We start from the raw sequence: 144,179 nt of genomic DNA on the forward strand, positions 1-144,179 counted from the left end.
GGTATATACAACCCCTTAATCAGTATTTTTTAGAAGCAGGTATATCACACCCCTCAATCAGTATTTTGTGTAAACAGGTATATAGAACCCCTGAATCAATATTTGGTGGAAGCAGGTATATCGGACCCCTCAATCAGTATTTTGTGGAAGCCAGTGTATTGCAGGCCTCAATTAATATTTGGTGGAAGCAGGTATATCGCACTCCTCAATCAGTATTTTGTAAAAGCAGGTTTATCGCACCCCTCAAGCAATATTTTGTGGAAACAGGTATATAGAAAACCAGAATCAATATTTGGTGGAAGAAGGTATATCGCACCCCTCAATCATTATTTTGTGGAAGCAGATATATCAAACCCCTTAATCAGTATTTTGTGGAAACAGGTATATAGAACCCCTGAATAACTATTTGGTGGAAGCAGGTTTATCGCACCCCTCAATCAGAATTTTGTGGAAGCAGGTATATCGCACTCCTCAATCAGTATTTTGTGGAAGAAGGTATATAGAACCCCTTAATCAGTATTTTGTAGAAGCAGGTATATTGCCCCCTCAAGCAGTATTTTGTGGAAACAGGTATATAGAAAATCAGAATCAATATTTGGTGTAAGAAGATATATCGCACCCCTTATTCATTATTTTGTGGAAGCAGGTATATCAAACCCCTTAATCAGTATTTTGTGAAAGCAGGTATATAGAACCTCTTAATTTGTATTTTGTAGAAGCAGGTATATCGCACCTCTCTATCAATATTTTGTGGAAACAGGTATATAAAACCCCTGAATCAATATTTGGTGGAAGCAGGTATATCGCACCCCTCAATCAGTATTTTATGGAAGGAGGTATATAGAACCCCTTAATCAGTATTTTGTGGAAGCAGGTATATATTGCACCCCTCAATCAGTATTTTGTGTAAACAGGTATATAGAACCCCTGAATCAATATTTGGTGTAAGCAGGTATATCGCACCCCTCAATCAGTATTTTGTTGAAGCAGGTATATCAAACCCCTCAATCAGTATATTGTGGAAGCAGGTATATCGCACCCCTCAATCAGTATATTGTGGAAGCAGGTATATCGCAACCCATAATCAGTATTTTGTGGAAGCAGGTATATACAACCCCTTAATCAGTATTTTTTAGAAGCAGGTATATCACACCCCTCACCAGCGGACATCGCCATATGTTTGCATGTTCGGCGAATCGCCAACGAGCAAAGTTCGCCGCGAAACGACCGCTGGGCGAACCGCAAGGCCGCACCCCTAAATCAGTATTTTGTGGGAGCAGGTATATTGCACCCTTCACCACAAGGCCATCTCTACCAGCCAGGATAGCTGGTATACTAGCCGGAATGGCACATGGGTTTCTGGTGGGACTTGTGTTGGTATACCAGCTAAGATGTCAGGTGGGTTCACAGCTGCTTCATACTAGCCGGAATGGAAGATGGCTTTGTGGTTGCACTGAGCCGGTATACTAGCTGGAATGGCATATAGATTTGTGGCAGCATCGTTCTGGTATACTGGCCAGGATGACAGGTGGGTTCATGGCCACATTGTGCCAGTATACCAGCCATTGGATGTGCTCCAAGGAGACTAATTCCTGATCTTAGAGTCCATGATGTCAGGAAGAAAACATTATACTGGAGCCTGTCATGGGGCCACCAAGTAGAAATCAGCACACCTCACAGTGGGCCACAGTGGTGTAGCTAGGGGGCACCAACAAGTTATTTTGCCATTTCCAGGAGATTTAGCTAAAGAGATTTAGCTAAAGGCTCAGAAAAGCCTAGTTACGACTCTGATGGACAACCTCCTGCCACTGCCCACGGTGAGCAGTGTTTCATGTAGAGCTGCCCAAACACAAGACAGAAGTTGGACCTAAAATGGCCAACTGTGATAATTTTATTTGGCCATTACTTGAAAATTTTACGCAAATGATTGTATACGATGGTTAATGATAGACCTGTGTCTGGCAAAAATTTAATTTTTAATTTTGTGTATGGCAGATCATTTGCCTTTTACTATTTTTTCTCTAAACTGTCTCCCTGATCGGCCAGTGTACTCTACTATCTTACCTGTGGGATCATTCGTACAAACGACCCTATGGATGACCGGTCGGCTGTTTTCTTATGTCTGTTCCTAAACCCTCTCCTACGCTATGATTTACCACACCTTTATGGCACCTCCTGTAATATTTGGAGGGATATAAAAAATAATTTTAAAAGTGAAAACACTCAACCCTCCTGCCCCCAAAAAGTGGTCACTTGTATTTTAGTGTTATGTCCTGGATTTCCTTGAGACTTTTTTCTTGGTTAGTTTTGAGACTTGAACAATGGTGGCTGCTGATCTGAGGGCTGCTTTATCTTCCTGTATCTTCATGGACCTTTACCACGAACCTGTGACACTACCATGTGGAGACAATTTCTGCCAGAACTGTATCACCTAAGCATCTGGCCATCAGAGAGAGCAGGAATGTAAAAGCCCTGGAGTTGTCTGAGAAGACCTGAGCTAATGAACCCTACACCAAATAGTGTATCAGAGGCTGGTGTACGGTCACAGCAAGAGCAAGCAGATACAGGGATCTTCTGTACCTACTGTGAGTCACACATGATGTGTTACATCCACCACGAGAGCCTTGATTGAACAGAGGCAGTGAGATCTTGTAACACACTTGGCAGGAGGGGTGCTCCTAGCCTTTCTGCTGCCTGAGGTGAAAACTGAAACAGCACCCAACCCTTCCAACCCTACTGTTCAAGGCCTACTGTGATACAGTTGAATATAGAAAGATATTCCCTGCCACTGCCCCCACTTGTCTATAAGTCTTGCCGCCTCACTTGGCCTCATTGGTGGTGCAGCCCTGCTTAGCAGGGCCACCAGAAGAGGTCTTCAAGAAGAATAGGGAGAAGTGAAAAAATATTCTGAAGAACTGATGTCAAGAAGAAAGGACACAGATTAAAGACTCCAGACTCTGCAGAACTTCAGGGCGAGAAGCAGCACACTCGGTGAAGAAAGTCATTGCCCTCACTGTAGACTTTAGAGAAGACTTGGAAGATCTGGAGGTGGAAGTCCTCGATGAGATTTAAAAGCTGGAGGAGCAACAGTCACTCTCCGCCTGTGGTTTTGTTCCTGTAAACCAGTAAAATACCTGTCAAATGTGAACACGGAAGGTGAATATGTCCGCATACTGGAAAATCGGAAAACCTTACTGTGGTCATACGGACAGAACTACCCAGAAACTCTGAGAGATTTCACTGTGAGCAGGTCTCAGCCCATGAGAGTGCTTCCTCCAGTGAATGGAAAACGGGGTTGTGTCATCCCAGTGTGGACAGGAGAGGGGGCCGTGCTGTCATTGGCAATAATAACAAGTCCTGTTGTGTATGTAGATGTAATAACCTGCGGTGATAACAACCACCCTCAATATTTCTGCATTTGATGATGAGTGCACCCGCCTCACATAGAGTAGGCATAGAGCATACGGGGATAACACTACATTATACCACATCTAAAGGGTTTCTGTACCGTACAGACCGGTCAGCTTTGTGGCCCCCACCACCCTGCCCTAAACCTACCTCATGGTGTTAACTCTGATATTATTATTACATGTAGTGTTGTACCATATGGCAGTATTATATTGCCACTAGATAGCGGTATTATTACATATCAGTAGTAATTCCCATCTCTTTCCTTTACCCACGAGCCTCCATAGAGTGTGAATCCCACCCCGCTCCCAAATGGATGTATCCAATGTATCTCAGCCATACAGAGCAGACATGACCAATCGATCACACATAATATGTATCTTTGGGATTCTTAGTAGAAATTGAATTTGATAGAAATTTAGTTGACTCCCTCGCGCTACCTCTGTTTTTTGGTTATCGGGCGACATCCGATATGGCCGCAGTGTTAGTCACCCAGCTTTCCCAGACTTCTAAATAACAAGAACGGGGAGGGTGCATTGCTTCTCAGCGGTGCAGATAGCCATGCAGAAGCCTGGAAAAGCTGGGGGACTAACCCCTAAGAGCAGTAGCGACGGCCATATTGGATGTCACCCCGTTTTTTTCCAGCCGAATAGGTCGACTCCAGGACTTTACGGTTATAATCTTTTGTAGATTATAGAGGGCAAAAAAGGGTTAATAAAGTTTTTAAAAAAAAAATAAAATGAAATTATAAAAATAAGATCTATTCACATTTATTAAAAATTTTATTTAAAAGAAATTCGGAAATATTACAATATCACTTGATTTATCCCACATGGTGAATGTTGTAAAAATAGGGGCATGCCCCTTTCTGAATGGGTGGGCGCTGGCCCTCAGTCTCATCTCACCTACACACGTGGTAGTACCTCCCAGGAACAGCACCTGCACACGTGGTAGTACCTCCCAGGAACAGTACCTACACACGTGGTAGTACCTCCCAGGAACAGTACCTACACACGTGGTAGTACCTCCCAGGAACAGTACCTACACACGTGGTAGTACCTCCCAGGAACAGTACCTACACACGTGGTAGTACCTCCCAGGAACAGTACCTACACACGTGGTAGTACCTCCCAGGAACAGCACCTACACACGTAGTAGTACCTCCCAGGAACAGCACCTGCACACGTGGTAGTACCTCCCAGGAACAGCACCTACACACGTAGTAGTACCTCCCAGGAACAGTACCTGCACACGTGGTAGTACCTCCCAGGAACAGCACCTGCACACGTGGTAGTACCTCCCAGGAACAGTACCTACACACGTGGTAGTACCTCCCAGGAACAGTACCTACACACGTAGTAGTACCTCCCAGGAACAGTACCTACACACGTGGTAGTACCTCCCAGGAACAGTACCTACACACGTGGTAGTACCTCCCAGGAACAGTACCTACACACGTGGTAGTACCTCCCAGGAACAGCACCTGCACACGTGGTAGTACCTCCCAGGAACAGTACCTACACACGTGGTAGTACCTCCCAGGAACAGTACCTACTCACGTGGTAGTACCTCCCAGAAACAGTACCTACACACGTGGTAGTACCTCCCAGGAACAGTACCTACACACGTGGTAGTACCTCCCAGGAACAGTACCTACACACGTGGTAGTACCTCCCAGGAACAGCAGGGGGCCATTGGCAGCTCGGTCTCCAGATACAACCTTCTATTAATAAATCGAAGGAAATTTGGACTTTTTTTTTTTGCTCTGATGTTAATTGTGTGCAATGTTCTGCTTCGACAGTAGTCTCCAACTGTTGTGAAACTACCACTCCCAGCATGCACTTGTGGGAATTATAGTTCAGCAGCAGCTAGAGAGCCGTTCACACACGTACAGATTCATATCATATGCTGTACAGCCTGTGATTAAGGTTGTCAGTACAAATGTTTGCCACAAGGGGGCAGTCACAGTTAAAAATGAAATCCAGGGCGAATACAGAGAAACGCTGCCATCCGATAATCTGGAAAGTCTGTGAATATAACATAGAATTTCATCAAGAGTTTTGCATACTTTTCAACATCTGATAATCCGGAAACCACAAGATGCCCCATCGATGCTGAATTAAAGGAATATTACTTGAAAATTTACATTTAATCTTGAAATTTTTGCGTGACAACCTCTATAGTCACTGCAATGGCTGCCATCAGTGGTTGTCACCAGGCATCTGATAACTGAGCAGGGGTTAACCTCTGGGTCATGCTCTTTAACACTATAAGGCCTCATGCATACGGCCGTTCCGTTTTTTGCGGTCCGCAAACCGAGGATCCGCAAAAAACGCAACGGGCTCCCATTGTAGAAATGCCTATTCTTGTCTGCAAAACGGATAGGACATGTTACATTTTTTTGCGGGGCCACGGAATGGAGCAACGGATGCGGATAGCACGCTCGGACAGCACCCGAGCAGCAAAAAATGCGGCTCGGATGCGGATCACAACAACGGCCATGTGCATGAGGCCTAAAGCTGTATGTACTAATGAGGGGGCAGATGATGGGGGTGATCACCCCTATTGCGGGATATATTTCCACAGCTGTGTTGTGACAAGTCCGTATCACAAGCGCTAAACCAGCTGCTGCGAGGAAGATGAGCTATAGAATATTCTTAAAGGGGAGTTCCATTCAAGACACAGGTAGATGGGGGTCCCTGAGCTTAGGGTTGGGAATTTGGGGGCCTTAACCTGTTTGTTCTGAGTTCCGATGCAGCCATGGCAGGAGATAGTGAAAAGTGGAATTCCCCTTTAAGCATTGAAACTCATTGGTGGTCATGTGATGATCAGGTTGGGGGGGCATCATCGAAAAGACTGTGGGGTACGAGGCTGTTCTTGTGTGTTCTCTAAACTACCTTGTTATAGCTGTTTCTGGGAAAGTTGGGTAACAACCAATATGGCCGCCACTACAATTCTTACTGACCTTTCCCAGTCTCTGGAATGACAAACTGGTTTTTACACACAACAATGCTGGAGCAAGGGGTTAATTGTTGTATAATGGTGCAGTTCTGGAGTCTGGGAAAGCTGGGTGACAACCACACAGTGAAGTTTCATAGCAGCCATATTGGTTGTCACCCAGCTTTTCCAGATTCCGGAATACCAAAGCTACCCCGCTTAGTCACCCTGCTTGATTATATTAGGGAATTGCTTATATAGCAGTCCCGTAATATACTGTTATTACCGGAGCGGGCAGTGGAGGGATCCCTCGTTCAATCACCATATTGGAGAGTTACTACTTGAGCTCTTTGGGGCTCTTCAGCCCTGGGTTCATCTCACTTGTCATCTTCTTCTCAGGATATCTGCTGTAGTTTCCTTAAAGGGGTTTTCCAGGCTCCTAATATTAAGGCCCCTCCTCAGGATAGGTCATTAATATCTGATCAGTGAGGGTACGACACCCGGGACCCCCACTAATCATCTGTCCCCTGCAGCCTCCGGTGCTGGAAGTAGCACTGTGAATGGAACAGGAAGCACAGCTCCGTTCAAAGTGTAGTGGTCGTGGGGGGTACTGCAGCTCAGCTCCCAATCACTTCAGCTGAGATGCAGTAACCCAACAAGGCCACTACACTTTGAACGGAGCTGTGCTTCCTGTTCCATTCACAGGCTGCAGGGGACTTCTGGGTGCTGGGTGTCGAACCCTTACTGATCGGATATAAATTACCTCAATGACATCAATATCAGGAGCCTGGGAATCCCCTTTAAAGGTCCACATGAGGAACCAGTGCACCTAAAGTCAAAAAAATTAAGCATTTTAGCAAATTAAAAATCTTTGACCATTTTGTGTCTACACCTCCTAAAAAGATCTATGTCTCAAAGTTACCAGACCACAAACAGTCCCTGTGTAGTCTGACCCTGAAGTCATGCTTCCTTCTATCTGCCCCCTATGCCTCACTAATCATACAGTGAAGATGACTGCAGGATCAGACTACACAAGGTTTCTTTGTAGTCTGTTACCATGGAGACATGTAAGTCTGCGTAAAAGAGAATGCCTGACTACAACGCTGATGCTTGAAAGCACAGGTGGACCAAGACTTAAAAGATCTGAGCTCCAGGCTCACCAAACCATGAGATGCTCAACCAAATGGTCAGTTAAAAGTTATTCCCAGAATGACTACTTATCAACTATCCACAGAATAGGTGAGAAGTGTCTGTTGGGGGGTTCTGGCTGATGAGACCCTCACCAATCATGAAGACAGCTCTATTTAAAGTCTATGGGATTGACAGGCCGACAGAGTTTGAATGCTCTTGGTCGACTGCAATTCCATTCAGAAGGAGGACCTCCACCGGTCAGATGTCTCTCTTGTGGATAGGTGATAAGCTGTCATTCTGGGAACACAACTTTATTAGTGGAGGCCTTCCCCTTGGCTCAGCTGTGGTCTTTAAGCACTGACCACTATCCCTCCCACCCTGCTTGTGAGACCTACTCAAAAATACAAAAACATCTTCTTGACTTATTATGGTTTATGGAAATTTATTCCCAGTAAACACCATGAAAGCACAGCATGAACCCCATTACACCTGCAGGGTGTTAAAGAAAAGTCCCCCAAATTTTTCAAAATATTCAAAAACATCTCAATAAAAAATTCCCCTCAAAAAGTTCCCTCCAAAAGTTCATCCAGATATTCCACCACATCACCTTCATCATCGTCTACGATATTCTGCAGGGCGAACTCATACAGCTCCTTCTGCTTGGTCGTGATGTTGTAGTAGAGAGTGGCCTCCGGCCTGGGGTTAAAGTTCTCCTGCGACAGTCCCCACTTCTCCATGTGGTATTGATAGTAGACCATATTTTGCTTCATGACGTCATCATCTGAGTCAAAAAGCAGGTAGCTGGCCGCGCAAGGGGCCGCGTTCCGAACATCATTGAGTTTGTAGTAAGCAAACTGCAGGTAGTGATACATAGTAGCCACAAACTTGTTCACTATGTAGCCCCCAATGACCGGAGTAAGGCTGCTTTCACAATTGAGTTTGCATTTGAGGACCTCAATGTAGTGGTCAGCCACCGACTGATAAAAGTCATTGAAATTTTTGATCTCTCGCGAGCCTTCGCAGGCTGCAATGCATTCTTGGAATGTTTTAAAGAAGTCAGGTAGGGCTAACTCCATATCAGAGATGGAGGTTCTCCAATTTTCTCCATTGTAGGCCCTCACGGCTCGAATGAACAATTGCTCATAGGTCTTGGTTTCCAGATCCTGGATGTGGGCGTCTGAATCCGGCATACTCTTGTAGTACGCCATATTTCTCTTCATCATCTCATCATCAGGGTGCATTAAGAGAAATGTGTGGGCTGCAGCAATGGCTTTTGGCAAATTATTAGACTTGAAATAGGCATACTGTAAAAACTTATATGGCTCACGGTTGTGGAACTCCTCCATGGTCTCCCGGCTGGGCTGCGATTGTCGAAATGCGGGGAGACCTTGTTTACATCGTTTTAGGCACTGGGTCCTCATAAGAACGTCTCCAAACACCTTCAGCTCAGCGAAGCCAGTAAAACGACCCAAGTGACTTGTCTCATTCTTCAAGGCCCCATCTTCTGCTGGTGGACCATTGTCTATTTGTGCTGTGCTGCAGTTAAGGTTACAGAAAGCCTCACTGTCCCTCAAAAGCCTGTACAAACGGAGACTTATTTCCAGGTAGTTGACCGCCTCGGGCCAGTTCTCATTGCTGTACTGGTCTAGTCCATACTTGTAGGCACTCTCTAAGGGCATCAGCTCGTCTCGGGGGTAACTCCTGAAGCTGTAACGCTCATACTGAGCATTTACCGAGACAATAAAGACAAGGAGAAGCTTGAGGCCAAGACTCCAGATCATGATGAAGCCAACTCAAACCTCCAGAACCAGTAAGTGTAGAAAATCAAGGCTCGACGTTTTGCATGCACAATGCTAGAGAAATGTTTTAGGTTCTTCAAGATCTTTCAGTCATAGCAATGCTTTCCAGCTAATCAGTAAAGATACAAAACTCACAGTCGTTCCTGAGGGTCCGGTCTGCCCCACAAGTCATTCCTGGTCCTCCAAGAGCCCTCAGCACTCGGATGCCTGGAATACTGAGGGTCTATCACTTGTATGTTGCAGATGTTCTCCAGACCAGAGCTGGTCCCCCCTCTGACAGGGTATGAGTACAGTACCACGTAGCACAGGGAGGAGGGGGCTGCAGGAAGTGCCTGAAAGTTTCTCCTGTTGCAGCAGGCGGAGATCTTGGGAAGGAATGTTAGGCATCACAGAGTCATGCTCCCATTGGCAGGAAAATAAAAGCCCCCCCTCCCTTACTTTTTAAGAAACTTTATTTAGCTCTATTTCTGCTTGCAGAACAAATTGATTTCACACGTGTTGCAAAGTTGGAAATTGTTCACTGTCTTAGTGACCCCCCAGGGAGGCATGAGGCTCCGTCTACTCACTGTCCTCAAAGTGACACCAGCTGCCCCTGTGTGTGGGGGGGAGGGGCAATCACTGCAAGGCTGCCACATAGACAGGAGCCGGGGTTATAGAGGGGGAGGGGGGTATATGGCAAAGGATGTCCCTCTATACATTTAGTATAAAATGTGTGCTGCAGAAAATCACTCCCGAGCTGTGTATCTAATCCTATCCTGTGTGATACTGTCTGCTGAGCTGTGTATCTAATCCTATACTGTGTAATACTGTCTGCTGAGCTGTGTATCTAATCCTATACTGTGTGATACTGTCTGCTGGACTGTGTATCTAATCCTATCATATGTGATACTGCCTGCTGAGCTGTGTATCTAATCCTATCCTGTGTGATACTGTCTGCTGAGCTGTGTATCTAATCATATCCTGTGTGATACTGCCTGCTGAGCTGTGTATCTAATCCTATCCTGTGTGATACTGTCTGCTGAGCTGTGTATCTAATCCTATCCTGTGTGATACTGCCTGCTGAGCTGTGTATCTAATCCTGTCCTGTGTGATACTGCCTGCTGAGCTGTGTATCTAATCCTATCCTGTGTGATACTTTCTGCTGAGCTGTGTATCTAATCCTATCCTGTGTGATACTGCCTGCTGAGCTGTGTATCTAATCCTGTCCTGTGTGATACAGTCTGCTGAGCTGTGTATCTAATCCTATCCTGTGTGATACTGTCTGCTGAGCTGTGTATCTAATCCTGTCCTGTGTGATGCTGTCTGCTGAGCTGTGTATCTAATCCTATCCCGTGTGATACAGTCTGCTGAGCTGTGTATCTAATCCTATCCTGTGTGATACTGTCTGCTGAGCTGTGTATCTAATCCTATCCCGTGTGATACTGTCTGCTGAGCGGTGTACCTAATCCTATCCTGTGTGATACTGTCTGCTGAGCTGTGTATCTAATCCTGTCCTGTGTGATGCTGTCTGCTGAGCTGTGTATCTAATCCTATCCCGTGTGATACTGCCTGCTGAGCTGTGTATCTAATCCTATCCCGTGTGATACTGCCTGCTGAGCTGTGTATCTAATCCTATCCTGTGTGATACTGTCTGCTGAGCTGTGTATCTAATCCTATCCTGTGTGATAGTGTCTGCTGAGCTGTGTATCTAATCCTATCCTGTGTGATACTGTCTGCAGAGCTGTGTATCTAATCCTATCCTGTGTGATACTGTCTGCTGAGCAGTGTATCTAATCCTGTCCTGTGTGATACTGTCTGCTGAGCTGTGTATCTAATCCTATCCTGTGTGATACTGTCTGCTGAGCTGTGTATCTAATCCTATCCTGTGTAATACTGCCTGCTGAGCTGTGTATCTAATCCTATCCTGTGTGATACAGTCTGCTGAGCTGTGTATCTAATCCTATCCTGTGTGATACTGTCTGCTGAGCTGTGTATCTAATCCTATCCTGTGTGATACTGCCTGCTGAGCTGTGTATCTAATCCTATCCTGTGTGATAGTGTCTGCTGAGCTGTGTATCTAATCCTATCCTGTGTGATACTGCCTGCTGAGCTGTGTATCTAATCCTATCCTGTGTGATACTGTCTGCTGAGCTGTGTATCTAATCCTATCCTGTGTGATAGTCTGCTGAGCTGTGTATCTAATCCTATCCTGTGTGATACTGTCTGCTGAGCTGTGTATCTAATCCTATCCTGTGTGATAGTGTCTGCTGAGCTGTGTATCTAATCCTATCCTGTGTGATACTGCCTGCTGAGCTGTGTATCTAATCCTCTCCTATGTGATACTGTCTGCTGAGCTGTGTATCTAATCCTATCCTGTGTGATACTGTCTGCTGAGCTGTGGATCTAATCCGATCCTGTGTGATACTGTCTGCTGAGCTGTGTATCTAATCCTGTCCTGTGTGATACTGTCTGCTGAGCTGTGTATCTAATCCTGTCCTGTGTGATACTGTCTGCTGAGCTGTGTATCTAATCCTATCCTGTGTGATACTGTCTGCTGGGCTGTATCTAATCCTATCCTGTGTGATACAGTCTGCTGAGCTGTGTATCTAATCCTATCCTGTGTGATACTGCCTGCTGAGCTGTGTATCTAATCCTATCCTGTGTGATACAGTCTGCTGAGCTGTGTATCTAATCCGATCCTGTGTGATACTGTCTGCTGAGCTGTGTATCTAATCCTATCCTGTGTGATACCGTCTGCTGAGCTATGTGACACCAGGCCTTATATTTGGCATCACATTATCTGGAGGAACATAGAAGTCAGGGTGTATAACCTTGATCTAGGGTCCAGGAGGACATAAGTCCTACCTCAGGAGGAACATCCTGGACCTTCCATGGCTCCTTCTCCCAGGGACATACAAGACACCACGTCACCAAAGTGTAAAGTGTCTCTGGTGACATCAGAGCTGTTTCAGCTCGACCTCATGAAAAACGTAAGAAGAGGACTTTTGTTTAGGAGCAGGTCAGAGAAAAGATGGTTCTGGATCAAGTCAGATGGATGCCATGTAGACTGCATGCAAGGTTTATCTAGGTCAGGGTTGGGTAAACTGTGGCTCTCCAGCTGTTGTAAAACTACAAATCCCAGTATGCCCAGTCTGCCTACAGCAGGGCATGATGGGAGAGCCGCAGTTTGCCCATCCCTGATCTAGGTCCATGGATGGAATTTAACCAAGCCTTGTGGTGGTTCGACTTAGATTGAAAACTGATCTGCTGCCTTGAGTACCTAAAAGGAAACCCTACATGGATGCTGGTTGAGCCAATAAGCTGAGGTATGGAGGCTGATGGGACAGCGCAGATTGATGATACAGCATGTCAATCGTTCCTGATCTGGCCCTGTAAAATAGTCCTTCTGTACAATTATCCCACCTGGCCCCATGACTCTACCTGAGTACACTCCTGAAGAGGCAATCAATGGCTTAGAAACAGCCAGAGTCTGGACACAAAATCATTATCGGGATTGTCTAGCCAGAAATTTTTGTCATGTCTCACCGATCCTGTGCTTCCCGAGTCCTGTGTTCTCTACTTACTGCCCCCCCCCTACTTACTGGTGACCCCTCAGCCAATCACTGGTAAAGTTAGAGTCATGGATGAGGTTCGCAATTGGCTGAGCCGTAATATTCTGTGTGGAGAGGGAAGGGGAAGTGGAGACCATTGGGTACCCGGGAATCAATGGGACAGGTGGAGGAATCGGTGTGGACTATTGCAGTAAAAAAACAACAAAAAAAATAAAAACATACTGGCCAGACAACCTTTAACAAATCTCTCTAGAACAGATACCACAGCGGGTGTACAGGGAAGGAAAGTTTGTCAGGTCTAGTTATACTCCCTCTACTTCTAGATCTGAAGAGCTGGAATAATGTGTAGGATATGTTAACCAAGGTCTTCCTAAAGAGGGGATCAGACAGTGGTCGGGACACATAGAGGTTCTCCTGAACCTCAATGGTGTCCCATCAGTGGGTGTCACTGTTATGGTGTTTCTCACAGTGATACAGGGCTCATAAGAGGGTTACCACATATAAATGCCCTCCAAAAAGTGAACCCAATTCTCTCTTGATTCCCTGATAAAGGCTGAGTTTTGTTTTGTCAGTAATGACACAAGCAACCATAACCCTATTGCAGCCTGAGGAAGGGCAACCTGCCGATATCTGTAGGACTAGCTGGCCATCTAATGTGTGTGGCGTGTCCCAACTCTCTCCTCACAGCAGATGTCAGGGGAAAGAAGGATCGAGCTGATCTTTTCATTGTTAGGGAAGATAAGCCGCCACCAGAGCTGCCTGGCTCGGTCAAGCCCCGAGGATTTGGCCAACTGCAAGGTAAAGTACATGGACAACTTGATTCACATGGACCCTTGATCATCTCTTCAGGGGGTAACTGTGTGGTTATAATCGGACCGACTACTGCAGTCTTCCTATTCAATCATCCTATATCTCTATCTGGTAATGCTAGGCAACAACTAAAATAGCCGCCATTACAGCTCACATGTGAGCTTTCACTGACCTCCCCTTCAATCCTGAATGTCTAGAAAGAAGGATCAACAGATCCATTTTATAGGCAAACTGGCCAATCAAGAGTCTGGAAAAGTTCAGTAATGGTCCTTTTTAAAGGCTATGTACACCTCTGGGGGCAATTAAATTTTTTTATGATTGCACTCATTTGGGGCTAAAAAATAAAAATATTCAGCCGTTCTGTCACAAAAGGTTAACAGTTTATCTAGCTGCGTGAAACGTGCTTTCACTTTCTGCCGTCTAATAAACCTCATCTCTAAATTACAACTTATATAAGCCACATTCTTATCAGAACTGAGCTATGATGATTGTTTAGGAGATCAGATATAAGGAGCTGAGCTGCTGAGGGAACACAGTAAAAATACAGATCCTGCTACTAGAGAATCTCAAGTCTGTACAGAGAAAGGGGCTCAACATTTTTAATACAGACCAATTGAAAAAAAGATTTTTAACTCAAAATGAGCACAATGGAAAAATTAAAAAACATTTCCCCAAAAGGTGTACATAGCCTTTAAATATTAAAAATGTGCCCTAAGGGCTTACTAAACCATTGTAGAGAAGGCACGACATTAGGAAGGCCTATTCATTGATTTTATTAAAAAATAGTAAATAATCACCAGAAATGTAGTAAAAACTAGCAGTACTCGTCACACTGCGTATTGGGGAAATGATTCAGGTTTCCGTAGTTTGAGGGATTCTGCGCTGGTATCGCTAAATCCACGAAGCCCTCTCTGTTACCCTGTAACGAGTTTATACAGATGTCCCACACCGGCGGAGAGCCGTCCGCCTCCTGTGTTTTCTGCTTGTTCTGTAAACTTCTCTCCAGGTTCCGTCTCCTCTGCTTGAATTCTAGGATGGTCTTTGTGTATCTGTTGATGGTAGTTACCGATGCCGCCATACAGCATGTGAATGAGCCCCACGCCAAACTACAGGAAAAACATGTATTATTATATATTTCTTCACTATAGCAATTGCATACAGCTGGTATAACATGAGCATCTTTTATACAAAGTAGGCATATGGAGCATGCTGGTATAACCTGGGTATCTCCTGTATATAATTATATATGTACAGCTGGTATAACCTGGGTATCTCCTGTATATAATTATATATGTACAGCTGGTATAAGTTATACATCTTCTTGTATATAGTGATATGGAGCATGCTGGTATAACCTGGGTATCTCTTGTATATAATTATATATGTACAGCTGGTATAAGTTATACATCTTCTTGTATATAGTGATATGGAGCATGCTGGTATAACCTGGGTATCTCCTGTATATAATTATATATGTACAGCTGGTATATGTTATACATCTTCTTGTATATAGTGATATGGAGCATGCTGGTATAACCTGGGCATCTCCTGTATATAATTATATATGTACAGCTGGTATAAGTTATACATCTTCTTGTATATAGTGATATGGAGCATGCTGGTATAACCTGGGCATCTCCTGTATATAATTATATATGTACAGCTGGTATAAGTTATACATCTTCTTGTATATAGTGATATGGAGCATGCTGGTATAACCTGGGCATCTCCTGTATATAATTATATATGTACAGCTGGTATAAGTTATACATCTTCTTGTATATAGTGATATGGACCATGCTCGTATAACCTGGGTATCTCCTGTATATAATTATATATGTACAGCTGGTATAACCTGGGTATCTCCTGTATATAATTATATATGTACAGCTGGTATAAGTTATACATCTTCTTGTATATAGTGATATGGAGCATGCTGGTATAACCTGGGTATCTCCTGTATATAATTATATATGTACAGCTGGTATAACCTGGGCATCTCCTGTATATAATTATATATGTACAGCTGGTATAAGTTATACATCTTCTTGTATATAGTGATATGGACCATGCTGGTATAACCTGGGTATCTCCTGTATATAATTATATATGTACAGCTGGTATAACCTGGGCATCTCCTGTATATAATTATATATGTACAGCTGGTATAAGTTATACATCTTCTTGTATATAGTGATATGGAGCATGCTGGTATAACCTGGGCATCTCCTGTATATAATTATATATGTACAGCTGGTATAACCTGGGTATCTCCTGTATATAATTATATATGTAATCGGTAGATGTTAATGTCTCTTCTCGGCAGATTATTTGCAGATTTTATATCTTGTGCCCCTATAATTGACTTCAACATTGAAACCACTTTACAAAGATGGCGATAAAATGTGTAATGAGTTTTCTTCATCTCGAAATAAATTCTTCCCCGACCTGAAACTGCTGAGTAATGAGATCTGCAGAGAATTTTTCTCAGTTTAAGAACTATCCTGGAAGCTTTTGATCTCTTTGAGGGACTAAGATATATAATTCATTACTGACGAGCCAGTACTTTCTCAGCAGGACATGATATCTGGTCTAATTGCAGAAGGCGAGAGACTGCCGAGAGTGAAATGGACCATGTGATCTGGCGCAGCTTTGATCCTTGAGTTGGGTGTATCATAGATTTCGTATTCCACTGTCCCAGGATTGAGGACGAGTCCATAATGGTCCATTGATCTGGGTGGCATTACCTGGCGCTAGGATTGAATTAGCGGAATATCTTCAGGTGAGCGGTAAGGTCTATGTCCCACCACCCAATTCATTGCATCTACATTGTAGTCTTCAATTTCATACTTTGTTTTTATTTTCCAACAGAAATAGAGTTAGGTTATCAGGGCATAGCTAGAGCATGACCACTACCTAAACAGGTTACATTTTTTGGATAAAGCAAGTCAGAATTTCAAGGAAAAGATAGAATTACTGATGGTGTCTATGGTTATGTTGGGTGCTACGGTCTACACTTCTACAACTTCAGGCAAAAAGTCAATTGAGTATAACCTTCTTACCAGTAGGACCAGCCATAGTCCCAGCTCTGAGGTCTCCAATCTTCTGGACCAAGATTGACCGTCATCTGGAACACCGTTGTGTACATCATGTGTGCAACCATCCCGAGAAGCCCTGTAAGAGATATCATTACTATCATTAACCTCTAAAAATCATTTCCAATCCGGAGTTTCCAAAAAGATTTGAAATTATTAAATTCAAAAACAACCTGCACTTTGATTATGACTTTTCTACCACTGGATGGCAGCAGTGCACAGCAAAGAATTTTTTGTGTCAGTAATGAATGGTAGATGAAAGTCGAATCGGCCAGTTCTGAACATTCCAGCTGATCTTCGAAAATTCTGAAGAAGCAGTGGACAATTTCAGCCATTACTGGAAAATACTAGAACATCTAGTGCGTTGGGGCACATTGCCCCTTGAATGGCTGCGATTACATGGCAGAGTTGGGTAAATGGTGCAAATGGCTCACACCTGTCCACTATACTGGAGCCGAACAAAAATGTGCCCCCTTAATATGTAGGCCAGGACAGCTTCTTCCATTGTGTCCAGTTCCATGTCATTTGTTTGTTCATTATGACGTGTCTGTGAGATATCTCATAAATTTGAGGTGGGTTGAGGTCTTACAGATAGGACCACCATGTGACTAGATAGTCTTAAATCATATTAAAAACTATAGGTGTCCTAAGGTATGAATGGCAATGGTGACCCTTAGGTCCAATTAACAAAGATTGGTCCAGTCGGGGTAAACTGAACCTTCTACATGCTGGTCCTCTGTATTATCTTCATACACACTTAGAGGAGCTATGGAGAGAATTTGTTGAGAAGACTTTCGCTGAGCAAGAAGAAGCAGGCAACATAGATAACCAGCATGGAGAGGGTTGAGTTATATGGTGATAACACCTAAAACATTGTGCCCAGAGGACCCCATATCACATCTGTCTCTCTTTTCCATCCCATAACTTCGTAGATTTGCACAGTATAAAGCCTCGATTGTAAACCCTCCAGTCATGTGGTCAACATAAACTACTGCTATTGTATTTTCCACAAAGGAAGCCAAACATTGTGGAAACATCTCAAGCTCAGGAGACATAAATTTAGATGGTTGATTGCTGCCATTTCTTGGAATTTTTTGCTTCCCATAAGGCCCTTTACACAGCCCAATTTTGCAGACAATTGTCGGGAGGTAAGTGTTCCTTCCAGACAAGCGCTAGCTCATTAGTAAAGGAGACCGTTGCATTTACATGCAGCGATCTCCTCCACTGTACGGGGAGGAGTGATCGCTAATGTCATCGCTCGTCCCCACCTTTACACCACCAGATAATTGCTAAGAAGCGTTCCTATGAATGCTCCTTAGTGATTATCTGGCGTATTCTTGGTCTGTGGAGGCCTTTAGAGTTCAGTCTTATACCTTATCTTGAAAATTCACTCAAAGCTTCGGGAAAGAAGATATGGTGCCGGGATCTCACCACATGTCCCCCCTCATCCAGGCACCGGTGAGAAATATTTAAAGAACTTAAAAATCTGAGGAAACCGTAAAGTGATGGTGTCTCACCTGATAAAACAGTAAAAATGGCAGCAAAGGCGTTAAGCTTGAGGCCATCAATAACTGAGGTATAATAGCAAACCTCCACCGACATAAGGCTGACTCCTGTGAGGAGCAACGTGATGTACAGGACTTCAGCCACGATCGAGAGCCACAAGACGCCTGCACAAAGAGAGAAGGAAAATCGTTATCATAGAATGTACTACATATTACTGTAACATCTATTCATCTATTACTGCTGACAACCTGCCTGTATGTCATGTCTGAGAGGTAGTCACAGCCCCGCCTCCTGCTGATTACATCACTGATATAATGACATGTGGTCAGACATGAGATCCACACACCTTATACTACAGGAACATCTATCACTGCTGACAACCTGCCTGTATATCCTGTCTGAGAGGTAGTCACAGCCCCGCCCCCTGCTGATGACATCACTGATATAATGACATGTGATCAGACATGAGATCCACACCCCTTATACTACAGGAACATCTATTACTGCTGACAACCTGCCTGTATATCCTGTCTGAGAGGTAGTCACAGCCCCGCCCCCTGCTGATGACATCACTGATGTAGTGCCCTGGAGAAGGGATACTTTGAAGTCTGGACATTTGTCCCTATTTCTCCTATGCAAGGTCAACACGTGTGATATATATCGTGTTTATTTGCACTGTGTTTGCGAGGCTCTGTGGAAAGGGTTAATGAACATAGAGACTTTTGGAACTTTCTAGCTAATAATGAGAAGCTGGCAATTTTCCACAGTTACCATAAGAGATTAAAAAAAGACAATGTTTTGGAGGGAAAAATCCAGACAGACTGACCTTGTGACACTTGTTTGTGTCTGGAAAAACTGCTCTGTCATTGCCATTGGGTATTATTGAAGCTGTAATGTAAGTCTATGAGAGACGGAAAGTGTAACATTGTATTTGTACTGAGTTTCTCCTCTCCACCCCTCCCACTAGAAGGTTCTAGTTCACCCAGAAACTGTATATAAGGAGAGCAGTCAGAGCCCCTAGTGTTCTGCAGTTCGAGAACAGTGCTTAGAACAAAAGACTATGCCAGACTACTGAGTGACCAGAAGAAGACGCTGAGATGGGGATACTCTGAACTAGGGCTGCAGTAAACGATTATTTTAGTAATCGAGTATTCTATTGATCATTTTTTACGATTAATCGAGTAATCTAATTTAAAAAAAAATTATACACTGTTTTCCTTTATAAAAACTCATCAGACCCCGTGCCATCAGTCCCCAACACCCTTTGTTCCCCACTGTGCGATCAGCCCAATTGCATCAGTTCCCCCAGTGCCATCAGCTCCACTATCCCCCAGTGCCATGAGCTCCCCGTCACCCCAGTGCCATGAGCTCCCCCTCACCCCAGTGCCGTCACCTCTGCCCCCATTGTGCCGTCACCTCTGCCCCCATTGTGCCGTCACCTCTGCCCCCATTGTGCCGTCACCTCTGCCCCCATTGTGCCGTCACCTCTGCCCCCATTGTGCCGTCACCTCTGCCCCCATTGTGCCGTCACCTCTGCCCCCATTGTGCCGTCACCTCTGCCCCCATTGTGCCGTCACCTCTGCCCCCATTGTGCCGTCACCTCTGCCCCCATTGTGCCGTCACCTCTGCCCCCATTGTGCCGTCACCTCTGCCCCCATTGTGCCGTCACCTCTGCCCCCATTGTGCCGTCACCTCTGCCCCCATTGTGCCGTCACCTCTGCCCCCATTGAGCCGTCACCTCTGCCCCCATTGTGCCGTCACCTCTGCCCCCATTGTGCCGTCACCTCTGCCCCCATTGTGCCGTCACCTCTGCCCCCATTGTGCCGTCACCTCTGCCCCCATTGTGCCGTCACCTCTGCCCCCATTGTGCCGTCACCTCTGCCCCCATTGTGCCGTCACCTCTGCCCCCATTGTGCCGTCACCTCTGCCCCCATTGTGCCGTCACCTCTGCCCCTTGGCCCCCATTGTGCCGTCACCTCTGCCCCCATTGTGCCGTCACCTCTGCCCCCATTGTGCCGTCACCTCTGCCCCCATTGTGCCGTCACCTCTGCCCCCATTGTGCCGTCACCTCTGCCCCCATTGTGCCGTCACCTCTGCCCCCATTGTGCCGTCACCTCTGCCCCCATTGTGCCGTCACCTCTGCCCCCATTGTGCCGTCACCTCTGCCCCCATTGTGCCGTCAGCTCTGCCCCCATTGTGCCGTCACCTCTGCCCCCATTGTGCCGTCACCTCTGCCCCCATTGTGCCGTCACCTCTGCCCCCATTGTGCCGTCACCTCTGCCCCCATTGTGCCGTCACCTCTGCCCCCATTGTGCCGTCACCTCTGCCTCCATTGTGCCATCAGCTCTGCCCCCATTGTGCCATCAGCTCTGCCCCCATTGTGCCATCAGCTCTGCTGCCACGCTCCTCCTGACACCCGGATTGCACAGCGTCACTGGTTTCTATGACGCTGTGCACTCCAGGCGCCTGGCCTTAGTTGCGCCCCACCCCCTCGGTTTCACCAACTTACCTTTCCAGCAGGGGCGCTGCCGACACTCCATCGTTCTGCGCTGCTCTGCTCCTGACGTCACACAGTGCGTCAGGTCGCGGCGTGAGTACGTTAGGAGGTCAGAGCAGCGCGGGACCATGGACGTACTGTGGAGTGTCCGGAGGCCCCCTGCTGGAAAGGTGAGTATTACAAGCACAGCGGGAGACCACGGAGCGGGAGTAATAGCAAGCGCTTCACTCCCGCTCCGTGGTCACATGACACAAACGAATCTTCGATGCAAAAAATTTGCATTGAGGATTTTTTGGTGTTGAATTACTCTATTTAATCGAGTAATCGTTTCAGCCCTACTCTGAACAGACCCTGGATCACCAGCCTTGGACCAGGGTACCAGCCTTCTGAAGAGAGAGGGACAGCTAGCTCAGGGCTTTCTTCTGCCAGGGAGGAGACTGGAGAAGCCAGCCCTATGCCTCGCCTGTATTGTTTTGTACCTGGATTCCTCTAGTAAAGAAGCCCCCTGGTTACTGCAGACCCTGACTCTCTGGACTTATTTCCCATTAGGGTGCACCACCCCTTACCATCCCTTCCGGAGAGCAGCAACACATGGGTAAACTTCTGCAATGTCGGGGGACCCAGTGTAGCGATGGGGTCACCCCGGACCTGGACACTGAACTGATATAATGTGATCACACATGATACTTCAATAGCAGCAATTCAGGTATAGCTTTAGTTTTGAGTCATACTCCAGTCACATCTAAAGCTGCATTAACTATACTGGGAGATCTTTTTTCTACACTATGCTATTATAAGAAGATTGGATTAATCTTTACATTTCCATGAGTATGCAGTAGGCAGCCCCTGAAACAGCAGTAATTTGAGGTCTTGATACAGCTTTGGCTGTGACTGGAGACTACTGAGAGATGGATCCCGCTCATCTGCCGGGCAGTCATTTGACAATATAAATGGTAATTCTCATGCAATATTGGCATGGACTCCTTCCAACACAGTTCACACCTCGCCGGAGCCACAGCGGCTGACGTTGCAGTTTTTTCCTTAACATGTTTTTTTTTCATTCAGTTTGGTCAAAAAAAGATCATCTAAACAATTTCAATTCCCTGCCTGGATGGTCAGCAAGGGAAGAAACCAGAGCCGACCAGTACTCAAGTGGTACTGCGCAGCCGCCATACCTCCTGTACAGCACAGTGTGAACTGGGGAAGTGGTACTGCGCAGCCGCCATACCTCCTGTACAGCACAGTGTGAACAGGGGAAGTGGTACTGCGCAGCCGCCATACCTCCTGTACAGCACAGTGTGAACAGGGGAAGTGGTACTGCGCAGCCACCATACCTCCTGTACAGCACAGTGTGAACTGGGGAAGTGGTACTGCGCAGCCACCATACCTCCTGTACAGCACAGTGTGAACTGGGGAAGTGGTACTGCGCAGCCGCCATACCTCCTGTACAGCACAGTGTGAACTGGGGAAGTGGTACTGCGCAGCCACCATACCTCCTGTACAGCACAGTGTGAACTGGGGAAGTGGTACTGCGCAGCCACCATACCTCCTGTACAGCACAGTGTGAACTGGGGAAGTGGTACTGCGCAGCCGCCATACCTCCTGTACAGCACAGTGTGAACAGGGGAAGTGGTACTGCGCAGCCGCCATACCTCCTGTACAGCACAGTGTGAACAGGGGAAGTGGTACTGCGCAGCCGCCATACCTCCTGTACAGCACAGTGTGAACTGGGGAAGTGGTACTGCGCAGCCGCCATACCTCCTGTACTGCACAGTGTGAACTGGGGAAGTGGTACTGCGCAGCCGCCATACCTTCTGTACAGCACAGTGTGAACTGGGGAAGTGGTACTGCGCAGCCGCCATACCTCCTGTACAGCACAGTGTGAACTGGGGAAGTGGTACTGCGCAGCCGCCATACCTCCTGTACAGCACAGTGTGAACTGGGGAAGTGGTACTGCGCAGCCGCCATACCTCCTGTACAGCACAGTGTGAACTGGGGAAGTGGTACTGCGCAGCCGCCATACCTCCTGTACAGCACAGTGTGAACTGGGGAAGTGGTACTGCGCAGCCGCCATACCTCCTGTACTGCACAGTGTGAACTGGGGAAGTGGTACTGCGCAGCCACCATACCTCCTGTACAGCACAGTGTGAACTGGGGAAGTGGTACTGCGCAGCCGCCATACCTCCTGTACAGCACAGTGTGAACTGGGGAAGTGGTACTGCGCAGCCGCCATACCTCCTGTACAGCACAGTGTGAACTGGGGAAGTGGTACTGCGCAGCCGCCATACCTCCTGTACTGCACAGTGTGAACTGGGGAAGTGGTACTGCGCAGCCACCATACCTCCTGTACAGCACAGTGTGAACTGGGGAAGTGGTACTGCGCAGATGCCATACCTCCTGTACTGCACAGTGTGAACTGGGGAAGTGGTACTGCGCAGCCGCCATACCTCCTGTACAGCACAGTGTGAACTGGGGAAGTGGTACTGCGCAGCCGCCATACCTCCTGTACAGCACAGTGTGAACTGGGGAAGTGGTACTGCGCAGCCACCATACCTCCTGTACAGCACAGTGTGAACTGGGGAAGTGGTACTGCGCAGCCGCCATACCTCCTGTACAGCACAGTGTGAACTGGGGAAGTGGTACTGCGCAGCCGCCATACCTCCTGTACAGCACAGTGTGAACTGGGGAAGTGGTACTGCACAGCCGCCATACCTCCTGTACAGCACAGTGTGAACTGGGGAAGTGGTACTGCGCAGCCACCATACCTCCTGTACAGCACAGTGTGAACTGGGGAAGTGGTACTGCGCAGCCACCATACCTCCTGTACAGCACAGTGTGAACTGGGGAAGTGGTACTGCGCAGCCACCATACCTCCTGTACAGCACAGTGTGAACTGGGGAAGTGGTACTGCGCAGCCGCCATACCTCCTGTACAGCACAGTGTGAACTGGGGAAGTGGTACTGCGCAGCCGCCATACCTCCTGTACTGCACAGTGTGAACAGGGGAAGTGGTACTGCGCAGCTGCCATACCTCCTGTACAGCACAGTGTGAACTGGGGAAGTGGTACTGCGCAGCCGCCATACCTCCTGTACAGCACAGTGTGAACTGGGGAAGTGGTACTGCGCAGCCGCCATACCTCCTGTACAGCACAGTGTGAACTGGGGAAGTGGTACTGCGCAGCCACCATACCTCCTGTACAGCACAGTGTGAACAGGGGAAGTGGTACTGCGCAGCCACCATACCTCCTGTACAGCACAGTGTGAACTGGGGAAGTGGTACTGCGCAGCCGCCATACCTCCTGTACAGCACAGTGTGAACTGGGGAAGTGGTACTGCGCAGCCGCCATACCTCCTGTACTGCACAGTGTGAACTGGGGAAGTGGTACTGCGCAGCTGCCATACCTCCTGTACAGCACAGTGTGAACTGGGGAAGTGGTACTGCGCAGCCGCCATACCTCCTGTACAGCACAGTGTGAACTGGGGAAGTGGTACTGCGCAGCCACCATACCTCCTGTACTGCATAGTGTGAACTGGGGAAGTGGTACTGCGCAGCTGCCATACCTCCTGTACAGCACAGTGTGAACAGGGGAAGTGGTACTGCGCAGCCGCCATACCTTCTGTACAGCACAGTGTGAACTGGGGAAGTGGTACTGCGCAGCTGCCATACCTCCTGTACAGCACAGTGTGAACTGGGGAAGTGGTACTGCGCAGCTGCCATACCTCCTGTACAGCACAGTGTGAACTGGGGAAGTGGTACTGCGCAGCCGCCATACCTCCTGTACTGCACAGTGTGAACTGGGGAAGTGGTACTGCGCAGCCGCCATACCTCCTGTACTGCACAGTGTGAACAGGGGAAGTGGTACTGCGCAGCCGCCATACCTCCTGTACTGCACAGTGTGAACAGGGGAATTGGTACTGCGCAGCCACCATACCTCCTGTACTGCACAGTGTGAACTGGGGAAGTGGTACTGCACAGCCGCCATACCTCCTGTACTGCACAGTGTGAACTGGGGAAGTGGTACTGCGCAGCCGCCATACCTCCTGTACTGCACAGTGTGAACAGGGGAAGTGGTACTGCGCAGCCGCCATACCTCCTGTACTGCACAGTGTGAACTGGGGAAGTGGTACTGCGCAGCCGCCATACCTCCTGTACTGCACAGTGTGAACAGGAGAAGTGGTACTGCGCAGCCGCCATACCTCCTGTACTGCACAGTGTGAACAGGGGAATTGGTACTGCGCAGCCACCATACCTCCTGTACTGCACAGTGTGAACTGGGGAAGTGGTACTGCGCAGCCACCATACCTCCTGTACTGCACAGTGTGAACAGGGGAAGTGGTACTGCGCAGCCACCATACCTTCTGTACAGCACAGTGTGAACTGGGGAAGTGGTACTGCGCAGCCGCCATACCTCCTGTACTGCACAGTGTGAACTGGGGAAGTGGTACTGCGCAGCCACCATACCTCCTGTACTGCACAGTGTGAACTGGGGAAGTGGTACTGCGCAGCCGCCATACCTCCTGTACTGCACAGTGTGAACAGGGGAAGTGGTACTGCGCAGCCACCATACCTCCTGTACTGCACAGTGTGAACTGGGGAAGTGGTACTGCGCAGCCACCATACCTCCTGTACTGCACAGTGTGAACTGGGGAAGTGGTACTGCGCAGCTGCCATACCTCCTGTACAGCACAGTGTGAACTGGGGAAGTGGTACTGCGCAGCCGCCATACCTCCTGTACTGCACAGTGTGAACTGGGGAAGTGGTACTGTGCATATAGTGCGGCTAATATCCACACTGCCCTGGTTTACCCTGGGTTCAGACCCGAGCGTTCTGAAAGGAGCGCTCTGTATGCGCGATTGTACGGGCGTTTACAATCGCGCATACAGAGACAGGCGAACACACATTGTCGCGCGTTCCCGAATATCTATGTACGGGAACGCGCGACAAAACGCCCCAAAAAAGCTCAAGAACTTGTTTGAGCGTCGGGCGTTTTACAGCACGATCGTACGCGCTGTAAAACGCCCAGGTGAGAACCATTCCCATAGGGAAGCATTGGTTTCTCCTTGTTGAGCGTTTTACAGCGCGTAGGAACGCGCTGTAAAACGCTCAGGTCTGAACTTAGGGTAAGGGCGCCCTCCAGTTAGTATTGGTCGGATGTTGCATACTGAGGAGTGACCACTAGGCGGCAGCACATGACATGTAGAAAGAGGCGTCTCATCTATCAGAGATTTCTTTCCTCAGTCACGTCCAGGTCACTCGTTCTTAATTTCTAACCCTGGGTTCACACCTGAGCGTTCTGAAAGGAGCGCTCTGTATGCGCGATTGTACCGGCGTTTACAATCGCGCATACAGAGACAAGCGAACGCACATTGTCGCGCGTTCCCGAAAGTCTATGTACGGGAACGCGCGACAAAACGCCTCAAAGAAGCTCAAGAACTTTTTTGAGCGTCGGGCGTTTTACAGCGCGATCGTACGCGCTGTAAAACGCCCAGATGAGAACCATTCCCATAGGGAAGCATTGGTTTCTCCTTGATGAGCGTTTTACAGCGCGTAGGAACGCGCTGTAAAACGCTCAGGTGTGAACTTAGGTTTAATAACGTTACCAAAGAAAATATAGGAAAGTCTGAAAAACGCACAAACTCACCTCGATCTGCAGGGGGCGTGAGAGTAATAAAACTTCGACATTTCTCACCTGGAAAAAAAAGATATGAGGAGATTACACAGTAATACAGACAGACAGACATATTGGATAGAACGTTGGTTTGGAGGAATTGCAGCCCTTTCCTCCATACAGAACAGCTTCAGCTCTGCTATGTTGGTGGCTTCAGGATACTATACTTATTGTGACCTAACACTCCAGGACACGGGGCGACCTTGACACGATGTGGCTGATGACTATTTACATAAATGTGATTTGCAAGTAACTCTCAGTTTCCTCTCCTGATCCATCATGGAGACCATTAGTGACACTTCCATCCCAGAAGAGATCTGTGCTATTACACCGATCCATTGGCCCCTGACCCCGCTCGTGATTGAACATGGGACACGCAGTCTCCTTCCTGTCACTGATAATTTACTGGAACTTCCATGGCTCGAGACCTGAATCTTTGATGGAATTTTTTTGTAAACATTTACAGAGTACAATCCAAAAAATTCACAACACGGGCAAGCTATGGCCACAGGATCGAAGGTCCAGAAGGTATAACTAAAAAATTAAAATTATTATATATTTTCTATGGGTCTTTGTCAAAACAAGAGGTTGCTCCTTCTATTTGGAGCACCAATGACCAGAATAAGGCTTCATCGTATGGTGGCTATACTATAAGGAGATCACCTCCATACAGAAGACATCTCCGAATGACCCAGAACTAGTCCCAGAAGAAAACTGTCATGCCAACCTTGACGACCACCACAAACAAGAGGATGACAATGATCAGAAACAATAGGACAACCATCAGCAGAGACAGAGAGACAACCACCGCCACAAACAGGAGGAAGATATCGCCAATGCACAGACTGGAGGAGAACCATAACTACCATAATCAGAAGGAAGACAATCACCAGAAACAGGAGGACAACCATAAGCAGAAACATAGGGCCAATCGATACCACAAACAAGATAAAGGCCACCATCAATAAACAAACAGGAGGAGAACCAAGACCACATAAACAGGAGGATAGCTACCACAAACAGAAGGAACACAATAACCAGAAACAGGAGGACAAAATACACCACAAACAGGATGAAGGCCACCCTCAATACACAGAAAGGAAGACATCCAAGACTACCGTATGCAGGAGAACAACCGCCACAAACAGAAGGAAAACAATAACCAGAAACAGGAGGACAACCATCAGCAGAAACAAAAGAACAACCACCAGAGCACAAATTGGACGACCACCATCATTTCAGACAAGAGGAGAATCACCACTACTGCAAACAGGAAGACAATCACTATCACACTTGGGCTAGCAGCATGCTGTAGTTTTTGTCCGGCCAGTCCCCATTATAGTGAATGGGGCCGGAGTGGACTTCTGGAGGCACACATGGGCAAGTGTTAGTACGGATCCGGCAGGCTGTTCTCCTGCCGGACCCTGCTAGTGCAGGTGTGAAAGTAGTCATCCTCCTGTTTAGGCTATCTCCGGAACCAGGAAGATAACCATCAGCAGATACAGAAGGACAACCACCACAAACAAAAGGACAACCAACACCACTACAGAGAAGAGGACAACAACCACCACCTACAGAAGGACAAGTACCAACATAAACAGGAGGATGACCATCATCACAAAACAGGAGGCCGTCCACACTAGAAACAAAGATCACCAGTACCACCACTAATAGGAAAAGAACTACCACCAAAAACCAGAAGGAAAACCAGCCCCAAAAACTAAAAGAAAATCGCCACCACAAACAGGAGGATAGTGATGAGCGAAAATTAATTTTGGTTGCTTCGCCAATTTTATTTTTTTTTAAAAGGAACTTTGTGACAAATTACTTCATCACGAAGCACATTTCTTTGAAAGTACTAAGTGCAATGACAGGGAGCGGTGCCGCCCCCATCAATGAACCTTTCAGATGCTGCGTTGATGCATGATCGCGGCATCCGATAGTAATAATACAATGTAAAATAAAATTAAAACATTAATAAAATCGTACTTACCCTCATCCGTTTGATTGCGAAGAGCCGGCTGCCGCCCCTTTTGATTGAAGATCATGATCATCATCTCGTCATACGTCAACACGCACAGGATTTCGTGTGATATCTTCAATCAAGATGGCGGCAGCCGACTCTTTGTGCTCAAATGGATGAGGGAAAGTATGATTTTATTTTTTACCACCATTCTGGGAAAATCAACTCATTACCAAGAAGCACAGGGAGATTTGACTTTGCGGCAATTCTCTCAACACTACCGGAGGACAATCACCATCAAAAAGAGGAGTGCAACCACCACCATGATCACAGGGAGAATCATCACAACAACTAGGAGAAAACCACTGAAAAACACCTCTGTAAACAGGAGGCCAACCACCACCACAAACAAGAGAATGGCCAAAAATACCACAAGAAGCAGGAGAACCAATGCCACCATAAAGTGGACAGCTACCACCACCAGAAATAGGAGGAGAACGACTACCACCAGAAAGCAGGAGGACAACCACCACCACAATTGGGAGAGAACCATCACTTCAAAAAGCTGGACCACCCCCACCAGATACAAAAAGGACAACTAGCACTACCACTAATAGGAGAAGAACAAAACCACAAGAAAAAAAACAACACAGGACAACCACCATCACCACTATGAGTGTGCATGTGTTTTTAATGGGCAGAAGGTACTGAGCAGCTGCTAGACTATTCTGTGGCCTGCTTATCTCCCATGAGAAGAATGGATTGGCTATCTTTAAATTCAACATATCCAATCCTTCTTTCCTAAAACTTCTACCACTGGGGAGAGTCAAGTTGCACCCACACTCATTAGATGGTTGTCCAGTTCTGCCGAAACAGGTGGATTCAGCCAATGTTTATGGGGTCTTTTATTCCTGCATGCCCACTACTGTATCTGCCACTCTCCAGACATGACATAGTAGCCAAGGTCAGCACAAGCAGCGATGAGTGGTCAACCCTTCAAGTCTTGTTTCTTGGGGAGCACATTAACTCTATTGATGTGGTTGGACCATTATGCTCCTCTGAAGAGTGACCAAACTTATTTCTACCAGATTTTATTCAAAGGAGAATTGAGGGTTATAGTCTTCATGTCAACAGACAGCGCTGTGATCTTCTCATATCAATCCAGGAGAAGTCAATATGAATACTGTGACCTACACATCCTCAGTAATGATGCCTTCAATATTTCAAGGTTGGCTGCTCCGGTATATTGGACATCTATAATGCATGCTGCCAAGAGATGTGAGCTTCATCGCCGAGGGTTATGAGGATTAGGCCTCAGGAGAAGACAATTATTCTAGCTGCTTTAATATGTGCATTGGGAAAATGAAAATTTAAAATCTCACATTGTTCCGACACAAGGCGTTATAAGAGCTTAATACCCTCACATATAATAAATCTGGAACATCAGGAACAGTCTGAGATTGTGCGTCCGGCTGTAGAGGGGAGATGGGGAGGTCATAGGACATGGGGGCCCTCCTCAAGAGCTGCCGACACCAGCACAATCCTGACAACCTGCAGCCGGTGGGTGGAATAACTCCATCCAACTTCATAATTCACATACATTGTCCACTGGGCAGACGACCACCCTGTAATGAGCCCTCTTTATTATGAAACCCCATATTAGCAGCACAGAGGATTTCAGGAGAGCAGTGTGCTGATCTTGTGGAGATCACAGGATGAGAGTTACATAGTGGAAGGAGCAGGGTCCTCCCAGCAGCACAGAGGATTTCAGGAGATGAGTGTGCTGATCTTGTGGAGGTCACAGGATGAGAGTTACATAGTGGAAGGAGCAGGGTCCTCCCAGCAGCACAGATGATTTCAGGAGAGGAGTGTGCTGATCCTGTGGAGGTCACAGGCTGAGAGTTACATAGTGGAAGGAGCAGGGTCCTCCCAGCAGCACAGAGGATTTCAGGAAAGGAGTGTGCTGACCTTGTGGAGGTCACAGGATTAGAGTTACATAGTGGAAGGAGCAGGGTCCTCCCAGCAGCACAGAGGATTTCAGGAAAGGAGTGTGCTGACCTTGTGGAGGTCACAGGATTAGAGTTACATAGTGGAAGGAGCAGGGTCCTCCCAGCAGCACAGAGGATTTCAGGAGAGGAGTGTGCTGACATTGTGGAGGTCACAGGATGAGAGTTACATAGTGGAAGCAGCAGGGTCCTCCCAGCAGCACAGAGGATTTCAGGAGAGGAGTGATGAGGACTGAGACTCGGAGATGTAAACAGGAGGAGAGGAGGACGGGCCGTCTGCCAGCTGTAGGTACATTCAGATCTTGGACGTCTCTCGTCTCAGCTGCCGCTCTGTCCACCTCGCAGGAATTGCTGAGCGGCTATGCACTTGGCACCAGTTCCCGCTGCCTCATCCAAAACCTGCGCTCGCTGTTTTGTCAGGATACTTCCTGGGGATCCGGCTCAATTAAATCTAATTATCTGTTTTTTCTTCGCTTGCCTTCTCTTAAAGGGACAGTGCTCTCAGTATTAATGGGGCAGAAAACTTCCCTTAGTCAAAGAGAACATGTCAAAGAAGGGGAACCGCCCGAGCATCTCCAAAGGCTGCCCCTTGGGGACATGAGAATACCTTCATACATAAGCCCCTCCCATCTGAGAGCCCTCAACTAATCAGGAGAGCCCAGAGGAGTCACATGACAGCTCTTGAAGACGCCAACAGGCGGACCGCTGTTACTAAACCTTCAGATCACGGTGGGCTTGTTTGTGGACATTATATTTGGGAAGCTTTCATACAGATTACACTTTAGGATCCACTTTTGACCTGATCTGACCCTAGAGGATGTTTCCCTTTAAGGGGTGTAGGGTCCAGGCACACTGTCTATAAGGGTCAGAGCATGAGGATTTCAGCTCTGGAGGCTCTAGGCTTATACAGTGAGGAATAATGTATTTCTGGGCAGTAACACATTGGGCACATGCATCCTCGGCAGCTGATCCTATTAATATATATATATATATAAATAAAAAATACTTTACTTAATCAGCTCAATTTTCGGGGGAAAAAACTCAGCAAAGGCTCAAAATCCCAGAAAATTGGACCGACATCCAGTGCCCGCGCCCCATCCAGCCTCATTCATTAATTCCGGCATTCATTCACTGCCGTACACAAAAGATCAAAAGATTTGTGTCCGGGGAAGAAGCCCCAGTCCTAATCACAACCAGTAACCCCTGATACCCCGGAAATCTCCGGAAAAACCAGCAGGAATACAGGATACGGCAGAGAGGAATCACCCGCTCCAGGGAGGAAGGGGTTAAACCCATGTGGTTGTTATGGAGACTGGAGATGGATGCTGCCCGCGAAAATATGGAAATATAGTGACCATATTATATAGACCCCTCATCACATTTATACTTATATACAGGAGATACCCAGGTTATACCAGCATGCTCCATAACTCTATATACAAGAAGATGTATAACTTATACCAGCTGTACATATATAATTATATACAGGAGATGCCCAGGTTATACCAACATGCTCCATATCACTATATACAAGAAGATGTATAACTTATACCAGCTGTACATATATAATTATATACAGGAGATGCCCAGGTTATACCAGCATGTACATATAATTATATACAGAGAGTATACCAGTTATACCAGCTGTACATATATAATTATATACAGGAGATGCCCAGGTTATACCAGCATGCTCCATATCACTGTATACAAGAAGGTATATAACTTATACCAGCTGTACATATATAATTATATACAGGAGATACCCAGGTTATACCAGCATGCTCCATATCACTATATACAAGAAGATGTATAACTTATACCAGCTGTACATATATAATTATATACAGGAGATGCCCAGGTTATACCAGCATGCTCCATATCACTATATACAAGAAGATGTATAACTTATACCAGCTGTACATATATAATTATATACAGGAGATGCCCAGGTTATACCAGCATGCTCCATATCACTATATACAAGAAGATGTATAACTTATACCAGCTGTACATATATAATTATATACAGGAGATGCCCAGGTTATACCAGCATGCTCCATATCACTATATACAAGAAGATGTATAACTTATACCAGCTGTACATATATAATTATATACAGGAGATGCCCAGGTTATACCAGCATGCTCCATATCACTATATACAAGAAGATGTATAACTTATACCAGCTGTACATATATAATTATATACAGGAGATGCCCAGGTTATACCAGCATGCTCCATATCACTATATACAAGAAGATGTATAACTTATACCAGCTGTACATATATAATTATATACAGGAGATGCCCAGGTTATACCAGCATGCTCCATATCACTATATACAAGAAGATGTATAACTTATACCAGCGTACATATATAATTATATACAGGAGATGCCCAGGTTATACCAGCATGCTCCATATCACTATATACAAGAAGATGTATAACTTATACCAGCTGTACATATATAACTATATACAGGAGATGCCTAGGTTATACCAGCATGCTCCATATCACTATATACAAGAAGATGTATAACTTATACCAGCTGTACATATATAATTATATACAGGAGATGCCCAGGTTATACCAGCATGCTCCATATCACTATATACAAGAAGATGTATAACTTATACCAGCTGTACATATATAATTATATACAGGAGATGCCCAGGTTATACCAGCATGGTCCATATCACTATATACAAGAAGATGTATAACTTATACCAGCTGTACATATATAATTATATACAGGAGATACCCAGGTTATACCAGCATGCTCCATATCACTATATACAAGAAGATGTATAACTTATACCAGCTGTACATATATAATTATATACAGGAGATACCCAGGTTATACCAGCTGTACATATATAATTATATACAGGAGATGCCCAGGTTATACCAGCATGCTCCATATCACTGTATACAAGAAGATGTATAACTTATACCAGCTGTACATATATAATTATATACAGGAGATGCCCAGGTTATACCAGCTGTACATATATAATTATATACAGGAGATACCCAGGTTATACCAGCATGCTCCATATCACTATATACAAGAAGATGTATAACTTATACCAGCTGTACATATATAATTATATACAGAAGATGCCTAGGTTATACCGGCATGGTCCATAACACTATATACAAGAAGATGTATAACTTATACCAGCTATACATATATAATTATATACAGGAGATACCCAGGTTATACCAGCATGGTCCATATCACTATATACAAGAAGATGTATAACTTATACCAGCTGTACATATATAATTATATACAGGAGATACCCAGGTTATACCAGCTGTACATATATAATTATATACAGGAGATGCCCAGGTTATACCAGCATGCTCCATATCACTATATACAAGAAGATGTATAACTTATACCAGCTGTACATATATAATTATATACAGGAGATGCCCAGGTTATACCAGCATGCTCCATATCACTATATACAGAAGATGTATAACCTATACCAGCTGTAGATATATAATTATATACAGGAGATTCCCAGGTTATACCAGCATGCTCCATATCACTGTATACAAGAAGAGGTATAACTTATACCAGCTGTACATATATAATTATATACAGGAGATGCCCAGGTTATACCAGCTGTACATATATAATTATATACAGGAGATGCCCAGGTTATACCAGCTGTACATATATAATTATATACAGGAGATGCCCAGGTTATACCAGCATGCTCCATATCACTATATACAAGAAGATGTATAACTTATACCAGCTGTACGTATATAATTATATACAGGAGATGCCCAGGTTATACCAGCTGTACATATATACTTATATACAGGAGATGCCCAGGTTATACCAGCTGTACATATATAATTATATACAGGAGATACCCAGGTTATACCAGCATGGTCCATATCACTATATACAAGAAGATGTATAACTTATACCAGCTGTACATATATAATTATATACAGGAGATGCCCAGGTTATACCAGCTGTACATATATAATTATATACAGGAGATGCCCAGGTTATACCAGCATGGTCCATATTACTATATACAGAAGATATATAACTTATACCAGCTGTACATATATAATTATATACAGGAGATGCCCAGGTTATACCAGCATGGTCCATATCACTATATACAAGAAGATGTATAACTTATACCAACTGTACATATATAATTATATACAGGAGATACCCAGGTTATACCAGCATAGTCAATATCACTATATACAAGAAGATGTATAACTTATACCAGCTGTACATATATAATTATATACAGGAGATGCCCAGGTTATACCAGCATGCTCCATATCACTATATACAAGAAGATGTATACCTTATACCATCTGTACATATATAATTATATACAGGAGATACCCAGGTTATACCAGCATGGTCCATATCACTGTATACAAGAAGATGTATAACTTATACCAGCTGTACATATATAATTATATACAGGAGATACCCAGGTTATACCAGCATGGTCCATATCACTATATACAGAAGATGTATAACTTATACCAGCTGTACATATATAATTATATACAGGAGATACCCAGGTTATACCAGCTGTACATATATAATTATATACAGGAGATACCCAGGTTATACCAGCTGTACATATATAATTATATACAGGAGATACCCAGGTTATACCAGCATGCTCCATATCACTGTATACAAGAAGATGTATAACTTATACCAGCTGTACATATATAATTATATACAGGAGATACCCAGGTTATACCAGCATGCTCCATATCACTGTATACAAGAAGATGTATAACTTATACCAGCTGTACATATATAATTATATACAGGAGATGCCCAGGTTATACCAGCATGGTCCATATCACTATATACAAGAAGATGTATAACTTATACCAGCTGTACATATATAATTATATACAGGAGATACCCAGGTTATACCAGCAGTACATATATAATTATATACAGGAGATGCCCAGGTTATACCAGCATGCTCCATATCACTGTATACAAGAAGATGTATAACTTATACCAGCTGTACATATATAATTATATACAGGAGATGCCCAGGTTATACCAGCATGCTCCATATCACTATATACAAGAAGATGTATAACTTATACCAGCTGTACATATATAATTATATACAGGAGATGCCCAGGTTATACCAGCATGCTCCATATCACTATATACAAGAAGATGTATAACTTATACCAGCTGTACATATATAACTATATACAGGAGATGCCCAGGTTATACCAGCATGCTCCATATCACTATATACAAGAAGATGTATAACTTATACCAGCTGTACATATATAATTATATACAGGAGATGCCCAGGTTATAGCAGCATGCTCCATATCACTATATACAAGAAGATGTATAACTTATACCAGCTGTACATATATAATTATATACAGAAGATACCCAGGTTATAGCAGCATGCTCCATATCACTATATACAAGAAGAGGTATAACTTATACCAGCTGTACATATATAATTATATACAGGAGATGCCCAGGTTATACCAGCATGCTCCATATTACTATATACAAGAAGATGTATAACTTATACCGGCTGTACATATATAATTATATACAGGAGATGCCCAGGTTATACCAGCTGTACATATATAATTATATACAGGAGATGCCCAGGTTATACCAGCATGCTCCATATCACTATATACAAGAAGATGTATAACTTATACCAGCTGTACATATATAATTATATACAGGAGATGCCCAGGTTATACCAGCTGTACATATATAATTATATACAGGAGATACCCAGGTTATACCAGCATGCTCCATATCACTATATACAAGAAGGTGTATAACTTATACCAGCTGTACATATATAATTATATACAGGAGATGCCCAGGTTATACCAGCATGCTCCATATCACTATACAAGAAGATGTATAACTTATACCAGCTGTACATATATAATTATATACAGGAGATGCCCAGGTTATACCAGCATGGTCCATATCACTATATACAAGAAGATGTATAACTTATACCAGCTGTACATATATAATTATATACAGGAGATACCCAGGTTATACCGGCATGCTCCATATCACTATATACAGGAAGATGTATAACTTATACCAGCTGTACATATATAATTATATACAGGAGATGCCCAGGTTATACCAGCTGTACATATATAATTATATACAGGAGATGCCCAGGTTATACCAGCTGTACATATATAATTATATAGAGGAGATGCCCAGGTTATACCAGCTGTACATATATAATTATATACAGGAGATACCCAGGTTATACCAGCATGCTCCATATCACTATATACAAGAAGATATATAACTTATACCAGCTGTACATATATAATTCTATACAGGAGATACCCAGGTTATACCAGCATGGTCCATATCACTATATACAAGAAGATGTATAACTTATACCAGCTGTACATATATAATTATATACAGGAGATGCCCAGGTTATACCAGCATGGTCCATATCACTATATACAAGAAGATGTATAACTTATACCAGCTGTACATATATAATTATATACAGGAGATGCCCAGGTTATACCAGCATGCTCCATATCACTATATACAAGAAGATGTATAACTTATACCAGCTGTACATATATAATTATATACAGGAGATGCCCAGGTTATACCAGCATGCTCCATATCACTGTATACAAGAAGATGTATAACTTATACCAGCTGTACATATATAATTATATACAGGAGATGCCCAGGTTATACCGGCATGCTCCATATCACTATATACAAGAAGATGTATAACTTATACCAGCTGTACATATATAATTATATACAGGAGATGCCCAGGTTATACCAGCTGTACATATAATTATATACAGGAGATACCCAGGTTATACCAGCTGTACATATATTATTATATACAGGAGATACCCAGGTTATACTAGCTGTACATATATAATTATATACAGGAGATGCCCAGGTTATACCAGCATGCTCCATATCACTATATACAAGAAGATGTATAACTTATACCAGCTGCACATATATAATTATATACAGGAGATGCCCAGGTTATACCAGCTGTACATATATAATTATATACAGGAGATACCCAGGTTATACCAGCTGTACATATATTATTATATACAGGAGATACCCAGGTTATACTAGCTGTACATATATAATTATATACAGGAGATGCCCAGGTTATACCAGCATGCTCCATATCACTATATACAAGAAGATGTATAACTTATACCAGCTGTACATATATAATTATATACAGGAGATGCCCAGGTTATACCAGCATGGTCCATATCACTATATACAGGAAAATGTATAACTTATACCAGCTGTACATATATAACTATATACAGGAGATACCCAGGTTATACCAGCATGGTCCATATCACTATATACAAGAAGATGTATAACTTATACCAACTGTACATATATAATTATATACAGGAGATACCCAGGTTATACCAGCATAGTCAATATCACTATATACAAGAAGATGTATAACTTATACCAGCTGTACATATATAATTATATACAGGAGATGCCCAGGTTATACCAGCATGCTCCATATCACTATATACAAGAAGATGTATACCTTATACCATCTGTACATATATAATTATATACAGGAGATACCCAGGTTATACCAGCATGGTCCATATCACTGTATACAAGAAGATGTATAACTTATACCAGCTGTACATATATAATTATATACAGGAGATACCCAGGTTATACCAGCATGGTCCATATCACTATATACAGAAGATGTATAACTTATACCAGCTGTACATATATAATTATATACAGGAGATACCCAGGTTATACCAGCTGTACATATATAATTATATACAGGAGATACCCAGGTTATACCAGCTGTACATATATAATTATATACAGGAGATACCCAGGTTATACCAGCATGCTCCATATCACTGTATACAAGAAGATGTATAACTTATACCAGCTGTACATATATAATTATATACAGGAGATACCCAGGTTATACCAGCATGCTCCATATCACTGTATACAAGAAGATGTATAACTTATACCAGCTGTACATATATAATTATATACAGGAGATGCCCAGGTTATACCAGCATGGTCCATATCACTATATACAAGAAGATGTATAACTTATACCAGCTGTACATATATAATTATATACAGGAGATACCCAGGTTATACCAGCAGTACATATATAATTATATACAGGAGATGCCCAGGTTATACCAGCATGCTCCATATCACTGTATACAAGAAGATGTATAACTTATACCAGCTGTACATATATAATTATATACAGGAGATGCCCAGGTTATACCAGCATGCTCCATATCACTATATACAAGAAGATGTATAACTTATACCAGCTGTACATATATAATTATATACAGGAGATGCCCAGGTTATACCAGCATGCTCCATATCACTATATACAAGAAGATGTATAACTTATACCAGCTGTACATATATAACTATATACAGGAGATGCCCAGGTTATACCAGCATGCTCCATATCACTATATACAAGAAGATGTATAACTTATACCAGCTGTACATATATAATTATATACAGGAGATGCCCAGGTTATAGCAGCATGCTCCATATCACTATATACAAGAAGATGTATAACTTATACCAGCTGTACATATATAATTATATACAGGAGATGCCCAGGTTATACCAGCATGCTCCATATTACTATATACAAGAAGATGTATAACTTATACCGGCTGTACATATATAATTATATACAGGAGATGCCCAGGTTATACCAGCTGTACATATATAATTATATACAGGAGATGCCCAGGTTATACCAGCATGCTCCATATCACTATATACAAGAAGATGTATAACTTATACCAGCTGTACATATATAATTATATACAGGAGATGCCCAGGTTATACCAGCTGTACATATATAATTATATACAGGAGATACCCAGGTTATACCAGCATGCTCCATATCACTATATACAAGAAGATGTATAACTTATACCAGCTGTACATATATAATTATATACAGGAGATGCCCAGGTTATACCAGCATGGTCCATATCACTATATACAAGAAGATGTATAACTTATACCAGCTGTACATATATAATTATATACAGGAGATACCCAGGTTATACCGGCATGCTCCATATCACTATATACAGGAAGATGTATAACTTATACCAGCTGTACATATATAATTATATACAGGAGATGCCCAGGTTATACCAGCTGTACATATATAATTATATACAGGAGATGCCCAGGTTATACCAGCTGTACATATATAATTATATAGAGGAGATGCCCAGGTTATACCAGCTGTACATATATAATTATATACAGGAGATACCCAGGTTATACCAGCATGCTCCATATCACTATATACAAGAAGATATATAACTTATACCAGCTGTACATATATAATTCTATACAGGAGATACCCAGGTTATACCAGCATGGTCCATATCACTATATACAAGAAGATGTATAACTTATACCAGCTGTACATATATAATTATATACAGGAGATGCCCAGGTTATACCAGCTGTACATATATAATTATATACAGGAGATACCCAGGTTATACCAGCTGTACATATATTATTATATACAGGAGATACCCAGGTTATACTAGCTGTACATATATAATTATATACAGGAGATGCCCAGGTTATACCAGCATGCTCCATATCACTATATACAAGAAGATGTATAACTTATACCAGCTGCACATATATAATTATATACAGGAGATGCGTTAATTTCTTAACGTTAATTTGTTTTCCCTTAGTCCTAACAGCAGCACATGTGGGGTTTATCCGCCCCAGTGAAACTGGTAGGACAGACGGAATGTTTAATGAAGTAAAGTAATCAAATAAATCCACGCCCCCATTACCTCACTATAAGAGGCCACACCCCCCATACATCAGTGTGTCATAACAAGAAACTCTCAAAAAACAAAGGGAGGGATATTTGTGTGCTGCTGTTAGGACTAAGGGAAAACAAATTAACGTTAAGAAATTAACGCTTCCCTTACGTCCTAACCAGCAGCACATGTGGGGACTTAGCAAGAAGTTAGCCTAAAGGGTAGGGACTTCAATGCTGAATGGAATTCAAAACAGACCGCCCAAAGGCAGTGTCTTCTGATCCCCTGAGGTTGAGTCTATAATGGCTCACAAAGGTAGAATGTGAGCTCCAGGAGGCCGCGGAACAGATCTGTTCCAGAGGAATAAGAGACCTTTCGGCCCAACTAGTAGAGACTGCTCGGGTGGAGTGAGCAGTGACAAAGGCAGGAGGAGGTCTATTCTGGGAAGCGAAAGATTCTCTGATGGCCTCTCTGATCCATCTACTTAGAGTAGGCTTAGAGGCCTTCTTCCCTTTATTCCTGCCAAAGAACAGGATAAGAAGATTCTCTGACCTTCTGAACTCCCGGGATCTCTCAATGTAGATTCTCAAACATCTGGCCACATCCAGAGTATGGAGGGAAGTTTCTTCTGCAGAGGAAGAAGAGGAACATAACACAGGCAAAGACACAACTTGATTAATGTTGTGCACAGAGGGCACCTTAGGCAAAAAGGTGGGAAAAAAACGTAAAAGGACTCTGTCCGGTAAAATAAAGTGTATGGCTCATATGCCGAAAAAGCCTGAAGCTCTGAAATGCGTTTGGCCGAAGTTACGGCCAACAAAAAGGTTACCTTCCAGGATAAAAACTTAAAGTCCACTTCTTCCAAGGGTTCAAAGGGAGGACCACTCAACCCTTTAAGCACCACTGAGAGATCCCACTGCGGTATAGGTCTTGAAATGCTAGGCTTAAGACGTACGGCTCCTTTAAGGAACCTCTTAATCAGAGGGTCTTGATGTAAAGATCTGCCAAAGGCGGCTGACAGAGCAGAGATCTGTACCTTGAGTGTAGAAGGGCTGAGGCCCTTATCTAGTCCATCCTGCATGAACTGAAGAATAGCTGATACTGGAGGATCCTGAGATGGTACTTGATGAGATGCACACCATAGAAGAAAAATGCGCTTTACCCTGGCATAGGCCTTGACAGTCGCAGGAGCTCTGGAATGAGACATCGTTCTTAAGACCGCTGCTGATAGCCCTTCCGGCTCTAGAAGGGACTCATCAATCTCCAGGCTGTCAGATTGAGTCTGGATGGATCCAGGCAGAGCTGAGTGCCCCGGGACACCAGGTTCTGCATTGGGGGAAGCTTCCAATATTGCCCTCGGCTCATCTGCATGAGCAGGGTAAACCAAGACCTCCTGGGCCAGAATGGAATCACGGCTATTACTGAGGCTTGGTCCTGCCGAATCTTCATCAATACCCTGGGTATCATGGCGATGGGAGGAAAGATGTAGGCCAGCCTGAACTCCCATGGAATTGACAGAGCATCTACTGCCAAGGGATTGTCCTCCCGATACAGGGAACAGAACGTTTCCACTTTGGCATTGAATCTTGTCGCCATGAGATCTATGTCCGGGCGACCCCACCGGAGAGTGATCTGATGAAAGATCTCCTGATTCAGAGACATTTCTCCCAGAGCTGGGACTCCTCTGCTGAGCTGGTCTGCAACCACATTCAGGGACCCCCGAATGTGGACTGCTGAAAGGTGGGAAAGATTCTGCTCTGCCCAAGACAGAATTAGACCTACTTCTGAGAGTAGACTCTGAGACCTGGTGCCTCCCTGTTTGTTGATGTAAGATACCGCAGTAGAATTGTCTGAGCGAACCCTTACAGCCTTGTTTCTGATAAGGGGGAAAAAATGAAAGAGAGCCATCCGGATTGCTCTGAGTTCTCTCAGATTGGATGACATCAAACGCTCTTGAGGGCTCCAGGATCCTTGAACTTGAAGTTCCTCTAGATGGGCACCCCAGCCTAGAAGGGATGCATCTGTCGTCAACAGGATCCAACAAGGTTGGATCAAGGACCTCCCATCTTTGACCTGTTTCCACCACTTCAGTGAGCGGCGAGCTTGAGATGACAGGGAGCACTTTGTCTCTAGCCCTCTGGGAGTTCGATCCCATAGACTCAGAACTTCCGCTTGAAGAGGGCGAATATGCCACAAGGCCCAAGGAACCGCATCCACGGCTGCTGACATTAGGCCTAACATCCTCATCAATACTCTGATAGTTACCCGGCGGGGAACCATGAGTTGATCTGCAGTCTTGGAAATGCGTAACTTCCTTTCCGGAGAAAGGTAGAGCGTCATGTTGGCAGAATCTATTATGAACCCCAGAAACCTCCTGGTAGTGGAGGGAGAAATCTCTGACTTCTGCCAATTGATAATCCAGCCCAAGCGCTGGAGGAAGGACTGAGCCTGCAGAAGATGAAGATGAAGCGTCTCTACCGAGTGGGCTTTTAGAAGCCAATCGTCCAGATATGGAATGATCTCCAGGCCTCTCAATCTGAGGGGAGCTACTACAGCTATCACCACTTTGGTGAAGATGTAGGGCGCGGTTGTGATGCCGAAGGGAAGTGCGGCAAACTGAAAATGTTTCACCGTCCCTCTGAGACTTACTGCCACTCGTAGATACTTCCTGTGGGCCTGGCACACAGGGATGTGGAGATAGGCATCCCTTAGATCCAGTGTGACCATCAGGTCCCCTGGGCTCAGGATGCTGATTACCGATTTGATGGTTTCCATCCGGAACCGCCTTTTCTTTATGAATCGGTTGAGGTAGCGGAGATCTATGATCATGCGCCAACCTCCTGTGGCTTTGGGAACAAGGAAAACTGGCGAATAGACGCCGGATCCAATCTCTTCTGGAGGAACCTCCTCCAAGGCCCCTTTCCGCCTGTATTCCAGTATAGACTCCTCCAACACCGTTTGCTTCGCGCGTGGAAGTAATCTTGTCAAAACAAATTTTTCTGGGGGAACAGATAAAAATTCTATCCTGTACCCTGTCCTTATTATATTCAGGACCCAGGGATCTGGAACAAACTCTGTCCAGGTATTTAGAAAAAAAGTTAAACGGCCTCCGACTGGGAGGTCTGAAAGAATAGGAGTCAAATTTATGACTGGATCTGACGGAAGGGGAGGGCCGTCACTGGTCGGCTTTATTGTTTTTGTTCCCACCGGAACGATATGATCCTCCCCTCCTGGACCCACGGCCTCGCTGAGGCCTGGATTGGCCCTGAAAGGATCTGGACCCTCTACCCTGCCTACCCCTACCCTTAGGGGTTTGAGGAAGGCATTTGCCCTTTTTATCGGCAAGACCCTCCATAATGCGGTCCAGTTCAGTCCCAAAAAGCCTTCCTGGCTCGTAAGGGAGGCTGCATAAATTATACTTGGAGGCATTATCTGCCACCCAAGGTTTTAGCCATAGTGGCCTCCTACCCGCTGCAGAGAGGGCCATAGCTTTAGAGGCTAATTTTAACTGTTGTGGGCCAGAGTCACACAGAAATTCCACGGCACGTAGAATGGACTTAAACTGCGCCAGGATGTCATCACGGGATATGCCAGAGTCGATATCCGACTGCACCTGTCGGAGGCGTCTTTGGAGGAAGACGGCTACCTCCGTAGAGGATATGGCCACAGATGCAGCAGCAGCAGCAGTGGAGTAAGACCTTCTCAAGGTGCATTCTACCCGCCTGTCCATCGGGTCCTGTAAGTTGGAGCCGTCATCAGCCGGGACAAGAGTCCTCTTAGACAATTTTGCAATTGCCAAATCAACTTTGGGCACAGTGCCCCACTGGTCAAATTGGGAAGTCACAATCGGGAACATGGACTTGAAGCGCTTTGAGATGACCGGTGCCTTCTCAGGATGTTTCCATTCTAGCTTCATTAATCGAGACAGAGTCTCGTCCACTTTGAAGGCCCTTGGCCCCCTAGAGGTGGACTCTGAAGCTTCCCCGGGATCAACATCCTGGTCCCCCGACCGGATGGATCTAAGTAACCTCTGGGTCTTCTCTACAGGAAAGGCGTACCTTCCAGCCTCTTCTTCCTCCCCGCTAGACTCAGAGGAATGGACTTCGTCCACGGTATGGTAGACTTCCTCCTGCATAGGAGTGGGTCTCAGAGGAGATCGGACACTGGGTCTTCTGGATGACACGGAATCCCTTAGGGTGTTCATTGAGGACTCCACAAAGTCCTTTACCCAGACTACTACGTCCCGTATGGTAGGCTCCGTATCAGGAGGCAGAGGAGGAGGAGGACGGCAAGAGGGACACCTATTAAATTCATAGGAGTCCGCTAGAGGGGTGTCACAATCCCTACACGCCAAATGCTTGCGCTTGGATGACGTCTTGCGCCCAGTCCGATCCCCATCACCGGCAGAGGACATTATCTGCAGAGAAAGAGTTAAAAATGAATGAACAATGTCTATTCATTAGCTAACCAAGGAAGCAGCAAACCTACCAGACACAGGAAAGCTGGTGACTAAAGTAGTCTGCCTCAGTAACCAACCCAAGGCTGCAACAGCACAGCCTGGAAGGACTGGAGGCTTTATATATTCAAATTTGGCGCCCAAACTGACGTCAGACGCCAGGTTTGAACAAACTTTAATCATTGTTGTTCAGCAACAAACCACCAGAGGGCGCTGGAACACAATGTGTGTAAGCCAAACAGGAAGCTGAATGCAGGAGCTCCGAGCCTCCAAACTGCCGGCAGCACCAGCTTCCATCAGATAAGCTGCAACCCTGAAAGAGAAACACAAGGTTAGCATGAAATCTAAGAGCATGGCAGCCAAATGGCTGCCCCCGTCTGTCCTGCAGTCCCAAGGACAGAAAAAAACACACTGATGTATGGGGGGTGTGGCCTCTTATAGTGAGGTAATGGGGGCGTGGATTTATTTGATTACTTTACTTCATTAAACATTCCGTCTGTCCTACCAGTTTCACTGGGGCGGATAAACCCCACATGTGCTGCTGGTTAGGACGTAAGGGAAGCCCAGGTTATACCAGCTGTACATATATAATTATATACAGGAGATACCCAGGTTATACCAGCTGTACATATATTATTATATACAGGAGATACCCAGGTTATACTAGCTGTACATATATAATTATATACAGGAGATGCCCAGGTTATACCAGCATGCTCCATATCACTATATACAAGAAGATGTATAACTTATACCAGCTGTACATATATAATTATATACAGGAGATGCCCAGGTTATACCAGCATGGTCCATATCACTATATACAGGAAAATGTATAACTTATACCAGCTGTACATATATAACTATATACAGGAGATACCCAGGTTATACCAGCATGGTCCATATCACTATATACAAGAAGATGTATAACTTATACCAACTGTACATATATAATTATATACAGGAGATACCCAGGTTATACCAGCATAGTCAATATCACTATATACAAGAAGATGTATAACTTATACCAGCTGTACATATATAATTATATACAGGAGATGCCCAGGTTATACCAGCATGCTCCATATCACTATATACAAGAAGATGTATACCTTATACCATCTGTACATATATAATTATATACAGGAGATACCCAGGTTATACCAGCATGGTCCATATCACTGTATACAAGAAGATGTATAACTTATACCAGCTGTACATATATAATTATATACAGGAGATACCCAGGTTATACCAGCATGGTCCATATCACTATATACAGAAGATGTATAACTTATACCAGCTGTACATATATAATTATATACAGGAGATACCCAGGTTATACCAGCTGTACATATATAATTATATACAGGAGATACCCAGGTTATACCAGCTGTACATATATAATTATATACAGGAGATACCCAGGTTATACCAGCATGCTCCATATCACTGTATACAAGAAGATGTATAACTTATACCAGCTGTACATATATAATTATATACAGGAGATACCCAGGTTATACCAGCATGCTCCATATCACTGTATACAAGAAGATGTATAACTTATACCAGCTGTACATATATAATTATATACAGGAGATGCCCAGGTTATACCAGCATGGTCCATATCACTATATACAAGAAGATGTATAACTTATACCAGCTGTACATATATAATTATATACAGGAGATACCCAGGTTATACCAGCAGTACATATATAATTATATACAGAGATGCCCAGGTTATACCAGCATGCTCCATATCACTGTATACAAGAAGATGTATACTTATACCAGCTGTACATATATAATTATATACAGGAGATGCCCAGGTTATACCAGCATGCTCCATATCACTATATACAAGAAGATGTATAACTTATACCAGCTGTACATATATAATTATATACAGGAGATGCCCAGGTTATACCAGCATGCTCCATATCACTATATACAAGAAGATGTATAACTTATACCAGCTGTACATATATAACTATATACAGGAGATGCCCAGGTTATACCAGCATGCTCCATATCACTATATACAAGAAGATGTATAACTTATACCAGCTGTACATATATAATTATATACAGGAGATGCCCAGGTTATAGCAGCATGCTCCATATCACTATATACAAGAAGATGTATAACTTATACCAGCTGTACATATATAATTATATACAGGAGATGCCCAGGTTATACCAGCATGCTCCATATTACTATATACAAGAAGATGTATAACTTATACCGGCTGTACATATATAATTATATACAGGAGATGCCCAGGTTATACCAGCTGTACATATATAATTATATACAGGAGATGCCCAGGTTATACCAGCATGCTCCATATCACTATATACAAGAAGATGTATAACTTATACCAGCTGTACATATATAATTATATACAGGAGATGCCCAGGTTATACCAGCTGTACATATATAATTATATACAGGAGATACCCAGGTTATACCAGCATGCTCCATATCACTATATACAAGAAGATGTATAACTTATACCAGCTGTACATATATAATTATATACAGGAGATGCCCAGGTTATACCAGCATGGTCCATATCACTATATACAAGAAGATGTATAACTTATACCAGCTGTACATATATAATTATATACAGGAGATACCCAGGTTATACCGGCATGCTCCATATCACTATATACAGGAAGATGTATAACTTATACCAGCTGTACATATATAATTATATACAGGAGATGCCCAGGTTATACCAGCTGTACATATATAATTATATACAGGAGATGCCCAGGTTATACCAGCTGTACATATATAATTATATAGAGGAGATGCCCAGGTTATACCAGCTGTACATATATAATTATATACAGGAGATACCCAGGTTATACCAGCATGCTCCATATCACTATATACAAGAAGATATATAACTTATACCAGCTGTACATATATAATTCTATACAGGAGATACCCAGGTTATACCAGCATGGTCCATATCACTATATACAAGAAGATGTATAACTTATACCAGCTGTACATATATAATTATATACAGGAGATGCCCAGGTTATACCAGCATGGTCCATATCACTATATACAAGAAGATGTATAACTTATACCAGCTGTACATATATAATTATATACAGGAGATGCCCAGGTTATACCAGCATGCTCCATATCACTATATACAAGAAGATGTATAACTTATACCAGCTGTACATATATAATTATATACAGGAGATGCCCAGGTTATACCAGCATGCTCCATATCACTGTATACAAGAAGATGTATAACTTATACCAGCTGTACATATATAATTATATACAGGAGATGCCCAGGTTATACCGGCATGCTCCATATCACTATATACAAGAAGATGTATAACTTATACCAGCTGTACATATATAATTATATACAGGAGATGCCCAGGTTATACCAGCTGTACATATATAATTATATACAGGAGATACCCAGGTTATACCAGCTGTACATATATTATTATATACAGGAGATACCCAGGTTATACTAGCTGTACATATATAATTATATACAGGAGATGCCCAGGTTATACCAGCATGCTCCATATCACTATATACAAGAAGATGTATAACTTATACCAGCTGCACATATATAATTATATACAGGAGATGCCCAGGTTATACCAGCTGTACATATATAATTATATACAGGAGATACCCAGGTTATACCAGCTGTACATATATTATTATATACAGGAGATACCCAGGTTATACCAGCTGTACATATATAATTATATACAGGAGATGCCCAGGTTATACCAGCATGGTCCATATCACTATATACAAGAAGATGTATAACTTATACCAGCTGTACATATATAATTATATACAGGAGATACCCAGGTTATACCAGCATGCTCCATATCACTATATACAAGATGTATAACTTATACCAGCTGTACATATATAATTATATACAGGAGATGCCCAGGTTATACCAGCTGTACATATATAATTATATACAGGAGATGCCCAGGTTATACCAGCATGCTCCATATCACTATATACAAGAAGATGTATAACTTATACCAGCTGTACATATATAATTATATACAGGAGATACCCAGGTTATACCAGCTGTACATATATAATTATATACAGGAGATGCCCAGGTTATACCAGCATGCTCCATATCACTATATACAAGAAGATGTATAACTTATACCAGCTGTACATATATAATTATATACAGGAGATACCCAGGTTATACCAGCATGGTCCATATCACTATATACAAGAAGATGTATAACTTATACCAGCTGTACATATATAATTATATACAGGAGATGCCCAGGTTATACCAGCTGTACATATATAATTATATACAGGAGATGCCCAGGTTATACCAGCTGTACATATATAATTATATACAGGAGATGCCTAGGTTATACCAGCATGCTCCATATCACTATATACAAGAAGATGTATAACTTATACCAGCTGTACATATATAATTATATACAGGAGATACCCAGGTTATACCAGCTGTACATATATAATTATATACAGGAGATACCCAGGTTATACCAGCATGTTCCATATCACTGTATACAAGAAGATGTATAACTTATACCAGCTGTACATATATAATTATATACAGGAGATACCCAGGTTATACCAGCATGCTCCATATCACTATATACAGGAAGATGTATAACTTATACCAGCTGTACATATATAATTATATACAGGAGATGCCCAGGTTATACCAGCATGGTCCATATCACTGTATACAGAAGATGTATACCTTATACCAGCTGTACATATATAATTATATATAGGAGATACCCAGGTTATACCAGCTGTACATATATAATTATATACAGGAGATGCCCAGGTTATACCAGCATGGTCCATATCACTGTATACAGAAGATGTATACCTTATACCAGCTGTACATATATAATTATATACAGGAGATACCCAGGTTATACCAGCTGTACATATATAATTATATACAGGAGATGCCCAGGTTATACCAGCATGGTCCATATCACTGTATACAGAAGATGTATACCTTATACCAGCTGTACATATATAATTATATACAGGAGATACCCAGGTTATACCAGCTGTACATATATAATTATATACAGGAGATGCCCAGGTTATACCAGCACGCTCCATATCACTGTATACAAGAAGATGTATAACTTATACCAGCTGTACATATATAATTATATACAGGAGATACCCAGGTTATACCAGCTGTACATATATAATTATATACAGGAGATACCCAGGTTATACCAGCATGCTCCATATCACTGTATACAAGAAGATAAGACCCTCAGTATCAGCGTCCTGTACGATACATTATAACGCAGTCTAAATCTTCACCCTGATGTGAAATCAATAGAAAGCGTAGAGTGTTATACGTGGACGTCAGCTCCTCGCTCCAGCGGCTGAGAGGTTCTCCTATAGATCTACGTCTGCCCTTCAGACCCTACAATGGCTGATGTATCTAAGCCTGTCAGGCTGTGATCTGCTGAGCCGCTGTACGTGTATCTGCCATTTGTGATACTGTCAGCTAGTCTTGGGTATCTAATGCTGTGATGTTTTCGTCCAGAACTACAGTCCTCATCATGCATTACTACGATGACGCTGCTGTTTTCTACGGGAGATTACTGTATATCGATAATGATTTACAAAACTTTCCATTTCTATTACAGGGGCTAAACATTTTGTAATGAAGGGAAGGTGCGTAATCCGGGTATTAACCGCTCGTTTGGTCACAAGCGGAAAACAATAACAAAGTAATTTAAAAAAATCAATTTTGATATTTGAAAAAAAAAAAGCTTTATTATTCCACAGCGTCAGACACAGCGGTCAGTCAGAGAATATAACACTCACCATCTCCACCAGGAAATAACCTAATAACATTTAATGACTGTAGGGAGCTATCCAATACACACATCTAATAACAGTATAATACTACTTATGCATGTGAATATTACTGCCATTGTACGTCCTTATATAGAAGTATAAAACTACTATAATACTGCCTCCTATGTACAGGAATATAACTACTATAATACTGCTCATATGTACAGGAATATAACTACTATAATACTGCCTCCTAGCTGTGAGGACGTGTGTAGGTGGTTCTCCTCATGTCTGGAGCTAGCCCAGGGAAGGGCCTCCCTGGGCGGGGAACTTCCCCAAGCAAGGCCCAGGCTTCCAGGCCTCCACTGGGAGGAAACTCCCAGGCTCTTTCCAGTATGGATACAAGTCCAAAAGTGAATCCTGTGACAAGAAATTACCAGAATGGAGGGAACACCAGTGCATTAAGTGCAAGTAAGAAAGATGGAGCAACAGTTGTGGTTCCAGAAAGAAAGAAGGATTCAGCCGCAGTGAGTACAGCTAAGAGATGTGATGTGAAGCAGACCTCCAGCCCAGGCCTGCAGCGTCCAGTGCAGTATAGTGATCCCCAAAAGGTATCTTCTGTGAGTGTAAATCCCAACCTGCAGGCTGCACAGGAGGTGAGACAGGGTGCAGCACATGCGTCAGGTGTGCAGCTCACCCCTCCAGCACACAGGCAGCGGAGGACATCTCTGGAGAGGCTGACATTACAGCAGAACCTGCAGCAGTGTGAGGTGGTGACCATGGCACGCTTAGGCCGCACCAGGTCTCAGTCTGGAGGTAGCAGCAGCAAAAATGCTGAAAGATCTATGGATGTGGCACAAGAGAGATCTGCAGAGAAATCTGATGGAGGCTCCAGATCTGCTGAGTTCAAACAGCCTGAGAAGCTGCCCAAGACTGGATCCCAAACGAGAGAGACCCGTGCACCTGAGCTGCAGCTAGCAGAGGAGATCCCTGACCTGGTGAGGAACATGGAGGAGCTGAAGGGACACAAACAAATGCTGCAAATGGAGATTGACTGTGTATACAAGCTGAAGACTGCAAATCCAAACTGTGCAGCCGTGTACGACCGTAAGCTACACGCACTCAGCTTGGAACTTGGTGACCTGGTGAAGCAGATGGACATTGTACTGGACAGGATGGGACCACTTGCTGAGTCCTATAGGAACCAGGATCGTTTTGCCAGCCAAGGCCTGAACCTTGAATCTGGATTTTCTCCTGCTGAACTGGATTCCAGTGTTACCCCTGAGGAGGCCCAGCAAGCGACAAGACCTCTGCTGCAAGCCGCAAGGTTTTCCTTTCAAAAAGGAGAGATTTATAAACAGGACAGTTTGCAACAGCGGCCACAAGGATCTGCAGCTATCCCTGAGGAGACACATGGACCTCGGACACCAGCACTACAAGTCCCAGGAGGCACAGTGCAGCAGGACAATGGACATGCATCCGTACATCCAGGTGATGGGGTGGCAGAGCAGATCTCTACTGCTGGGGCGGAGACTGGGGGTGATGGTGGACATGTACCTGAGGGGTCAGTGTCTGGGGGGAATGTACAGTCTGTATGGGAGATATCTGATGATGGCATAGAGGTGGACGGGCTGGAGGAATCTCCACAGAGTAATGAGGGCGATTTTCCACCTTTACCCTCGAGCACAGAAGGTGTGAGTAACCCCCCTAGTGCAGACACCCCCCCAATAAGTCAGGGCCCTGAACCCCGCCAGGTCCCCCCCAGTAATGCCTGGAGCCGTGGTGCTCCATCTTTGTCCTCCGGGGCTCACTATACAGGTCAGGCCTTTAAAAGGAGGAATGTAGTGAGGTTTAAACATCGAGGTGCCAAAGAAGACCTCCCAGATCGGAGGCTTGTGGTCCGAGAACTCCTGTGTCGCCAGATGGGGTTTGTGCCAGCGGACATCTTGGCAGTTATTAATCTACCAGATAGACAGGGCTATGACATCAGCTTTAAGGTCATGTCTAATCTGGATAGATTTTGGGCTAATTTCCCTAGGTTCAGGGACACTGACGATTGGAGTAAATTTATTTTTATTCCAATATCCAAGCCAGATACCGTCACTGTTAATATCCTCTTCTGGAATGAAGCCGTCCCTCCCCAGGACATTGTTGTGTGGCTCAGGAGGCACTGTGACATGGTCTCTGATCTCACCAAGAACCGAGATGATGATGGTATCTGGACTGGAGGGTGGAAGGTCTTGGTGAAGCTGCGCCAGCATAATAATGTCACGTGGCATCTACCAAACTCCTTCTTCATTGGGAGAGAGAAAGGCGTCTGCTTCTACCCAGGTCAGCCCAGGAAGTGTTTTAAATGTGGCAGAGCCGGTCATGTCGCGAGTGTGTGCACTGTGGTTAAGTGCAATCTGTGCAGTGAGGTCGGCCACATAAGTGCAAACTGTCAGAACATCAGATGTAATCTATGTGGTGCGATGGGTCACCCTCACAGAGATTGCCCGGACGCATGGCACAATGTCTGTAAGGAGCTTCCTGATGAGGAATTGTTAGAGGCAGATGCTGTAGAGGAGGAGGCCTTAATGTCAGGGTCCATTCTGACCACACAAGAAGTCCAGCAGGGATCAGGTACTGCAGCTCCAGAACATGAGGTCCCAGATACTGCACAGGGGAGTATGGAGGTTGTCCCTGAGGGCCAGCAACAGTCAGAGGTAGCCTCTTCTTCATCGCCAGCAGTATTTGAGGAAAGTAAGAGCAACAAGAGGAGGAAAAAAGACAAGTCCTCCCGTAAGGCTGAGGGTGAGTACAGCATGGCCGAGAGTGTCAGGAAGAAAGTCCATAAGGGGTCAGAGGTTATGGCCATATCCAACAGGTATGAAGTACTGTCAGAATCTGAGGGAGATTATGAGAGAGAACTGAAGAAAATAGATGATGAATGTGAAGGGGACACTGAGGATCCCCCGACCAAAAGGAAACCCTATGCTGTAGAGTCCCAGGTAGAATCGGACATGGAGACAGGTGGTAAGCAGGGCAACTCCGACCTATGATGATGGGTATTACCTCGCTGCTCTTTCTTTTGTGTTGTGTAATGATGGCCGGGTTCTCTTTAAAAGTGCTTTCCAGCAATGTCAATAGTATTAAAGTAAGAAAGACAAGGCACATAGTGTATGACCACCTGGGATCTATTGATGCAGATGTCATCTTCTTACAGGAGACGCGTCTGACCACATCTGGACTTCTACGTGAGGCTGAGGGGGAATGGAGGTCGGGTCCTTCTTTCTGGTCACTGGCTGTGGAGCCTTATGCCGGGGTTGCTATATTGTTCACCACCAATGATGTGACTATACATAGACTGACAGAAGTTATTATGGGTCGATGTCTGGTCCTGGAGGTCACAATCCATGGTAGACGACTCCGGCTCATTAATATCTATGGTCCACAGTCAGTGGCGGAAAGGGTCCAGTTATTTAACGAGGTTAAGCCGTATCTTTTTACCTCTGTCCCAGTGGTGTTGGCTGGAGATTTCAATGTCATTAGGACATCGGGTGACAGATCCTCTGGCCGAGCAGTGACCAGGGACTCCAAGGTCCTAAATAGCATGATCCAGCAGGCAGGCCTCAGCGATGTGTTCACACAGGGTGGTAGGAAGCCAAAATTTACATACTCCTGTGCTGACAGAAGAAGTCGCATTGATATGGCTTTTGTGAACCCTACAGAAGTGGTTAGTGGGATGTGTGAGAAAATTGTCCCTTTCTCTGATCACTTGGCCTTGTCTTTCTGTTTGGGATCCATGAAGCGTCCAGATGTTGGTAGAGGGCTATGGAGACTTAACTCCAGTCTCCTGGAGGATCCTTATGCCCAGGATTGTGTCCACTTTCTTTTTCAGCAACAACTAGAGAGAGTGGACTTTTATGATAGCATGGCTGACTGGTGGGAGGACGTCAAGGAGGAGATCAGATCCCTCTTGAGGAGACTGTCATTTAAGAAGGGGAAGAGTAAGTACAGCCAGTATCTCAAGCTGCGGAAAGAATTGGAGTCACTGTATTCGGCAGATGGGGGGGACCAACAAAAGATAAACCGACTGAAATCTGAGATAAGGCAGTATCAGTACAGCAGGTACACCTCCCTGGTTCTGGAACGTGATTATGGTTCCTTAGGGTCACCTGATCCCTTTGAGAACTGCCGGGAGCGTGTAGTAAACAAGGTGGTCACAGGTCTCACTGACTCCCAGGGTGTTTTGCAGGAATCCCGGGAGGGTATCCTGGGGGTGGTGAGATCTTACTATACTGACTTATTTCAGAAGAAGGTTTTGGATAAAGAGAAGATGACACAATTCTTGGAGGCAACTCCAGGCCCTGATACTTATGATTTGGACTTCTCTCCTTTAACAGCAGAATTAACGGTGGAGGAGGTTAAAGTGGCCATTGATAAATTACATCTAAAGAAGGCACCAGGTCCGGACGGTATTACCGCAGAATTCTATAAGAAATTCAGAGACCACTTGGCTCCAATCCTCGTGGACGTGTATAAAAATTGTCTAGAAAATCACCTGATGCCTCCGTCCATGAGGGTGTCATCGCTAATTCTGCTTTCTAAAGGTAAGGAGCCTAGCGACATCAAGAACTGGAGGCCGATTGCCCTCTTGAATGTCGACAGGAAAATTCTGGCAAAAATCCTTTTCTCTAGATTAGTCTGTTTGTCCCGGGCACTGTTGGCAGGCTGTCAGTTCGGCACAGTGAAAGGGCGGAACATCTCTGGAGCAGTCATCTCGATAAGGGAGATGTTTGAGAGATGTAAAGCTCTGAGGTGTGGGAGATATGTTGTTGGTCTTGACCAGGCTAAAGCCTTCGACAGAGTAGACCACGAGTATCTATGGGCCACTTTGTCAAAGTACGGTATTCCGGGACAATTCATTGATTGGCTGAAAACCTTGTACAGAGAGGCAGAGAGCTTTCCTCTGGTCAATGGTTGGCAGGGTGGCACGTTCAGGGTTGCGGCAGGGGTGAGACAGGGTTGCCCGTTGAGTCCACTGCTGTATGTGTTTGCCTTAGACCCGTTCCTGAGGTCGCTGCAGGAGTGTGATTTTCAGGGGGTGCCGGTCCCCCACTGCTTGCCTCTGAGTGTTGTTGCCTACGCGGATGATGTGACTGTGGTGATATCTGAGCCTCGTGAGGTGCAGATGTTGTCGGCAGCCATCAGAAGCTACTCGGAGGCCTCAGGGTCTCTGGTCAACCTTGAGAAGAGTCAAGCTTTCTGGACACTGGATTCTGATCCAGACTTTGATCTGCCACAATTTGCGAATGCCTCCACCTATATTAAGATCTTAGGGGTTAAATTTGGGAGGGACGATAACGGCAGGATAAATTGGGAGGAGAAGTTGGAAACCGGAAATGCAAAGGTTCAGCGATGGAAGAACTGGAGGCTGACCTATAGAGAAAGGGTTAAAATGCTGAAGACTTACCTGGTCCCTGTCTTCTTGTATATCTCTGTCATTTTTCCTTTGCCAGAATCTTTCTCGGCTAGGCTCTTTAGCCTGTTCTTCCAGCTTCTTTGGGGGAACAGGTTAAACCCAGTAAAAAGAGGGATCACCTACCTGCAGAGGAGAGAGGGTGGGCTGGATATGTTAAATCCAAGGGTGTTCTTTGACTCCTTGTTCCTAAAAGTTAATTTTGGTAGCCTGGACTCAGAGAACAGCTCCCTGTGGGTGAACAGTGTCAGGGACTGGATATTGCCTTTTGCAGAGTCTTGGGTGCGAGGCGGCAGTCTCAAGAGGGGTCGGTTGACTCGTGGCTTCCTCCCCCAGTACCTGAACTATGGTCTCCGATGCTTGAGAAACTGGCGGATTGATAAAGGGTGCATTGAGAGTAAGACCAGGAAAGAGCTGTACCTGACCATATGTAGGACTTTCTTTTATATACAGCCTGCATTAAAAGACTGTACAACAGTAACCTTAAAAGAAAGTCTGAGGTTTCTTAATGGAGTCAGGCTCCCTGCAAAATTTTTTGACATTGCCTGGCTGTCCTTGCAGGGAAAGCTTTATGTTAAGGGGAATCTAAAACATCTGAGTGTCTCAGAGCGTAAGTGTCCCTTAGGATGTCAACAGGAGGAGACAATGGCACATTTTATATCTGAGTGCGAGGAGGGGCAGAAAATATGGCAGGAGGTATCCTCTAGGTTAAAGATCCCTAGACTGCGGCGTCTTACATACCCAGACATCGTCTATGGGGTACCAGCCAGTATACCTGACATTGACCAGGGGACCATGTACCTGATTATTACAGTCATTAAATACTACCACTGGCATACTAGAACGAAAGTGTCCGTACATAGCGAGCCGTTCCATCACAGGCAAGCGGTGACCCTGATCCTGTCAGAGCTGAGGTGGATAAAGAACTTAGAATGTAGGAAAAAGGAGAGAAACAGGATGTTATGGAGGAAGGTACATATGGTGGATGTGGACTGATCCTCATAATGGAATTGTGTTTATTACTGATCTATTTATTTTATTTTCCTTTAACAGCAATGGACTATTGTTAAGTTAAAGTTATCATCATTATTATTATTTATACTGTTGGATATGTATGATTTCTGGTAAATGACCATTGTTTCTGTTCATTCAGATTGAATGTATTGTTATGTTTGTTTATACTAATAAAAATTGCCTCCTATGTACAAGAATATAACTACTATAATACTGCCTCCTATGTACAGGAATATAACTACTATAATACTGCTCATATGTACAGGAATATAACTACTATAATACTGCCTCCTATGTACAAGAATATAACTACTATAATATTGCTTCCTATGTACAGGAATATAACTACTATAATACTGCTCCTATGTACAGGAATATAACTACTATAATACTGCTCCTATGTACAAGAATATAACTACTATAATACTGCTCCTATGTACAGAATATAACTACTATAATACTGCTCCTATGTACAAGAATATAACTACTATAATACTGCTCCTATGTACAAGAATATAACTACTATAATACTGCTCCTATGTACAAGAATATAACTACTATAATACTGCTCCTATGTACAAGAATATAACTACTATAATACTGCTCCTATGTACAAGAATATAACTACTATAATACTGCTCCTATGTACAAGAATATAACTACTATAATACTGCTCCTATGTACAAGAATATAACTACTATAATACTGCTCCTATGTACAAGAATATAACTACTATAATACTGCTCCTATGTACAAGAATATAACTACTATAATACTGCTCCTATGTACAAGAATATAACTACTATAATACTGCTCCTATGTACAAGAATATAACTACTATAATACTGCTCCTATGTACAAGAATATAACTACTATAATACTGCTCCTATGTACAAGAATATACTACTATAATACTGCTCCTATGTACAAGAATATAACTACTATAATACTGCTCCTATGTACAAGAATATACTACTATAATACTGCTCCTATGTACAAGAATATAACTACTATAATACTGCTCCTATGTACAAGAATATAACTACTATAATACTGCCTCCTATGTACAAGAATATAACTACTATAATACTGCTCCTATGTACAAGAATATAACTACTATAATACTGCTCCTATGTACAAGAATATAACTACTATAATACTGCCTCCTATGTACAAGAATATAACTACTATAATACTGCTCCTATGTACAAGAATATAACTACTATAATACTGCTCCTATGTACAAGAATATAACTACTATAATACTGCCTCCTATGTACAAGAATATAACTACTATAATACTGCTCCTATGTACAAGAATATAACTACTATAATACTGCTCCTATGTACAAGAATATAACTACTATAATACTGCTCCTATGTACAAGAATATAACTACTATAATACTGCTCCTATGTACAAGAATATAACTACTATAATACTGCTCCTATGTACAAGAATATAACTACTATATACTGCTCCTATGTACAAGAATATAACTACTATAATACTGCTCCTATGTACAGAATATAACTACTATAATACTGCTCCTATGTACAAGAATATAACTACTATAATACTGCTCCTATGTACAAGAATATAACTACTATAATACTGCTCCTATGTACAAGAATATAACTACTATAATACTGCTCCTATGTACAAGAATATAACTACTATAATACTGCCTCCTATGTACAAGAATATAACTACTATAATACTGCTCCTATGTACAAGAATATAACTACTATAATACTGCTCCTATGTACAAGAATATAACTACTATAATACTGCCTCCTATGTACAAGAATATAACTACTATAATACTGCTCCTATGTACAAGAATATAACTACTATAATACTGCTCCTATGTACAAGAATATAACTACTATAATACTGCTCCTATGTACAAGAATATAACTACTATAATACTGCTCCTATGTACAAGAATATAACTACTATAATACTGCTCCTATGTACAAGAATATAACTACTATAATACTGCTCCTATGTACAAGGAATATACTACTATAATACTGCTCCTATGTACAAGAATATAACTACTATAATACTGCTCCTATGTACAAGAATATAACTACTATAATACTGCCTCCTATGTACAGAATATAACTACTATAATACTGCCTCCTATGTACAAGAATATAACTACTATAATACTGCTCCTATGTACAAGAATATAACTACTATAATACTGCTCCTATGTACAAGAATATAACCTACTATAATACTGCTCCTATGTACAAGGAATATAACTACTATAATACTGCTCCTATGTACAAGAATAACTACTATAATACTGCTCCTATGTACAGGAATATAACTACTATAATACTGCTCCTATGTACAAGAATATAACTACTATAATACTGCTCCTATGTACAAGGAATATAACTACTATAATACTGCTCCTATGTACAAGAATATAACTACTATAATACTGCTCCTATGTACAAGGAATATAACTACTATAATACTGCTCCTATGTACAAGAATATAACTACTATAATACTGCTCCTATGTACAAGGAATATAACTACTATAATACTGCTCCTATTGTACAAGAATATAACTACTATAATACTGTCTCTATGTACAAGAATATAACTACTATAATACTGCTCCTATGTACAAGAATAATACTACTATAATACTGCCTCCTATGTACAAGAATATAAACTACTATAATACTGCTCCTATGTACAAGAATATAACTACTATAATACTGCTCCTATGTACAAGAATATAACTACTATAATACTGCTCCTATGTACAAGAATATAACTACTATAATACTGCTCCTATGTACAAGAATATAACTACTATAATACTGCTCCTATGTACAAGAATATAACTACTATAATACTGCTCCTATGTACAAGAATATAACTACTATAATACTGCTCCTATGTACAAGAATATAACTACTATAATACTGCTCCTATGTACAAGAATATAACTACTATAATACTGCTCCTATGTACAAGAATATAACTACTATAATACTGCTCCTATGTACAAGAATATAACTACTATAATACTGCTCCTATGTACAAGAATATAACTACTATAATACTGCCTATGTACAAGAATATAATACTATAATACTGCTCCTATGTACAAGAATATAACTACTATAATACTGCTCCTATGTACAAGAATATAACTCCTATAATACTGCCTCCTATGTACAAGAATATAACTACTATAATACTGCCTATGTACAAGAATATAAATACTACAATACTGCTCCTATGTACAAGAATATAACTACTATAATACTGCTCCTATGTACAAGAATATAACTACTATAATACTGCCTCCTATGTACAAGAATATAACTACTATAATACTGCCTCCTATGTACAAGAATATACTACTATAATACTGCTCCTATGTACAGGAATATAACTACTATAATACTGCTCCTATGTACAAGAATATAATCTACTATAATACTGCTCCTATGTACAAGAATATATCTACTATAATACTGCTCCTATGTACAAGAATATAACTACTATAATACTGCTCCTATGTACAAGAATATAACTACTATAATACTGCTCCTATGTACAAGAATATAACTACTATAATACTGCTCCTATGTACAAGAATATATCTAGTATAATACTGCTCCTATATACAAGAATATAACTACTATAATACTGCTCCTATGTACAAGAATATAACTACTATAATACTGCCTCCTATGTACAAGAATATAACTACTATAATACTGCTCCTATGAAATACTACTATAATACTGCCTCCTATGTACAAGAATATAACTACTATAATACTGCTCCTATGTACAGGAATATAACTACTATAATACTGCCTCTTATGTACAAGAATATAACTACTATAATACTGCTCCTATGTACAGGAATATAACTACTATAATACTGCTCCTATGTACAAGAATATAACTACTATAATATGGCTCCTATGTACAGGAATATAACTACTATAATACTGCTCCTATGTACAAGAATATATCTACTATAATACTGCTCCTATGTACAGGAATATAACTACTATAATACTGCTCCTATGTGCAAGAATATAACTACTGTAATACGGCTCCTATGTACAGGAATATAACTACTATAATACTGCTCCTATGTACAAGAATATATCTACTATAATACTGCTCCTATGTACAAGAATATAACTACTATAATACTGCTCCTATGTACAAGAAAATATCTACTATAATACTGCTCCTATGTACAAGAATATAACTACTATAATACTGCTCCTATGTACAAGAATATAACTACTATAATACTGCTCCTATGTACAAGAATATAACTACTATAATACTGCCTCCTATGTACAAGAATATAACTACTATAATACTGCCCCTATGTACAAGAATATAACTACTATAATACTGCTCCTATGTACAAGAATATAACTACTATAATACTGCTCCTATGTACAAGAATATAACTACTATAATACTGCCTCCTATGTACAAGAATATAACTACTATAATACTGCTCCTATGTACAAGAATATAACTACTATAATACTGCTCCTATGTACAAGAATATAACTGCTATAATACTGCTCCTATGTACAAGAATATAACTACTATAATACTGCCTCCTATGTACAAGAATATAACTGCTATAATACTGCCTCCTATTGTCAGGAAGCAGGGGGTGTTACCCCTACTCTGGGACCACGGGCACGGCGCAGGGCATGGGTTCCCCTTCAGCTCGGTAGAACACCTGGTGCCCGAGGTGCGGGTGCACGGCGTGTGCGCAGTACACAGGCTGCTCGCGCATTTCCGGGTGCATAGAGTTCCTGCATTATCCGGCTGTCAGGTGTGAGCCTTGCTGAGGGAGATTCCCAGTACACACCTTCCACCTTCCTCGCCTGCCATTGGTTCCTGGGGAGGGTGGTTCCTACCTTCCCTGGCTATAAAGACCTGGCCTGAGCTCTGGTTCATTGCTGAGTTATTCCACCTTATGGTGAACACCTAGCCTCCCTGCAGATCCTTCTATTGCCTGTTGTTTCTTTGTATCCTTCCCGGCTACTGACCCCTGGACTGTCTTCCGCCTTGAACCTTCGCTGCCTGCCTCGACCCGGATTGGACATTGACTACCCCTCTTGGATTATCCCTAAACTTGTACCGCATTCTGGGCTGTCAGCTGCTTACTGCCAGTGGGTTCCTCATCCCACTACTGGCTCCCTGGGAGGTTCTGACATAATAACTCAGCCTTCACCATGGAACCCGCAAAAGCAGTGGATCCCATGACGGCCATGACCCAGCAACTTAACCTCATGACGCAGGCCTTTCAGGAGATGCAAGCGAGTCATGAGCACCTGCTGCAGAGGGTTGCCACACAGGAGCAGCGCATCGCAGAGCGCACCGCGCTACCACCCTCGCCTCCCCCTACGCCGGCGCGCACCCTGGAAGTGGTCTCTAGCGAGCCGTCAGTCAGCCTCCCTGAGCGGTTTTCAGGAGATCGGAGGAAGTACCGCTCCTTCATCATCTCCTGCGAGCTGTTGTTTTCCCTGAAGCCACGTACATATGCCACGGACTTCGTCAAGGTACGCACGGCAATTTCCTTGCTCTCAGGGCCTCCCCAGACCTGGGCGCACCAACTCCTACTAGCCGATGACCCAGTGCTGGCATCTTGGAAGTCCTTTGCCGCAGCTATGCAAAGACTTTATGATGACCCCCTGCGTTCTTCAACCGCCAGGGGTACCTTGCGCACCCTCCGCCAGGGCAGACGTCCAGTGGAGGATTACATCATGGAATTCCGTGAGGTAGCCCCGGATACGGGCTTGAACGAGGTGGCCTTGATTGACCAATTCCGCATCGGTTTGTCCGAGCAGCTCAAGGATGAGCTCGCCCGCATTGGGGTGCCGGGCTCCTTGGGGGGCCTGATGGACTCAGTAACCCACCTGGATCGCCGCTTCCGGGAAAGACGACAGGAGCGACAACAGACCCCGCCTCTAACGGAGCGCCGGTCGGAACCCTTAAGGCTTCCTGTTCCTGTGGCAGCAGACGGTAACCAGGAGGAGCCGATGCAGATCGGGGCTGTTCGGGGTCCCCTGTCCACGGTGGAGAGAACCAGGAGAAGAACCTTGCATCTGTGTTTATATTGCGCAAAACCGGGCCATTTCCTGAAGGACTGTCCCATCAAACCTACCGAAGGTAGGCCGGAGACACCCACGGTATGCATTAACCTACCTATGTATAACAACTCGTCTCATCTCACCATCCCTGTTTCCCTGCAGCTGGGCAACAACAATATTGATCTCTCTGCCATCATTGATTCGGGCGCAAGCAGCTGTTTTATGGACAAGGATCTGGCTTCCCAACTAGGCATCCCGTTGCGCCCTAAGAAGAACCCATCCCAGCTGCATCTGGTGGATGGCAGCACCCTAAAGACGGGACCTATCGCCATGGAATCACATCCCTTGTTCCTCCGCATCGGCCTTTACCATTCCGAGAAGATCGTGTGGGACATCGTGCCTTCCCCCTTGTTTCCAGTCATTTTAGGCATCCCCTGGCTTAGGAGACACAACCCCACGATTAACTGGACCTCTGGCTCCATCACCTTCACGCCCCCCTCCGGTTCTCCTGTTCACGCGTCTCCGGCTCCAAGCCCTCCTGCGGTTCTGGGCACCGTTGAACACAGACTACCTGACAAATATCGGGACTATGCAGACGTTTTTGAAAAAAAAAGGAGCAGACGCCTTGCCGCCACACAGGCCTTATGATTGCCCAATTGACCTGCTCCCTGGAGCCCCACTGCCGTACGGGCGCTTGTACAATCTGTCCGAACCCGAGACCAGGGCCCTGAAGGACTACATAGAGGAGAGCCTAGCGAAGGGGTTCATCCGTCCCTCGACCTCTCCAGTTGGGGCCGGCATCTTCTTTGTGGGAAAAAAAGATGGGGGTCTCCGGCCCTGTGTCGATTACCGGGCCCTGAACGACATCACCAAGAAAAACCGGTACCCACTCCCTCTCATTCCCGACTTGCTGGACAGAGTCAAGGATGCCCGTTTCTTCACCAAGATCGACCTCCGTGGGGCCTACAATCTGATTCGTGTCAGGGAGGGGGATGAGTGGAAGACAGCATTCCGCTCACGGTTTGGGCACTACGAGTACCTTGTCATGCCCTTCGGGCTCTGTAACGCCCCTGCCACATTTCAGTGCTTCATCAATGACGTCTTCCGTGACCTGTTGGATACCCATGTTGTGGTATATCTGGACGATATCCTTGTCTTCTCCAGATCACTGCCACAACACGAACGGCATGTCAAATCGGTGCTCCAGCGTCTGCGGACCCACAGTCTCTATGGCAAGCTTGAAAAAAGCACCTTCGAAGTCTCGTCCATTGAGTTCCTGGGCTACATCCTATCCCCAGGTCGAGTGGAGATGGACCCCAGGAAGATCCAGGCCGTCCAGAATTGGCCTGTCCCCCGCAATCGGCGGATGGTGCAGCAGTTCATTGGTTTTGCCAATTTTTACCGCCGATTCATTCGGAACTTTTCAGCGATCTGCGCTCCCATCACTGCTCTGACCAGGAGCAACACCCTGTTTGAATGGACCCCGAAGGTCCAACAGGCATTCCAGCACCTTAAGAGGCTGTTCACACAGGCACCTATACTAGTACAACCGGACGCCTCTTGCCCGTTTTTTCTGGAGACCGATGCCTCCGAGGGGGCTATCGGGGCTGTTCTCTCCCAGGTCCAAGGGGAGAAGCAGCTTCTCCATCCCGTTGCCTTTTATTCCCGCAAACTCACCGGGGCCGAACGCAACTATGATGTGGGTGAGAGGGAGCTGCTCGCTATCAAGGACGCCCTGGAGGAATGGAGACATTTGCTGGAAGGAGCCGAAAACCCTGTGGTGGTGTACACCGACCATCGCAACCTCGAATATCTCCGCAGTGCCAAGCGACTGCGTCCTCGACAAGCCAGGTGGGCTCTCTTTTTCTCCCGTTTTCGCCTCCAGATTACCTATCGACCGGGATCCAAGAACGGCAAGGCTGATGCCTTGTCCCGTATGTGCTCCTCCGAGGCCGATCCTGCACCTCCGGAACCGATCCTGCCAGCCGCATACTTTCTAGCCACCCAACACTCCTTGATCGAGAGGATCCGACGGGCCAGCATGCCAGCTCCAGAGGAGGCAGCCCATCTGCCAACGAAGCAGGGGCTTTGTTACCACCAACAGTGGATCTACGTCCCAGTCTCCCAGCGACTGCCTGTACTACAGCATCACCATGACCACCCCACAGCAGGCCACCGAGGTAGGCGCAACACCATGGAATGCATCCTACGTCAGTTTTGGTGGCCCTCTTTGGCAGCCGACGTACGCTCCTTCATAGAGTCTTGTTCCGTGTGTGCACTCTACAAACGTCCCACCTCAAAACCTGTTGGGTTATTACAGCCTCTGCCAGTGCCAACCCTTCCATGGCGCAACATAGCCATGGATTTCATTGTGGACTTACCGCCTTCACAAGCCTGTACCACCATCATGGTGGTGGTTGACAGATGTACCAAGATGTCCCACTTCATTCCGACCTCCGGTCTCCCGACGGCCCAAAAAACCTCAGAGTTGTTCCTCCAACACGTGTTCCGGTTGCACGGGCTCCCTGATTCCATCGTCTCAGACCGGGGCTCACAATTCACCTCCCGCTTTTGGACCCAGTTTTGCCGTAGCCTTCATATCACTCGCAGCCTGTCTTCTGCCTATCACCCCCAGTCCAATGGGCAGACCGAAAGGACCAACCAAACTCTCGAACAGTTCCTTCGCTGTTACACATCCCATCTACAAGACGACTGGGTGAGCCATCTCCCCTTCGCGGAATTTTCCTTCAACAATCAGCTTCATTCCTCCACCGGGCTCTCACCATTCTATGCCAACTACGGCTATCATCCCGCAACTCTCCCGGATCTCCCCCTTGATGTCCCAGTGCCTGAAGTGGCTCAACGGCTCCGGCTCCTACGAGAACTGAGGCGGACCCTAACGCAACAACTCCAGGCCGCTCAGCAGCGGCACAAGATGCAGGCAGACCGTAGACGCACAGAATTCCCCAGGTACAAAGACGGGGACAAGGTGTGGCTTTCCACACAGCACCTCAAGCTGTCCTGTCCCTCCCGAAAACTGGGACCCCGTTACATTGGTCCCTTTGAGATCGTGAGTATGGTCAACAACGTTGCAGCCAAGCTCCAGTTGCCTACTTCCCTGGGAATCCACCCGGTATTCCACGTGTCCTTGTTGAAACCACACCGTGCCAACCCATTCCCGGACCGGGCACCTGCTCCACCACCTCCCATCCAGGTGAATAACGATGATGAGTATGAAGTCCAGGAGATCCTGGACTCCCGCCGCCGGCGTGGGGTCCTGGAGTATCTCATCCACTGGAAGGGGTACGGTCCCGAGGAGCGTTCCTGGGAGCCCTTGGGGAATGTCCATGCGGCCGCCAAGGTGCGTGCGTTCCATCGGGCTCACCCCGAGAGGCCTTCCCAGGGTCGCGTCCGGAGGCCGCTCCTTGGTGGGGGGCTCTGTCAGGAAGCAGGGGGTGTTACCCCTACTCTGGGACCACGGGCACGGCGCAGGGCACGGGTTCCCCTTCAGCTCGGTAGAACACCTGGTGCCCGAGGTGCGGGTGCACGGCGTGTGCGCAGTACACAGGCTGCTCGCACATTTCCGGGTGCATAGAGTTTCTGCATTATCCGGCTGTCAGGTGTGAGCCTTGCTGAGGGAGATTCCTAGTACACACCTTCCACCTTCCTCGCCTGCCATTGGTTCCTGGGGAAGGTGGTTCCTACCTTCCCTGGCTATAAAGACCTGGCCTGAGCTCTGGTTCATTGCTGAGTTATTCCACCTTATGGTGAACACCTAGCCTCCCTGCAGATCCTTCTATTGCCTGTTGTTTCTTTGTATCCTTCCCGGCTACTGACCCCTGGACTGTCTTCCGCCTTGAACCTTCGCTGCCTGCCTCGACCCGGATTGGACATTGACTACCCCTCTTGGATTATCCCTAAACTTGTACCGCATTCTGGGCTGTCAGCTGCTTACTGCCAGTGGGTTCCTCATCCCACTACTGGCTCCCTGGGAGGTTCTGACACCTATGTACAAGAATATAACTACTATAATACTGCCTCCTATGTACAAGAATATAACTACTATAATACTGCCCCTATGTACAAGAATATAACTACTATAATACTGCTCCTATATACAAGAATATAACTACTATAATACTGCTCCTATGTACAAGAATATAACTACTATAATACTGCCTCCTATGTACAAGAATATAACTACTATAATACTGCTCCTATGTACAAGAATATAACTACTATAATACTGCTCCTATGTACAAGAATATAACTACCATAATACTGCCTCCTATGTACAGGAATATAACTACTATAATACTGCTCCTATGTACAAGAATATAACTACTATAATACTGCTCCTATGTACAAGAATATAACTACCATAATACTGCCTCCTATGTACAAGAATAGAACTACCATAATACTGCCTCCTATGTACAAGAATATAACTACTATAATACTGCTCCTATGTACAGGAATATAACTACTATAATACTGCCTCCTATGTACAAGAATATAACTACTATAATACTGCTCCTATGTACAGGAATATAACTACTATAATACTGCTCCTATGTACAAGAATATATCTACTATAATACTGCTCCTATATACAAGAATATAACTACTATAATACTGCTCCTATGTACAAGAATATAACTACTATAATACTGCCTCCTATGTACAAGAATATAACTACTATAATACTGCTCCTATGTACAAGAATATAACTACTATAATACTGCCTCCTATGTACAAGAATATAACTACTATAATACTGCTCCTATGTACAAGAATATAACTACCATAATACTGCTCCTATGTACAAGAATATAACTACTATAATACTGCTCCTATGTACAAGAATATAACTACTATAACACTGCTCCTATGTACAGGAATATAACTACTATAATACTGCTCCTATGTACAAGAATATAACTACTATAATACTGCTCCTATGTACAGGAATATAACTACTATAATACTGCTCCTATGTACAAGAATATATCTACTATAATACTGCTCCTATATACAAGAATATAACTACTATAATACTGCTCCTATGTACAAGAATATAACTACTATAATACTGCCTCCTATGTACAAGAATATAACTACTATAATACTGCTCCTATGTACAAGAATATAACTACCATAATACTGCTCCTATGTACAAGAATATAACTACTATAATACTGCCTCCTATGTACAAGAATATAACTACTATAATACTGCTCCTATGTACAAGAATATAACTACTATAATACTGCCTCCTATGTACAAGAATATAACTACTATAATACTGCCTCCTATGTACAAGGATATAACTACTATAATGCTGCTCGGTGATGTGTCGTTACATTGTGTTTTCTATCACTGTATTGCAGTTGCATTCTCGTCTGTGCTGTAGAGGTCGTTATTCTCTCTCCTAAAGGTGAATCCTAACTCCTTAAGGACCCAAGACGTACATGTACGTCATCTCTGGCAGTGACTTAAGGACCACAGAAGTACATGTACGTCATGGTTATCGGGCGGTTGCAGGAGCTGCGTCCACCCGATCAGCGGCAGGGGTCCGGCCGTCACTGATAGCCGGACCCCTGCTGCATGCGCCAGCATTGGTGAAATCACTGATGCCGGTGCATTAACCACTGCACAGCCGTGCGATGACCATACAGGGAGAAAGAAGCCATCGGGTCCCCGTGCTGCTGTGACAGGGACCCGATGGAAGGGAAGGCAGCCCGGTGCCTTCCGGGGGAGAGCCTGTGAGATCCAGCCCCCTGTATTGTAATGCATTGTAGAGGGGATCAGACCCCCAAAAGTTGAAGTCCCAAAGTGGGACAAAAAATAAAGTAGAATAAAAGTTTAAAAAAATAAAGTTTTCCCAAAAACAATTACAAGTTTCAAGTAAAAAAATAAAATAAAATCCTTTTGCCAAAATAAAGGGTAATTTTTTAGGTATATTAGGTATCGACGCATCCATATCGACCTGCTCTATAAACATATCACATGACCTAACCCCAATGCATTCTGAATGGATAAGGATCCAATCAGAATGCATCAGTTTGGCTGCGTTTGGTCTCCGTTGCGTTTTTTAGGCAGTCATTAAAACGCAGCTTGCAGCGTTTTGGTGTCAATGGGGACGGATGCAAGTCAATGGGGACGGATCAGTACAATGCAAGTCAATGGGGACGGATCAGTACAATGCAAGTCAATGGGGACGGATCAGTACAATGCAAGTCAATGGGGACGGATCAGTACAATGCAAGTCAATAGGGACGGATCAGTACAATGCAAGTCAATGGGGACGGATCAGTACAATGCAAGTCAATGGGGATGGATCAGTACAATGCAAGTCAATGGGGACGGATCAGTTTTTCACTGACACAATATGGTGCAATTGAAAACTGATCCGTCCCCCATTGACTTTCAATGTAAGTCAAGACGGATCCCTTTTGACATTTTTTAGAATGAATAATGCTAACGGATCCGTTTGCATTATTCGTGTGGATCCGTCTGTGCAGATACAAGACAAATCCGCACCAAATGCGAGTGTGAAAGTAGCCTTAGACAATTGCCCAAAAAATAAAAAACACTATGGCTCAGACACTAAAACATAGTATTTTTGGTTTAAAAAATGCTGTTATTGTGTAAAACTTAAGTAAAGATTTTTTTTTTAAAAGGATACTTATTAGGAATTGCCACGACCGTAACAACTTGCTCTATAAAAATACTACATGACCTAACCTACCACCGTAAAAAAGATAAAATCAAAATGGTGACAAAAAAAGACATTTTTTTGTCACCTTACATCACATCAGTGTAATAGCAAGAGATCAAAAAGTTATAGGTACCCCAAAATAGTGGCAATTAAACTGTGTTCTCATCCTGCAAAAATCATACCCTACCTAAGATAATCGCCCCCAAAAAATAAAAATAAAATAATATGGCTCTCAGACTATGGAGACACTAAAACATGTTTTTTTTTGTTTTCAAAAATGATATTATTGTGTAAAACTTACAGTAGACATATTAGGTATCGCCATGTCCGTAATAACCTGCTCTATAAAAATATCACATGACCTAACCCCTCAGGTGAATACCGTAAAAAAATTAAAATAAAAATGGTGTCAAAAAAAGAAAATTTTGGTCACCTTACAATCACAAAAAGTGTAATAGCAAGTGATCAAAAAGTCATATGCACCCTATAATAGTACCAATCAAATCATCATCTCATCCCGAAAAAAACGAGCCCTTACACAAGACAGTCGCCCAAAAAAGAAATTTAACTATGGCTTTCAGAATGTGGGACCACTAAAAAAGTCATTTTTTTCAAAAATGCTTTGTTATGTAAAACTGAAACAAACAACCCCAAAAAGTAGTCATATTTGATAGTGTCGCGTCCGTAACAACCTGCTCTATAAAAATACCACATGATCTAACCTTTCAGATGAACACTGTAAATATCAAAAAATAAAAACGGTGCCAAAACAGCTAATTCTTTCCTTGCCTCACAAAAAGTGTAATATAGACCCACCAAAATTCACCTGTACCCTAAAATAATACCATCAAAACCGCCACCTTATCCCGTAGTTTCCAAAATGGGGTCATTTTTGGGTGTTTTTTTATTATGTAAGCAAAGTGACTTCAGACCTGAACTGGTCCTTAAAAAGAAGGTTTTGGAAATTTTCGAACTTTTAAATTTTTGGAACTTCTAAGGCCCCTTTCACACGGGTGAGTATTCCGCGCGGATGCGATGTGCGAGTTGAACGCATTGCACCAGCACTGAATACGGACCCATTAATTTCTATGGGGCTGTGCACATGAGCGGTGATTTTCCCGCATCACTTGTGCGTTGCGTGAAAATCGCAGCATGCTCTATATTGTGCGTTTTTCACGCAATGCAGGCTCCATAGAAGTGATTGGAGCTGCGTGAAAATCGCAAGCAAGTGCGGATGCGGTGCGATTTTCACTCATGGTTGCTAGGAGATGATCGGGATGGAGACCCAATCTTTATTATTTTCCCTTATAACATGGTTATAATGGAAAATAAGAGCATTCTTAAAACATAATGCATAGTACAATAGCGCTGGAGGGGTTAAAAATTAATAAACAAATTTAACTCCCCTCATCCACTTGGTCGCGTAGTGGATCTCCTCTTCTTTCTACTTTGTTCAGGACCAGGCTAAAGGACCTTTGATGACGTCACTGTGCTCATCACATGGTCCATCACCATGGTAAAAGATAATGTGATGGACCATGTGAGGAGCGCAGTGACGTCATCAAAGGTCCTTTAGCCAGGTCCTGAACAAAGCAGAAAGAAGAGGAGATCCGCTACGCGACCAAGTGGATGAGGGGAGTTAAGTATATTATTTTTTAACCCCTCCAGCCCTATTGTACTATGCATTATGTATTAAGAATGCTCTTATTTTCCATTATAACCATGTTATAAGGGAAAATAAAATCTACACAACACCGAACCCAAACCCGAACTTCTGTGAAGAAGTCCGGGATCGGGTCTGGGTACCAAACATGCTGATTTTTCTCGCGCGCGTGCAAAACGCATTAAAACCCTTTGCAATAGCACAGAAAAATCGTGCATTTTCCCGCAATCCACTCGCATTTTGTCCAGCCCTCACACGCAACGCCCGTGTGAAAGAGGCCTAAACCTTGTAACGTCCCCCAAAATGATCCAAACATGAAGTAGACATATGGGGAATGTAAAGTAGTAACTATTTTTGGAGGTATTACTATGTATTATAGAAGTAGAGAAATTGAAACTTGGAAATTTGCTAATTTTTCCATATTTTTGGTACATTTGGTATTTTTTTATAATTAAAAATGAATTTTTTTGACTCCATTTTACCAGTGTCATGAAGTACAATATGTGATAAGAAAACAGTCTCAGAATGGCCTGGATAAGTCACCACATAAAGTGACACGTGACAGATTTGCTAAAAATGGCCGGGTCCTGAAGGTGAAAAATGGCCGGGTCCTGAAGGTGAAAAATGGCAGGGTCCTGAAGGTGTTAAGCACAATCCGCTTTATGTAATAGTTATACAGGGGGACATGAAGCATTATAACACTGTACACATTATGGCGATGCTCTGTCGGTGTACTCTAGTCACATCCAGAGCTGCATCCCGACCTCCCTCCTGCAGAATGCTCACTCCCTCTGCAGCATTGGGTCTGTAGTACTCTGTACATAGAATATTTTGCACAAGACGTACCTGCCGCAGCTGCGTCACATGTTCTGCTCCAGAGCTGCGTTTAATTTTGCTGGCCTGTCTTGTAGGTGGAGTTTAGTGAAAGCCTGTCGTGTCCACCAGGATGACCAGAGAAGGATCTCACCTGTTGGTCACCCAAGCTGCCATTTTTTTGTGACCCCCCCAGCCACCAATGCCGCAGGGCCTCCTGGTGGTGAATCAGCATTGTGTCACAGTTACACATCAAGAGCACTGTTAGCTCTGCGTGTGCCTCATAGGTAGGCGACAACTACCAGAGGTGGCCATTGCGACATCCACAGGGGTTGTCACTCATCCTACGCATTTACTTTAAGGATTTAACCCCTTCCTTCCTAGCTCCCCCTCTCCTGCTTGTCTCCTGCTTTGGCTGAGTGTCAGCCTAAACTGTAGTTCTTGCATTATATTCAGGGAGTTGGACTATCATACGATGCTGCAGTTAGGATCTCGGATGGGTCGCCGGTCGGGCTCCCCGTGGCTTCCGTCATTTAAAGTGACCAGCGCACTGGTCTATTATAAGTCCTGGTCCCCAGAGGCAGGGAAGGGGGTACATAATGTACTGTCCCTTTAAATACCAGCTCTCATCTATCAGGGTCTATTCGTTATCAATAAGGCCTCTCAATTTCTAAAGCTGCAGAACCCCTCCCCCAGAGCAGCCCTGGTATTAACCCCTTCATGTGCCAGTGGAATAAGCACTTGTAACCCCCACAAACCCATACATAGACACATATGTAGCAGTGCTGAGCGTGCGATATGTAAAAGAACTGAATTCAGCAGATACTGCGGATCTGATTTTTTTTCAGGCACAGAAATGCTGAATTTGTTACAGGAAGGACAGTTGAGTTTGCTGTATATAAAGTAGAGCTGTGTTTGTCTGGTGTATCAGAGCTATGTTTGTCAGATGTAGCAGAGCTTATGACATGTTTTACTTGTGGTATTGTCAGACATATCATAGCTGAATTTGTAATAGACTGCAGAAGCAGCAGGGCTTACTGTGTCACATGTAGCAGAGCTGAGTGTATCAGACGCACAAGAGTTGAATAGGTCATATGTTGTAAGGCCGAGTGTATGAGATGCAGCAGAGCTGAGTGCATGCCCACTGTCCTAGTGAAGTAGCAGTGATAAATATGTCTGATGCAAAAGAGCTCTATCTATAAGATGCAGCAGAGCTAAGTATGTGTCCCGTCAGATGAAGCAGGGCTGAGGGTAACAGATGTAGCATTGCTGAGTCCATGAGATTTAGTATAGCAGAGCCCCGTCAGTCCCACGCAGCAGAGCCGAGTCTAACACATGCAGCAGAGTCGAGTGAGTCTAACACATGCAGCAGAGCCCCGTCAGTCCCACGCAGCAGAGCCGAGTCTAACACATGCAGCAGAGCCGAGTCTAACACATGCAGCAGAGTCGAGTGAGTCTAACACATGCAGCAGAGCCCCGTCAGTCCCACGCAGCAGAGCCGAGTCTAACACATGCAGCAGAGCCGAGTCTAACACATGCAGCAGAGCCGAGTGAGTCTAACACACGCAGCAGAGCCGAGTGAGTCTAACACACGCAGCAGAGCCGAGTGAGTCTAACACACGTAGCAGAGCCGAGTGAGTCTAACACACGTAGCAGAGCCGAGTGAGTCTAACAGACGCAGCAGAGCCGAGTGAGTCTAACAGACTCAGCAGAGCCGAGTGAGTCTAACAGACTCAGCAGAGCCGAGTGTATCAGACGCAGCAGAGCCGAGTGAGTCTAACAGACGCAGCAGAGCCGAGTGAGTCTAACAGACGCAGCAGAGCCGAGTGAGTCTAACAGACGCAGCAGAGCCGAGTGAGTCTAACAGACTCAGCAGAGCCGAGTGAGTCTAACAGACTCAGCAGAGCCGAGTGTATCAGACGCAGCAGGGCCGAGTCTAACACATGTAGCAGAGCCGAGTCTAACACATGTAGCAGAGCCGAGTGTAGCAGACGCAGCAGAGCCGAGTGTAGCAGACGCAGCAGAGCCGAGTGTAGCAGACGCAGCAGAGCCGAGTGTAGCAGACGCAGCAGAGCCGAGTGTAGCAGACGCAGCAGAGCCGAGTGTAGCAGACGCAGCAGAGCCGAGTGTAGCAGACGCAGCAGAGCCGAGTGTAGAAGACGCAGCAGAGCCGAGTGTAGAAGACGCAGCAGAGCCGAGTGTAGCAGACGCAGCAGAGCCGAGTGTAGCAGACGCAGCAGAGCCGAGTGTAGCAGACGCAGCAGAGCCGAGTCTAACACACGCAGCAGAGCCGAGTCTAACACACGCAGCAGAGCCGAGTCTAACACACGCAGCAGAGCCGAGTCTAACACACGCAGCAGAGCCGAGTCTAACACACGCAGCAGAGCCGAGTCTAACACACGCAGCAGAGCCGAGTCTAACACACGCAGCAGAGCCGAGTCTAACACATGTAGCAGAGCCGAGTGTAGCAGACGCAGCAGAGCCTAGTCTAACACATGTAGCAGAGCCGAGTGTAGCAGACGCAGCAGAGCCGAGTGTAGCAGACGCAGCAGAGCCGAGTCTAACACACGCAGCAGAGCCGAGTCTAACACACGCAGCAGAGCCGAGTCTAACACACGCAGCAGAGCCGAGTCTAACACACGCAGCAGAGCCGAGTGTAGCAGACGCAGCAGAGCCGAGTGTAGCAGACGCAGCAGAGCCGAGTGTAACACACGCAGCAGAGCCGAGTCTAACACATGTAGCAGAGCCGAGTGTAGCAGATGGGATGCAGCAGAGCCGGTGTAACACATGTAGCAGAGTCGAGTGTAACACATGTAGCAGAGCCGAGTGTAACACATGTAGCAGAGCCGAGTGTAACACATGTAGCAGAGCCGAGTGTAACACATGTAGCAGAGCCGAGTCTAACACATGTAGCAGAGCCGAGTCTAACACATGTAGCAGAGCCGAGTGTAACACATGCAGCAGAGCCGAGTGTAGCAGACAGGTAGCCACTCACCGTCCCCGCTGACCGTCTCCTCGCAGGACACCCAGATGCCGGCATGGAAGCGCCGCTCCAGGAACTTGTCGTCGCCGGTCTCCCAGGAGTAGTGCACGGCGGCGCTGCCGTTGGAGTCGGAGCCGTTGGCGCGGATGCAGAGCCCCGCCTTCTCCCGGGCGGCCCCGGTGCAGAAGGGTTTGGGCACCTTGCGGACGCCCTGGCACCAGTAGCTGCTGCAGAAGGCGGTGACGGAGAAGAGCAGGGACAGGGAGCTGAGGGTGAGGGCGATGCCGGCTCTCCGCCGCCGCTCCATCCCCAGCACTGCGCCTGCCGGAGGGGAGACGAGCAGCTACTGCCGCCTGCTGGGCCCTCCCCCCGGTGACGGCGTGCGCCTCCTCCCCGTGCGCGACCACCGACCTGCTGACTGCCACCACCGACCTACTGACTGCCACTACAGACCTGCTGACTGCCACTACAGACCACCGACCTGCTGACTGCCACTACAGACCTGCTGACTGCCACTACAGACCTGCTGACTGCCACCACCGACCTGCTGACTGCCACCACCGACCTGCTGACTGCCACTACAGACCACCGACCTGCTGACTGCCACTACAGACCACCGACCTGCTGACTGCCACCGGAGACCACCGACCTGCTGACTGCCACCACCGACCTGCTGACTGCCACCACCGACCTGCTGACTGCCACTACAGACCACCAACCGCACAGCGCGAGCCCTTCTTACAGGATACATTGTTGCTCCAAGAGTCTTCCTCCTTCCATCCGGCTCAGGGACAGTTATCACCCAGCTTTCCCAGGTGCCAGATCTTCTATAGTCAGACTGTCCTCCTCCTAGGAAGGAGTCAGGAGTCCAGGAAAACTGAGTGACAACCAATATCTATTATCTATCTATCTATCTATCTATCTATCTATCTATCTATCTATCTATCTATTATCTATCTATTATCTATCTATCTATCTATTATCTATCTATCTATCTATTATCTATCTATCTCATATCTATTATCTATCTATCTATCTGTCTATCTATCCTTTATTATCTATCTATCTGTCTATTATCTATCTCCTATCTATCTATCTATTATCTATCTATCTATCTATCTATTATCTATCTATTATCTATCTATTATCTATCTATCTATCTATCTATTATCTATCTCTTATCTATCTATCTATCTATCTATCTATCTATCTATCTATCTATCTATCTATCTATCTATCTATCTATCTATTATCTATCTATCTATCTATTATCTATCTATCTCCTATCTATTATCTATCTATTATCTATCTATTATCTATCTATCTATCTATCTATCTATCTATCTATCTATTATCTATCTATCTCCTATCTATTATCTATCTATTATCTATCTATTATCTATCTATCTATCTATCTATCTATCTATCTATCTATTATCTCATATCTATCTATCTATCTCTTATCTATCTATCTATCTATCTATCTATCTATCTATTATCTATCTATCTATCTATTATCTATCTATTATCTATCTATTATCTATCTATCTATCTATCAGCAGAACCAGATACCACAGTGCAGCACAATATACTGCCCCAGCAGAACCAGATACCACAGTGCAGCACAATATACTGCCCCAGCAGAACCAGATACCACAGTGCAGCACAGTATACTGCCCCAGCAGAACCAGATACCACAGTGCAGCACAATATACCGCCCCAGCAGAACCAGATACCACAGTGCAGCACAATATACTGCCCCAGCAGAACCAGATACCACAGTGCAGCACAATATACTGCCCCAGCAGAACCAGATACCACAGTGCAGCACAATATACTGCCCCAGCAGAACCAGATACCACAGTGCAGCACAATATACTGCCCCAGCAGAACCAGATACCACAGTGCAGCACAGTATACTGCCCCAGCAGAACCAGATACCACAGTGCAGCACAATATACTGCCCCAGCAGAACCAGATACCACAGTGCAGCACAATATACTGCCCCAGCAGAACCAGATACCACAGTGCAGCACAATATACTGCCCCAGCAGAACCAGATACCACAGTGCAGCACAATATACTGCCCCAGCAGAACCACATACCACAGTGCAGCACAGTATACTGCCCCAGCAGAACCACATACCACAGTGCAGCACAATATACTGCCCCAGCAGAACCAGATACCACAGTGCAGCACAATATACCGCCCCAGCAGAACCAGATACCACAGTGCAGCACAATATACTGCCCCAGCAGAACCACATACCACAGTGTAGCACAATATACTGCCCCAGCAGAGCCAGATACCACAGTGCAGCACAATATACTGCCCCAGCAGAACCAGATACCACAGTGCAGCACAATATACTGCCCCAGCAGAACCAGATACCACAGTGCAGCACAATATACTGCCCCAGCAGAACCAGATACCACAGTGCAGCACAATATACTGCCCCAGCAGAACCAGATACCACAGTGCAGCACAATATACCGCCCCAGCAGAACCAGATACCACAGTGCAGCACAATATACTGCCCCAGCAGATCCAGATACCACAGTGCAGCACAATATACTGCCCCAGCAGAACCAGATACCACAGTGCAGCACAATATACTGCCCCAGCAGAACCAGATACCACAGTGCAGCACAGTATACTGCCCCAGCAGAACCAGATACCACAGTGCAGCACAGTATACTGCCCCAGCAGAACCAGATACCACAGTGCAGCACAATATACTGTCCCAGCAGAACCAGATACCACAGTGCAGCACAGTATACTGCCCCAGCAGAACCAGATACCACAGTGCAGCACAATATACTGCCCCAGCAGAACCAGATACCACAGTGCAGCACAATATACTGCCCCAACAGAACCAGATACCTCAGTGCAGCACAATATACCGCCCCAGCAGAACCAGATACCACAGTGCAGCACAATATACTGCCCCAGCAGAACCAGATACCACAGTGCAGCACAATATACTGCCCCAGCAGAACCACATACCACAGTGCAGCACAATATACTGCCCCAGCAGAACCAGATACCACAGTGCAGCACAATATACCGCCCCAGCAGAACCAGATACCACAGTGCAGCACAATATACCGCCCCAGCAGAACCAGATACCACAGTGCAGCACAATATACTGCCCCAGCAGAACCAGATACCACAGTGCAGCACAATATACTGCCCCAGCAGAACCAGATACCACAGTGCAGCACAATATACTGCCCCAGCAGAACCACATACCACAGTGCAGCACAATATACTGCCCCAGCAGAACCAGACACCACAGTGCAGCACAATATACCGCCCCAGCAGAACCAGATACCACAGTGCAGCACAATATACTGCCCCAGCAGAACCAGATACCACAGTGCAGCACAATATACTGCCCCAGCAGAACCAGATACCACAGTGCAGCACAATATACTGCCCCAACAGAACCAGATACCACAGTGCAGCACAATATACTGCCCCAGCAGAACCAGATACCACAGTGCAGCACAATATACTGCCCCAGCAGAACCAGATACCACAGTGCAGCACAATATCTTGCCCCAACAGAACCAGATACCACAGTGCAGCACAATATACCGCCCCAGCAGAACCAGATACCACAGTGCAGCACAATATACTGCCCCAGCAGAACCAGATACCACAGTGCAGCACAATATACTGCCCCAGCAGAACCAGATACCACAGTGCAGCACAATATACTGCCCCAGCAGAACCAGATACCACAGTGCAGCACAATATACTGCCCCAGCAGATTCAGATACCACAGTGCAGCACAATATACTGCCCCAGCAGAACTAGATACCACAGTGCAGCACAAAATACCTGCATGGAGGCTGCCCCTAGTGGTGGTCAGTACCATGTGTCTCATTCTCTCCCCCAGATGTCTGTAATTATGATATGGAGAAGGTGACAAAGGAGGTGACACACAGACCACAGCGCTGCCTCATCTCAGCCTCCTGCCTGGTCTTTCAGTGCTCCCAAAAATACTATGCGCCTATTACATCCAGTGATGTCTCCTCTGATGTAGATGCTCCATTTCCTCTTCTTCTCCCTTCATCCCAGATCGCCATGATGGCTTTTTCCAGTCATGGCTTGTCTCTGCAGAGTTTTCCACATGGACATCATCCATCATCCTCTCCCAGCTGGTGCCCCAACATTGTCATCCTGCTGCTGCCCCAATACTGTGCCCCCAATGCTACCAGATAGTACAGTGCAATAATGCGCCTTATTGTACTCCAGTAATAATAATGATCCTGTAGTGTCGCCAGTATTAAAAATACCCCTGCAGTGCCAGTAATAATAATGGTCCTATAGTTCCCCCAGTATTAAAAATACCCCTGTAGTGCCCCCAGTAATGCCCCATATACTGCCCCAATATTAAAAATTCACCCATAGTGATCCCAGTATTATAAATGCCCCCAGTGTCCCCAGTAATGCTCCCAAAGTGACCAAAAAATGTTGTGTTCCTGATGATGATTTATTTTATATATTTGAATTTTTTTTATAACATTATTTTATTTTATATTTTTAGAAACTGATTCAAATTTAAATATTAGGAGCAACAGGGGCGTTACCGTTGCACCTAGAGGCTCTGCTCTCTCTGCAACTGCCGCGCCCTCTGCAATTTGATTGGCAGGTCTAGGTGTGTGTGATGACATTTCCACTGCCTGGTTCTAGGAGCAGAGAGAGCAGAGCCTGTAGGTGTAATGGTAACGCCCCCGTTGCTCCTAGAGACTCATTTGCATATAATAAAGCATCTGCCAAGTGCACATGTAACAGGTCTGACTTTTCTTTTAAATCTTATCTAATAAATTATAAGAAATTATATCTAAAATAATTTGTGTTAAATATGTATTCGTTTATTAAAATCCATTATTAAATTTTCCAGACTTTATTTGAATAACATTAAAATTATGCAAAATCATTTTAGATACTTTTTGTCCTTTTGTAAAAAAATTTGACATGGTATTATATAAAAAAATATTCTATACATAGTGTATCATTTTTGCCATCTCCAAGAGGCATGTTGGATGGAGAGAATTTATAGATTTTATTATTTCCGGTTTCATTGAACTTCTATATGAAAACACGTAGTGGTGATCAATGATGCGGCGTGAACATATGGGTTGTAATTCCAAGGACGTCCACTAGAGGGAGTGATGGAAAAGGATTTTATTCTTCATTATTCTTAATTCTCCTTTTTTAAATGTCCCTTTAAAAAAATGTTCTGTTTTTAATTACAACAGGAGTTTTTTTTTTTAAGTTGCGCTCATGATTAAATAAAACCGTGCGTCTGAGTGGAGGAGTAATAGCCCCTAACGTATTTACTGCTCTTCGATCCGTCCTGGCAGTGACGGAAGAGGCCGTCGCAGGATTCGCATTGTCTAATACGCAGACACTGACGGATTTACAGCGGTTCAATAACACAGAGCTCTCAGGTAATTAAGTGAACCCCCGCATGGAGCCGCAGCAGTCGTTAGCATTTCTGGAGCGCTGTAATGAGATTTAACATTGATGTAATAGCTCCTGTCATGAGAATCGGGGGGAGGGGGGGGGTCAAATCTTAACATCGCCGTCCTGTTTAGAGACCCCTCCCATCTTATACTCTGAAATTTCTAAAAACAACTAAAAGTAGAGTTCCCCTTTAAGTAACGTTTTCAAGTGACGACCAGTCTCAATCACATACCACGTGGGGGCGGGGCCGTGACAACCTCAGCTTCTGTACTGTTAGCTACGCTTGTGGTGGATGGAGCACAAATACGCTTTTTTGTTTTCTTTCTTAAGATGGGCCTGATAGCGACAATGGGCAGCATCTCGCTGATTAGATGGCGGCTTAACGTGGCGGTGGGGCAGCGATGTGGGCGTAGAGGCAGCCACCTGCGATGTCTTTGCAGGTGCTGGAGTTGATCACTTGAAGGGGATCAGTAACCACATTGCATAGAGACCCCAATTAGCGAAGAGACGCCTGCCAAGCGCAACGCGCCGCCTGTCACGCTGGAGAGGGGATATTATTGGAAATCAAAGGCGTCTGCGCTGCGAGCGGAGGAGAAGAATCCTGCATCCCGGCTCTTACCTCACAGCCGGCCGGTGACGCTGAGCTGGCAGAGCGTAATTGGCAGGATTCATACGAAAACTGCGAAGCCACCCCATCACCCACCCGCCATCGCCACGTCTCATCACAGACGCAAGTGATGTGTGTGACAACAGGCTTGAAGGGACAGAAGTAGATGTATTATTAGGACAGGCTGACAACAGTGACACAGAGAAGGAAATAACTGATAACAGGGAGCAATAGATTGTACAGTCACAGTCAGCCTCTCTAGTGTTCTGGTCATGAACCAGGTTGCCCAGGATGAACAGAGCAGATGTGCAGCATGTCCGATTTTGGGTTTACATTTTTTTACAGTTGGCCCAATGCAGTATTTATAAACGTAATGTATAATGGGTGTAGTAGTCCTTGCAGCGCGGCCTCTTTGATGAATGTCTCCGCGGCAAGGCGAGGAGCGGATGAATTGTGCTCATTTGTCAGGCTCTTCCTGCCCCCCGTGTTTGGACGCACGTCCCTTCCCTCCTAGTTAGAGGGCAGCGGACTATGGCGGAGGTGATTTGTATTCACGTCTCCTGAGAAACCGCTGCGAAATGAAGTCAAATTGGAAGTAACATTGAACAACTTCCGTATGTAAATGAGAAACGCGAGGAGGAGGAATCCAGCGGCTGGAGCGCGAGAAAAATCATCACCATCCCCTGTGAAGAGAAAAACCCTCGATTTTACATCTTCCATTAACGGTAAAGCATTGCCACATCTAATAGAGACAGGTAGCTCTGTTCATCCTGCTCTTCCAGGTTCTTGAATAGAATTCCGGACCTGCAGTGAAGACTGACAGACAAGCAGGAAAGAGGAATATAACAGTGCAGCTTTACATGCCATTTAAAACTGAGGGAAGTCTGGGTGACAGTCCGATGGAAAATGTCTCTCTTTTATGGGGTATGTCCCCTTTAAGAGTGGGGTGGAGTCTTGTAATTTGCTGAATACTAAATCTCCAAAGATCTGGAATAAAGTCTTTGCATTAACAAAAATTCCATAGCAAGGTGATTGTTCATAGGACTTGTACCTGAGTGGGGCGCTAGAGAGTCTACAGCCTGATCTGCTATGGAGCGTGAGCTCAGGTCAGCGCTGTATGCACCAACACGTCCACCCCATAAGGTCTTCTCCAAGATTCCCTTAGAGAAATGCGCTCCTCTGCTGATCTGCCGCCACTAAATGTCCCCCTATTCTGAGAAGATTTATGCAGTGTGCTATAGGTTCCCAAATATAGTGGACTGTCAAAGATCTAGATCTAGAGGTGATGACCACGAATGAGGTGTTCTCCGATGAGCTCCTCCATGTAGTGACTGGTGAACCAAAGGCCCTTCTGGTCTGGTCACCAGTCGTTAACATGACTCTAATGAGGATGGAATCATATAAGATCTTGACTTGGTGGAACGTCATAAGATTGTTCTAGATCAGCAGTGATACACGGTATTCAGATTATCTCTGTTCCATCCTGATATGTAAGTATAGGACATAGATTTAAATGATGAGTGTTGTAGTCGCATGCTGATGTGACCCCAACATGTCAAGGATGCCTCTTCAACGCCTCGTCCTTTATGAATAGCTTTCGTTGCTGTCTGGTGTTGGAGGAACAATTTATCTGAATGAAGAACATTTCTAGGACAGGAAAACCTTGACAAGCTCCGGAGATTCATCTGATCCTGAACCAGTGGTGATTAACTCCATGTTGTACTTGTCTCTGTTTTTGATACATCGACAACCTCCATCATGCTGGAAGTAGTAGTTTGAATGCAGCTAATAGTTCCAGATCACTATGTTACGGAGAAGTTTCTGAACTTGAATTGGTTAGGTGACTTCACATCAATTTGACCCACTATCTAGTTCTCCTTGTTGAGTGACCTGGCTCTATTGAACTAAACCTAGATCATTTAAGGGTTCTAGATTCTTTTCTGCCAGACCACAGTGGGGTCTTGGACCTTGGAAGCCAATGAGAACTAGTTGGCACATCTAGAACTTAAATTGTTAATGGATCTTCAATTGTTCTTCCATGCTCCACTCATCAGGGCATTAGGGATATCCACCACCTTGGGGAACTAGGGGGCAACCACCAGTGAACCTCTTTGCCCAGGCTGGCTCTTCTGATTGGCTGTGTTCAGCATTTTATAGTTTTGCCCCTGGCAGTCACTATTAAAAAATAGTGGTCCTATACAGACCTCAAGAGGTGAAGTAGATAGACATATGAGTCAGCTTCACAGTTGAAGTCTAATGATGGTTCAAGGGACAGAACTTCCCGAGCCTATCATGGTGAGTTAAAGGGGTTATCCAACATTATATCAGACCTCAGAGAGTAGCCAACCCTTGGTGGTTTAATCATACTTACCAGGTTCTCGCTGCAACAGCCATGGTTGGCAACAGGGGTCAAATGCTCGCCCGTCAATAGGATGTTGACATCAGGGAGATGAAGAGCCAACCGGGGCACGATAGAGACCAAACCCAGCAGTGGGGACCAGGTAGGTGTGATCACCACCTTGGGTCAGTGACGCTGTGAAGACTGATATAATATTGGACAACCCCTTTAAAAGAGTTGTTGGCACAGCTGTTTCCATGACTACTAAGCACTGCAGTGGAGAATTCCATATCTATAGCCACCCCCCTACATGCTGATAAGAAGGGGATCAGGTAGGTAATGGGGGCAAAAGAAGAGATGGCAGAACCCAGGAGCCTCCATCAACTGAAATCTGACCCTAAATAAATCAGAGTAGATATTCTGTTGTGAACCTTGTCTGGGACATAGGAGGCAGTATTATAGTAGTTATATTCTTGTACATAGGAGGCAGTATTATAGTAGTTATATTCTTGCACATAGGAGCAGTATTATAGTAGTTATATTCTTGTACATAGGAGCAGTATTATAGTAGTTATATTCTTGTACATAGGAGCAGTATTATAGTAGTTATATTCTTCTACATAGGAGTAGTATTATAGTAGTTATATTCTTGTACATAGGAGCAGTATTATAGTAGTTATATTCTTGTACATAGGAGCAGTATTATAGTAGTTATATTCTTGTACATAGGAGCAGTATTATAGTAGTTATATTCTTGTACATAGGAGCAGTATTATAGTAGTTATATTCTTGTACATAGGAGCAGCATTATAGTAGCTATATTCTTGTACATAGGAGGCAGTATTATAGTAGTTATATTCTTGTACATAGGAGCAGTATTATAGTAGTTATATTCTTGTACAGAGGAGCAGTATTATAGTAGTTATATTCTTGTACATAGGAGCAGTATTATAGTAGTTATATTCTTGTACATAGGAGCAGTATTATAGTAGTTATATTCTTGTACATAGTAGGCAGTATTATAGTAGTTATATTCTTGTACATAGGGGCAGTATTATAGTAGTTATATTCTTGTACATAGGAGCAGTATTATAGTAGTTATATTCTTGTACATAGGAGCAGTATTATAGTAGTTATATTCTTGTACATAGGAGGCAGTATTATAGTCGTTATATTCTTGTACATAGGAGCAGTATTATAGCAGTTATAGTCTTGTACATAGTAGGCAGTATTCTAGTAGTTATATTCTTGTACATAGGAGGCAGTATTCTAGTAGTTATATTCTTGTATATAGGAGCAGTATTATAGTAGTTATATACTTGTACATAGGAGGCAGTATTATAGTAGTTATATTCTTGTACATAGGAGGCAGTATTATAGTAGTTATATTCTTGTACATAGGAGCAGTATTATAGTAGATATATTCTTGTACATAGGAACAGTATTATAGTAGTTATATTCTTGTGCATAGGAGGCAGTATTATAGTCGTTATATTCTTGTACATAGGAGACAGTATTATAGTAGTTATATTCTTGTACATAGGAGGCAGTATTATAGTAGTTATATTCTTGTACATAGGAGCAGTATTATAGTAGTTATATTCTTGTACATAGGAGCAGTATTATAGTAGGTATATTCTTATACATAGGAGCAGTATTATAGTCTTTATATTCTTGTAAATAGGAGGCAGTATTATAGTAGTTATATTCTTGTACATAGGAGCAGTATTATAGTAGTTATATTCTTGTACATAGGAGACAGTATTATAGTAGTTATATTCTTGTACATAGGAGCAGTATTATAGTAGGTATATTCTTGTACATAGGAGCAGTATTATAGTCTTTATATTCTTGTAAATAGGAGGCAGTATTATAGTAGTTATATTCTTGTACATAGGAGCAGTTTTATAGTAGTTATATTCTTGTACATAGGGGCAGCATTATAGTAGTTATATTCTTGTACATAGGAACAGTTTTATAGAAGTTATATTTTTGTACATAGGGGCAGTATTATAGTAATTATATTCTTGTACATAGGAGCAGTATTATAGTAGTTATATTCCTGTACATAGGAGGCGGTATTATTGTAGTTATATTCTTGAACATAGGAGGCGGTATTATAGTAGTTATATTCTTGTACATAGGAGCAGTATTATAGTCTTTATATTCTTGTACATAGGAGGCAGTATTATAGTAGTTATATTCTTGTACATAGGAGGCAGTATTATAGTAGTTATATTCTTGTACATAGGAGGCAGTATTATAGTAGTTATATTCTTGTACATAGGAGCAGTATTATAGTAGTTATATTCTTGTACATAGGGGCAGTATTATAGTAGTTATATTCCTGTACATAGGAGACAGTATTATAGTAGTTATATTCTTGTACATAGGAGGCAGTATTATAGTCTTTATATTCTTGTAAATAGGAGGCAGTATTATAGTAGTTATATTCTTGTACATAGGGGCAGTATTATAGTAGTTATATTCCTGTACATAGGAGACAGTATTATAGTAGTTATATTCTTGTACATAGGAGGCAGTATTATAGTAGTTATATTCTTGTACATAGGAGGCAGTATTATAGTAGTTATATTCTTGTACATAGGAGGCAGTATTATAGTCTTTATATTCTTGTAAATAGGAGGCAGTATTATAGTAGTTATATTCTTGTACATAGGGGCAGTATTATAGTAGTTATATTCCTGTACATAGGAGACAGTATTATAGTAGTTATATTCTTGTACATAGGAGGCAGTATTATAGTAGTTATATACTTGTACATAGGAGGCAGTATTATAGTAGTTATATTCTTGTACATAGGAGGCAGTATTATAGTAGTTATATTCTTGTACATAGGAGGCAGTATTATAGTAGTTATATTCTTGTACATAGGAGCAGTATTATAGTAGTTATATACTTGTACATAGGAGGCAGTATTATAGTAGTTATATTCTTCTACATAGGAGGCATTATTATAGTAGTTATATTCTTGTACATAGGAGCAGTATTATAGTAGATATATTCTTGTACATAGGAGGCAGTATTATAGTAGTTATATTCTTGTACATAGGAGCAGTATTATAGTAGTTATATACTTGTACATAGGAGCAGTATTATAGTAGTTATATTCTTGTACATAGGAGGCAGTATTATAGTAGTTATATTCTTGTACATAGGAGCAGTATTATAGTAGTTATATTCTTGTACATAGGAGGCAGTATTATAGTAGTTATATTCTTGTACATCGGAGGCAGTATTATAGTCTTTATATTCTTGTAAATAGGAGGCAGTATTATAGTAGTTATATTCTTGTACATAGGGGCAGTATTATAGTAGTTATATTCCTGTACATAGGAGACAGTATTATAGTAGTTATATTCTTGTACATAGGAGGCAGTATTATAGTAGGTATATTCTTATACATAGGAGCAGTATTATAGTCTTTATATTCTTGTAAATAGGAGGCAGTATTATAGTAGTTATATTCTTGTACATAGGAGCAGTATTATAGTAGTTATATTCTTGTACATAGGAGACAGTATTATAGTAGTTATATTCTTGTACATAGGAGCAGTATTATAGTAGTTATATTCTTGTACATAGGAGCAGTATTATAGTCTTTATATTCTTGTAAATAGGAGGCAGTATTATAGTAGTTATATTCTTGTACATAGGAGCAGTTTTATAGTAGTTATATTCTTGTACATAGGAGTAGTATTATAGTAGTTATATTCTTGTACATAGGAGCAGTATTATAGTAGTTATATTCTTGTACATAGGAGCAGTTTTATAGTAGTTATATTCTTGTACATAGGAACAGTTTTATAGAAGTTATATTTTTGTACATAGGGGCAGTATTATAGTAATTATATTCTTGTACATAGGAGCAGTATTATAGTAGTTATATTCCTGTACATAGGAGGCGGTATTATTGTAGTTATATTCTTGAACATAGGAGGCGGTATTATAGTAGTTATATTCTTGTACATAGGAGCAGTATTATAGTCTTTATATTCTTGTACATAGGAGCAGTATTATAGTAGTTATATTCTTGTGCATAAGAGGCGGTATTATAGTAGTTATATTCTTGTACATAGGATTGGTATTATAGCAGTTATAGTCTTGTACATAGGAGCGGTATTATAGCAGTTATATTCTTGTACATAGGAGCAGTATTATAGTAGTTATATTCTTGTACATAGGAGCAGTATTATAGTAGTTATATTCCTGTACATAGGAGCAGTATTATAGTAGTTATATTCTTGTACATAGGAGCAGTATTATAGTAGTTATATTCTTGTACATAGAAGGCAGTATTATAGTAGTTATATTCTTGTACATAGGAGGCAGTATTATAGTAGTTATATTCTTGTACATAGGAGCAGTATTATAGTAGTTATATTCTTGTACATAGGAGGCAGTATTATAGTAGTTATATTCTTGTACATAGGAGGCAATATTATAGTAGTTATATTCTTGTACATAGGAGGCAGTATTATAGTAGTTATATTCTTGTACATAGGAGCAGTATTATAGTAGTTATATTCTTGTACATAGGAGCAGTATTATAGTAGTTATATTCTTGTACATAGGAGCAGTATTATAGTAGTTATATTCTGTACATAGGAGCAGTATTATAGTAGTTATATTCTTGTACATAGGAGCAGTATTATAGTAGTTATATTCTTGTACATAGGAGCAGTATTATAGTAGTTATAATCTTGTACATAGGAGGCAGTATTATAGTAGTTATATTCTTGTACATAGGAGGCAGTATTATAGTAGTTATATTCTTGTACATAGGAGCAGTATTATAGTAGTTATATTCTTGTACATAGGAGGCAGTATTATAGTATTTATATTCTTGTACATAGGAGCAGTATTATAGTAGTTATATTCTTGTACATAGGAGCAGTATTATAGTAGTTATATTCTTGTACATAGGAGCAGTATTATAGTAGTTATATTCTTGTACATAGGAGGCAGTATTATAGTAGTTATATTCTTGTACATAGTAGGTAGTATTATAGTAGTTATATTCTTGTACATAGGAGCAGTATTATAGTAGTTATATTCTTGTACATAGGAGCAGTATTATAGTAGTTATATTCTTGTACATAGGGGCAGTATTATAGTAGTTATATTCTTGTACATAGGGGCAGTATTATAGTAGTTATATTCTTGTACATAGGAGCAGTATTATAGTAGTTATATTCTTGTACATAGGGAACAATATTTAAAGGCTATGTACACCTTTGGGGGCAAATGGTCTTTATTAACAATATGGAATCCTTTTTTCTGTACAGAGCTGACATTCTCTACTAGCTGCTGGTGGATTTTCTGTCTTTTCCGGCATCTGAGGAGCAGATGGACTCCTTGTATTTGCTCTCTCACATTATAATCCTTCAGTAAAGCTAAATCCTTTTCTTATTTGATAAGAATGTGGCTTAAATAATTGTTGATGACTTCTCAGTAGTTTAGAGATAAGGGCTATTAGATGACGCCACAAAGTGAACGTACCAGTCACACCGTTAGTAAAACAGTTAACCCTTTAAGAGCTCAATATTTTTAATAAAGCCCAATTGAAAATATGATTTTTAGCCAAACATCAGTAAAAATTTAGTCCAAAGGTGTACATAGCCTTTAAGTTTTAAATACTAAAAAATTGTATGTGGTATTTATTTGTGGTTCGGTGTTGCGGTGATGTTCTCCTCTGGTGTATGACGTATACCTGTACTCAGTACGGTACATTATAGTCTTGTCTCTCATGTCTCATTCCCTTTCCTATGTATTGTCTTGTCTAATCCTCCTGTCCTCTGCTCCGATGATGTCACTGTGAGGTTGGAGATGTGAAGAACACGTTCTCTTCTCATAAGATAAATATTTACATCTTGGCGACATTTGATTACGGAACGGGTGGAGGGACATTCACTTTTAGTTCCTTGGTTCTCGTGCCATCTGCTCTAAACAACGTTGCGTGGTAATCCAGCTGTTGGCTGCAGTATTTGTTACGTTTTTTTCTCTCAGGTGATTGTTAGATATGTAGAACATTGAAAAAACTAGTAGAAGACCGCGGCCGTGAAATGAGCAGATTATAATCGGGCTTCGGGATGTCCACTGCCACCAACGTACAACTGAAAAGACAAAACAGGAATAACGTAATCCAGGCCTGTTTAATCTGCCATGGTCCTAGCTGTGTCTAGAAGTTCTGGAGAAAGGGATTGTGGATCACCAGAAGCCTGTCTCCTGAATGAGAGTGCCACTACGAAATCTGCTCAAACACCTACGCATCCTCCATTGTCACCTGCTGAGCCCTGTATCCGAACATAGTGAGAAAAGGAGTTCAGGTGCACCCTACCCAGGGGTACACCCAGACTTTATGCTGCCTGAGGCGAAAACTGTAACGACCCCCCGTGCCAATTTCTTAACCTAAACCCTTTGCCACAATAAAAGTGCTCATTGCCCATGGCCCTTCTGCTGCCCGCCTCTTGCCCCTTCCTGGTGCTGCCCGAGAGTGATCACCTAACCTGGCCTCATTGGTGGTGCACCCCTGACCCCACCACGGCCGCAATGTGAAAGCAAACAAGGACTACAAGTAGCAGCATATTGCTCCATGCAGAAGGGAACATGCAAACTTGAATAAATGTAAACTTCATGACTGCTGTAATTACTATATGAAAATCAGAAGCTCTTTGTGCACAGTTTTGCGGTGGCTTCCAACAGATGGGACCTTCACTATCAGACTCTCCTCTTCTGGGCTTTTGACCTAAAAAGTTTAAGGCAATGTAGAGTCCAGCTATCCAGCTCCATTTTCTACATTTAGGATGTCAGGATACTAAAGTCATGATCATAGTCTCATCTTTGTGTACAATAACAGCAAAATTGTTCTGTCCTGATTATAAACCACTTCCCTACCGCCGTACGACTATGTACACTAGCGATAGAGTCTTTAAAGATGGTGCCCTCTGAAGAGCGGAGCAGGCACTATCGCTGTTGGGTGCCTGCTGTGTCATCCCATCAGATACCTGGATCTAATGTCTGTGATCGGCGATAATGCCATTCACAGACATTTCAACCCTGAAAGGTAAAAAAAGAAAAACTTGGAAGCGGGAATTTCCTGGGCAGGAAAGCCTTCCCTTCCCTCAAAAAAATTCTCAGTTTTTTCATTGCTTTACCAAAGAATTGAATAAACATTGATCATAACGTCATATGCCCCTCAAAATCACATGAATAAAAACTACACATTGTCGTACAAAAAATAAGCCCTACAACAGCTCGGTAGACATAACTATAAAAAAAGTTATAGGGTTTAGAATATGGTGCTGAAAAGAAAAAAAAAAATTCCTAAGTTTTTGTGTTTCTTTGTGTCAGTATTAAAACACAAGAAAAACAATATAAATGTGGCATCACTGTAATCGTACTGACCCCGAGAGTGATTGGAACAGGTCAGTTTTGGCACATATTGAACGCCATAAAAACAAAACCATAAAACCTTTAGGTAGCTACCCTGTAAGTCAATGTCCGACCCATTAGAGTCTTCAAATGTCACTAGAGATGTTAGCTATTCCAGAAACTCATCCATGATAGGTGGCTCTAGAGACAGTTTCTTCCATCTAGAGAAGAGCTCATTTGCATACCTTTTCGCCATGCACCAGTTGGATCTCCTCAATGAGAACCAGTAACCCCTCCCCTGATTAGATTTCTCAATATCTTAAGAGGATGACATCAGTCGGGACAGGGTTCTAGACTCTTCTAGAACTCCAATGACGAGCTGAACGTCCCATAGTTAATGTGCTCCTCACCCCAGGCTCCAGCCTGCAGGATTTTGTGGTTTCTAGACATCACATTATAATTTATGGACTCCTTTCACCCCTCCTGCACCCATTCTTCAGGCTCACGTTCGATGATAAGCAACCTTAAGCCCATAATAATTTAATGTTTTTCTGCAGACGGTTCTCTTAAATAGGATTTATGGAGGGGTCTAATGGATCCTCCTCTCAAACATCTTCTCAGCTTCAGACTGTAAATTAAGAGCATTGCTGGTTTAGCCGTACATTTCTGTATTTTTTTAGGATAAAACTAAGTATAACGCCCCATTAACCCTGGAAAATATTAATTACAGGACTTAATAATGCAAATCAGGTGAGGAGCTTCTCCCAGGTGCACGCCCATGAGGAACAGGTCCTCTGCAAATCTGCCCGATCTGCTGCATGTTGCTCTGGTCTGACCTCTATCAGCCCTCACATTTTTGCATATGTTGTTGGACATGAAAGTGAAGGATAATTATATACATTTATTAAGCGATGGACCAGTATGAGATATACAGGAGCCCCCAGAACCCCTCATATATTACATATGTATATGAAACTGAAGTTACAGACCACCAGGTCAGCACTGTCTTCCTCACCCTCAGTAGATACCTAGCTACAGCACTGTTCACCCTCATATTCCTGAATAGAATAAAAGAACTGCAGTGAAGACTGACATACTTGCAGAATAGCAAAATAAAGAAGCAAATGGGATATAAATCTCTATATAAATATGCAGACTTGGCATTCCGGGGCTTAACTGGTCGACAACCCCTAAAATGCAGTAAAAAGAAGTCATTGTTGGATAATATCCAGTCCCCGAGCATCTGTAATTCATTTATAATGTACTTTTTTGGGGGCTAGACGAGCTCATTAATGCCCCCCTCCTGCCCCCGTTTCAATGGTTTGGTCCTCTATAATACAACCATTACTAGTCAGACTTTGGTGTCTGCACCATAAAGCAGCCCGGAATGTATCTACCGGTGATTTATACGGAAAGTTCTGCTGCTTGTTCTGGGCTTGGAACCGGATATTGTCTGCAGTTCTCGCGTTCGAAATGTCACTGACAATAAATCAGAGCAGAGTATTACCTCTGTACAAGCGCTGATAGATTGTATGTGTCCTGCGTGTCCGCAATACGCTATATACTAAGGGAAAAGAAATGTGTATAGCCAATACTCTCCTCTACTGAAATCCTCTGCACTGCTGGAAACACCCTGCTTCTTCCACTATATAACTCTCATCCTGTGACCTCCACAAGATCAGTACACTCCTCTCCTGAAATCCTCTGTGCTGCTGGGAGGACCCTGTTCCTTCCACTATGTAACAATCAGCCTGTGACCTCCACAAGATCAGCACACTGCTCTCTGAAATCCTCTGTGCTGCTGGGAGGACCCTGCTCCTTCCACTATGTAACTCTCAGCCTGTGACCTCCACAAGATCAGCACACTCCTCTCCTGAAATCCTCTGTGCTGCTGGGAGGACCCTGTTCCTTCCACTATGTAACTATCAGCCTGTGACCTCCACAAGATCAGCACAATCCTCTCCTGAAATCCTTTGTGCTGCTGGGAGGACCCTGCACCTTCCACTATGTAACTCTCATCCTGTGACCTCCACAAGATCAGCACACTCCTCTCCTGACATCCTCTGTGCTGCTGGGAGGACCCTGCTCCTTCCACTATGTAACTCTCATCCTGTGACCTCCACAAGATCAGCACACTCCTCTCCTGACATCCTCTGTGCTGCTGGGAGAACCCTGCTCCTTCCACTATGTAACTCTCAGTCTGTGACCTCCACAAGATCAGCACACTCCTCTCCTGACATCCTCTGTGCTGCTGGGAGAACCCTGCTCCTTCCACTATGTAACTCTCAGCCTGTGACCTGCACAAGATCAGCACACCCCACTCCTGAAATCCTCTGTGCTGCTGGGAGGACCTGCTCCTTCCACTATATAACTCTCATACTGTGACCTCCACAAGATCAGCACCCTCCTCTCCTGAAATCCTCTGTGCTGCTGGGAGGACCCTGCTCCTTCCACTATGTAACTCTCAGCCTGTGACCTCCACAAGATCAGCACACTCCTCTCCTGAAATCCTCTGTGCTGCTGGGAGGACCCTGCTCCTTCCACTATGTAACCCTCATCCTGTGATCTCCACAAGATCAGCACACTCCTCTCCTGAAACCCTCTGTGCTGCTGGGAGGACCCTGCTCCTTCCACTATGTAACTCTCAGTCTGTGACCTCCACAAGATCAGCACACTCCTCTCCTGACATCCTCTGTGCTGCTGGGAGAACCCTGCTCCTTCCACTATGTAACTCTCAGCCTGTGACCTGCACAAGATCAGCACACCCCACTCCTGAAATCCTCTGTGCTGCTGGGAGGACCTGCTCCTTCCACTATATAACTCTCATACTGTGACCTCCACAAGATCAGCACCCTCCTCTCCTGAAATCCTCTGTGCTGCTGGGAGAACCCTGCTCCTTCCACTATGTAACTCTCAGCCTGTGACCTCCACAAGATCAGCACACTCCTCTCCTGAAATCCTCTGTGCTGCTGGGAGGACCCTGCTCCTTCCACTATGTAACCCTCATCCTGTGATCTCCACAAGATCAGCACACTCCTCTCCTGAAATCCTCTGTGCTGCTGGGAGGACCCTGTTCCTTCCACTATGTAACTATCAGCCTGTGACCTCCACAAGATCAGCACAATCCTCTCCTGAAATCCTTTGTGCTGCTGGGAGGACCCTGCTCCTTCCACTATGTAACAGTCTGTGACCTCCACAAGATCAGCACACTCCTCTCCTGGAATCCTCTGTGCTGCTGTGAGGACCCTGCTCCTTCCACTATGTAACTCTCATCCTGTGACCTCCACAAGACCAGCACACTCCTCTCCTGAAATTCTCTGTGCTGCTGGGAGGACCCTGGTACTTCCACTATGTAACTCCCAGCCTGTGACCTCCACAAGACCAGCACACTCCTCTCCTGAAATCCTATGTGCTGCTGGGAGGACCCTGCTCCTTCCACTATGTAACTCTCATTCTGTGACCTCCACAAGATCAGCACACTCCTCTCCTGACATCCTCTGTGCTGCTGGGAGGACCCTGCTACTTCCACTATGTAACTCCCAGCCTGTGACCTCCACAAGATCAGCACACCCCTCTCCTGAAATCCTCTGTGCTGCTGGGAGGACCCTGCTCCTTCCACTAAGTAACTCTCAGTCTGTGACCTCCACCAGATCAGCACACTCCTCTCCTGAAATCATCTGTGCTGCTTGGAGGACCCTGCTCCTTCCACTATGTAACTCTCACCCTGTGACCTCCACAAGATCAGCACACTCCTCTCCTGAAATTCTCTGTGCTGCTGGGAGGACCCTGCTCCTTCCACTATGTAACTCTCACCCTGTGACCTCCACAAGACCAGCACACTCTTCTCCTGAAATCCTCTGTGCTGCTGGGAGGATCCTGCTCCTTCCGCTATGTAACTCTCACCCTGTGACCTCCACAAGATCAGCACACTCCTCTCCTGAAATCCTCTGTGCTGCTGGGAGAACTCTGCTCCTTCCACTATGTAACTCTCAGCCTGTGACCTCCACAAGATCAGCAGACTCCTCTCCTGAAATCCTCTGTGCTGCTGGGAGGACCCTGCTCCTTCCACTATGTAACCCTCATCCTGTGATCTCCACAAGATCAGCACACTCCTCTCCTGAAATCCTCTGTGCTGCTGGGAGGGCCCTGTTCCTTCCACTATGTAACTATCAGCCTGTGACCTCCACAAGATCAGCACAATCCTCTCCTGAAATCCTTTGTGCTGCTGGGAGGACCCTGCTCCTTCCACTATGTAACTCTCATCCTGTGACCTCCACAAGACCAGCACACTCCTCTCCTGAAATCCTCTGTGCTGCTGGGAGGACCCTGCTCCTTCCACTATGTAACTCCCAGCCTGTGACCTCCACAAGACCAGCACACTCCTCTCCTGAAATCCTTTGTGCTGCTGGGAGGACCCTGCTCCTTCCACTATGTAACTCTCATTCTGTGACCTCCACAAGATCAGCACACTCCTCTCCTGACATCCTCTGTGCTGCTGGGAGGACCCTGCTACTTCCACTATGTAACTCCCAGCCTGTGACCTCCACAAGATCAGCACACCCCTCTCCTGAAATCCTCTGTGCTGCTGGGAGGACCCTGCTCCTTCCACTAAGTAACTCTCAGTCTGTGACCTCCATCAGATCAGCACACTCCTCTCCTGACATCCTCTGTGCTGCTGGGAGGACCCTGCTCCTTCCACTATTTAACTCTCACCCTGTGACCTCCACAAGATCAGCACACTCCTCTCCTGAAATTCTCTGTGCTGCTGGGAGGACCCTGCTCCTTCCACTATGTAACTCTCACCCTGTGACCTCCACAAGACCAGCACACTCCTCTCCTGAAATCCTCTGTGCTGCTGGGAGGATCCTGCTCCTTCCGCTATGTAACTCTCAGCCTGTGACCACCACAGGATCAGCACACTCCTCTCCTGAAATCCTCTGTGCTGCTGGGAGGACCCCGCTCCTTCCACTATGTAACTCTCAGCCTGTGACCTCCACAAGTTCAGCACACTCCTCTCCTGAAATCCTCGGTGCTGCTGGGAGCGCCCTGCTCCTTCCTCTATGTAACTCTCAGCCTGTGACCTCCACAAGATCAGCGCACTCCTCTCCTGAAATCCTCTGTGCTGCTGGGAGGACCCTGCTCCTTCCACTATGTAACTCTCAGCCTGTGACCTCCACAAGATCAGCACACTCCTCTCCTGGAATCCTCTGTGCTGCTGTGAGGACCCTGCTCCTTCCGCCATATAAGTCTCAGTCTGTGCCCCTGAGTGTTTTTGTATTATTTCTGGTACAGATGACAGTGGTTGTGCGGTCATCGGTTCACACTGGGCGGTGCGGGCTCTCATCATCCGTGCTGTGTCTACATTTGTCTCCCACTTATTTCAGGTAATAATTTTGACGTTTTTAGCTCTGGTTGCGTCACTGAAGAACTTTTAGACCCTGACGGGAAATCCCAGCGCTGGGCTCTGATTGGATAAAAGTCTGTAGAGAACAGGAACAGGGCGAGCGAGTGTCTGGAGGCTCAGACTGAGTGCACGGGGGCGGCATCTCCCCACACGTCCTAAAAACTTCTATAAACTTGTGTCCAGTCCAGGAATGCGCTCACCCTGGTCCTGTTATTGTGAGAACATTCCGGATACTTGTAAAAGTGTCATCTGTAGGACAGAACACCAGGAGGAACGCGGCCGCTGACGGGGTTAAATATTCACCTACACAAGGGAATATTGCAAATTTTTGATTTTGGAACCATGGAAGGATACAGCGGCGAAACAAAGAATAGGTGCTACAGGACGGCGCTGCTCCTAATCATACTGCTGCCTATGGAACAGGTAGGGGGAAGTGTTCACTCGAGTTTTCAATTTTTGAAAAATAATTTTAAAATATTTATTTTTTTAATAGTTTTTTGTTAAACGAAAAATACGACTTAATGGTAAAGGGTTATTTATGAGTCGAAAGATGATGTATATTCCTTCTGTGTCTGCCGCCTGTAAAAACGATAAGACTTCACATAAATGTCTAATTAAAATTCCAAACATTTTTTGCTCCCCCCAAACTTGGATTATTTTTAATACAAATTATTTATAAATAAAATTGCCTAGAGTAGAGATAGTACAGATTAATCGTAGTATAGATTTTTAATAGTTACATAGACGATTTACATTTTACATTTCAGATCATGAAAATGTTATGTAAAAAGTTTTTAACACTAACAAGAGAACACTAACAATTTAAGGAAAAAATGTGTCGATAATTTATAGATTTCACATTTGTTTAAAATTTTAATTTCGTAGTTTTAATCTTCTATTGAAAACGATTTGATAAATATGATTAAAATGCTGATACTTTCTATTACAGTTCAATACATTTATTTAAATGTACTAGATTTGTATTTAGAACTTTAGAATTTTCACTGAATATTTTATGTTTACGTAAAACATTTTTCAAACATTATTTTGCTTTGCTGTGATGATAACATTTCTTGCTCTGTCTGCCCGGCCAAGCTGAGGATCCATGAAGCGCTCTCCTTGTTTCAATGTCAGAGATGTTTTGGTTTTGTGTTGGGAGATGAAAAATGAGCTGCTGACATTTGCCATATGGAAGATTTTCACTGTTCTCTTTTCAGATGTTACTCGGGGTCTGTAAAGTGTTTTTTTCTATTCGACGTAGGTAAATCCTGCAGATGTTGCTGTGACGGGCCAAGTTCTTCTCTGTCATCCTTTCAAAAATTCAATCAACCCAATATTGAATTTGCCTTAAAGAAAATTAATTTAAAAAAAACCAACTAAATGTAAAAATTAATTTAAAAAGCAGAAAATGTGGGAGAGATCACCTTGCAATGGAAAATCCCAGATATTGTTTTCAATTTTGTTAAATTTAGGCCTATAAGTGAACCGTTGAGATGTTCTATGTTGTCCACCATATTTAGTTTATGCAATATATTGACATTTACCATTGTGCAACTGGGGCGAAAGTGTTTTTTTTTTTTTTTTAGGAAGAACCCTTCAGAACCCTAAAAATAATAAGAATATTGATATATTCATAAGTAATTTAGAGAATATTCTAAGCCCTGACCATGGAGAACATGACATGTCTCCGGACGCACCTTCTCAGGCAAAAGGCTTCCCTGGAATTTCTTGGCAACCAAGGAAAACATGGAAATCTGCTTAGCCTTGTGTCGACTATAGTGCGGACAATTATATTTTTCTGTGTTTTTTAAAGGGGCTTCTCCACCTTTGGTTAGAGACAATAATGGCTGATCAACTCTGGTGGTGTGAGGTGCGATGGGGTTCATATTGTGATCTGCAAACCCAAGTAGGCTCATCCTATAGATGGACCTCATCTATACAGTTGATGGGGTGAGAAGATCACATACAAATATCTAGAAGAGTCTCAGGAAAGCTTCATCTTACTCCTGGATCCTCCACTGGTAACGAAACAACCCAATAAAATAGAAAATTTTGGCTGAATGACCCTTTCATTTTGCAATGGATCGGCCCCTTGGAATTGGTGGAATTCTGTGATAGGGACCCGTTGTGTGGAAAACACCTTTAAATAACTATGATGTTAGAAAATGGGGCGGGGCTGTGACAACCTGTTATTTTAAGTCAATCTTAAGCGCCTTTAAAGGGGTTAAAATTCTAAGCATTGTGTATGATTGTGACAAAGTATCAGCAGTGATATGATAGAAGGCCGGCTGTGTGGAGTGTTACCTTATAAAGATATCTGCTTTTGGATGGTTATAGCGGTATAGAACAGAGCAGCTACTCTGCCGCCTGCATTCTTAAGTGTGATATATTACAATCCTGCCATCATTCCAAGCCTCAACCCTCCTCCCCCCTCCTGAAATATGAAAAATACCTCATGACAAGAATCAATGAATCTTTCTTTACAACATCAGCTCATCCAATTACAGCAAACATTAGAAACAGATTTCATAGAAAATAAAGCACCTGCCCCTGGAGGAAGATTATCCCATCATAGACTGTGGAGCACTGTACATATTTAACTAAAGTGAATATAGCTACAATAATGATGCTCCTATGTACAATAATATAACTGCTATAACACTGCTCCTATGTACAAGAATATAACTACTATAATACTGCTCCTATGTACAAGAATATAACTACTATAATACTTCTCCTATGTACAAGAATATAACTAATATAACAGTGCTCCTATGTACAAGAATATAACTACTATAATACTGCTCCTATGTACAAGAATATAACTACTATAATAGTGCTCCTATGTACAAGAATATAACTACTATAATACTGCTCCTATGTACAAGAATATAACTACTATAATACTGCTCCTATGTACAAGAATATAACTACTATAATACTTCTCCTATGTACAAGAATATAACTAATATAACAGTGCTCCTATGTACAAGAATATAACTACTATAATACTGCTCCTATGTACAAGAATATAACTACTATAATAGTGCTCCTATGTACAAGAATATAACTACTATAATACTGCTCCTATGTACAAGAATATAACTACTATAATACTGCTCCTATGTACAAGAATATAACTACCATAATACTGCCACCTATGTACAAGAATATAACTGCTATAATACTGCCTCCTATGTACAAGAATATAACTACTATAATACTGCTCCTATGTACAGGAATATAACTACTATAATACTGCTCCTATGTACAAGAATATAACTACTATAATACTGCTCCTATATACAAGAATATAACTACTATAATACTGCTCCTATATACAAGAATATAACTACTATAATACTGCTCCTATGTACAAGAATATAACTACTATAATACTGCTCCTATGTACATGAATATAACTACTATAATACTGCTCCTATGTACAAGAATATAACTACTATAATACTGCTCCTATGTACAAGAATATATCTACTATAATATTGCTCCTATGTACAAGAATATAACTACTATAATACTGCTCCTATGTACAAGAATATAACTACTATAATACTGTCTCCTATGTGCAAGAATATAACTACTATAATACCGCTCCTATGTACAAGAATATACCTACTATAATACTGCCTCCTATGTACAAGAATATAACTACTATAATACTGCTCCTATGTACAAGAATATAACTACTATAACACTGCTCCTATGTACAAGAATATAACTACTATAATACTGCTCCTATGTACAAAAATATAACTACTATAATACTGCTCCATATGTACAAGACTATAACTACTATAATACTGCCTCCTATGTACAAGAATATAACTACTATAATACTGCTCCTATGTACAAGAATATAACTACTATAATACTGCCTCCTATGTACAAGAGTATAACTACTATAATACTGCCTCCTATGTACAAGAATATAACTACTATAATACTGCCTCCTATGTACAAGAATATAACTACTATAATACTGCCCCTATGTACAAGAATATATCTAATATAATGCTGCTCCTATGTACAAGAATATAAATACTATAATACTGCTCCTATGTACAAGAATATAACTACTATAATACTGCTCCTATGTATAAGAATACAACTACTATAATACTGCTCCTATGTACAAGAATACAACTACTATAATACTGCCCCCTATGTACAAGACTATAACTACTATAATACTGCTCCTATGTACAAGAATATAACTACTATAATACTGCTCCTATGTACAAGAATATAACTACTATAATATTGCCTCCTATGTACAAGAATATAACTGCTATAATACTGCTCCTATGTACAAGAATATATCTAATATAATGCTGCTCCTATGTACAAGAATATAAATACTATAATACTGCTCCTATGTACAAGAATATAACTACTATAATACTGCTCCTATGTATAAGAATACAACTACTATAATACTGCTCCTATGTACAAGAATACAACTACTATAATACTGCCCCCTATGTACAAGACTATAACTACTATAATACTGCTCCTATGTACAAGAATATAACTACTATAATACTGCTCCTATGTACAAGAATATAACTACTATAATACTGCATCCTATGTACAAGAATATAACTGCTATAATACTGCTCCTATGTACAAGAATATAATTACTGTTTTTACGCCGTCCTATAGAAGATCATGTATAATTCTGTCTCTGTGCATTAGATCAGATGTGTTAGTTGGACCTTTATGTATATCTATGGTGTCTCCTTAGTAATAATAACACTATAATAACTTGACCTTTGTGTCCTGGACTGTCCGGTCTCATCTCATCACATTTCTGCACCAGTCTGCGGTCATCACGTACACAGCTCTGTTGTCAGTAGTTTCTGAGGGAGCTGTTGAGTTTCTATGTTGTGAAGGAGATTCCAGTGTTCATTGTTGGGTTTGGCCTCTCAGATCAGGTCATTTGTTATGGATGTCCACAGAACGTGGTGTTGGGGTCTTTGGACATTACATCATGGGAGATCAAAGTGAATTTTGTGGTGGAGGTCCCATTGTTTTACATTATATTGTCTACTTTGGCCATTGTCCTGGTCTTTGGTCTTTTGTCCATGTACCTTTCTTCTACCTAGTAGCCTAAGTATAAACATCCTCCTCCTCCAGTGGCTGAATTGATTATCCAAGTGGATGGTGGATCCAATGACACATTGGTCCTCCATGATATTTATCTCAGGCAGTTTTGGTATATGTTCTTAAGAGAGCACAGGAAGCAGTCACTACACGTGTTATCATCCCTGTGGTGGAGATGGCCATTGACATAAAAAGTCATGCGACTTCCGTAATACAGTAAGTCAGAGGAGATAGGCGAGGCACCATCAACACATCAGGATGCAATGTAAGGCAAAGAGAAATTTAGAAGGTGTATTCTTGGAGATGCAGCTTCACACTGCTCTTCCTTGCCTCCTTCTTGTGAGAGAAGGTTGGAAATCATTTATCACAAGCAGGAGGCAGGGGAGACAGGCTGAAGCTACATCACATATTGTAGAAATACCCTGCAGTGTGATTTGGGGACCAGCAGTTTAGCACATGCCTTTTAATAGGCAGATCGAGTGCAGTGTGATAAGAATCCTCCACCTCTGTCTTTACGAAGCCATTGGCATGGAGAGAAATCTATGCTACATATGGAAAACCATAACAGAGTGGAAGAATGAGCCAAGTGGTAGACAATCCATAAAAGGTGTAGACATGAACCCTACTTTATTTGTCAGTAATAGTCTATACAGTACTATATAGGCTAAATAATATAATAGTTGGAGTGCTTCTTTAAGTTTGAGCCTCATGGACTTTTTTCCAGTTTCAAACCTATGTACAATAAGGCATCCCTAGATGAATTACCAGTTGCGGGAATTATGTTAAAGGTCTAGTAGCTGGAGGGTTAAGTAGAAGGGTTATTAAGATCCAAGATGGGGCAGATAGAGAAGACGCATAAGCAGTCTACTTAGAGATGTGATATCTGGCAAGCTTTCCAAAGCAAAAATGCTTCATTGCGGGTGGTAAGACGTCAGCCGTGATTGGAGGGGAAACAGTATTTACTAACAAAAGGTCAGATAGAATTTCTTTGCTCGCTGCTACACCAGGCACCAAAGAGCAGAACATGTCCGGATTATAAACATACGGCAGAGATAATAACGATCTTAATCACCCAGGAACTTCCATTGGAGACACTTAGAGGAGGCACCAAGTGGTACTGCAGAAGACTGGAGCTTATCTTCTACTCCCGCTCTTACACTGAAGCAGTGATACATTTTTTATGTCTTGGATATGAATGTTTTTGTCTTTCATGGTACGGATTTGATTTGGTTGCTAATCATGGATGCTCGAGACGCCCTATCATGTAGACTTGTGCATCAGTGCCTACTCTGAGCCTGGGACAGTTAAAAACTTCACTCACGTGACCGAGTCACTGCATTTTAACCAAGATGCCAGGAAGTCCCATAATAAAGGATCTTTGGTACCCACCTATTGACAGTTCATCAGTGGCAGATGTTCTAAGGGTTGGTTGGACACTGTCAGCATGTTAGATTTCAATAAGCTTGACCCTTTTTTTCCTTGTGGGATCAGGCTTTCCTTCACCAGGGACAAATATTCACTAGCCCCGTTTCGAAAAAACCTTCACTAATGCTAAAGAATGACTAATTGGCTTGCCCCAATGACACACAACACCTTTATCTACACTCCTCTAATCTGATATTGACTTAGTCTGTTATGCCCAAACTTGTCTTCTTAACCAGGAATGAATTATAGGGAGGTAGAATGAGAAGGCCTTTGGGCAAAAGAGCTGTTAATCCAACAATTGTCCTTTATGTATGGCCTGCATAAGTCTCTGTTGATAGTCATGGCTCTTTGCAGTGTAACCACAGCATCATCTACAATGTTTTTGTATGTGTTTCATGGTCTCTAGGATGGTTGTAATTGCTTATGGTGGACCAATGACCTTATTTGACAATCGTGAAGATCATCAAGTCTGTAGGAGACCATATGGTGTGTAGGTGTCAATTATCACAAAGATTGTTAGAAAACAGACACAGGAGTGAGGGGGGCTCATGGAAAGATTAAATTATGTTCCTTGGCACCCAGAACAGAAGGGCCTGATGTTTGTTCACTACTTGGATCCCCTACAGGTAAATTTAATAAAGGGTCCTATACAGGTTCCCACCACCTAATAGCAAAATTGTGGGACTAACCAGGACTCAGCCCCACTCTGTCAAAAGGCCCTATAGCAGCTCTATGGTCACAACATGTAAATCTCTCATTTACTTGAGTAAAGTTAGTAGATGAGGGCAAGAGTCAGAGACAAAATGCTCTGATGGTTTTATGGGACATGTAACCATCTCTGGAGTATTGAGACCAAGGACTCTTTAGACACAACATCCGTAGCCTGGTCTGTGCCACTCGGATTGTTGCAGCAGCAGACTTTAACATTTTTGTATTGTAATAGAAGCCATTAGGGGTTGTCAGCCAGCAGCTGTCGCCCATGTAGAAGGCTAACAAGAGTATCTTTTGGACTAGTGTAAGGCCCATGGAGAGAGTGGCCCCCGATCAGATTGGCTCCATTCCTTATTTTCATTGGTTGGGGGGACTCAAGTAGCAATCTTTTCTCCACAAGGTCCTACAATGTTGACAACCGGTGGTCAACCCAAGGATTGCGAAAAGGAAAAGCAAGCACCAGGTCTACTAGTCTCAGGTGGTTAGCAGTCTAGTAGCTATTGAACCTTCACCTCTATGTATGTATCTTCTTCGACAAGATAAATAGTACAGCAGACTTCTCAAACATTTACTATGAGTAAGGATCAGGAGACCTGAAATGCGTCCGACATTCCTATCTGGTTTGTTGTTCTTATGGCTAGACCTAAAAGGTTGAATCATCTCTTTTCTTGCCCATGTTCCTCAAGATTTATAACCCTTGCCATGCAAGTCTTCTTTATTGGTAAGCTGAGCTGTTCTGTTTCCACTCCAGTCCTGATGGACAGTATTATGAACCAGTGATGTCACCAAACTCACCATATCGTCTTCTTGTCCTGCTTCTGCTAAGGAATGCAGTTGAGGACAACAGGAAATGCACTAGTTCCTGGGCATTTGGTCCAATTTCTTAAGAAGAGAACGTCACTGTACAACATCACAGGTTCTCCTTTTTCACGACTACGGAAAATGACTCTCAAGGTCTATTCCTGGCAACGCTGAGCAGCGACTACTTGCCAGAAACATAAATTTATGGCAGATATCTCATGAACATGTCCTTCAAAGAAACCTGATGACTCTAGGAGGATGCCACAAGAAACTTGGCTAATTATTTTTACGTAATAGAGGGAAATAATACAAAAAGTACTCACTGAGATGAACACAGGTCATGTGGGCCATCATGTATAAGTTCCTACCCTGTAGGACTTCATCCAAATGGGTGTGTGGGAGATTCTCCTACGAGCAAGCACCTGATGTTGCAGTTGAACACCTTCATTAATGTAAGTTTTGTCATATAAAATTCAGTGTGTGATGCTTTACTTTCTCAAGCCTAGTGCTGTCTTCTCCTCAGGGTCCCTGACAGCTGGAGATCCAATCTGGTAGATCCCCTGACAGCAGTATTGTCCCCTATAAACCCATACCCCCACTGGCAGCAGTATAGTCCCCATATGTCTCACCACTCTTGGGGACTTGAAGGATAGAAGCAGTGAGGCTGAAGCTGGAGAGGAAGAGCTTCTTCTGCAGTTCTGGTAGAAGCTAGAATCTCTGTGTAAAAGGAGGCCTGTTGTGATGTCATTGCTCACATGTCACTGATAGTCAGGTGGTTCTAGGCTATATAAGAAAAGCGTTTAAGTGCTTCCTTTAGTCCAAATGTGGCTGTGTGAGTTAGGGATTAAGGTTGGGGTTTAAGGGTAAGTGCGTTATGGTCAGTATTAGGATTAGGGTTAGTATCAGTGTTAGGCCGAGTTCACACGAACATGTGTGACCTGTGCCTGTGCTGCGGCCCGCAAATTGCGGGACACAATGCACAATCACCGGCCGTGGGTCAGCTGCATCGGATCGCGGACCCATTCACTTTAATGGGTCCGCGAGCCCCCCGTTCTGCAAAAAGATAGGACCTGTTCTATCTTTTTGCGGAACGGAAGTACGGGACGCAACCCCACGGGAGCACTCCGTAGTGCTTCCGAGGGGTCCCGTTCTGTGCGGCCGTACCGCAATTCCGGATTTGCGGACCCATTGAAGTGAATGGGTCCGTATCCGTGATGCGGAATGCACACGGTACTGTGGCCGTGTATTGCGGCCTGCAATTTGCGGGCCGCAATACGGCCACGGGTCACACACGTTCATGTGAACTCGGCCTAAAGGTTTGTATTAAGGTTAGAGAGCAATGAGTGAAAAGGGGATGACTCACTCCTTTCTAGTTTCAACACTGCAGTTCTCCTATATTCAGCAGATGCAGGATCATTGATGATGTCAGAAATTTAAGGGGAACTCCAGTCATCAGCTATTACAGTATGGTATCCATGTGGTAATAAAGCATAACTCCAACCTTTTACAATATATTGTTATACAAGCTTCAGAGGGCATGTGCTTAGTAGTGTGAAAACCTGGCCCCACCCAACCTGAAAACCTGTAGAGTGTTTCTCAACCTTTTCATGACATGTTACCCCCTAGTGGCAGAAGGATCCAACCAGAAACCCACAAAAAAACGAAATAAGGCCTTTCTCCCACTGTTCTCTTTCCTCGTCTTCTCCATTCGGCCCAGACCACCATAACGACTTCTTTCAGCAATGTCTCGTCCCTGCCCAGCTTGTCACACAGAGATCTCAGGTTCCTCACTTTTTATTATCCTCCCCACCTTATCAACACAAATACCCTACCTGGTGTCCCCACATTGTCATCCTGCTGCCACTGTGCACTGCAATGCTATAGTGCAAGAATAGTAGTACTATACAGAAAGTCCCCCTGAAAATACTAGTATCACACATATATAATGCTATTGTCATTAATAAATGCCGCACAGTGCACCCCCAAAAATTATGCCAAGCAACAATTGCCCCTAACAGTAATGCTACAATAAACATAATTATCCCCAAAAATAATTGTGCCAGGGTTCCCCCATAAGTAATAGTACTCCCAAAAATCCCAACAAGAATAATAATTCTCTTCCAGAGTTCACTCATTAGTAAAAGTGCCCATTACAGTGCCTCAACCATAATAGCGCTCCCCAAGAGTGAACCTGCTAGTATAAGTGCCCTCCATAGTGTGCCCAGTGATAATAATGCCCCAAAAGTGCCCTCAATAGTAACAAATGTACTCCCTGTAGTAATAATTCCCCTCTATAGTGCTCCCTGTAGTAATAACTCCCCTCTATAGTGCTCCTAGTAGTAATAACTCCTCTCTATAGTGCTCCCAGTAGTAATAATTCCCCTCTATAGTGCTCCCAGTAGTATTAACTCCCCTCTATAGTGTTCCCAGTAGTATTAACTCCCCTCTATAGTGCGCCTAGTAGTAATAATTTTCCTCTATAGTGCACCTAGTAGTAATAACTCCCCTCTATAGTGCTCCCAGTAGTAATAACTCCCCTCTATAGTGCTCCTAGTAGTAATAATTTTCCTCTATAGTCTTCTCAGTAGTAATAACTCCCCTCTATAGTGCTCTGAGTAGTAATAATTCCCCTCTATAGTGCACCTAGTAGTAATAATTCCCCTCTATAGTGCGCCTAGTAGTAATAATTTCCCTCTATAGTCTTCTCAGTAGTAATAACTCCCCTCTATAGTGTTCCCAGTAGTAATAATTCCCCTCTATAGTGTTCCCAGTAGTAATAATTCCACTCTATAGTGTTTCCAGTAGCAATAATTCCCCTCTATAGTGCTCCCAGTAGTAATAATTCACATCTATAGTGCTCCCAGTAGTAATAACTCTCCTTTATATTGCTCCCAGTAGTAATACGTCCCTTCTATACTGCTCCCAGTAGTAACAATTCCCCTCTATACTGCTCCCAGTAGTAACAATTCCCCTCTATAGTGCTCCCAGTAGTAATAATTCCCATCTATAGTGCTCCCAGTAGTAATAACTCTCCTTTATATTGCTCCCAGTAGTAATACGTCCCTTCTATATTGCTCCCAGTAGTAATACGTCCCTTCTATACTGCTCCCAGTAGTAACAATTCCCCTCTATACTGCTCCCAGTAGTAACAATTCCCCTCTATAGTGCTCCCAGTAGTAATAATTCCCATCTATAGTGCTCCCAGTAGTAATAACTCTCCTTTATATTGCTCCCAGTAGTAATACGTCCCTTCTATATTGCTCCCAGTAGTAATACGTCCCTTCTATACTGCTCCCAGTAGTAACAATTCCCCTCTATACTGCTCCCAGTAGTAATAACTCCCCTCTATAGTGCTCCCAGTAGTAATAACTCCCCTCTATAGTGCTCCCAGTAGTAATAACTCCCCTCTATAGTGCTCCCAGTAGTAATAATTCCCCACTATAGTGCTCCCAGTAGTAATAACTCCCCTCTAGAGTGCTCCCAGTAGTAATAACTCCCCTCTATAGTGCTCCCAGTAGTAATAACTCCCCTCTATAGTGCTCCCAGTACTAATATAGCTCCATTATAGTAAGACAATAGTAAATGAGGTATAACCTGGGCATCTCCTGTATATAGTGATATGGAGCATGCTGGTATAACCTGGGCATCTCCTGTATATAATTATATATGTACAGCCGGTATAACCTGGGCATCTCCTGTATATAATTATATATGTACAGCTGGTATAACCTGGGTATCTCCTGTATATAATTATATATGTACAGCTGGTATAACCTGGGCATCTCCTGTATATAATTATATATGTACAGCCGGTATAAGTTATACATCTTCTTGTATACAGTGATATGAAGCATGCTGGTATAACCTGGGTATCTCCTGTATATAATTATATATGTATAGCTGGTATAACCTGGGTATCTCCTGTATATAATTATATATGTACAGCTGGTATAACCTGGGCATCTCCTGTATATAATTATACATGTACAGCTGGTATAACCTGCGCATCTCCTGTATATAATTATATATGTACAGCTGGTATAAGTTATACATCTTCTTGTATATAGTGATATGGAGCATGCTGGTATAACCTGGGCATCTCCTGTATATAATTATATATGTACAGCTGGTATAAGTTATACATCTTCCTGTATACAGTGATATGGAGCATGCTGGTATAACCTGGGCCTCTCCTGTATATAATTATATATGTACAGCTGGTATAACCTGCGCATCTCCTGTATATAATTATATATGTACAGCTGGTATAACCTGGGCATCTCCTGTATATAATTATATATGTACAGCCGGTATAAGTTATACATCTTCTTGTATATAGTGATATGGAGCATGCTGGTATAACCTGGGCATCTCCTGTATATAATTATATATGTACAGCGGGTATAAGTTATACATCTTCTTGTATATAGTGATATGGAGCATGCTGGTATAACCTGGGCATCTCCTGTATATAATTATATATGTACAGCTGGTATAAGTTATACATCTTCTTGTATACAGTGATATGGAGCATGCTGGTATAACCTGGGCATCTCCTGTATATAATTATATATGTACAGCTGGTATAACCTGGGCATCTCCTGTATATAATTATATATGTACAGCTGCTATAACCTGGCATCTCCTGTATATAATTATATATGTACAGCTGGTATAAGTTATACATCTTCTTGTATATAGTGATATGGACCATGCTGGTATAACCTGGGTATCTCCTGTATATAATTATATATGTACAGCTGGTATAGCCTGGGTATCTCCTGTATATAATTATATATGTACAGCTGGTATAAGTTATACATCTTCCTGTATACAGTGATATGGAGCATGCTGGTATAACCTGGGTATCTCCTGTATATAATTATATATGTACAGCCGGTATAACCTGGGCATCCCCTGTATATAATTATATATGTACAGCTGGTATAAGTTATACATCTCCTTGTATATAGTGATATGGACCATGCTGGTATAACCTGGGTATCTCCTGTATATAATTATATATGTACAGCTGGTATAAGTTATACATCTTCTTGTATATAGTGATATGGAGCATGCTGGTATAACCTGGGCATCTCCTGTATATAATTATATATGTACAGCTGGTATAAGTTATACATCTTCTTGTATATAGTGATATGGACCATGCTGGTATAACCTGGGCATCTCCTGTATATAATTATATATGTACAGCTGGTATAACCTGGGTATCTCCTGTATATAATTATATATGTAGAGCTGGTATAAGTTATACATCTTCTTGTATATAGTGATATGGACCATGCTGGTATAACCTGGGCATCTCCTGTATATAATTATATATGTACAGCCGGTATAAGTTATACATCTTCTTGTATATAGTGATATGGAGCATGCTGGTATAACCTGGGCATCTCCTGTATATAATTATATATGTACAGCTGGTATAAGTTATACATCTTCTTGTATATAGTGATATGGAGCATGCTGGTATAACCTGGGCATCTCCTGTATATAATTATATATGTACAGCTGGTATAACCTGGGCATCTCCTGTATATAATTATATATGTACAGCTGCTATAACCTGGGCATCTCCTGTATATAATTATATATGTACAGCTGGTATAAGTTATACATCTTCTTGTATATAGTGATATGGACCATGCTGGTATAACCTGGGTATCTCCTGTATATAATTATATATGTACAGCTGGTATAGCCTGGGTATCTCCTGTATATAATTATATATGTACAGCTGGTATAAGTTATACATCTTCCTGTATACAGTGATATGGAGCATGCCGGTATAACCTGGGCATCCCCTGTATATAATTATATATGTACAGCTGGTATAAGTTATACATCTTCTTGTATATAGTGATATGGAGCATGCCGGTATAACCTGGGTATCTCCTGTATATAATTATATATGTACAGCTGGTATAAGTTATACATCTTCTTGTATATAGTGATATGGAGCATGCCGGTATAACCTGGGCATCCCCTGTATATAATTATATATGTACAGCTGGTATAAGTTATACATCTCCTTGTATATAGTGATATGGACCATGCTGGTATAACCTGGGTATCTCCTGTATATAATTATATATGTACAGCTGGTATAAGTTATACATCTTCTTGTATATAGTGATATGGAGCATGCTGGTATAACCTGGGTATCTCCTGCATATAATTATATATGTACAGCTGGTATAACCTGGGTATCTCCTGTATATAATTATATATGTACAGCTGGTATAAGTTATACATCTCCTTGTATATAGTGATATGGACCATGCTGGTATAACCTGGGTATCTCCTGTATATAATTATATATGTACAGCTGGTATAAGTTATACATCTTCTTGTATATAGTGATATGGAGCATGCTGGTATAACCTGGGCATCTCCTGCATATAATTATATATGTACAGCTGGTATAACCTGGGCATCTCCTGTATATAATTATATATGTACAGCTGGTATAAGTTATACATCTTCTTGTATATAGTGATATGGAGCATGCTGGTATAACCTGGGCATCTCCTGCATATAATTATATATGTACAGCTGGTATAACCTGGGTATCTCCTGTATATAATTATATATGTACAGCTGGTATAAGTTATACATCTTCCTGTATATAGTGATATGGAGCATGCTGGTATAACCTGGGCATCTCCTGCATATAATTATATATGTACAGCTGGTATAACCTGGGCATCTCCTGTATATAATTATATATGTACAGCTGGTATAAGTTATACATCTTCTGTATATAGTGATATGGAGCATGCTGGTATAACCTGGGCATCTCCTGTATATAATTATATATGTACAGCTGGTATAAGTTATACATCTTCCTGTATATAGTGATATGGACCATGCTGGTATAACCTGGGCATCTCCTGTATATAATTATAGATGTACAGCTGGTATAACCTGGGCATCTCCTGTATATAATTATATATATGTGCAGCTGGTATAAGGTATACATATTCCTGTGTATAGTGATATGCAGGTTCTGGTTCTGGTCCGTCCTGTCCTCCGCAGTTGACGGCTCATGGTATCAGGTGATATTGGGGCTTGCTGACAACCGGGGTGATTGATGATGACGCCTCCTTTACACAATGTCTGGTATGTACAGTATGAAGGGGGTCTATGATCTGAACAATGGAGTGGGAATAACATCATAGGAGGCCTTGCAGAACTACAACCCCCATCATGCTACTATCTTACATCGGATGTAAAGGACCAGCATGAAGACTGTCTTTACTATTGACTTCAATCAGATTCTGGAAGCAAGGGGCCAAGGTGGAGGCTGAATCTAAACCTTGATAATTCACATGAAAAATCCACAAAAATAAAACATGGTCCTGTGTCTCCAGGTTAGTGGATGGGTGACAACTGCACTCAATCCACTTGTATGGCACCTGGGTGTTGTCCCTTCCCTTCCCCCAGTCATGAGTGAAGGGCAAAGGAGAGATGTCCTACTCCAGACATGGCACCACATTGGTTCTGGTCTATGACTATAAATACACTTTTTATGGAATTTAGAAACTAGATGGCGCCCTCGATTATTAGGGCATCTACCATGGCTACCGGTAAATGGCCCCCTAAAGATGAAATGAGGATTGGGCGATCCCAAAGTAATCACTACGGTAGCCTAGAGGGCCTAATAATTTATGGGGTTTACTTTTACCCCCCGGATTTGGAGCCAGTCAGTGAATACCCCCCTATGATGCAGATCTCATAGATTGTAAGCTCTTGAGAGCAGGGCCCAGACTCCTAGTGTTTCAGTTGTATATAGCAAGTTACTTTTGTTTTGTACATGAACCCCATGCGGAATATGGTGGCGCTATATAAATAAATATTATTATTATTGGGGAATTTTAAAGATGGCCTCATTTATATAAATAGGGGGTAACTGGTGAGTATTTTGTCCCTCCTGGGACCCTGTAATATCGCCGCACTCCTCTTCTGAGCCGAGCAGAAGCTTCTTGTCCTGCATTTTATAATTTCCCGTTCATTTATCTTACCGCCACGCGGAGAATCTGCTGGAAAATAAAGATAAAAGCCAGACGTTTTCTCTCTTTCTGTGTAAACGCTCGTGTCGTGTGGTGTAAATATTTAGGAGGGAAGACGCGCCCCGAGGCATGCAGTTACCAGTCTTGCCTCCGGAGGCAGTGCTACGTTAGGACTTCTCTCCTATAATTCTAGTCCTGTTTACAGGATTGGCGTGCATGTATAAACCCTGCAGACAGTCCAGACCCCATACCTATGGACAGCAATAAATGGTACACCTCTGGAATGGCCTCTATTCTTAATAAATATGACTCGAATATAAGTGAGGGTCTCCCGTATGCATATAATGGTCTATATGGCATGTAGATAGACAGGGCTACTGGTCATATACTTGGGGAATAGTTGGAGAATGTCTCCTCCATGCCATTTTTTTTAATTATAAAACTCTGACTCCAAGAAGCCACCACTAGGGGGACCCTCTCTGTATATTCGTGTACAGCGAGCTCCCACTAGTGGGTTCTCCCCAAAAACAGAATTTTATTGTGGTTTCTCCTGGCAGTGAGCTCTATGTCTTGTCGGGCCCCTAAACCTATTCTATTGTGACAGCTGTAGGGGTAGGGGGGGGGTAGAGGTGTGTAGAAGTTGTACTTTTGCATTGGTGCCCCAAGCACTCAGTGTAGATGGTAGGTTAAGGCCCTGTTTGTGATTTTGCATTCTGGTCTCTGAGAGTCATTACTCTGTATACATGGAGATGACTACGGTAAACTTATGGAGAGGTCCTTATTGTTTGTCCACATGGAGCACTCTAACGTCTCTTTGTTAATTTTTTTAACAACTCCTATTCTTTGCGGGCTGATTTCTACTGTTTGTGGGCTGAATTCTATACATTATGGGACAACTCCTACATCTAGGTTGACTCATACTGTTTGTGGGAAAACATTTACTCTTTTTGGGCCAACTCCACCGTCTTGTGGGCCAACTGCTAATTGCTCTGAGCCGAGTCCTCCTTGTAGTGGGCGGACTCTTCATTGTAGTAGGCTGACTCCTTCTTGTTGTGGGCCGAGTCCTCCTTGTTGTGGGCCGAATCCTGCTTGTTGTGGGCCGAGTCCTCCTTGTTGTGGGCCGAATCCTGCTTGTTGTGGGCCGAGTCCTCCTTGTTGTGGGCCGAATCCTGCTTGTTGTGGGCCGAGTCCTCCTTGTTGTGGGCCGAATCCTCCTTGTTGTGGGCCGAGTCCTCCTTGTTGTGGGCCGAGTCCTCCTTGTTGTGGGCCGACTCCACTTTTTAGTGGGCCGACTCCTGCTCGTGTGGATCGACTCCTCTATGTAGTGTGCCGACTCCTGCTTGTTTTGGGGTGACTCCTCCTTTGTTGTGGGCTGACTCCTCCTTGTTGTGGGCTGACTCCTCCTTTTCACCCGAAATCTACTCCTTGTAGCATGACCTCTACTCGTTGTCAGCAGACACTCTTTATTTTGTCTGACTCCTACTCTTTGTGGGCAAATTCTTACTCCTTATGGACTGAATCCTACTTGTTTACTTCTGACTCCAACCCTCTGTCAACCGACTCCTCAGCATTATTGCCCTATCCCTATTATATGTGCGTCTGTAGATTGATTCCCCTTTGTATCAGTGGAAACCTTTGAAGACCTACTCTCTATAGTATGACTTGTACCAGCATCTACTCCCTTCAAGTCAACATCTACCCTATGGATCAGCTGCCGCCCTACAATCTTATTTCTACATTCTTTACTGACTTCTACTCTGTGGTAAGGACATCCAACCTTGATCCATGACCAAATTTTTTTTGCCCTTCTGCCCATGTAACGACCATTCCTTTCCATGGCTGATGTTCCCAGTTTTTCATGTTCTTCTAATCCCTCTTTTGGTCTGTTGTTTTCATAAATATCTTCTTACAGTTGACGAAAAACAGATGCAGCGCGGAGTTTATACGTTTAGGGAACTGTTTACATTGTGATGGTCAGTGGCCAGCGTCCAACCTAACCATGACAAGTCTTAACAAGGTGGAAGAGTATTAACAAGCCGAGGATAATCACCAGCTGAGAACCTACATCAAAACTCTTGACGGCTCCGATTCATTACTGCTCTGAGGATGTGCTCCGAGTCATGGTGTACTATGGGGAATGTCTTCCTAAGCTCTTCAGAACATCTCTGGCAATCAAACATGTTGTAAACAACTTCATGAGAGTGGAGAGTATGAGCAGATATGTAGCTTATAATGGCTGCTTCAAAGGAAGATTAACCGTTTAGTAAAAAGAATTCGGCTACAAATGAGGTCCCTGCTACTGGAACACATTTAGATTTTAGAAGACCTGCCATCCCGTTACACTTGTCTATTAACTGTTCCTTCAAATGTCAAGACTGAGAATTGAAGGTGGCCATGGCCTCAGGGGTGGTACAAAGTATAGGAGAAATTTTAAGGTGCCTTCGAGGGAGGGGGGCGAAATTCATGGATTTAAAAAGAAATCCAAAGATCCCTACTACAAATATGTGGATTGGAGTGGATTTGGTGGAAGTTAATGTGGACTAGTATACATTATAAATAAGAACCATAGGGACTCTGAAGCGTAACATGAGGTGAATTAGTCCGGTGAGCTCCAAAATAGCTTGTCCTGTCACTGGTGACCATTAGAGATGAGCAAATCGAAGTTGACGAAGTGGAATTCGATCCGATTTTCAGGAAAAATTTGATTCGCAACAAATCCGAATTTACTCACGCTTTGTGGTAACGAATCACATTTTTTCCTAAAATGGCTGCTGCACATGTGAGGACATGGAGCAAAGAAAACTCTGGGAATGAGGGATCACCCACAATGCCATGCATGCAGCCAGTTAGCACCCTGTGATGTCACAGCCCTATAAATAGCCTCAGCCATCTTGGATTCTGCCATTTTGCAGTGTGCTTAGTGCAGGGAGAGACGTCAGCAGGTGTGGCGACCGCGGTCCGCAAGGGGCCCCTTTAAGATGTTATAAGAGTTTGTCGTGACGCCAGTTGCATTTCAGCAACGAGGGCACAGGGGCCCCTTAAGTAGATGGTGTTGGTGATAGGTACCCAGGATAGGAATGCCAGAGTAGTGTAGGGTGGCCTAATGTCCCTTAGTGGTATTGCACTTGTCACGGTGCTCCTACCTGGATACACTGGAACCCAATGCGTGGCAGTCCACTGCAGAAAAAGGGGTAGTTGAATGGTGGGGCGAAGAAATAAATTGAGTCCAGGCCTTGTATAACGTTGAACAGCAGCTTTACTTGAATCAAATTTCATCAGGCAACAATCTTCCAACTTTATCTTGGTCACCAGCAAGCTTTGGCATAAATTCTGGCAGGCCAACACACTCAGCTGTGCTACATCAGTTGCTCTCTAGCGTTGCTGTGCTGTCAGGATTAAATAGGAACTTTTGCTTTCTTGTATGCTGCAACTTAACTTTGTCATCTGGTCTGTCCCTGTCTTGATTTATCCAGGGGAGCTTTCTCTCCCTGGCTCCTGAGGCTTGTAGCTTGGGCCTCCAGGTTCATCAGGGCTGATGGTGCTCTGCTGGCTTAGGCAGGGCTCGCCCAAGAGGGAAGTGCTCCTTGCTGCACAACCTCCCTTGGCAGGGGGTACTCTCAACACCGACCTTCACTAACTAAACTCCTCCCCAGAGGGAGAGAAGAGAATGGAAAGAAGGTTCCAACCTTTGTCCCTGTAGCTCTGCCATGCTTGCAGCCATCTGCTGGTGAACCAGGCGCATTACATCCACATAACAGTTTCATAGAAATAAATATACACGTTTTACAGGATTAGGAAATAAATACATAGATGATGTTATATTAACCATAGAAGATAGTGAGGAGGTGTAAAAGGTGGTAATGCACCTCTGGGGCATTACATTGGCGCTAGGGACAGTGCTAGGAAACACTTCATTGTGCTGAAAAAACGATTTACAAGTTCAGGGAAAGATTATTCAAGCTGTAGGGAAAGGATAGGGAGGGATCATCTATTCTACACTATAAAAGGAGAACAGGGTGCAATAGGAGAGGTTACACCTTGCTGCACTGACTGCGGATCCACATTGCCGTTAGGTTGTTTGCACTATATGATACATCCCTAATTCCAGCAAACCTTGCTTGTGACTGGGGTGCAAGTTCCGTGATACAGCCATTTGCGGGGTGTATTAATAGGAAATATACGTACGTCCCATTAGCCTTTCTGCGTTGATTTTACATTATTTAACTTTTTTTTTGGGGGGGGAGGGGGGGTTATTGTTAGAAAAAAAAAGGGAAAAAATATATGTCATAATTGCTGTTCAGCGGTGAAGTTTAGTGATGAGCGGTATAGGCAATCTTCGAATTTGCGATATTTCGCAAATTTTTTGCAGAATATTCGCCATTGCAAAAATCAATAATCGAATATGCATGTATTGCACGCACAATTTCAATACCTATAACAAACTATCACACAAAGGCTATATGCCAAAAGCCGGGTATGTGCAAACCAACAATCTATCCATGAGACAGGTAGTCGCATACCGTACAATGGCAGCCTTGTCTGCAATGAGACATTCAAGACCAGCTTTTTTTTTTTTTCCTGAGATAGGAATATTTACAATCTATCACTCAAACGTTCCATCCCATCATCATCATCGGACTTTATTGCATACTTTCTAATCAGGTTCTATCACTCCTAAATGTTCCATCCCGTCTGAGGCATTACAAACCAGCTCTCATCTGACTGAGAGCCAGTAAGTCTTAAAGTTGCTTGATTTGAGTTGGATGGCTAGGGGACCTGCGCACCTAGATCATTATCATTAGGGTGACAAAAATTTAAAAAAAAAAATTTGGATGCCAGCTAACTCTTCTCTCACTGCTTAGGAGGGCTGCATAAAAAATTTCTGTTTTCTCCTCATGCTGCTGCCACTTCACCACTCTGTGCTCTCCTCATGCTGCTGCCACATCACCACTATGTCACTGGGCCACTCTGTGGTCTCCTCATGCTGCTGCCACATCAATACTCTGTGGTCTCCTCATGCTGCTGCCACATCAATACTCTGTGGTCTCCTCATGCTGCTGCCACATCAATACTCTGTGGTCTCCTCATGCTACTTCCACCTCACCAGAGTCACCACTATGTCATAGGGCCACTCTGTGGACTTCTCATGCTGTTCCCACCCTCCCCACTTCATGACTGGGCCACTATTTTGCCTTTTTGGTTTATTTGACCCTTCTTTTGATCTGTCAGAAGGAATGAAAAATTAACACACCACAGATCCTGTCTGTGTAGCGGCTGTATGTATTCTGCGCATGCGCAGTGAATGTCTGACCGCTTCCTTGCTCAGACATCTCCACTGCGCCTGTTCCTCGGAGCACTATGGCGTCATCGCGCAGGCGTAGTGGAGATGTCTGAGCAAGGAAGCGGTCAGACATTCACTGCGCATGCGCCGAATACAGGCGCTCACAAGGAGGATCGCATTCAGGAGGAGATGGGCGGGCTGGAGGGACGCGCTGGGCGGCGGCAGTTTCTGAAGGTAGACGGAGCCTCTAGGTGCTAATGACGCCCCCATAGCACCTAGAGGCTCATTAGCATATTAATAAAAGTTCTTTTTTCAGCAAAACGGCTGCCCCAAAAGCAATTATATTAGGATGGTTGGGCAGAGCAGACACTAGCGGATCGCTAGTGTCTGACAGCTAAATATGTGACACCGAAGTGGTAGAAACCCTTTAATGTATGGAAGGTGTGTATAAAGCAGGGCTATGTCAGTGTAAGCATTTTATTTTACAGTTTTCTGTGTGTAATGTGCACACAGTAGTTCTATCTGTGTAATGGACATGTAGCAGAGCTGTGTGTGCGCAATCATAGGCGTGCGCAGCCTATTGCATTAGGGTGTGCACCCTAAAGCACAAACACACACACCCTGCGTGTGTGTGTTTTTGTATATACGTGTGTGTGTATATATATATAGCCTTTTTGCCATTAGCCCCCATTATCAGCGCTTATGCCTCATTAGCCCCCATTATGCCTCTCATTAGCCCCCATTATGCCTCATTAGCCCCCATTATGCCTCATTAGCCCCCAGCAGCCTCATTTTTTATAAAAAATAAAAAAAACGCTTACCTCTCTGCTCCTGGACGCCACCGCTCATCGCCGTCTGCAATCCTCTTCCTCCTACTGTCGGCTGTGCTCTGAACTGGCGCACACAGTGTGACGTCACAAAGCGCCTCACAGCCCTGCACAGCCGACAGCCGAGGACCAGAGAGCGGTAAGTACATAGCGTTTACCTCTTCCTGGTCCTCCGATACTAATGAGCGCTTCCAAAAGCACTCATTAGTATTAGCCGGCCAGCAGGCTTAACCCCTTAGTGACCAAGCCTGTTTGGGCCTTAATGACCAAGCCAAATTTTGGAAATCTGACATGTCTCATTTTAGCTTAGAATAACTTTGTAACGGTTTTGTACATCAAAGTAATTCTGACATTATTTTCTCGTCCCATATTGTACGAGGTAAAATTCTACCAATAAAATATGCGTATCTTTATTTAAAAAAAAGTGAAAATTTATGAAAATGTTTAAAAATTGGCACATTTTCCAATTTCAACTGCAATATTTCACATACATACATAAATACTATTCAATATTTTTATCAGGAATATATTTCCACATCTTTACTTTATTTTGGCTGCACTTACAAAAAAATTTAACTTTTTTTTTATATTTAGGAAACTTAACATTTTAACATAAATCTTAAAATTTTTGAAGTACATATTTGAAGAGGCTTATAAGTGTCTGAATAATAGAACCCCCCAAAAGTGAACCCATTTTAAAAACGAGGCCCCTTATCGTATTTATCTATGGATGTAATGAGTTTTTTGACCCACTAGTTTTTTAAAGAAATTAATGCTAAGAAGTTGAAAAAAAAAAAAATTTTCATTTTTGTACACAAAAGTATTAATTTAAAGACATATTTTTCCTACAGAGCACATGAAAATTAAGATGTACGCCCGAAAATGTATCACCCCGTTTCTCCTGTCTTCAGAAATACCCCCATTGTGGCCCTAATCTTATGTCTTGACAAACGGCAGGGCCCCAACATAAAGGAACACCCAGTTGTTTTTAGAACACAAAATTTGCTTGAAAATGGTTCAGGCCCCATTGCACACTTGTAATAGCGTTGAGCTGCCAAAACAATAGAAAACCCCCATAATGGACTCCATTTTGAAAACTAGACCCCCTAAGGTATGGTGAAAAGGTGAAAAAAATCATAAGGGGTATAATTGGCGACATCCACATTAATTTGGGGAGTGGATAAAAATTGGGGTACTTGAGGGGGGAAATGAAGTGGCAGGAACCCACGTAGCGAAGGGACGGGACTAGAGTTGAGCGAACACCTGGATGTTCGGGTTCGAGAAGTTCGGCCGAACTTCCCGGAAATCCCGAACCCGATCCGAACTTCGTCCCGAACCCGAACCCCATTGAAGTCAATGGGGACCCGAACTTTTCGGCACTAAAAAGGCTGTAAAACAGCTCAGGAAAAGGCTAGAGGACTGCAAAAGGCAGCAACATGTAGGTAAATCTCCTGCAAACAAATGTGGATAGGGAAATGAATTAAAATAAAAATTAAATAAATAAAAATTAACCAAAATCAATTGGAGAGAGGTCCCATAGCAGAGAATCTGGCTTCACGTCACCCACCACTGGAACAGTCCATTCTCAGATATTTAGGCCCCGGCACCCAGGCAGAGGAGAGAGGTCCCGTAACAGAGAATCTGTCTTCATGTCAGCAGAGAATCAGTCTGCATGTCATAGCAGAGAATCAGGCTTCACGCCACCCACCACTGCAACAGTCCATTGTCATATATTTAGGCCCTGGCACCCAGGCAGAGGAGAGAGGTCCCGTAACACAGAATATGTCTTCATGTCAGCAGAGAATCAGTCTTCATGTCATAGCAGAGAATCAGGCTTCACGCCACCCACCACTGCAACAGTCCATTGTCATAAATTTAGGCCCAGCACCCAGGCAGAGGAGAGAGGTCCCGTAACAGAGAATCTGTCTTCATGTCAGCAGAGAATTAGTCTGCATGTCATAGCAGAGAATCAGGCTTCACGTCAGCCACCACTGCAACAGTCCATTGTCATATATTTAGGCCCAGCACCCAGGCAGAGGAGAGAGGTCCCGTAACAGAGGATCTGACTTCATGTCAGCAGAGAATTAGTCTGCATGTCATAGCAGAGAATCAGGCTTCACGTCAGCCACCAATGCAACAGTCCATTGGCATATATTTAGGCCCAGCACCCAGGCAGAGGAGAGAGGTCCCGTAACAGAGGATCTGGCTTCATGTCAGCAGAGAATCAGTCTGCATGTCATAGCAGAGAATCAGGCTTCACGTCACCCACCACTGCAACAGTCCATTGTCAGATATTTAGGCCCAGCACCCAGGCAGAGGAGAGAGGTCCCGTAACAGAGGATCTGGCTTCATGTCAGCAGAGAATTAGTCTGCATGTCATAGCAGAGAATCAGGCTTCACGTCAGCCACCAATGCAACAGTCCATTGTCAGATATTTAGGCCCCGGCACCCAGACAGAGGAGAGGTTCATTCAAATTTGGGTAGCCTCGCAATATAATGGTAAAATGAAAATAAAAATAGGATTGAATGAGGAAGTGCCCTGGAGTCCAATAATATATGGTTAAGGGGAGGTAGTTAATGTCTAATCTGCACAAGGGATGGACAGGTCCTGTGGGATCCATGCCTGGTTCATTTTTATGAACGTCAGCTTGTCCACATTGGCTGTAGACAAGCGGCTGCGTTTGTCTGTAATGACGCCCCCTGCCGTGCTGAATACACGTTCAGACAAAACGCTGGCCGCCGGGCAGGCCAGCACCTCCAAGGCATAAAAGGCTAGCTCTGGCCACGTGGACAATTTAGAGACCCAGTAGTTGAATGGGGCCGAACCATCAGTCAGTACGTGGAGGGGTGTGCACACGTACTGTTCCACCATGTTAGTGAAATGTTGCCTCCTGCTAACACGTTGCGTATCAGGTGGTGGTGCAGTTAGCTGTGGCGTGTTGACAAAACTTTTCCACATCTCTGCCATGCTAACCCTGCCCTCAGAGGAGCTTGCCGTGACACAGCTGCCTTGGCGACCTCTTGCTCCTCCTCTGCCTTGGGCTTCCACTTGTTCCCCTGTGACATTTGGGAATTCTCTCAGTAGCGCGTCTACCAACGTGCGCTTGTACTCGCGCATCTTCCTATCACGCTCCAGTGCAGGAAGTAAGGTGGGCACATTGTCTTTGTAGCGTGGATCCAGCAGGGTGGCAACCCAGTAGTCCGCACACGTTAAAATGTGGGCAACTCTGCTGTCGTTGCGCAGGCACTGCAGCATGTAGTCGCTCATGTGTGCCAGGCTGCCCAGGGGTAAGGACAAGCTGTCCTCTGTGGGAGGCGTATCATCATCATCCTGCCTTTCCCCCCAGCCACGCACCAGTGATGGACCCGAGCTGCGTTGGGTGCCACCCCGCTGTGACCATGCTTCATCCTCATCCTCCTCCACCTCCTCCTCATCCTCGTCCTCCAGTAGAAGGCCCTGGCTGGCCACATTTGTACCTGGCCTCTGCTGTTGCCAAAAACCTCCCTCTGAGTCACTTCGAAGAGACTGGCCTGAAAGTGCTAAAAATGACCCCTCTTCCTCCTCCTGGGCCACCTCCTCTTCCATCATCGCCCTAAGTGTTTTCTCAAGGAGACATAGAAGTGGTATTGTATCGCTGATAACGGCGTCATCGCCACTGGCCATGTTGGTGGAGTACTCGAAACAGCGCAACAGGGCACACAGGTCTCGCATGGAGGCCCAGTCATTGGTGGTGAAGTGGTGCTGTTCTGTAGTGCGACTGACCCGTGCGTGCTGCAGCTGAAACTCCACTATGGCCTGCTGCTGCTCGCACAGTCTGTCCAGCATGTGCAAGGCGGAGTTCCACCTGGTGGGCACGTCGCATATGAGGCGGTGAGCGGGAAGGCCGATGTTACGCTGTAGCGCAGACAGGCGAGCAGCAGCAGGATGTGAACGCCGGAAGCGCGAACAGACGGCCCGCACTTTATGCAGCAGCTCTGACATGTCGGGGTAGTTGTGAATGAACTTCTGCACCACCAAATTCAGCACATGCGCCAAGCAAGGGATGTGCGTCAAACCGGCTAGTCCCAGAGCTGCAACGAGATTTCGCCCATTATCACACACCACCAGGCCGGTCTTGAGGCTCACCGGCAGCAACCACTCGTCGGTCTGTTGTTCTATACCCCGCCACAACTCCTGTGCGGTGTGGGGCCTGTCCCCCAAACATATGAGTTTCAGAATGGCCTGCTGACGTTTACCCCGGGCTGTGCTGAAGTTGGTGGTGAAGGTGTGTGGCTGACTGGATGAGCAGGTGGAAGAAGAGGAGGAGGAAGCTGAGTAGGAGGAGGTGGCAACAGGAGGCAAAGAATGTTGCCCTGCGATCCTTGGCGGCGGAAGGACGTGCGCCAAACAGCTCTCCGCCTGGGGCCCAGCTGCCACTACATTTACCCAGTGTGCAGTTAGGGAGATATAGCGTTCCTGGCCGTGCTTACTGGTCCAAGTATCTGTGGTTAGGTGGACCTTGCCACAGATGGCGTTGCGCAGTGCACACTTGATTTTATCTGATACTTGGTTGTGCAGGGAAGGCACGGCTCTCTTGGAGAAGTAGTGCCGGCTGGGAACAACATACTGTGGGACAGCAAGCGACATGAGCTGTTTGAAGCTGTCTGTGTCCACCAGCCTAAATGACAGCATTTCATAGGCCAGTAGTTTAGAAATGCTGGCATTCAGGGCCAGGGATCGAGGGTGGCTAGGTGGGAATTTACGCTTTCTCTCAAATGTTTGTGAGATGGAGAGCTGAACGCTGCCGTGTGACATGGTTGAGATGCTTGGTGACGGAGGCGGTGGTGGTGTTGGTGGTACATCCCCTGTTTGCTGGGCGGCAGGTGCCAACGTTCCTCCAGAGGCGGAGGAAGAGGCCGAGGCGGCAGCAGCAGAAGAGGCCGAGGCGGCAGCAGCAGAAGAGGTAGCAGGGGGAGCCTGAGTGACTTCTTTGGTTTTAAGGTGTTTACTCCACTGCAGTTCATGCCTTGCATGCAGGTGCCTGGTCATGCAGGTTGTGCTCAGGTTCAGAACGTTAATGCCTCGCTTCAGGCTCTGATGGCACAGCGTGCAAACCACTCGGGTCTTGTCGTCAGCACATTGTTTGAAGAAGTGCCATGCCAGGGAACTCCTTGAAGCTGCCTTTGGGGTGCTCGGTCCCAGATGGCGGCGGTCAGTAGCAGGCGGAGTCTCTTGGCGGCGGGTGTTCTGCTGTCACGGAATGTGTACAGGTAACAAGGCAAAACAACATGCATAAATGACTCGCTGGATCCAACAGCTAAGGAACAAAAGGGAGACCCCTGCAGAAGACCTGGCACTTTCCCTGGCTGCTTAGCCTATGCATAGATCCGAATGGTGGAGGTATGCATATCCACGTACCTTGACTATATAACCCCTGAGCACCCTACAATAGTGAGGGGACACGACCACCGGCTCCCTACACCAGACACGGAGGGAGTCAGGGTCACCTGGGATCCAGCAAACAGAAAATAACAGATAACAGTTTAACACTTAACTTTGTAGAGGAGCGGAGAACCAGATGGGCATGCACACACACTCCAGGAAGAAATATAAGCCGCCCAGAAAAGCCTTCTGGGGAAGAATTTAAAGGGAAGCAATTAGTCCAACACATGACAGCTGAGATAGGCTAAGGAGAGGAGGAGCTGAATACCACAACACAGAAACTCAAAGAGGAGGTTCTGAAAGGCCTCTGTCAGAGCTTCTCAGCTGTCTGGTTGTGACAGTACCCCTCCCTCTACGAGTGGACTCCGGACACTCAGAACCCACCTTCTCAGGATGGGACCTATGGAAAGCCCTGATGAGACGAGAGGCTTTAATGTCCGTCACTGGGACCCACATCCTCTCCTCAGGACCATACCCCTCCCAGTGAACAAGGTACTGAAGAGAACCGCGGACAAGACGAGAATCCACAATCCCAGAGACCTGAAATTCAAGATTCCCATCAACCATAATCGGAGGAGGAGGCAAAGGCGAGGGTACAATGGGTTGAACATAAGGTTTCAATAAGGACTTATGAAAAACATTATGGATCTTCCAAGTCTGAGGAAGATCAAGACGGTATGCAACAGGATTGATGACAGACAGGATTTTGTAAGGCCCAATAAACCTAGGACCCAACTTCCAGGAGGGAACCTTCAATTTGATATTCTTGGTAGACAACCACACCAGATCACCAACATTCAGGTCCGGACCAAGCACACGTCTCTTATCAGCCACACGCTTATATCTCTCACTCATGCTCTTTAGATTATCTTGAATCTTTTGCCAAATAGATGACAAAGACGAGGAGAATCTGTCCTCATCAGGTAAACCAGAAGACCCCTCTCCCGAGAAAGTCCCAAACTGTGGATGAAACCCATATGCACCAAAAAATGGTGACTTATCAGAGGACTCCTGACGACGGTTATTTAAAGCAAACTCAGCAAGGGACAAAAAAGAACACCAATCCTCTTGATTCTCCGCCACAAAACAGCGCAGATATGTCTCCAGATTCTGATTGACGCGCTCTGTCTGACCATTCGACTGCGGGTGCAAAGCAGAAGAGAATGACAACCGAACCCCCAAGCGAGAACAGAAAGCCTTCCAGAATCTGGAAACAAACTGCGTGCCCCTATCAGAGACTATGTCTGAAGGAATACCGTGCAATTTGACAATGTGATCAACAAATGCCTGCGCCAGCATCTTAGCATTGGGCAAACCAGGAAAAGGGATGAAATGCACCATTTTGCTAAAACGGTCCACCACCACCAGAATCACAGTCTTCCCCGAGGAACGAAGCAGGTCCGTTATGAAGTCCATGAACAGATGTGTCCAAGGATGGGAAGGAATGGGTAAGGGAAGGAGAGGACCTGATGGCCGTGAATGAGGGACTTTGGCACGAGCGCAAGTCTCGCAGGCTGCCACAAAACCCTCAACCGACTTACGAAGCGCAGGCCACCAGAATCTCCGAGCGATGAGATCCAGTGTGGCTCTTACCCCCGGGTACCCAGCAAGGACCGTATCGTGGTGTTCTTTAAAAATCTTGTGTCTTAAAGCGAGAGGCACAAACAACCTCCCAGGAGGACAAAGATCAGGAGCCTCTGACTGGGCTGCCTGCACCTCTGCCTCCAATTCAGAAAAAAGAGCAGAGACCACCACACCTTCAGCCAAAATGGGACCCGGGTCTTCAAAATTCCCGCCTCCCGGAAAACAACGTGACAGGGCATCTGCCTTCACATTCTTAACTCCAGGGCGGAACGTGACAACAAAATTAAACCTAGAAAAGAACAACGGCCATCTGGCCTGTCTCGGGTTCAGACGCTTGGCTGACTCCAAGTAGGCCAGATTCTTATGGTCAGTAAATACGGTAATAGGGTGTCTGGCTCCCTCTAGCCAATGGCGCCATTCCTCAAAAGCCAACTTGATGGCCAACAATTCCCTATCTCCCACATCGTAATTTCTCTCTGCGGAGGAGAGTTTTCTTGAGAAAAAGGCACACGGTCGCCAATTGGCAGGAGAGGAACCCTGAGACAAGACCGCCCCCACACCCACCTCAGAAGCATCAACCTCAACTATGAAGGGTAACAAAACATCAGGTTGCACCAAGATGGGAGCGGAAGCAAAACTCTCCTTGATATCAGAAAAAGCCTTACGCGCCTCTACTGACCAAGAAGAAAAATCTACCCCCTTTCTGGTCATATCAGTGAGTGGTTTAACAATAGAAGAATAATTCAAAATGAAATTCCTGTAATAATTGGCAAAGCCCAAAAAACGCACCCACTCAAGCACAGCGCGGACCTTCTCGGGGTCCATGCGAAAACCAGAAGCGGAGAGAAGAAACCCCAGAAATTGAATTTCTGGAACCGCAAACACACATTTTTCCAGTTTCGCATATAATTTATTCTCCCGCAGAATGAGCAAGACCTGACGTAAATGTTCCTTATGAGTTTTGAAATCGGGAGAAAAAATCAAAATGTCATCCAAATACACTAATACAAATTTTCCCATCAAATGATAAAAAATGCTGTTCACGAAATGCTGAAAAACGGCTGGGGCATTCATCAAACCAAAAGGCATAACCAAGTTTTCAAAATGGCCCTCAGGGGTATTGAAGGCCGTCTTCCATTCGTCCCCTTCTCTGACCCTGACCAGGTTGTATGCCCCTCTTAGATCTAATTTGGAAAAGACTTTAGCCCCAACAACCTGGTTAAACAGGTCCGGGATCAGAGGAAGCGGATAAGGGTCACGAATTGTGATATTGTTCAGCTCCCTGAAATCCAGACAAGGTCTTAAAGAACCATCTTTTTTCTTAACAAAGAAAAAACCAGCGGCAACAGGTGACTTCGAGGGTCGTATGTGTCCCTTTCTCAGACTCTCAGAGATATAAGCACGCATAGCGATCCTCTCAGGTTGGGAAAGATTGTATAAACGAGATTTAGGCAGCTTGGCATCTGGGATGAGATTAATAGAGCAATCGTACTCCCTGTGCGGGGGCAAATCCTGAACTCCACTCTCAGAGAAGACATCCGAAAATTCAGAGAGAAAAGATGGTATAGTCTTAGTAGCAACCTCAGAAACAGATGTCGTGAGGCAATTCTCTCTGCAAAAGTCACTCCAACCATTTATTTGCTTCGCTTGCCAATCAATGGTGGGGTTATGCTTAGTGAGCCAGGGCAGCCCCAACACTAGAGGAGTAGACAAACCGCTAAGGACGAAACATGACACATCCTCAACATGAGCATCACTCACAATCAAACGGATATTGTGAACTATGCCCTTTAATGATTTCTGAGAAAGTGGAGCGGAATCGATAGCAAAAACAGGAATATCCTTTCTCAAAGCGCACACCTGGAAACCATGAGTTATCGCAAATTGATTATCAATGAGATTGACCGCTGCTCCACTATCCACAAAAATCTCACAAAAAATGTTCTTGCTCTCTAGCGCCACCCTAGCCGGCAGGACAAAACGGGAACTACAAGCAAACGGAAAACCTTCAATTTCCGCCTCAACCCTGCCAATAGTAACAGACGGAACATTTTTCAAAGATTTTTTCCTCTTTGTTTCTTTATTATACCCAGAGAACTGCCTGAATCTCCTAGAGGGACAAATATTTGCCAAATGATTAATACCTCCACAACAAAAACAAACCGTCCCATGCGGGCTGAATCTTCTATTGTCAGAAGCAATCAACCCCAGCTGCATGGGCTCCTGCTCAGAAGGGGCTGACAGCGACTGAGACCCCTGCGCACAGAATGGGACCGCTGCACAGTCCTGGGACCGAGTATGACAGGAAGGAGAGATCTCTCCTCTCTCTCTAAGACGCCTGTCAATACGAACGGCCTGAGACATAGCAGAGTCCAAAGAAATAGGCCTTTCATGAAAGGCAAATGCATCTTTCAATCCCTCTGAAAGACCATGGCAAAATTGACTTCGGAGTGCAGCATCATTCCAACCAGTATCAGCTGCCCATCTCCGAAATTATGAGCAGTAAATCTCTGTGGATTGTTTACCCTGGCATAAGAGACGTAGTCCAGACTCCGCCAGAGCAATACGATCCGGATCATCATATATCTGACCCAGGGCTAAAAAGAATTCATCCACTGAACGGAGAGGCCGTGCCCCCTCCGGCAGTGAAAAGGCCCAGGACTGAGCGTTACCTCTGAGCAGCGATATAATGATCCCCACCCTCCGTTCCTCATCTCCAGAGGAAAGGGGAAGAAGGCGAAAATGGAGTTTGCAAGCCTCTCTAAAACGCACAAAATTCTCACTACCCCCGGAGAACGTATCCGGGAGCGAGATCTTAGGCTCAGAACAAGCTCCATGAACGCAAGCTGAACCGGTCACTTGAAGCTGAGAAAAAGTCTTACGCAGATCAGCTACCTCCAATGAAAGACCCTGGAAGCGTTCAGCCAAAAGTGAAACCGGATCCATGCTTGAGACGGTTTTGGCGGCTTATAATGTCACGGAATGTGTACAGGTAACAAGGCAAAAAATCTGCTTTTGCCCACTGCTCCCTCTTTTGCTACGCTGTTGGCTCGGTCTCACCACTGCCTCTTCCTCCGAACTGTGAAAGTCAGTGGCACGACCTTCATTCCATGTGGGGTCTAGGACCTCATCGTCCCCAGCATCGTCTTCCACCCAGTCTTGATCCCTGACCTCCTGTTCAGTCTGCACACTGCAGAAAGACGCAGCAGTTGGCACCTGTGTTTCGTCATCATCAGAGACATGCTGAGGTGGTATTCCCATGTCCTCATCATCAGGAAACATAAGTGGTTGTGCGTCAGTGCATTCTATGTCTTTCACCGCTGGGGAAGGGCTAGGTGGATGCCCTTGGGAAACCCTGCCAGCGGAGTCTTCAAACAGCATAAGAGACTGCTGCATAACTTGAGGCTGAGACAGTTTCCCTGGTATGCATGGGGGTGATGTGACAGACTGATGGGGTTGGTTTTCAGGCGCCATCTGTGTGCTTTCTGCAGAAGACTGGGTGGGAGATAATGTGAACGTGCTGGATCCACTGTCGGCCACCCAATTGACTAATGCCTGTACCTGCTCAGGCCTTACCATCCTTAGAACGGCATTGGGCCCCACCATATATCGCTGTAAATTCTGGTGTCTACTGGGACCTGAGGTAGTTGGTACACTAGGACGTGTGGATGTGGCAGAACGGCCACGTCCTCTCCCAGCACCAGAGGGTCCACTAACACCACCACGACCATGTCCACGTCCGCGTCCCTTACTAGATGTTTTCCTCATTGTTATCGTTCACCACAACAACAAAAATATTATTTGGCCCAATGTATTGTATTCAAATTCAGCTGAATATAAATTTGAGGCCTAGTATTTAGGCGCTGGGTGACAGGTATGGGTTTAGTGACAGAATTAGACTTGGAAATACACAGTAGCGGGTGTGTGTGAAGTTATTCTGAATGCCCCTATGTGCAGATTGAATATTATATACCCTTTTAGGGATAGATTTCAAATAGCTCTGATACAGCAGAAACCACTAAATTATGAAATTGCTAAATTGGGAATTGTATTTCAACCCAGAACAAAAAATGTGCTTTGACGGACACTAAATAACTTGCCCAGCCAGAACAGTACAGCAGTAACGACAGATTTAGCTGGATATAAATTTGAGGCCTAGTATTTAGGCGCTGGGTGACTGGTATGGATTTACTGACTGGCCATAAAATAACCACACTATTGCTGGTTAAATGCACTTGGTGACGGGCGCAGCTTGCCCCTGATGTAGTATATGGCCAAAAAATGAACAGACTATTGCTGGTTAAATGCACTTGGTGTGACAGCTTCACCCTGATGTAGGCTTTAGCCAAAAAACAACCACACCACTGAGGGTTAAATGCACTTGGTGACAGGCGCAGCTTGCCCCTGATGTAGTATATGGCCAAAAAATGAACAGACTATTGCTGGTTAAATGCACTTGGTGTGACAGCTTCACCCTGATGTAGGCTTTAGCCAAAAAACAACCACACCATTGAGGGTTAAATGCACTTGGTCGCAGCTTGTGCTGGCGCACCACAAGACACAAAATGGCCGCCGATCACCCCAGAAAAAAGTGACTGACAAACGGTCTGGGCAGCCTAAAAACAGTGAGCAATTGAGGATCAGCAGCTCAATGATCCACAGCTGCAGATCGATCAATAATCAAGTCCTTTGGAGGAGTTAATCTGCCTAATCTCGCCCTACTGTCGCAGCCGCAACCTTTCCCTACGCTAATCAGAGCAGAGTGACGGGCGGCGCTATGTGACTCCAGCTTAAATAGAGGCTGGGTCACATGGTGCTCTGGCCAATCACAGCCATGCCAATAGTAGGCATGGCTGTGACGGCCTCTTGGGGCAAGTAGTATGACGCTTGTTGATTGGCTGATCGCTAAGAAAGCGTCACAAAAGCGCCAAGAAAGCGACGAACACCGAACCCGAACCCGGACTTTTACGAAAATGTCCGGGTTCGGGTCCGTGTCACGGACACCCCAAAATTCGGTACGAACCCGAACTATACAGTTCGAGTTCGCTCATCCCTAGACGGGACCGCTGGGTGGAGAATGAGAGGAGGTGGCGACTTCTACCGCCATAGGGCTATGGGGTCTGGGGATGGAATCGGAGTCCCCGCTATCTGAAAATATTTGCGCCTCTGAAGCGGTGTCAGATTCAGAGTGATCAGAGCAGATAAATTTGTATGCCTGCCCCGCACCGAATAATCTCTGAGCCATTTTTTTTTTTCTGTACAGCTCAGAAAGAAATTAAAGTAACTGACCGTCCCCAATAGACTGGTAATGGACGGCAAATGACTGACACCTACTGACGGACTGACACCCACCGACTGACGGATTGACACGCACCAACTCACTGACACCCACCGACTGACTGACACCCACTGACCACCAGTAACAGACGGACACAGGGTCCCTATTAAAGATAATTGACCGTCACTAATAGACGCCTAATCACGGACACCCACTGACCGCCAGTTACTGACGGACAGTTTATAATTAGATTTTTTTTCTTTTTCTTTTCACAGTATGTAATCACAGAGCCCGGACAGAAGTCTGATCTCTCTGTCCTCACAGGAAAACTGCGCTGAGGGGAGAGAGAAGTGCGGCCCCCGTCCTGGCTGTGATAGTGAATATAATGGATGTGATGGAGACCACATGATCAGGGACCATCATTATTGGTCCTTGATGGTTACTGTGCTGAAGGCAGATCTTCAGTACAGTGACCAGTGTGCATGTCTGCGCCATTTTATCACGGCGATCACGTGATCAGAGACTGCTTGTCATGGTCTCTGATCACTGCCCCTTCGCTCCAGCCCAAGGCCTCTTAGAGACCGCTGTAAAAACACGTATGGGTGGTCACTAAAGGGTTAATTAGGGTGTGCCCAGGCCCCCATGTGCATGCCTATGTGTGCAATGTGTATATAGTAAACTCTCTGTGTAATGGGCATGTGGTAGAGCTGTGTATGTAATATGTATGTAGTGTCAGGTGGGTGCTGTGTACGGCAGTGTCAGGTGGGCCCTGTGTACGGCAGCGTCATGTGGGCCCTGTGTACGGCAGCGTCAGGTGGGCCCTGTGTACGGCAGCGTCAGGTGGGCGCTGTGTACGGCAGCGTCAGGTGGGCGCTGTGTACGGCAGTGTCATGTGGGCCCTGTGTACGGCCCTGTGTACTTTAATATGTCATACAATGTAGTGGGAAGTGGGCAAAAAATTCCAAATGGGGTGGAATTGGAAAAAAAAATAAAAATTCCTCCACCGTTTTATGGGTTTTGCTCTTATGGCTGCCTGTGCCCTTTATTCTCTGGGTCAGTAGGAATACAACAGGGGTGTGGCAGGGGAGGAGCCAGGGCAAGTGGTGGGATGGGCCGGGGGTGGGTAGTGGGCGGAGTTAGGGGGCCCAATTCAGGATCTTGCTATGGGGCCCAATGATTTCTATGTACATCCCTGGGAAAGGACCCTACAATACTGAAAAAGGGACTAAAAGGCAGCTCAGAACAACCCCTGCACGTCTCCTTTGCAGCTCACATTGCAACAAGAAGGCCTATAAAGAGGGACAAATGTGGGGAACAACTCCAATTTAGATACATTAACGCTTTAAATAACAGAATAATGGGGCCACAAAAAACACAAAGTGCTGCAGATAAGCTCAAAGAATTTGCCAGACATCCAAATGCGGCATCGTGGTCCCCTCTACCGCAGCAAAATATTCACACTAGAGCTAGTACCGCACCAGACAATGCATCACCTGCCACGGCATCTGAGGAGGCTCTAACTGACCTACCCTTAAACAAGTGACAGCACAGGTCTGGGAAGCCATCACTGCCTGCAAGACGGGAAAACTAGATGAGGTCAAAAATCGACCTAGGCCTCCTGCGGCAAGATATGCATAACCTGCGAGACAGAGTTCAACACACCGAAGAGCGTATATCCTGAATAGAGGATGCCACGGCCAATGTTCCTGGGTCCTTGTCTAAAGCATGCAAACTTCTCTGCGGCCTTCACGGTGGAAAGAGCTCATAGAGTTCCAGCAAGACCGCCACCACCTGGAGCCCCACTTCGACCCATGCTCGCAAGGTTTCTCAATTGCAGATTTTGGCTCTAGCCAAAAGACGCCAGGAAATCAAATACGACAACACCAAAGTCTCCATCTTCCCAGCTCTTTTCATGGAACTGCTGAAACAGTCAAGTGGCGGCTGAGAGAGGCCAACGTACCCTACTCCATGGGCTACCCAGCGAAACTAAGAATAATAGACGGGGATCAAGCTGTCTTCTTTACCTCTCTTGGAGAAGTCAATGAGTTGCTTGCTAGCCCTATGGAGAAGATCATCAAGACAATGAAGTTCCTGAAACCATCTGCAGAAGGGCTACCAGATGACGCCAGTGGACTGGCTAGGCTAAGTTGATATGACTTATGTGTAGCTTCTGGTCTAGGCCTATATAGGTTTCATTTAAGTATTTAGGGCCACATTCACTATAATTCTGTGCTTAGATTGAAAATGATAGCAGTTGTTGTAGCCGGCATGCCTCTGTCAAACCATCACCAAAGACAGAGACATCGCGGTTTTACTGACCCAGAGTCTGGAATGTAGGCAGCTACACTAGACACAACACCTAAACTACAAATATTACGTTGTTAAGACTTACAGTTTTCCTTGTCTAGTTGTTACGGTTAGCATGTTTATGGTTAACCAAACAAACCTGCTCAGAATTACCATAGCCATTGCAGTATGCTCGACTCCTGAGATTACCTACAGGCCCAGGATTCCATGGCTGAGTTGAAAATTCTTTCATGGAATGTCAGGGGATTAGGCACTCCACAAAAAAGGTCAATGGTGCATACTTTTATCAGAAATGCCAGACCGCATATACTGTGTCTTCAGGAGACACATCTTACACATAATACATCTCTGGGGCTAAAGAAACCCTGGCTACAGTGTCCACACACTCCTATCACTCCTCCTCCTCAAGGGGGGTGTCCCTATTAGTACATAAACAGCTAAGATGGGAGGCAAAAGAGTTAGCTAATGATACGGGAAGGCAGACATGTCTTTATACACGCTCTTATCGACAATGTACATTATGTTTTACTAGGCGTTTAGAATCCCTTCCCCGGATCCATGCAGATTTTACATCTAGCGGTCACCTTTGCTGCTGCGTATCCACACGCCAAAATATTTTGCATGGGAGACTTAAATATGATGTTAGATTCCTCGCTGGATCGCCTTAATGATATGGCAAGCCTACTGTCACAACCAGACAGCTGAGAAGCTCTAACAGAGGCCTTTCAGAACCTCCTCCTTGAATTTCTGTGTTGGTATTCAGCTCCTCCTCTCGTTAGCCTCTCTCAGCTGTCATGTGTTAATTGCTTCCCTTTAAATGCCTCCCCAGAATGCTTTTCTGGGCGGCTTATATTACTTCCTGGAGTGTGTGTGCACGCTGATCTGTCCTCCTGTTTGCTTCAAAGCTAAGTGTACCTTTATCTGTTATTATCTGTTTGCTGGATCCCAGGTGACCCTGACTCCCTCCGTGTCTTGTGTAGGGAGCCGGTGGTCGTGTCCCCTCACTATTGTAGGGTGCTCAGGGCTTTATAGTCAAGGTTCGTGGATATGCAAACCTCCACCATTCGGATCTTTGCATAGGCTGAGCAGCCAGGGAAAGTGCCAGGTCTTCTGCAGGGGTCTCCCTTGGTTCCTTAGTTTTTGGATCCAGCGAATCGTTTATACGTGTTGCTTTGCCTTGTTACCTGTACACATTCCGTGACATTATAAGCCGCCAAAACCGTCTTAAGCATGGATCCGGTTTCACTTTTGGCTGAACGCTTCCAGGGTCTTTCATTGGAAGTAGCTGACCTCCGTAAGACTTTTTCTCAGCTTCAAGTGACCGGTTCAGCTTGCGTTCATGGAGCTTGTTCTGAGCCTAAGATCTCGCTCCCGGATACGTTCTCCGGGGGTAGTGAGAATTTTGTGCGTTTTAGAGAGGCTTGCAAACTCCATTTTCGCCTTCTTCCCCTTTCCTCTGGAGATGAGGAACGGAGGGTGGGGATCATTATATCGCTGCTCAGAGGTAACGCTCAGTCCTGGGCCTTTTTGCTGCCGGAGGGGGCACGGCCCCTCCGTTCAGTGGATGAATTATTTTTAGCCCTGGGTCACATATATGATGATCCGGATCGTATTGCTCTGGCGGAGTCTAGACTACGTCTCCTATGCCAGGATAAACAATCCGCAGAAATATACTGCTCAGAATTTCGGAGTTGGGCAGCTGATACTGGTTGGAATGATGCTGCACTCCGAAGTCAATTTTGCCATGGTCTTTCAGAGAGATTGAAAGATGCATTTGCCTTTCATGAGAGGCCTATTTCTTTGGACTCTGCTATGTCTCAGGCCGTTCGTATTGACAGGCGTCTTAGAGAGAGAGGGGAGATGTCCCCTTCCTGTCATACTCAGTCCCAGGACAGTGCAGCGGTCCCATTCTGTGCGCAGGGGTCTCAGTCGCCGTCAGCCCCTTCTGAGCAGGAGCCCATGCAGCTGGGGTTGATTGCTTCTGACAATAGAAGATTCAGCCCGCATGGGAGGGTTTGTTTTTGTTGTGGAGGTATTAATCATTTGGCAAATGTTTGTCCCTCTAGGAGATTCAGGCAGTTCTCTGGGTATAATAAAGAAACAAACAGGAAAAAATCTTTGAAAAATGTTCCGTCTGTTACTATTGGCAGGATTGAGGCGGAGATTGAAGATTTTCCGTTTGCTTGTAGTTCCCGTTTTGTCCTGCCGGCTAGGGTGGCGCTAGAGAGCAAGAACATTTTTTGTGAGATTTTTGTGGATAGTGGAGCAGCGGTCAATCTCATTGATAATCACTTTGCGATAACTCATGGTTTCCAGGTGTGCGCTTTGAGAAAGGATATTCCTGTGTTTGCTATCGATTCCGCTCCACTTTCTCAGAAGTCATTAAAGGGCATAGTTCACAATATCCGTTTAATTGTGAGTGATGCTCATGTTGAGGATGTGTCATGTTTCGTCCTTAGCGGTTTGTCTACTCCTCTAGTGTTGGGGCTGCCCTGGCTCACTAAGCATAACCCCACCATTGATTGGCAAGCAAGGCAAATAAATGGTTGGAGTGACTTTTGCAGAGAGAATTGCCTCACGACATCTGTTTCTGAGGTTGCTACTAAGACTGTACCATCTTTTCTCTCAGAATTTTCGGATGTCTTCTCTGAGAGTGGAGTTCAGGATTTGCCCCCGCACAGGGAGTACGATTGCCCTATTAATCTCATCCCAGACGCCAAGCTGCCTAAATCTCGTTTATACAATCTTTCCCAACCTGAGAGGATCGCTATGCGTGCTTATATCTCTGAGAGTCTGAGAAAGGGACACATACGACCCTCAAAGTCACCTGTTGCCGCTGGTTTTTTCTTTGTTAAGAAAAAAGATGGTTCTTTAAGACCTTGTCTGGATTTCAGGGAGCTGAACAATATCACAATTCGTGACCCTTATCCGCTTCCTCTGATCCCGGACCTATTTAACCAGGTTGTTGGGGCTAAAGTCTTTTCCAAATTAGATTTAAGAGGGGCATACAACCTGGTCAGGGTCAGAGAAGGGGACGAATGGAAGACGGCCTTCAATACCCCTGAGGGCCATTTTGAGAATTTGGTTATGCCTTTTTGGTTTGATGAATGCCCCAGCCGTTTTTCAGCATTTCGTGAACAGCATTTTTTATCATTTGATGGGAAAATTTGTATTGGTGTATTTGGATGACATTTTGATTTTTTCTCCCGATTTCAAAACTCATAAGGAACATTTACGTCAGGTCTTGCTCATCCTGCGGGAGAATAAATTATATGCGAAACTGGAAAAATGTGTGTTTGCGGTTCCAGAAATTCAATTTCTGGGGTTTCTTCTCTCCGCTTCTGGTTTTCGCATGGACCCCGAGAAGGTCCGCGCTGTGCTTGAGTGGGAGCTTCCTGAGAATCAAAAGGCGCTGATGCGTTTTTTGGGCTTTGCCAATTATTACAGGAAGTTCATTTTGAATTATTCTTCTATTGTTAAACCACTCACTGATATGACCAGAAAGGGGGTAGATTTTTCTTCTTGGTCAGTAGAGGCGCGTAAGGCTTTTTCTGATATCAAGGAGAGTTTTGCTTCCGCTCCCATCTTGGTGCAACCTGATGTTTCGTTACCCTTCATAGTTGAGGTTGATGCTTCTGAGGTGGGTGTGGGGGCGGTCTTGTCTCAGGGTTCCTCTCCTGCCAATTGGCGACCGTGTGCCTTTTTCTCAAGAAAACTCTCCTCCGCAGAGAGAAATTACGATGTGGGAGATAGGGAATTGTTGGCCATCAAGTTGGCTTTTGAGGAATGGCGCCATTGGCTAGAGGGAGCCAGACACCCTATTACCGTATTTACTGACCATAAAAATCTGGCCTACTTGGAGTCAGCCAAGCGTCTGAACCCGAGACAGGCCAGATGGTCGTTGTTCTTTTCTAGGTTTAATTTTGTTGTCACGTTCCGCCCTGGAGTTAAGAATGTGAAGGCAGATGCCCTGTCACGTTGTTTTCCGGGAGGCGGGAATTTTGAAGACCCGGGTCCCATTTTGGCTGAAGGTGTGGTGGTCTCTGCTCTTTTTCCTGAATTGGAGGCAGAGGTGCAGGCAGCCCAGTCAGAGGCTCCTGATCTTTGTCCTCCTGGGAGGTTGTTTGTGCCTCTCGCTTTAAGACACAAGATTTTTAAAGAACACCACGATACGGTCCTTGCTGGGCACCCGGGGGTAAGAGCCACACTGGATCTCATCGCTCGGAGATTCTGGTGGCCTGCGCTTCGTAAGTCGGTTGAGGGTTTTGTGGCAGCCTGCGAGACTTGCGCTCGTGCCAAAGTCCCTCATTCACGGCCATCAGGTCCTCTCCTTCCCTTACCCATTCCTTCCCGTCCTTGGACACATCTGTCCATGGACTTTATCACGGACCTGCCTCGTTCCTCGGGGAAGACTGTGATTCTGGTGGTGGTGGACTGTTTTAGCAAAATGGTGCATTTCATCCCTTTTCCTGGTTTGCCCAATGCTAAGACGCTGGCGCAGGCATTTGTTGATCACATTGTCAAATTGCACGGTATTCCTTCAGACATAGTCTCTGATAGGGGCACGCAGTTTGTTTCCAGATTCTGGAAGGCTTTCTGTTCTCGCTTGGGGGTTCGGTTGTCATTCTCTTCTGCTTTCCACCCGCAGTCGAATGGCCAGACAGAGCGCGTCAATCAGAATCTGGAGACATATCTGCGTTTTGTGGCGGAGAATCAAGAGGATTGGTGTTCTTTTTTGTCCCTTGCTGAGTTTGCTTTAAATAACCGTCGTCAGGAGTCCTCTGATAAGTCACCATTTTTTGGTGCATATGGGTTTCATCCACAGTTTGGGACTTTCTCGGGAGAGGGGTCTTCTGGTTTACCTGATGAGGACAGATTCTCCTCGTCTTTGTCATCTATTTGGCAAAAGATTCAAGATAATCTAAAGAGCATGAGTGAGAGATATAAGCGTGTGGCTGATAAGAGACGTGTGCTTGGTCCGGACCTGAATGTTGGTGATCTGGTGTGGTTGTCTACCAAGAATATCAAATTGAAGGTTCCCTCCTGGAAGTTGGGTCCTAGGTTTATTGGGCCTTACAAAATCCTGTCTGTCATCAATCCTGTTGCATACCGTCTTGATCTTCCTCAGACTTGGAAGATCCATAATGTTTTTCATAAGTCCTTATTGAAACCTTATGTTCAACCCATTGTACCCTCGCCTTTGCCTCCTCCTCCGATTATGGTTGATGGGAATCTTGAATTTCAGGTATCTAGGATTGTGGATTCTCGTCTTGTCCGCGGTTCTCTTCAGTACCTTGTTCAGTGGGAGGGGTATGGTCCTGAGGAGAGGATGTGGGTCCCAGTGACGGACATTAAGGCCTCTCGTCTCATCAGGGCTTTCCATAGGTCCCATCCTGAGAAGGTGGGTTCTGAGTGTCCGGAGTCCACTCGTAGAGGGAGGGGTACTGTCACAACCAGACAGCTGAGAAGCTCTGACAGAGGCCTTTCAGAACCTCCTCCTTGAATTTCTGTGTTGGTATTCAGCTCCTCCTCTCGTCAGCCTCTCTCAGCTGTCATGTGTTAATTGCTTCCCTTTAAATGCCTCCCCAGAATGCTTTTCTGGGCGGCTTATATTACTTCCTGGAGTGTGTGTGCACGCTGATCTGTCCTCCTGTTTGCTTCAAAGCTAAGTGTACCTTTATCTGTTATTATCTGTTTGCTGGATCCCAGGTGACCCTGACTCCCTCCGTGTCTTGTGTAGGGAGCCGGTGGTCGTGTCCCCTCACTATTGTAGGGTGCTCAGGGCTTTATAGTCAAGGTTCGTGGATATGCAAACCTCCACCATTCGGATCTTTGCATAGGCTGAGCAGCCAGGGAAAGTGCCAGGTCTTCTGCAGGGGTCTCCCTTGGTTCCTTAGTTTTTGGATCCAGCGAGTCGTTTATACATGTTGCTTTGCCTTGTTACCTGTACACATTCCGTGACACCTACCCAATACAGGGAACCCCTCACAGCTCAGCACATTCTTGGCTCAATCTCTGGAGGTCTAGATATCCCAGGTCTAGAGTATACTTATGTCACAGTAGCCACAGAGAACATAAGAAGGGTACAGGTGGTGACCCAGCTGGGACATTCTATGAATGCAGACTGGGCACGAGCCTCACTGGACGCAGTCAAAGTGTTCGATTTCATAGAATGGCGATATCTGATTGGCTGTCTTAGAGGCTTTGGATTTGGACCTCAGTTGGGTCAGGATCCTGTACAACAACCCGATAAGTAAGCTATTGGTCAACGGAGAACTGTCAGAAAGCTTCCCCCTTCATAGAGGGACGAGACAGGGCTGCCCCTTATCGCCACTCTTATTCGCCCTGGCAATTGAAACCTTGGCCATTAGGGTGAGGAGCAGTGTAAACATGGGGTAGAGGAAGGTTCGTAAAATAATTAGATGCCGACGACATGATTCTATACTTGTCCTCACCTGACTCGTCTCTCAATGATGCAGTGAACATGATAGACGAATTTTGGAATTACTCAGGCCTTAGGAGAATTAATTGGGGGAAATCGGTGTACATGCCACTGGGCGGGGCAGAATGGAGTGGACCCTCTCAGGTTTCTCAGCTGAAAGTGGTAGACTCCTTCAAATACCTAAGTGTCCACATCACCAAGCGACACTCCCGGGCAATGTCACTCAATATACTTCCATTAATCGAACATATCCGGAATAAATTTAAAAACACAAGATAAACTGCAGCATTTTTATACATTTCAAAAACTATGAAGGTAAGGTAAATGGCTGTCTGCAGATGAGGTGCTGGCTTATTTAATATCCAAGTTATGTCTCAAGGCTTAGTTAAAGAGCTGAACATTGACTTATAGGATAGCTGCCTTACATCTGGTGGCATTAGAGGCAAAGCTTGTTAAGAGCTCATTTGCATTTCTTCCCTCCCAACTATGCAGGGAGTAATGGGAGCAGACAAATGGATATCGGCGGGAGCTAGGACCCTAAGCGACATCTATGATCAAGGAATCATGATGACGTTTGAGGCCTTGACTCTAAAAATATGATATACCACATACCCACTTTTTCTCATACCCACAACTTAGGGCTGCAGTACAGAGAATATTTTCCCACAACAGCACCAGAGTATCGAAATATCCACTCATAGGAGTCGTCAAAACCCAGGGCCCCAAAGGATTAGTATCAGCAATTTATTTGTGCAAGTGCTATGTTGAAAAGCCTTTAGTGGCTTATATCTGTGGAAAAAGAATAATATATACGCATTTCACTTCTGCAGTTATATGTGGTGAAAGCATTCAGTGTCCTATTTCATTACAAAAAGGAAAAAAATATGCACTTCACTGTTGCATTTATTTGTGGTGAAAGAGTTTAGTGGTCTATTTCAGTACAAAATGAAAAATATATACCACTTTACTTCTGCAGTTATTATTTCAAAACTAAATTTATTCAGCGTTCAGCGCTGCAGTTATATACGGTAAAGTCTTTATTGACGTATTTTGGTCGAAAAACTAAATGTGTTCAGCGCTGTCGCTATATGCGGTAAAATCTTTAGTGACTTATTTCGGTCAAAAAACTAATTTTATTCAGCGTTCAGCGCTGCAGTTATATGTGGTAAAGTCTTTATTGATGTATTTTGCTCAAAAACAAAATGTATTACTTATATCCGGTAAAATCTCCATGATGTCTTCATGATAAATCTGGAGCATAGGTGCCCCGTGTGGCTTCTACACACTTTCAAAATGCTCCATGACCTTCCCAGGAGCTGCTGTCGGGAGCAGTGGTTAATTTCTGAGATGTCCGTATAGTGCAGGGGGGAATTCGAAGACCCTCTCCATCTCTGTGCACCACAGGATGTCATCCTTCCCACTCATGAGTTTTTCCCTGACAAAGAGACCAGGGGCTGGTAGTTATGGTTTCAATCTTGATGAACCTCCCGACTCTTCCGTGCTCCAAGCTATCTTGAAGCTTTCTCTTCTCATTGTCTGTAGCTACTAGAGGCCTGTTCATGCCAGGCAGGTTCACCCAGAAGTATCTGGCTCGATGAGCAGCTGATACCATACTTGCATCAATCTTGACAGGATTCGTCTCCAGGTGGAGAGAAATTGTTTTTTGGAATGCTTTCTCCATCGCAACCACGTCGTTGAATAAACAGAAGACTGTCCGATTTTCTCCTGTCTTAGGCAACACTTAATTTTTATTATTAAATTTATTAAATATTATTAAATTGAACCAAAACTTCACAGACAATCAATTTGCCAAGCCTTTTGTCCCAGAGAATGTGTATTATTAAATCGTCTTTTAAGCAGCACCCTATAAAGTTGAGAAATTTTAACCTTCTGTTCTGTCCCATATTCCCTATAAATGAATAGACGAAGCTTCCACTCTGTGGCCTCCTCATGCTGCTGCCACTTTTGCAATCTCTCGTTGTTGTGCCACTCTGTGGCCTCCTCATGCTGTGGCCTCCTCATGCTGCTGCCACCTCCACACTATGTCACCTTGCCACTTTGTGGTCTCCTGATGCTGCCGCCACCTCCACACTCTGTCATTGTGGCACTCGGTGGCTTCCTCATACTGCTTCCACCTCCACACTATGTCATTGTGCCACTCGGTGGCCTCTTGTCACGGCAGACAGGATCTCAGATACACAGACAACCAAATACGCAAGTGTCTATGCTAGATGCTGGGGACAGGTCACCTCCTAGCACATCCCTGACTTCTCTCCCTATGCTGCTAAGCCCACGTTCAGACCTTAATGGTAGGAACGAAGTGTCCTCGTGCCTGGACTGCAAATACCCTAGAATCCCTGATATGGTGAAAGGGGAGAAGGGGCAGAAGACACACAAATAGCCTAGACCGCAAACAACACAAACAGAAACCAAACTTATCTGAGCTGGAACAGACAATCCTTCCTTCCTTGAATCCAAGGCCAGACAGAATTCTATAACGCGCACGGCCCTCTGGGATTGAAGGCAAGGCGGATCCAGCATGATTCCAAAACAAACAAAAGGTTAGACACGTGCTGCCAATCTGACAGACCTCGGGCACCCCGGACCAACCCTATCCGGGTGGACTCTGTGAAAAGCCCTAACCAGTCGGCTGGCGTTGACCTCCAGTGCCGGAACCCACATCCTCTCCTCGGGGCCGTATCCCCTCCAGTGTACCAGGTACTGAAGGGAACCCCCCGAAGAACTCTAGAGTCAAGAATCCTGGAGATCTCAAACTCTAAATTCCCATTGACCAGAATAGGAGGAGGGGGCAATGGCCATGGTTCCACTGGTCTCACATATTTTTTCAATTAAGATCTATGGAACACATCATGGATCCTCCAAGTCTGCGGAAGATCCAGCCAAAACGCTACTGGATTGATCAGCGCAGATATTTTGTACGGGCCGATAAATCTTGGACCCAGTTTCCAAGATGGCACTCTCAATTTAATGTTTTTAGTGGACAACCACACCAGATCACCCACACACAGGTCCGGACCAGTCACACGTCTCCTGTCAGCCATTCGCTTATATCTCTCACCCATCGTCTCCAAATTCACTTGTATCCTCCGCCATATAGAGGATAAGGTAGAAGAAAACCTTTCCTCCTCTGGCATCCCAGAAGAACTAGTCCCAGAAAAGGTACCAAACTGAGGATGAAAACCATATGCGCCAAAAAATGGCGACTTACCGTGGATTCCTGTCTACGGTTATTCAAAGCAAACTCTGCTAAGGGCAGGAATGAGGACCAGTCCTCCTGATTCTCCGCCACAAAGCACCTCAAGTAGGTCTCCAGGTTCTGATTAGTACGCTCCGTCTGTCCATTCGACTGCGGATGGAAAGCCGAAGAGAACAAAAGTTGAATGCCAAGCCGAGAGCAGAACGCCCTCCAGAACCTGGAGACAAACTGCGTGCCCCTATCAGAAACCACATCCGAAGGAATACCATGCGATCTCACGATATTGTCAACAAAAATTTGCGCAAGAGTCTTGGCATTAGGCAGACTAGTTAACGATATAAAATGAGTCATCTTGCTAAAACGATCAACTACCACCAAAATTACAGTTTTCCCCGAGGAACTCGGCAGATCCGTAATAAAGTCCATGGACAAGTGCATCCAAGGACGAGACGGAATAGATAAAGGAAGGAGTGAACCAGCCGGTCGAGTATGAGCAACCTTAGATTGTGCACAGGTCTCACAGACTGCCACGTAATCCTCAATGCTTCTACGTAACCCGGGGCACCAGATCCTCCGGGACACAAGGTCACAGGTGGACTTACCACCAGGATGTACGGCAAGGACAGTATCGTGATGTTCCTTGAAAACCTTGTATCGCAGTTCTTTGGGAACAAACAACCTCCCTGGGGGACAGGAACCAGGAGCCCCCTCCTGGGCTCCCAACACCTACATCTCCAATTCGGGATACAGAGCGGTAACCACAACCCCGTCAGCCAAAATCGGAGCAGGATCCTCTGAATCACCTCCCCCAGGAAAACTGCGAGACAACGCATCTGCCTTGATGTTTTTGACCCCCGGACGAAAAGTAACAACAAAATTGAACCTGGTAAAAAAAACTGTGACCATCTGGCCTGTCTAGGGTTCAGACGCTTGGCATATTGCAGGTAAGCCAAATTCTTATGATCCGTTTAAACAGTAACAGGGTGAGAAGCCCTCTCCAACCAGTGACGCCATTCCTCAAAGGCCAACTTTATAGCCAGCAACTCTCTATCTCCCACATCATAGTTCCTCTCGGCGACCGAGAGCTTCTTGGAAAAGAAAGCACGCGGGACCCACTTGCCAGGAGAAGAACCCTGCGACAG

The 144,179-nt window shown here is 44.2% G+C and overlaps 4 protein-coding genes across 4 annotated transcripts in view; 1 reads left to right on the forward strand and 3 right to left on the reverse strand.

Annotated features, from left to right (window-relative positions):
* Positions 1-7,060: 7,060 nt before the first annotated feature.
* LOC122940800 (cartilage associated protein) lies at positions 7,061-9,640 on the reverse strand. Its single transcript, XM_044297571.1, has one exon. The coding sequence runs from the start codon at positions 9,255-9,257 to the stop codon at positions 8,037-8,039; it is 1,221 nt and encodes a 406-aa protein (XP_044153506.1). The 5' UTR covers positions 9,258-9,640; the 3' UTR covers positions 7,061-8,036.
* Positions 9,641-14,399: 4,759 nt separating this feature from the next.
* LOC122941477 (germ cell-specific gene 1-like protein) lies at positions 14,400-75,725 on the reverse strand. The gene is made up of 5 exons (XM_044298783.1): positions 75,375-75,725; positions 26,376-26,423; positions 18,249-18,401; positions 16,699-16,810; positions 14,400-14,742 (listed from the first exon to the last, which is right to left on the reverse strand). Exons 1-5 carry the CDS (start codon positions 75,667-75,669, stop codon positions 14,451-14,453), a joined length of 900 nt encoding a protein of 299 aa, XP_044154718.1. The 5' UTR covers positions 75,670-75,725; the 3' UTR covers positions 14,400-14,450.
* Positions 41,452-45,031, reverse strand: LOC122941476 (lamina-associated polypeptide 2, isoforms alpha/zeta-like). The gene is made up of 2 exons (XM_044298781.1): positions 44,763-45,031; positions 41,452-44,691 (listed from the first exon to the last, which is right to left on the reverse strand). The coding sequence occupies exon 2, from the start codon at positions 44,686-44,688 to the stop codon at positions 43,450-43,452; it is 1,239 nt and encodes a 412-aa protein (XP_044154716.1). The 5' UTR covers positions 44,689-44,691; positions 44,763-45,031; the 3' UTR covers positions 41,452-43,449.
* Positions 75,726-96,788: 21,063 nt separating the features above from the next.
* Positions 96,789-144,179, forward strand: part of GLP2R (glucagon like peptide 2 receptor) — a 128,752-nt gene continuing 81,361 nt past the window's right edge. The window contains exon 1 of the mRNA XM_044297228.1: positions 96,789-97,008. Coding sequence (XP_044153163.1) covers positions 96,928-97,008 — 81 coding nt within the window. The 5' untranslated portion in view covers positions 96,789-96,927. The remainder of the gene's footprint in view (positions 97,009-144,179) is intronic.

This window comes from Bufo gargarizans, chromosome 6, assembly GCF_014858855.1.
Source record: "Bufo gargarizans isolate SCDJY-AF-19 chromosome 6, ASM1485885v1, whole genome shotgun sequence".
NCBI classification, from domain to species: domain Eukaryota; kingdom Metazoa; phylum Chordata; class Amphibia; order Anura; family Bufonidae; genus Bufo; species Bufo gargarizans.

What these genes read in the sequence shown, in the direction of transcription:
- LOC122940800 (XM_044297571.1), bottom strand. Translation starts at nt 9,257, where the DNA reads ATGATCTGGAGTCTTGGCCTCAAGCTTCTCCTTGTCTTTATTGTCTCG.
- LOC122941476 (XM_044298781.1), bottom strand. Translation starts at nt 44,688, where the DNA reads ATGTCCTCTGCCGGTGATGGGGATCGGACTGGGCGCAAGACGTCATCC.
- LOC122941477 (XM_044298783.1), bottom strand. Translation starts at nt 75,669, where the DNA reads ATGGAGCGGCGGCGGAGAGCCGGCATCGCCCTCACCCTCAGCTCCCTG. An exon ending in GGAGACGGTCAGCGGGGACG is followed by an intron (nt 26,424 to 75,374) that starts GTGAGTGGCTAC and finishes TTTTTTTTCCAG; the next exon opens with GTGAGAAATGTCGAAGTTTT. An exon ending in CATTTTTACTGTTTTATCAG is followed by an intron (nt 16,811 to 18,248) that starts GTGAGACACCAT and finishes TATCTCTTACAG; the next exon opens with GGCTTCTCGGGATGGTTGCA.